At 37.1% G+C, this 118,961-nt stretch overlaps 6 protein-coding genes, 1 long non-coding RNA gene and 1 pseudogene across 9 annotated transcripts; 7 read left to right on the top strand and 1 right to left on the bottom strand.

The window, feature by feature from the left end:
• Positions 1-19,191: 19,191 nt before the first annotated feature.
• LOC122994458 (transcriptional regulator Myc-like) lies at positions 19,192-22,905 on the bottom strand. Of its 3 annotated transcripts, none has more exons than XM_044369159.1 (3): positions 22,634-22,905; positions 20,610-21,261; positions 19,192-20,367 (listed from the first exon to the last, which is right to left on the bottom strand). In XM_044369159.1, the coding sequence occupies exons 2-3, from the start codon at positions 21,250-21,252 to the stop codon at positions 19,790-19,792; spliced, it is 1,221 nt and encodes a 406-aa protein (XP_044225094.1). In that variant the 5' UTR covers positions 21,253-21,261; positions 22,634-22,905; the 3' UTR covers positions 19,192-19,789. The 3 variants fall into 3 exon arrangements, with proteins under 3 accessions (XP_044225094.1, XP_044225091.1, XP_044225093.1); XM_044369156.1 differs by having other exon boundaries at positions 19,192-20,373; positions 22,634-22,904; XM_044369158.1 differs by having other exon boundaries at positions 19,192-20,370; positions 22,634-22,904.
• Positions 22,906-34,266: 11,361 nt separating this feature from the next.
• LOC122994481 (immunoglobulin lambda-1 light chain-like) lies at positions 34,267-39,042 on the top strand. Its single transcript, XM_044369194.1, has 5 exons — positions 34,267-34,475; positions 34,568-34,880; positions 36,801-36,850; positions 38,391-38,699; positions 38,816-39,042. Exons 1-5 carry the CDS (start codon positions 34,433-34,435, stop codon positions 39,040-39,042), a joined length of 942 nt encoding a protein of 313 aa, XP_044225129.1. The 5' UTR covers positions 34,267-34,432.
• A 1,620-nt stretch (positions 39,043-40,662) lies between these two features.
• Positions 40,663-51,349, top strand: LOC122994485 (immunoglobulin kappa light chain-like). Its single transcript, XM_044369198.1, has 5 exons — positions 40,663-40,831; positions 40,924-41,238; positions 49,389-49,442; positions 50,436-50,735; positions 50,847-51,349. Exons 1-5 carry the CDS (start codon positions 40,789-40,791, stop codon positions 51,071-51,073), a joined length of 939 nt encoding a protein of 312 aa, XP_044225133.1. The 5' UTR covers positions 40,663-40,788; the 3' UTR covers positions 51,074-51,349.
• A 5,449-nt stretch (positions 51,350-56,798) lies between these two features.
• LOC122994489 (immunoglobulin lambda-1 light chain-like) lies at positions 56,799-74,163 on the top strand. The gene is made up of 5 exons (XM_044369203.1): positions 56,799-57,010; positions 57,103-57,408; positions 71,383-71,439; positions 72,960-73,256; positions 73,374-74,163. Exons 1-5 carry the CDS (start codon positions 56,968-56,970, stop codon positions 73,646-73,648), a joined length of 978 nt encoding a protein of 325 aa, XP_044225138.1. The 5' UTR covers positions 56,799-56,967; the 3' UTR covers positions 73,649-74,163.
• Positions 74,164-79,266: 5,103 nt separating this feature from the next.
• LOC122994496 lies at positions 79,267-85,111 on the top strand. The gene is made up of 6 exons (XM_044369212.1): positions 79,267-79,363; positions 79,456-79,788; positions 81,715-81,759; positions 83,272-83,580; positions 83,713-83,787; positions 84,717-85,111. The coding sequence occupies exons 1-6, from the start codon at positions 79,321-79,323 to the stop codon at positions 84,863-84,865; spliced, it is 954 nt and encodes a 317-aa protein (XP_044225147.1). The 5' UTR covers positions 79,267-79,320; the 3' UTR covers positions 84,866-85,111.
• A 1,913-nt stretch (positions 85,112-87,024) lies between these two features.
• LOC122994479 lies at positions 87,025-96,634 on the top strand (annotated as a pseudogene).
• Positions 96,635-99,725: 3,091 nt separating this feature from the next.
• On the top strand, positions 99,726-100,940 carry LOC122994499. Its single transcript, XR_006406609.1, has 3 exons — positions 99,726-99,765; positions 99,898-99,972; positions 100,923-100,940. It is a non-coding gene; the product is annotated as an uncharacterized LOC122994499 (long non-coding RNA).
• Positions 100,941-105,867: 4,927 nt separating this feature from the next.
• LOC122994493 lies at positions 105,868-110,756 on the top strand. Its single transcript, XM_044369209.1, has 5 exons — positions 105,868-106,047; positions 106,140-106,463; positions 108,398-108,433; positions 109,955-110,263; positions 110,375-110,756. The coding sequence occupies exons 1-5, from the start codon at positions 106,005-106,007 to the stop codon at positions 110,539-110,541; spliced, it is 879 nt and encodes a 292-aa protein (XP_044225144.1). The 5' UTR covers positions 105,868-106,004; the 3' UTR covers positions 110,542-110,756.
• The last annotated feature ends 8,205 nt before the right edge of the window (positions 110,757-118,961 follow it).

The following is a 118,961-nucleotide window of genomic DNA, read 5'->3' as shown; positions in this document are numbered from 1 at the left end:
ACCTTTCTCAGCAGGATGTCGTGTAGCTCGCTTCATACCATCTAATATCATTGTTTAGTTAATATTTATGTTTTTAGTGGCCTTTAAAGAACATCATTTCCCAAAAGTCCTAGATGTTTGTGGACTAAGGCTGCATTCACACCAAATCTGGCAAAGTGGGACAAACTGCAGTCCATTCATTTGAATGGGGTTAGTGTATTTAGTCTGCGGGAGTTGGGACCACATGGGGTTCAGCGAAAAAACTGCAGCGGCTGTCGAGCAAGAAGTTGAAACAGAGTCAACTTTTGCTGAAATGCAACTATCTACCAGGAATGTGTGTTTTCATGTATTTCACAGGCCAACATATCACCTTACTGGATGATGCTGCAGCAAAACAGACATTTATGGTCAGATTTGAGAGATTTCAATCAAAATTTTGAAAAAAAAAGAAGCAAAACAAAGCAAAAAAAGATTAATTGTTAAGTTACTTTCTGCTAGAAGAAAGAAGATTTTTATTTCATCTGTGAAGCTCCACAACATACAAATGATAAAAAAAATTAAATAAAAAGAAGCAAACAAACGTTCAGTAAATGTCATCTGGACTTTTTTTTGACATTTTTACTTTACTTCTATGTGTTTAGATCAGGTTACAGTGAACATTTCGCCTGTACTCATCACTTAACACACACACACACCTGTTGGCCCTGCAGCGTTTCCTGACACTTGATTGACAGGTCCTGGTGGGAGAGGGCGGGGCTTACTGGTTCCTGGAAGTCAGCATCTTAGTAGTAAACCAGCCACCCAACAGCCTGCACATGTACCAACACACTGCTGCTGTGGAGGAAGATTAAGACCAGGTGGCAAAAAAAGATGTGACTTGGGGAGTTTTCACACCTGTAGTTGGTTCGCTCTGGTCTGAATCAGTAGATGAGTTGGAAACCAGTTGGTCCAGTTTCTTTTCAGACAGAGAAACAACAAAATGCATCACTACAAGCCAGGTGAGAGTATTCTCTCCTTTCATTGGTCAGATGTGTCTGGGGTCCTGAAGAAAGTCCTTTGGCCAAATACAACATACTATGTTGTACTAGTCCTGGTCCGACCTCGATTCATTCTCCGGTTAGCTGCTACCAGCTGTTAAATTTGTTCATCTACATCCCAGCATGCAAAGCACACCAGGCTACGGGAGCTGTTTTGCTCAAACTTGCAAAGTACGCCTCACGTTCCCACCACATACCAACCGCTCCAAGGCTCGTTTGGGACTAGATCTAGACCATGTACACTAAAGGGTCTCTATGCGGTTCTTTCGGTCTGAATTCTAAGACAAACATGTTTTGGGAGTTTTATGATCTAAAGTATGAAATAAAGGACATGAGACTTAGGGTGTTTTCAAACCTATAGTTGATTTGCTCTGGTAACAGTTAATAAGTTGGTAAACATGGTTCAATTTCTTTTCATGCTGAAAAAAATCCAAGTGAAACAAAATGCATCACTAAAAGACAGGTGAGAACTTTCACTCCTCTCATTGGTCAGATATGTCTGAGGCGGGAATGAGAACTAAAACACAGGAAGTAGGTCCTGAAGAAGCTCCTATCTGCCCAAATATCAAAAATACAATATATTTGATTGTTAGTCCAGGTCGGACCTCGATTCATTCTCTGGCTAGTTGTTAACCACTGTTAAATTTGCTCATCTGCATCCCAGCATGCAAAGCGCTCCTGACTAAGGGAGCCGTTTAGCTTGAACTTGCAGTGTAGCAGTCGGTCAGTTGGAGGTCGGCTGACATTTCCACCACAAACGAACCGAGACTGTACAGTTGTTTTGGTCCGAGTACAATTGCTGTGTTCAGAATTGCCCAAATGAATCAAACTGAGGAGGAAAACCAACCAGAGTCCCGTTCAGCTGGATTAAAAAGAGCAGAAGTTGACCTAATTAGCAACTGTTAGCATGCTAACAGTTGCCAGCACTAACACATAATCCAACAGAGTTTTTCATGTATTTGGTCATAAATCAAAGTATTGGACTAATTCAGATTTTGACCTAATATTGACCAAATATTAAATATTTCTTTAAAAATTGTATTTAGATTTCCCATGAAACTTCCTCATCAGATCTCTGCTCCCCAGAAGACGAATCAACCTCCAGCAGTAGCAGCTATGGGCTGTGAGGTGATTTCGGCAATATGGCCACATTTGGAATTGCAGGTCATGTGACATCCATGGGGCCAAAAAACACACATTACAATAAAAGTTGTACAATTACGACTGCACATTTTGAGCATCACAAACATGTTCGAGCATCACAAATAATTCTTTGTATCATCAGACTTTGAGCCATTAGGTGCAGTTAAGTGTCTGTAGTGAACACAGCAGCCTGTAGGGGGCACTAGTGCAACTTTAGACTGATGGTCATGTCTAAAGAGAGACAGAGAAGGTAAATGTGTTTATTTTATGACTGGACGTTTGAATACAATCTCATCTTTATAATAAGTGTTTGAAGATTAGATGTCCAAGCAGGTGTTTGTATGTGTGTCTGCGTGTGTGTGTGTGTGTTTGTGTATGTGTGTGTGTGTGTGTTTGTGTGTGTTTGTGTGTATGTATGTGTGTGTGTGTGTGTTTGTGTGTGTGTATGTGTGTGTGTGTGTGTTTGTGTGTATGTGTGTGTGTGTGTGTGTGTGTGTGTGTTCCTGTTGGTTTCCAAGAATGAAAGTTGTGTTTCAGGTGTGTCTCACCTGAGATCAAAGACGGAGGAAGTCGGGGGCGGGACTTTTCCTACAGACACTTTTTTCCACCAATTTTTACATCAGAATTACATGAAAAACAAGTTTTAAAAACGGTTTTACACTGTGTGTATTATATGACTGAAATGAACTCCAAAATGACACAGAAATAACCTTTGTGTAAAGAAAAAAACAGTCCTTGTGTCTTACAAAACAATATTTGTGAAGGGAAAAAAATGTTAATGTAAAACCATCACATTAATATTTTATCATGAAATGTGACAGAATTCATGTTTATGCTTTGTTGTTTGCTAAGATGAGGAAGCAGAGGAGGATTATTCGGCTGCTGCTTGGTGGGTTGAGCAGCAACATGCTGGTTAGTTTGACATCAGCGCTGGAAACTAACTAAGTACATTTACTCAGGTACTGTACTTAAGTACGGTTTTGAAGTACTTGTACTCTACTTGAGTATTTCCATGTGATGCTACTTTCTACATGTCAGAGGGAAATATTGTACTTTCTACTCCACTACATTTATTTGACAGCTTTAGTTACTTTTCAGATGAAGATTTGACACAATGGATAATATAACAAGCTTTTAAAATACAACACATTGTTAAAGATGAAACCAGTGGTTTCCAACCTTTTTGTCTTTTGACGTCTTACAAAAAGCAGTGTGTAGTCGGGGTCACATTTCACATGTCTATGAGTTGTTAACAGCTCCACCAAATAGTGATTTTTCCCTCTAAACTTCTCACATGCTTTCATTTCAATAAATGTTCAAATGATCCAATATTTCAGCAAAAATCAAAGATTAGAGAAAAAGTCCAAAAAACTGAAAACAGATTTGTGTATCAGAACTTTGTTTTTTCCACTGGACTAATATTTTACACCTGAATAATAATACTCATAATACTTATGTACGTTGACTGTAGTAGGATTTTTCATGCAGGACTTTTAATTGTAATGGAGTTTTTTTACATTGCAGTATTGGTATTTTTACTTAAGTAAAGGATCTGAATGCTTCTTCCACCGCTGCCTATAAAGCCAGTTGGGTCAGCCACTGTTGTTCAGCCTGAGCAGATACACTGTAGATATAAAGCCGAGTTAAGCAGCTGAGTTTCTGCTCTTTGCTTGGGTGAGAGGAGGACTGAAAGACAGCTTAAAGGTGTAGATCTGGGTTAGAGAATGATGTCGCCTGACATGAGGCCCGCTAGATTTATGACAGCACAGCCTGACACCCACTGTGGTTTCTATAGGTAAAATGCTCGCCCAACGTTTGACACATTTACTGTGTACTGATAACTATCAACATAAAAACAGTCCTTTTCCTTTCTGTGATCAGCGTACGGTAGCCTGCAGGGACAAACAGTAAGAACAGTTGGATGAGAGTAACTTTCCGCCGCTGTTGAGATGAAAGTCAAACCTGCGAGATATTTCACTTTACTGACTCCAATCAGGTCAAATGTTATTATCACATCAGACTGACTTCCTTCACCTGTGGCAGTTAAAAATAAACCTGTGTGTGGTTTTTATTATCAGACAGACAGATAATGACAGGTGGATCCACTCTCACTGCTGTCTCACTCCCTCCACCTACTTCCTGTCATCTGCTTTACACAGCTGCGCACAACTGTTAATATTAATACATTCAACCTTACAATTTTATCATCACAGTGAGGAGAGGTTTGCATTTTCACATCAAACTACATTTTCCTTTTTCAAATTATCTACTGTAAGCAATTTGTATGTGATATTATTTCTTTCCTTCCTTCATGTCTTTAAAGCTGCTATAATCAATATTTTTATAATAACCATGATGTGTCAGTGTGTAATGTGTTGGTCGTGGCTCGTAGTGATGAACCTACAGAGAACTATCAGTGACTCTGCAGCTCCTCTCGGCTTTACGGAGCTTTATAGTGAGTTTCAGCTCATTGTTTATCTGTCCGGCTGCAACTTTACAGTTCTGGTTCACTCTCAGCGTCTCATAGCGTCGTTTTCAGAGAAAAAGCTGTAAAAAGCCACTGTACCACTACCTGCTCAGCACCAAACAGACACAGTTAGCTGTAGACTAGCTGGTGAACATAGTGGAACATTTAGCAGCTAAAGAGCCAGATATTTCCCTCAGGAGTTGGTAGAGAGTAAAAACAGAGCTAAAAGAGAGTGAATATTGGACTTACATTCACCAGGTGGACAGAAACACGACTCCACATGAATGATAATGTTGCTCCGTAACTGCTGGATGTGGAAATAAGCAACTGTTTGCTAACAAGTTCAACATATCAACTTAAAAGCTGATGATGTGTCAGTGTTGGTCACTACTTGTTTCTGATGAAAACTAGTGGACAAAAAAAATCATTTAATGCAGGTTTAAAGGTAAATATATAGAGAATATTGTGAGAATGCAAAACTATGCAGAAAAAGCGACTGGAAATGTATCTTCCAATAAAAGTATATAAAAAACTGACTAATAAAAAAAAAAATCTGTGAGAATGTAAGAATTTTAATATACCTTTTCTTGTTGTTACACAAGTTATAACAGCCTCCACTCTTCTGGTTTCAGTCTTTATTTTCCAGCAGATGTTTGAACCTGGCTGCAGGGATTTGATCGGGGATGTTTAACACTGATGTCGGACGCACAGTTCATCCTAAAGGTGTTGGATGGAGTTGAGGTCAACTTCTTCTACAACAAACTGGGAAAACCATTACTGTATGGAGCTGCTTTGTGCACAGAGGTGATGGCATGCTGAAACAGAAAGGAGACAAACACAAACTGCTGACACAAAGATGTGTCTAAAATATCTTTGTATGCTGTAGCATTAAGAATTTGGGTTGAGTCCCGGACCAAGCCATGAAAAAACACAAAGATGTCCACATACTTTTGGTATATTTTTAGTGGAGAGGAAGAAGAGATCGATTCTGTCATAGAGTGAAATCGCACACAAACACCTGCTGCCCATTTAAGGAGCTTCCTTCCTCGTGGTCGGAGGGATCAATGCCAGAGGGAAGCAGGAAGCCGCTCCTCTGTTTAACTGATAACGCCGCCAACAAAGAAAGCCCTGCTCCTCCACATAGAAAGCCTTATCAGCGGGCAGTTTTCTGCTTTATCACATAACAGTTTGAGCTGTCAGGTGGGGAATTTTACTTTAGTTTTTGTTGGTTAACCGGAGCAGCTGTCTGATTAGATTACATGCAGACTAAAGCAACTGTTTTCTTTTCACCTTCTGCAGCTCTGTAGCCTCGTTTCTGTCAGAAGAACATTTACTGCAGACTTCCATCAACCCAATACTCAATAAACAATATACTCTACTAATTACATTTATATGTTTGTTATTCTGATCCAAGTGTGACATTTTCATACTGCTCAGAAGTCAGACAGTTGATGTTTGGATGAACAAACATCCACAGATCGGAGTTCATGTCCTGCATCCAATCTGATGTTTGTTGTTGGTCTATATATTCTTTCTATTTATTCTTATTGTCATCAAATCCCAAACCAGCGGTGTGTTAGCCCCAATACGTCCTTACTTCACTACCCTGATGATTCAGAAGTATATTATTAATAAATACTATATTATACATTAGATAGTTGGATGAAAAGTTGTGTTTTAAATCATGTTTATAAACTAACTTCTAGACCAACAAAGCAAAAATCAGCTGGTTTAGTGATTGTTTGTGACAACAGCAAATATAATTACTATAGTGGGCATTAGCAACTGTAAGTTAAGAGCAACATCTTGAGGCTTAAGTCCCTCAAAGTGCCAGACGGCCGCTAGATGCTCCAACTGACTCCCATTCTCTCTGGAAATACTAAATCAATCATTGTTTTCAATGAGTCATTCTGGTCTCAATCTCTAAATTCATTAAGTGTGCTTGTGGTCATTTTGGAAATGATTGCTCCATTAGTAAGATTTGAAGACTAATAGTAGCTCTGATGTCTGCCGTGTGAGTGTTGATTGACAGCTGTGATTGACAGTTGGCTCACCTGCTGTTCTCCCCGACGCCGGGACTCAAACTGAGTTGGACTATTGTTGCAATACTTCACTCCACCTGTAAAGCCAATTTGACAAAGTGGCCAAACCATGTGATTGCAATTTCCATGTCCATCACATGATGCACTCAGGCCCAAAAAGCATCTTTCCCCCCTACACACAATCATTCGAAAAGGAACAGTTGTAAAACAGTGAATAAATATTTTTGGGCATCACAGTCCCGTTGAAATGAATTGTTTTATTGGCAGGATTTGATCCATTCAGTCTGATAACATTTTGAAAGTCTAGAGGAAACACACGATTAAATTATTTTTATCCCCATTCAAGTGAGCAGAGAGCCAATCCCGGAAGTCAGCTGGCTCAGTCAGTGGAAGTCTCTACTGAGCGTGCTCTATGGGCCCAACAATCAGGAAGTGTGAGCAACAGCAGGAAGACAATTTTTGGCTTCATGTGCCACTGAGCAACTTTCATAGGAATGAACCAACACTATATCCAGTTCTTATAATACATCCATGCGATACCTGCCCTTTTAACACAATTTAGCAAAGTAGCTAACTTCAGCCCAAGTCTGCAGCACTCAATGTTTCCCGTAAACTAGTGTTAGCTTGGGTGTGAGGTAGCAGGGCGTATTTCCAGAGCATGAAAGGCAACACCCCGTACTCCTTATTTGAAAGGTCCTGGCTCCAAACGGAAAAGATGGCACTGACCATAAGCTGTCACTCTGGGCTTCAAACCGGCTCCAATGAAACCAACGGGTGATGTCACACCTCGCTACGTCCATCTTTATATACATGGTAGGGTAAAGAGACAAAAAGGAAATGGGGGAATGAGGGAATATCTTTTGGAAGAATGGCGGTCATCCCTCCAGAAGAGTTTCAGAGACTTCAAGACTTCAAGGCTTTGATTGGGATACTTTTTGTCAGTCCCATTTGGCAACACTGCTTGTTAACTGGAAGACAGATGATGTTCTGCCGACAAGGGAATCAGATCAGCCTGCTGGAAAACTCAGCTCTTCCATTAACACCTCAACACTTGAGCCCCTTTAATCTTTTAGCACTTTCTTGTTGTTTCTTATGCACTTGTCTACTTCCAGTCGTTTCTCACTTTAACGCTCATTCTCATCACACTCGTTAGCCACTTGAGAATTTGTACCACAGCTCTTTGTCCTCTAATGATTGTCTCGTCTTGCTTGTAAGTTGCTTTGGATAAACGTGTCTACAAAATGACAAGATGTAAATGTAAATCAGAAAACGCTTATATGTCATTGAGGTAGACAATGACATATAAGCGTTACAAAGGATGATCTCGTTTAGTTTGGAGCTCTTTTGATTATTTTATGGTCACCATCTTTGAGTCAGAGAATATGGAGACTCTGCTTGTGAGACTGATCTAAGACTCACCTTCACCAAACACGTGTATGGCAATGTTCTTTGTACTGACAGGATCAGGGAGAGTTTGACGATTACAGATGTGTCCTAAATCTGAAACTATATTTAGAGTTTATTGTCATCATCCAGCAGTAACAGTACAATACAAAATTAAAGTATCTGAAGTCTAATCTTTGTTACTTTGAAGACAAACGGCTGCAGGAAACAGACTTCTCTCAGCTGTCTCACCTGAGCTGTGAATAAACAGAGTCGATATCAGAAACCACAGCAGATGAAGCTTCTCATACAGGCCGGCTGTAGTTCTGAGAAAACCACGAGGTGGTGCGTTTGAAGCTCAGGAAACACTGCAATATTTTTAGGTTGCTGTCTTCCTGATAAGTGTGAGCTGCAGTTTGATGTGCTTTCATAAAAAAAAAAAAAAACAACAACTGGCTTTTATTTGCTTTCTCTTCACCTTTCTGCTGTCATGAGCGGAAAAACCATCTTCAGTAGAGCAGAAAGTAAAATGTAACAGTAGCTGCGTTTAACTGAAGCCTTTTATTCCACTACATCATGTTTCATGTGAACTCTTTAAAAATCAGAATAATGTGGGTCATTCTGAGTGAAAAGTCTTCCCTTTTGACTGGTTTGAACATTTTAATGATGAAAATTTATCATATTTATCATGTGAGCCATGTGAGAGTTGATCGCTTGGATCTTTAGTGACATTCTTTGATTGTTTATTATTTCATAGCCTTTATTTAATCTTGAGAGTCACTAAGTTCCTCTCATTTACAATGACATTGAGTTAACAACAACACAATAAGTAACATTAAGACAGTAACAATAAGATAGTAAGATAGTAAAACATACACACTCACACAATACATAAATAGTTGGTAAAAGACAGGCTATTAAATCAATTAAAAGTTGAAACACAGTGACTCGGGATCATGGTTTTAAATTGCCCAGTAGATACAAGTGTTGAAGTTTATTATAGGTGCGTGGGGCACAAGAACTAAAGGCAAGCTTTCCCATTTCAGAATAGACATATAGAACCTGGAGCATAGGCCAATCATTAGAACATGCATGATAAAGACCAAGGTTCCAGGTCAGTAACGATGTAATGCAGGATGGTAGTTTCCCAAGAAGAGCCTTATAGATAAACAGATTGCATGTTGCGTCTTTCATACCGAGAAGACCAGTCAACCTTGTTATTCAGGATACAATGATGAGTATGATAACTATCACCTGTAATGAATCTGAGGGCTGAGTGGTATACAGAGTCTAGGGGCTTAAGTGTGGAGGCAGAAGCATGGCTGTCGATTACATCTCCATAATCCAGAACTGGCTTCAATCACCCTCTTCCTACTACACATTGGAAAGATGTCTCTGTGTCCGTAAAAGACGCCCACTTTTTCTTGCAGTTTATTAACAAGGTTGTGCACATGATATTTAAATGTAGATTTCTTGTCTAACCAAATGCAAAGGTATTTATATTCTGTTACTCTATCAATGTTATATCGATTTATAGTGAATAGATGCAAGTCATCATGGGCATTATTTCTGTCTCTAGAGAACACCTTCAATATTGTTTTGTTTGCATTAAGGACTAGTCTGAGCTTATTAAGTGCATGTTGAAGGACATTAAAGGAGAGCTGCAGCTTCTCAGTGGCTAATTTTACAGAGTCAGTAATACAGTACAATATAGTATCATCTGCGTACAAATGAACGTGACAACCATCAAGGGAAGAGGCAATATTATTGATGTAAATTGAAATAGCACAGGGCCTAAAACTGATCCTTGTTGAACACCTTTTACAATCGGCAAAAATTCAGGCTTAATATCTCCCATTTTCATATGCTGTGATCTGCTGGATAAATAGCTGTAAAAACCAATTACATTTTACAGTATTTATATTAAAGCCAATACTGTAAATCCTGTGACTCATATCAAATGGACAATCATTTTCCACAAGAGATCCTAAGTGTGCACTGTCGGACAGATGACCGACGTTGACAAAGCATTTGTTAAAGGCCGGACAGATCTCTTCCTTATCAAAAATTGTAACATCATCGACACTGACATGTGGGGATGAGGAAACCGCAGTTTTTTGTTTTGTTTGAATTTACTGCCCTCATAATTCACCAGGGTTAGAATATGAATTAGTAATCAAGTCTAGATAATATTGAGCTTTTGCATTTCTCACAGAAGTGGTACACTTGTTTCTGATTCTTGTGAAAGCAGACCGATGGGATACGTCATTTGATCGTATTGCAATGGACGAAGCTACATTTGTCTCTGAAAACAAGGCAGATAAATCTGCTGAGAACCATGGACTAGATCTGTCCTTAGTCTTAATAACTTGAACTGTGCGTGCTTGTCAACAATAGAGTAGAAAGTTTTGATTTGTCTGGAATTTCATTTGTATAATGAATATCACTGTGATCATTAATGTTTGTCTTGTGTGCTGCACCTGAAAAGAAAACTGGATGTGCTTGTCTTCCACCTTTTCCCTTTTTATACTGTAACATGAGGCAACTTTAGAAAACAGAACAGACAAAAAAAAAACAAATGAAATGAGTAAATTTAGTTTCTGTAGCCAAGTTTCCATCCAAATGCAAATTTTAACCAATTTCCCAGAACATGGGCTACAGAAAATTTGATCTGATTTGACATGGGGGTCATGCTAGTCACCCCTCCGTGTCATGGATCCACCATTTCAGGCTCACCCAAAATATCCTGAGCACAATGGTGAAAAACAGTTTAACGCTCTAACTCCACAATTCATGTTCGGCAATTATTTTTAAAATGTGTAATGTCTTTTAAAAAAAAACTCTTTAATTTTCCTTTACACAGACTTTCAAAGAGCGGCAGTCAAAGCTAAAAACAACAGAAAACCATGTGGGAAACCTGATGGAAATATGACATTTCTGTTTGTTTCATGTCTTAATCAGAAGATCGTTACAGTCTCCTCATCGCTCCACCCAGATCTGATGTTTTCAGCTCTTCAATGACGTTTAAGTCATATGCTTCATGTACGTCATCATTTCACTAAGTCTATGTCATTTGCTTTTTATCCACACAGTGTTTCCACCTCAGTCAAGCGTAAGCGTAACCAACATAGAAGCGTGCATGTAAACACAAACAATAAAGCCTTTCATTGTAATGTATTGTTAATGTCCAGAGCAAGACAACCTTGAAAACAAGTTTGTTTCCTGCGCTGTAAAAATGAAGTAATATAAAACATTGTTGCTTTTTAACAGGCATTAAACAAACTAGCAGCAGCTGGGTATCAAAGACTCGACTGAGTTATGTTTTTGCAGAAGTCATTTCGCTGAAACTTGCTGCTCTCGCAGGCTGAACGGTGTGATGGAGGGTGAAGAGCAGAGGGAACTGAAGGGGAGACACCAATGACTCACACTCTACTCATACATTTCTGACACATTTACATTTTCCAAATTTAATGACACGTTTCTTTTGTTGGCCACAGATTTTTTGTCTTTTTGATTCATGCCTTAAAGGGAAATTCCCCTGCAAAACTTCTTCTTCTTTTGTGATGACTGTTCTCTTGTTTTGGATGCATTTTGCACCTATTTATTTTTATATTTTATTGTCTTTATGTCTGTTTTTTCTCTGCATCTTGTGTTGCAATTTTTCACTGAACAGGCTACATTGTAAATTCTCAAAACGTTGGTGCAGCCTTTGTTTTTAGCTTAACTGACGAGATTATCAGGACATTATTTGACACATGCCTTTATTTTTAATTCCCCTTCTTTTTTATTTGATGGTATTTTAGTGAGAAGCCTTCCTGTTTTCTGATCTGTTATTGGAAATTCAACATTTCCTCAATCTTGTTCACATTGAAAAGCCTTCTAGTGGTTCAGGATCCTCATTAGCTTCCGCAAAGTGGTCACTGTAGTCTTCCAGGGATGTAAACAAAAACAACAAAAATAAAACTAACTTTACATAAGAAAATAAAATGAAATAATAGTGATCAGCAAAACAAGAAAAAGCAAAATAAGCTAAATAACTCAAAATTTGAAAAGGTAGACAAACTGATAGTAAAAACTAAACTGTCATCAAAAAGAAAGTAAAAATCTATATCGTTCCAAATCTGCTAAACTAAACTAAAACTAACATCTATGTTAAGTGTCATCAATTTGTGTTTTTTTTTACTTTTTGAGATAAAATCTACTTCTGATGTGTCTTATGTCTGTGTGGAAGATATTCCAGGTAGAAGAAGCTCAATAGAGAACAGTTCTCATCAGCGATTCCTTTACAGTGAAACATTTGCAGGAAGTGTTTTGTTTTATTTACAGCAACTTAAAGTGTCTATAATCAATATATTTCTATCCCTCCACTGTCTGAGCTGTCAGAAGGTACGTTTACATGCACACTAATATTCCGAATATGACAATATTCGGACTTTGATACGGGTCATGTAAACAGCAGAATTAGGACTTATTCCGAATGTAGCACTTTCTGATTAAGAGATGGGATATGTCGATATTATTCTGGTTTGATGAGCATTCTTTGGACATGCATACAGCCCATTTGGAATATGCATCTCTATTGGGGTTTTTACCTCAGTTTGCGACACACGGCCCTCTTGCCTGTTTATACCTCTACAGGAAATATGACATATACTGGAGCAGGAAGGCAGACAGAGGAGAGGAATGACAGGAGAGTGGAGAGCTGTTCAAGGCGGGCTGGAAAAGCAGAGTGGACCTTCTCCATGACAGGGACAGAGAGGTTTGGTTATTATCCTGACTGACGGTGACGACTCAAAAACACTCAGCAGTGTAGTAAATGTGATGAGCCAACCTAGGTAGTGGATGTGCCTGTAACTATAAATTTATTATATCAGTCATATCAATATCACTCATAAATATCAAGCAGCAGCTCACTAATGTCTTTCACCAAGCTGGTTTCTTGAGATCTTGTGATTCCTGTTCCCACTGGTGCACAAACCCTCTGAATGTAATAAGGAATATTAGTGGAATATACATTTTCATTAGCCATGCAAACAGCTTAGTAGGATTATTGCCTTTTTTGGAATAAGGGCAAAAACAGTATGTAAAGGTAGTCAGCGAGTAATGTGTTGGTTGTGACGAATAGTGATGCACCTACAGAGAATTAACAGTGACTCTGCAGCTCAAGCAGCTTAAATCTTTAAAAACTCCTCACAAATATATACTTTCATGTTTAAAAGATGCTCAGTAAAGCATCTGCTCACTGTAGTTTTTAGCAAACAAACAGGAAGAAATAGTGCCTTTGTTGGGGAGGATTTTCAGTGGTGGATGAATCCACATATGGTGCTCTAGTGAGCATTTACAGCATTTATAGTGGTGACCACTAGAGGCTGACAGAACTGGACATCTACACACACACACACAGAAACACACTGACAGTGTCAATAATTAGTTATGGGGTTCCTCAGGGTTCAAATCTTGGTCCTTTATATTTTCAGTTTTCATGCTAATATGTAACATGACCACAGGGACTATTTTCAGTGGTGGATGAATCCACAATTGGTGCTCTAGTGAGTATGTGTGGGACTGAGTCTAACTAGGCTAGTGTGATGACGGAAAATGTCGCCCAGTGCAGCGGTGTGACTCACTGACGTGTTTTTAATTGACGTGTTTTTTGACAACAACAGAGGAATAAGATATATCATAATACTTGTAAGTAGATCAATTCAATCACTTTGTACTTTAAAAAAGGCCTCAATATGTACAGTGGCCTCATCCTCTCTCAGCCTGCCACTATCAACCACAGCAACAGAAAAACTATTCTGTAAATAACTGTTACGTGTTTGGAAACTGAGCTCCGTGCTGTACTGTGGTCGGCAGGTTTTTCTGTCGGTGGTCTGCAAACAGACAGGTTTCACTTTCCGCTCAGCGCGTAGGAGGAAGTCAGCTGTGATCGAGCAGTCGCTTGGGAAAACCCTGCAACAAACACACTGTGAGGGGGTGGAAGCTGGAGGGTTATGATGAGGGGATGCCATCATGGTGTCCCATGAGAGCTCAGCAGGATGGGTGGGGGGAGTACAGTGATGTCCCTTCTTGTTATTATTATGAACATTTTGACAAAGTTGGACTTTACCTGTATTCATAGACGCAGCCATTAAAAACTAAATCTCACAATATTCACAGGTTAAAGGGGACATATTTTGCACATTGCCAGGTCTATGTTCTATTCTTTGTATGACTTATAGTTAAAAACTCCTTATATATCTCATACTGTCCTAAGTTCAGCTTCTGTCTGAAACAGGCTGTTTTAGCTCCTGTCTCTTTAAGGCCCCCCTCCCAGAGGGAAATATTGTACTTTCTACTCCACTACATTTATTTGACAGCTTTATTTCCTTTTCAGATGAAGATTTGACACAACGGATAATATAACAAGCTTTTGAAATACAACACATTGTTAAAGATGAAACCAGTGGTTTCCAACCTTTTTGTCTTTTGACGTCTTACAAAAAGCAGTGTGTAGTCGGGGTCACATTTCACATGTCTATGAGTTGTTAACAGCTCTACCAAATAGTGATTTTTCCCTCTAAACTTCTCACATGCTTTCATTTCAATAAATGTTCAAATGATCCAATATTTCAGCAAAAATCAAAGATTAGAGAAAAAGTCCAAAAACTGAAAACAGATTTGTGTATCAGAACTTTGTTTTTTCTTCTTTCCTCTCCCATTAATCATCTCACCACCCCTCAGATTTATCTGCTGACCCTTTGGAGGGGCCCGACCCCTAGGTTGGGAACCACTGGACTAAACTAGCTAACTGTATATAAAGTAGTGTAAACTAGCTCCACCTCCAGCAGCTACAACAGTAACATGCTGCTCTAACACTGATGCTTCACTATTAATAATCTAATGATGTCATATATAATAATATATCAGTCAGAGGGACCAAACCACTACTTTTACTGCAATACTTTAACTACATCAAGCTCATTATACTTATGTACTTTTACTGCAATACTTTAACTACATCAAGCTCATAATACTTATGTACTTTTACTGCAATACTTTAACTACATCAAGCTCATAATACTTATGTACTTTTACTGCAATACTTTAACTACATCAAGCTCATAATACTTATGTACTTTTACTGCAATACTTTAACTACATCAAGCTCATAATACTTATGTACTTTTACTGTAGTAGGATGTTTCATGCAGGACTTTTACTTGTAATAGAGTCATTTTACATTGCTGTATTGGCAGTTTTGAAGGATCTGAATACTTCTTCCATCACTGGTGAAGTGAAATCTCTCAGCTCACAGTGAATACAGCGGTAGGATGTATTCCTCTCATGGTCTCTTTGTGTAAATGTTCCTGTGAAGAAATGTTGATAAAGAACCGCTGGTTAATTCTGCCCTGCCGCAGGCTGTTAAACCGGCTCTGACCCGGCATTAAGCTGCCACGTTTTCTGTGAAAATAGCATCCAGACTGATTTGCATGCTAATGTGTTTAACAGTTACACAGCTTCAGGGCAGGCTGCTGTTTTGCTTTCCTGGAAAAAACTCTGAGAAAAATCTTCTGCAGAGGCTCCCACACAGTGCACAGTATACTGAATACTGTTAAAGAAAGGAAAAATACAGAAAATATTCTCTCAAATATGATTTTTTACTTTCCTCTGCAGCAGTTTAATCTCTGTTTAGCTAGCTTAGCTCGAATGCTGGAAGTGGGGAGTTCTCTCAGAAGTAGCTAGGTTGCAGATGTATTATAAGAGCTGGATTTCAGACCAAAAATGGCCCCCATTCAGTCCTTTAAGAACTGCTCACTTGGTGCATACACCAAAAAAGGTTTCTAGCTTCCAGGTTTGCTTCTGTGTTGTGCGGCCACTGAATATGCACAGTAGTGTTTCCCCCGCTAGCCGTCTCTTTTACAATGGCGATTGCTTTTTGGGCCACAGTGAGGTTTTTTCACGAGTGACCATTGGGAAAAATTGGCTACAAGGCAGAGCGGCGGATCCCTGCAGCTCTTAATATACATCCATCGGTTGCAAACTAACAAGACTAGCATTTCAAACACAACACATTGTGGTTAAATGAGGAGGATGTGACCTGTTGTTTGAGCTGGACGGAGCGACCGGATCTTAATTGGATCTCAATGTGGACACTGGAGACACATATTAATATCAGGTGTAAATGTAATCAGGTGAAATCATATCTTGATACAATCTGGATACGGGACACATGTTAATGCAAAGTATAAAGGGACTACTAGTGTCCTCTTTCCACTATCATATAATTAGTAACAGCCAAAAAGTGCACGACCCTCAAAACATTTGCTATTACTAGCAAACTCCTGTTTATCTACTTTAATCTTTATCATATCTTATTATTTATCTTCTTTATTTGTTTATAAGTCTGAGAAGAGGAAAAGAAATTTAAACGCTTCTGATATTTTGTGTAAAATTAATGATAGATGGAAATGTTGGAGCACTTCCTAATTGCTTCAAATGTTTTAATTTGTGTACTCTTCTTTTCTTTTGGTGCCTATTTCGTATTTATATGATGTGTTTTCATTTTATCCAGCATTTCACTCTTTCCACTTGCCATTTGGGGGCAAATAAAGTAATTGATTGATTGACTGATGTGCACTGTTTTAATAGCAACTGTTTTTCTCTACACTATGTTACACATCTGGATGTGTAAAAACTCTTGTGTCACTGATAATCTACATTATTTGAATCTTTTCCAGACAATCTGCACTCAGTTTTCCTGAAAATCAGGATCAAACCACCGTTATGCAAAATCCTGACATTTTAACCAGCCATTAACTATGGAAATTCTCCATAAGTCTCCATGTGGATCTTCCCCTGGATATTCCTTGTCCTCCAGCTAATTGTAGCTGTTTGTTTTGTTTGTATACCTGAAAGGAGGAAGCTTCTGGATTTCCTCAGTGACCTCCGGCTTTTCTTAACGGTCATTTAAAAGCTCCTCAAGTATTCCCCGAGTTTGGAAATCCAGCCCCCTCCTCCTCTACATGATGCCACCTGCTGCAGATCAGCTGTTGGCCCTTTTTTATTCCACCTCACACACACACACATGCACACACACATACCTAAATATACAGTACATAGTTTCTCTGAGAGCCACACACACACACACACACTTACACTGACTCAGCAGAAAGGCTTCCACTCCCTGCTGTATAAATAGAAAACGACTGAGCGAATGCCGGATTTACCTGAAATGGGTAAATCCAGCATTGAGAGTTATTTCTAGCGAATGGGATGATTTCTCTTCCTCTATCACCCTGATTTCTTTCTTCCCATCGCTGAAGTATTGTTTCTCCCCCTGAAGGGTCAGATCACCTCAGACAGTCTGTTTCCTGCCAGAGAGCATGAACAAACACTGAGCTGACAGATTTATTATCCCTGTGATTTGTGCTTTCTGTCTGTCAGATAAAATTCACAGCCTCCAGGCCGCTGCCAGCTGTAACTCAGCAAAATTTAAAATATTATTTGGTGTCAAAACATTCTCGAATAAAGCTGCTCGGTCGGAAATATTTCACCACCGCAGTCAGCGTTTACTAGAACGGAGGATGAGCTGAACAAGTCAATCAGCTTTTCAGCAAGACGTCCAGCTGTGTTTGTGTTTAGTACAGTGAAAGTGCAGCCGTCGGCCTCCTGATTTGTGAGCAGCAGGTGAGCTCAGCTCCTCCTTCAGCCCTCGTCGGTGTGAATGTGTTTCTTTTCCCCTTTACGGAGGTTTTACAGCGTTTGTTTAACAGCTTCCACAGACTCCTCAGAATAAAGTCAACAAGAAGAAAGTGATGCTCCTTCACTGCTGTGCGTGTTGCACTGTGGGATTATTTTACAAGTGATTATTGTCTCAAACTGGACTTCTGATTGTCCACTGGACACCTTGGAGCACATTATGACATCCAAGAGTCCATTATTGTCTCCTTGGTGCACACCTGGCTTTTGATTATGTCTCCATGTGGGGACCCATGGGGAGTGGGGAGTCCATTATTGTCTCTATGTGGACACCTGAGAGTCCATTACTGTCCAAACCAACTCTGAGAGACGAATGCTTGATGCTCTGAGACCATTTGTTTCTCTTTTCCTGTTCTGTTTTTTTCAGCCACTAACTTTACAGTCTACGATCTGTGAGTCACCGAAACAGATTTTCACTGTTTTTTGTTTAGAAAATAAGATTTTACTCAATGGCAGAAAAAAACGGCAGAAAAAATTAAAAACATGACCCGAACATTAACGTTAAACATTAACTGTGAATTTTTTTGTGAAATGTGGTGGCAGCATAAACAGGAAACCCCTCACTCTTTGCTCCTCACTCCTCCTGGGACCCTGGTGGAGGATCTGCATGGTCTCTGCATGACTCAGCAGAATGTCACTGTGACTCATCAGGAGTTTGTCTTTATTTGGTGATGATTCGGTCCAGTTCAGACCTTCTCAGTGATTCTTTTCTCACAGTAAAGTCAGAACTTTTCTTTCTACTAGAGATGCAGAAAAGTTTGTAAAGTGATGATGAGAGATTTTTCCCTCTCAGGCATGTTTTCAATAACTTTTACGACCTGAAGAAGTAAAAACTAAACAGTTTTTCACAGAGAAAACAAGATAAAAGAGTTTTAATGTAAGAGAATCTAGATTTTCTGGAACCACTGGTCTTAATAGTTTTTTATCAGCCCACTATATGTCCGTGACCTTTGACTTTCTTAATGTGATGTTAAATAAAGCTGAATATGTGTGTTTGACTGACTAAAGATGAACTTTCACCTTGTTACTGTGAGTCTGTTCTGAGTTTGTTTGCCAGGTTCAGGGATCACAAAACTACAGCGTTGAGTAATCGGAGAGTCCAGAACCAGTTTAGAAACTCAGCTCAGTGACTTTTGTTCAACGTGTGAAATATATGAATATATTCTAGGAGGGTGAAACTGTCACTACACTACGGGCTTCTTTTTGTTTCACTATATGCAGCCGTCTTTCTACAGTCCACTCAAATCCAGATTATCTGTGACCTCTGACCTTTTGTGGGGGTCTTTGGAGTCGTTAGAAGGTTGTTTTAATATAAGATACCACCTCGCATTTTGTTAAAAGTTGCAGGTTAAGGGTTTATCTTTTGTTTGGAGAGGAAAAAAGTTCATACACCTTGAAACATTGACACCATTTTTAATTCGAAGAGTCTGCAAAGCGTCTGATGCAGGAGGAAAATATAAAAATATAAAAAGTATTTGAAAAATGAAATAAAATAATAGAATAACAAATCCATGCTTGAGATAGTAATTACTGATTAAATAAAGAGAAAAATAATATTAAGTTATTAATCTTCATCATCAGCTGGGCGTTAAAGCTCTGACAGTCAGAAGTATTTTTTCCTAATCAGTAAAACATTAAAAAAAAAACAACACAACTATCTTAAATTAAAAAGACAACTATAAATGTGCAGAAGTTGTCAATTAAAATAAAATAAATACAAACAAACAAACAGAAACCTTCACTGATTACAGACCAGCCGCCAGCTCAGTGAATTATGGTCCTTGTAGTTCTTCAAGTCTCTGTTTTGAACAGGCAGCGTTAAACAAAGCGGACTGTGCTGCATTTAAGGTTATATTAGTTATTATTTCTGATACTTAATAAACCAAATAATTCATAATTATTCATAAGAGATGTTTGTTGCAGCCTCGATGTTCTGAATTCTGTTTCAGACATGAAAACTTGACAATATTAATATCTAAAAAACTAATCAATGGTTAATGTAAAGTCCTCAGCTGCTCCAGTCTGTGTTTCAGCTCTCTGCTCCTCTTCCTCAGCTCGTCCTTCATCGCTCGCAGCCTCTTCTCGTCCTCTTGGATCTCCACGATGAACTCTGTGGCCTTTTTCAGGATCACCACCTTAGCCGCCTTCTCGTTGTTAGCCACCGCCGGGATCTGGTCCCTCAGCGACAGGAAGCTCATCCTGAGCTCGTTCCTGCGCTGCCTCTCCAGCACGTTGTGAGTCCTGCGTTTGTCGTCGCTGTCGTCGCCGTCTGACGCCGGGCTCCAGCACTTGCGGCTGCTGCTCTGCCTCAGCGCCGCGCAGGCGCCCTCCGACTTTACCCGTTTCCCAGCAGGCTGTTCGTGGGTCGCTGAGGGCTGCTGGGCGGCGTAGTTGTGTTGGTGCATGTTGATGTGAGAGCGCTTCAGGACCAGCGGGGAGGCGTCCGGTCTGCTGCGCACGTCACACCGCCGCGACAACTTTCTCCTGTCCACTGTCACCACGTCGATCTCTTCATCCTCCTCCTCCTCCTCCTCCTCTTCCTCCTCCTCCTCCTCACACTGCTCTTCTTCTTCTTCTTCTGGGGGAATAAAAAGGAGAACATTCTGGTTTAATGGATTGCTTCAACATTTTGGGAAATGAGCTTATTCACTTTAGTATGAAGAATACAAACACGCGGAGTCAGCGGGCCTGAATCTGTCGATATTGACCATCCAGATCCTCGAAAGCTCACTAATTAACACTTTATATCTACTAAAATAAGTCTTGACTAACCCTTTAAGTGCTGAGTGATACAACTGACGTCTTATAACCCACCTGATTCACTGTCGCTGCTGCTGAGTGGCGGTGAGTCGAGACACACTTCTGATCCCACCTCCGCTGCTGCTGCATCGCGGCTCTTCTCGCTCAGCGCAGAGTACGGGAACACCACGGAGGGGTCGATGCAGTCAGTCACCACTGCGGGGAAGTCTTGCAGGTACTCTGTGTTCCCCTGGGGGACGCCCACCTGCTGATCACCTGTGCTGTCTGTGTCGTTGTTGTTGTTGTTGTTGTTGGAGGACTCCCGGCGGGCTCGCAGCGACGCCAGCCTCTCAGACACCGCCTTCTCCAGCTTGGTGGCGGCGGCGAAGCTGCTGCTCCACATGCAGTCTTGGATGATGAAGGACTGCAGGAAGGCCGCAGAGGGGTTGCATTCCTCGCCCAGCAGGTCGGACACAGCCTCCAGGTGTTCGGCGGCGGACAGCGGGACGTCAGACAGAGACGGTCTGCGGCTGGGTGACAGAGGAGGCGTCGGCAGCAGCTCGAACTTCTTCCAGATGTCCTCGCTGGGGCCTGGCAGGAGCTGGCTGCGTGGAGGAGGGTAGAAGTCCTCCTCCTCGCCGTGCAGGAAAAAGCAGGGCTGGACTGTGTCGTAGTCGTAATCGTAGTTCATGGTGGACATGGGTAAGACCGGCGGCATTATGGCTGCCTGTGGAGGAACAAAACATTAGGTTAGACTGCAAGTTTTACCAGACAGGACCGTAATGAGCCCTTCTTTAGTTGATACTCTAATTTTATTTGAAAAATGTTCAACAAGCTCCACTTTGAAGTGTAAATTTAAGTATAAAGTTTTGAATACATCTCCTACCACTGGCAAAACCAACATTCCCAGTTAGAGAAAGGGTGAAAATAAAGCAACTGTTTGTCTGGGGCCCCCAAATCATTAAATCCACCCCTGACAGTCACTAGGAATGAACCTAAATGTCTCAGCTAATTTCACAATTAACCTCTAAAAACTATGATATTCTGTGGTTTTAAACCCTTTAGTCAAGATTCATTTCAACGCTGAAAACATAAATCATTATAACAGAGACTGAGAATTTTGAAATTCAACAAATACTGGACTGAGAATTTGCATACAGGGGGGATACCACACAGCTGTCACAGTCCAAGTTCCTGTATGAGTATTAGAAGGTACCCACCCAGTGACACAAACATAGAGTATGTTAAATTCACATCTGAGCACCATGGAAGAAGAAGTGGACATGAACTTAATAAGCTTTAAAGTTCTGACAGTAAAACTTCTCGGCAGTAGAGCAGTAACACAAAACTTCATTCAAGATGCTATTAGTTTAGTATTATTTCGTTCATGGTTAAAGGTTAACACCACAAAATATGAATGAAATACCAAAACTCTTTATCAGTAGAGAACATTCTTCAATTCGGCGTGTTAAAAAGTACAAAAACGTCACTAATTAAAAAAAAAGAAAATGTGAAATCTGTTAATGAGCGTCTCTGTCGCTGCTTGGTGTTCAATATGATGGAGACTTTCATAACTAACATTTAGAAAAACTTCCAGGTATAATTAAAACAGTCAGATCAGATAGAAGATCAAACATGCACAAAGACACATGAATAACAGGGGAGATTAACACCACATTAATATTACTCCAACGTAAATACAGCAGTACAGCAGTCACACAAAACTTCATTCAAGAAAGTTAAGTTTAAGTTTCTTTAGTTTATCATTGAAGGCTGACAGCATGAAATAGAACTTAAATACAAATATTCATTATCAGAAGAGGAAACTCTACAATCCGGCATATAGAAACACACCAGGAGGTTCTTGTGAAAAAACAAACAAACAAAACAAAACAGTGAAAGCATGTAAAAGGTTAATAAACTCCCCGACCGCTCCCCTCTTCATCTCACCACCGTTAGTTCAGTTTGTAACTATGGTAAAGACTAAATTTAGGGGTAAATCCGGTATATTTTCTAGATGGATTTAACGATAAGTTTTGGCCTAACAGAAGAAAACAAAGTATTGATTATAACAACCGTTAACTGCTATTTAAACTCACCGTTATGACTCCCAGAGTAAACTTGACAGAACCGATGTGAAAATAAATTAGCAAAAATCCAAAGTGTGTCAGTGGATATAAATTAAATCTTCAGACAGGGGTTTTTATCCACCGGAGCACGTCTGTGAAGAATACCTCCTCTTTCAATCAATAATCAATAACGTCGGTCAGTCAATCAGCCCGTGACGCTCCGCGGTGTAGTCTAAGCGTGATTCACCGCAGCCAGCTGCCTCACAGACATTTAATACTCCAGCTCGTGCCTCATTTCGTCTTCATCCGCACACACAGCAATTTTTTCGCGCCAATTGTAAGCTACGTAGTTAACAAAAACGAACCATGAGCGTGTTTGAGGCAACTTAAAAAATGACTCCGGCACCTGTTTTGTTAGAAAGTGTTAAGTTTATAAATGATGACGCGTTCAAACGGAGGTATAAGACGCCCTGGATATAGGAACTATTTTACTCCGCGGATGAGTAATCAAACTATTCAGCGTAGTGAGGTCAGATGACTGTAAATGATGCAGAGGCAGCGAGTTCCGGTAAATCAGGTCTCATTCAAGAGATTAAATCATGGAAAATAAATAAATAAAAACAAACAACATAAATAAACGAGATACAAGAAAATAACAAAACAAACTCAAATAAAATCAGAAAAAAGACAATAAATGAATAAAAACTAAAATAAAATAAAATCTCTGCAAACTTTGGACCAAAAAATAAAGCTGCTATAAATGAAAATATAAGTGAAAATCTATTTTTTTCTATTCCCTCTTATTCTGTCCACCACCCTGCTATGTGTGTGTCTGTGTGTGTGTCTGTCTGTAAGAGGTGGACAAAATAACAGAAACCCATATCAATGCAGAAGACCTGAAAATAAAGCTAATTGATGAATCTATTCATCTTGTTTTTTACTTTTTAAAGTCTTTATCAGGATCATTTTGGTCATTTTAAAGCTGTAGTTGAAGTGAATTGATTTAAAAGAAAGAAATATATATTTATTGCAAGAATGCACAAATTAAAGATCAAGTTGTTTACACTGCATATGTTTTGCATTCTTACAATTTATATATATTTATGTTTTAAAAAAGTCTAAAAGGAAAGAAAAAATGAAGAGATATGCTCAGATATTACCTAAAATAAATAAACTATGACACAAATACATTAAAACAATGACATTAATGAATGACCAATAGTGAAGCCATCAGGATGGTGAACTCTGACCTGTTTGTCCTCGACCTTGTTTGCATATTCGCATTTATACATTTGACTTTTTTTCTTTTTTGTAAACATATATTTATAATTATTTTATTGGTTTTTCATCCTTTACATTTATTTTTCTATCCTAATTCTTATTTTTCCTCTCAATTTCTATTTTTCCACACAGGTCTTTTAGCACAGGAGCGCGACACACTGCATTATTTAAGTATCTTATGTGACAAATAAACCTTTGAGTTCTGTTCTGCTGCTGTCAGATGTAAAACCTTCACACTGCTGCTCTCTGCTGACTGCAACGACTCACTGCTTCAGTCTACAGTCATTCTTGTTTTTTTGTTCTTCTCTCTTCAGTTGTGCATTTTCTTGTGTGTTATTTGTTAATTTTTTCTGTACATGTTACTTGTTGCTGTTTACATTTTAATGTAAAGCACGTTGAATTTGAGTCAAATAATGACATGTGCAACATTAATAAGAAATGCTTTGTGTTGTAATGATGTTACTGTTGAGAATAAAACCTTTACACTGCTGCCCTCTGGTGGCTGCGACAACACACTGCTTCAAACAACAGGAATACTATAATACCATGCAGCAGCACTAGTAGTAGTAGTAGTAAAAGTAAAAAATAGTGATGTGATGGAAAATAAGTACATCTGCTCAAGTACTGGACAATTTTGAGATAATTGTACTTGAGTATTTCCATTTTATGAGACCTGATAGTTCTACTCCATTGCATTTATTTGACAACTTTAGTCATTAGTTACTTTTCAGATTAAAATTATAGATGAAATTACATATAAGATAATAAGGTACGCTTCATTGTCAAAGATTAAACCAGTGGTTCCCAGCTGTTATGGCTTGAGATCCCTTAGAAAAAAATAGTGTGCAGTTGTGTCTCCTTGTTATGCTTCAAATATTGTTTCCACCAGAAGAGGATTTCTCCTGTAAACATTTCACATGGTTTCTAAGGGGAGGGGCCCAACCCCTAGGTTGGAAACCACTGGACTAAACTAGCTAACTGTATATAAAGTAGTTGAAACTAGCTCCACCTCCAGCAGCTACAACAGTAACATGCTGCTCTAACACTGATGCTTCACTATTAATAATCTGATGATGTCATTTATAATAATATATCTGCCACAGGGGATGATTTTCTGCAAAACAAAAGTCAATTTGGTTGATAATAGTTCTCTACTTTCACAGGATTTTAAATGCAGGTCTTTTACTTGTAATTGAGTATTTTTAGATTGTCGTGTTGCTACTTTTAAGTAAAAGTCAAGTCAATTTTATTTATATAGCCCAGTATCACAAATCATTTACAGTCTGTACAGCAATACATCCTCTGTCCTTAGACCTTCGATTTGAAGAAGAAAAAACACCCTAAAACTCCTTTAACAGGGGAAAAGATGGAAGAAACCTCAGGAAGAGCGACAGAGGAGGATCCCTCTTCCAGGACAGACAAGCAGGAAATAGATGTTGTGTGTATAGAATAGAACAAGAAAGACAAATTACAGAAATACAACGTGGACAAACAGGATGACAAGATTTAAAAAAATATATGAAGAATGTGATGAAGAGGACAAAGAGCAGCCAGGTGCCACCAGAACAGAATAAGACCTGAGCCACATGACCTCCATCAACATGGAGACCTGACAGGAGGACAGATCACACATGCACACAGAGGAGACTCACATCACACCATCACATACACGAGAGAAGAGACAAGAAAACTTATTATTCACACAGGAGAGAGAGAAAGATGAAGACGTCATTCAGAGAGAGAGAGAGAGAGAGATATGAGGTGAGGCTGAACTCCTGCAGGATGAGGAACCAGATCCAAAACCTCAGAAAACGGCAGCAACAGCCAGGGAAGCAGAGGGGGTTCAGGATAGGTGCTGGTCCAGCAAGAGATGCCTGAGAGACAAGAGAGGACAGGAAGAAAGAAGAGAGAAAAGAGAGGAGCTCTCATGCCTTTAGAACAAACATACAGGAGGTTAGAGCGATGAAATGGTGTGGCAAGTCTAGCTGCTACCGTGAGTTCACTCGGCATATAACACCAAGACGACAGATCAGTTACAGAGAACTCCTTTTATTCTCTGCTGCATGCACATACTTCAATATAAACATTGGAGGAATTTGTGCATTCAAATATTTTTATGATTTTATGGGGGGAATTATGAATTATTATTGTGCACAACTCCAACATGAAATTATTCAGCCAGTGACATAACTCATATTAGAGTATGTATATTAATAGGGAAATAGTCCTCCTTGTTGGACACACAAGAGAGGTCTATTAGAATTATGATTGTTATTAATCCTAATTACAATTCTGCAAGGGTATAGGTCTTTTAAGGTGAAGTGACTGAGATGCAAGCACAAGAAAACACAATCAAGTCCACTTCAGTTACATGCACATTTATTACTAATGCTACAGCTACAAGTACTAAACACTACAACATTTTACAAACAAGACACAAGAGGGAAAGGGTAACTGGCACACAAGGCTATGGCTAGTGAATGAGTTGAATGCATGATATAGAGTTATCTATTGTGTAGCTGGTAGGAGAAACCTGCTAAACAGATGAGATGACTGTAGCCTGAGAAGCAGCGATTCAAATCAACGGTACAACAGCTTAGGTCAGAATTGCCAATTGAAATTACAAATCATGAAAGCACCAGGGTTTAAGCAAGTTGATGGAGGTTTTGTACGAATACTTGCTTGCACCCTGGGACGGCTTCTTGTGGAGAATGGAGTCCGATGTGCGGGGGTGAGGAGCTGGAGTCTGGATCTGAGTGAGTAGGCCAGTCCAGACTTGAAAAGTTCCCATTGGGAGACAGCTCCTGGTTTGTGCTCTCATGCTCTCCTAGGTTTGATCCTCAACTCGTGACTCCAGATTCAGAAGATGCTCTGAGTCACATCTTCAGACTAGCAAACTGCAAGCTTTTCACCGGCATGGCAGAAAGCAAGAAGAACCAGCAACCGGCATCAAGCAGCCTTAAAGAGCAGCCTAAGAACAGCTGCCTAAAAAGGCTTAAAAACAGCAAACAGCAGCCAACAGTCTAAAAAAAGGGGCCAAGAGTCTCAGATAAGACACTGTTTTAAAGTTTCAGTCTGCCCGCCCAGAAGGTGCATCCTGGCCAATCCCAGGGGTTGCAGGGTTCTGGGGGAGCAGAGTCAGTCGCCCCCTGTCCAAGGACAGGCGAGTACAGTTCCTGAATATGGTTACTCCATTAAACAAAGTATTTACAATTTAACAATTGCATGATTCCTAATTTTGCAATTTGGATAGTAGCTTTAGCATTCTGACAGTGAAACAAGCAGAGTGGTACTAAACATGATAGTGTTATCATGGATGATGGAATTATGTTAATGGTACATGTCCTGGCTTAAAGGCAATGTAATAAAAGTCAAACTAAAGTACATAACAACACGTACTATGATAGACACACATACTGACATACAACAACAATTATCCTTACACAAGATCCAAAACTACATTTGTAAGTCCATGAGTTTTACAGTCCTTTGTTCTTCTTGATCTGACTGCAAACAGCAGGGGTCCATGTCATTTGAGGGTGTGTGTGCGCGTGCAAATGGGCATGGCATATAGTGCAGCATGTCTTGTGCCGGTTTGCCCAGTGATCAGTTCTTGGGTTGGTCACTCAAGTCCTGAATCAAAATTCACAGTGGGATTAAAGTTTGGTGCCAGTTTGTCTCTGTGTGTGATTGGCTCTTAGGTGGGGGTTGTTTATCAAAATGGTGCTCTCAATTCACACAGGGGTGCGAATTGGTCTTCCTATCTTGCTGGCTCTTGTAGCTTGAAAGATCAAAGATGGTTTGGGTCAGTGGTCTGGTTTGGTGACTATGCAGGAGATGGCAGGGGGGGGGGTCTGGTTCTGGCTCTCACTTTATGGACCAGCATTCCTTGGGTGTAGAAGAAAGAGCTGGTCTGTTGTTTGAGGCTTGTGCTGTCTGCATTCGAAACATGCAGGGACTTTATCCTACAACATTAAAGCCACCATGTGCCTGCTGTTGCCTGGCTTCTTCTGGCACATGCGGTTGAGTCTCTGGAGTCCCTCAGTCTCACCAAATAATAGTTTTGGCCCTTGCCAAACAACCCTGACAGACAGCCTGTCTGTCTTTGTGGTGTGCAGCAGTCATCTGAGGCCCAGCACGCCACTGCATTTGAAAGGGAGAGTACAATTAGTTAACAAGCACCAGCTGTGCAAATCAACTCACCTGGCACTGCTCCCCTGAGCCATCTCCACACCTCTCTCTCCTGTAGCTGAACACCGACCACGCCCACCCCCACAAATGGTTATAAGAACAGCTGCAATAATCAATAATCTCATCAGCAGGACAACACTTACTAAATTCATTGAGACAGAAACCGATCCGTCAGTAGGCTACAAGGTCATGAAGTATTCAATTAAAGGCGACTTGTTTTAAGTTAAGGCACAAAGATGAGTTTTGAATTTAGATTTAAAGGACTCAATAGAGTGGAGTTGAGGAACTAATTTTGTTTAATCTTATCAACCTTCTTGCAGAAAAAGTCTAGAAACTCACGAGCCATGACAGGTGAGCAGCTAATAGACGGATGCTTATAAGTTTAGCTACAGTGTCAAAGAGAAATCTAGGATTGTGTTTATTATTACTGATTAAACAAGAGAAATATGTTGTTTTTGCAGCAGATAGAGCACGCTGGTATTTCAATAAACAGTCATGCCAGAAGAGATAAAAAAACTCAAATTTTCCAATTCCAACTTCCTCCACCATTGGAAAGTCAACACATTTACTCAAGTACTGTATTTCAGTACAAATTGGAGGTACTTTTACTTTACTTGAGTATTTCAAATTTCAAGTTACTTTTAACTTCTACTACACTTCATTTCAGAGGGAAATGCTGCACTTTTTAGTAGCAGCAGTAATAGTAGTAGTATTAGTAGTAGTAGTATGGAAAGCCATGTGAGCATTTATTCCATATCCTTGATATCAAATGTCAGTATCCTCCACTGGTTTCGGCCTTTGTAAGCACCAGTTGGACATTTGGTCGCACTAGTTCAGCATTTTGTTGTACTAGTTGAACAGAAACTCTTACTAGTTATGCTTTTTCAGCAACTAGTGGCAATTTTGTCCAACAAGTTCCAACAGAAGCCTTTCTAGTGACCCAGAGCGCTGCACTAGTAGCACCAAAGTCCCAACTAGTCCGCTTTTTGATGCACTAGTGGCCCCCTGGACAGAACTAGCAATGCTGAAAGTCTTAGTTAACTAGTGAGCTGCAAAAGCTCTGACATGTTAACTAGTCAAGCACCTATTTACCTCCCTAGTTAACTAGTGAGAACCAAATACTGCTAATTAAAGCCTTGACGAAGGCTTTAATTATTTCAATTCAATTCATTGGATTGAGAGAGAAAGGAGGGGAGAGGGGAAGGTAGGTCTCGAGAAAGGTTCAGTAAGTGAACCAATACTCAATAGTTCATTGGTTCTCTTACTTAACCTTTATCTAATTTTGTTGCTCATCACATCAGACCATTAGTTGAAAGCTCCCATCATTTCTAAAAGACTCTGGGCACTTCATAACTCAACTCCCTGAAGTGACATACCACAGTGGTGATCTTCTCCTGCCCACTATGGATGTCGCCAGCCTTTATACCAATATTCCACACTCATCAGGTTTGTGCTCTGAGGATTTTTCTTGAAGTCAGGCCAGAGAAGATTACTCCAACTAATTTCCTGGTTGATATGAAATTGTTTTGACAAAAAATTACTTTCTTTATGGTGAAGATTTCTTCCTCCAGACACACGGCACTGCTATGCAAACCTTTTTATGTGTTGGTTTGAACACTAATATGTGTACAATAATAATCCATTCTCACAATGCATTATGTTTTGGAAACAATATTGATATTGACGACATATTTCTGATTTGGAATGGTTCTAACTGTGATCTCCAGGCTTTTTCACAGTATCTCAACAACTGTAATGATTCAATTGAATTCAATATAAAATGTGACAGTCACAAAGTTACAAGTTACACATGGGTAATCTATAATGGGAGATACATTTACACCACGCTCTTCACCAAACCCTCAGACAGAAGTCAATCTTTTACACTACTCAAGCTATCATTGTATCCCTCTCAGAAAAGGTCCGCCCTGTAGTCAGATTCTTAGGGTAGACGCATCTGCACAAGGGATGATGATTTCCAAATAGAAGCTCACAAACTCTTCTTGGATCTGGCATTTGCAAAGGCTTGTGAGAAAAACAGAAATTAATTATTTACCAAAAGTAAACCCAAAAAGCAGAAAACATTCTCTTGTGTATTTAATACTACCTGTTCACCACTTGGGTGTGAGATATGCAATATTGTGAAAAAACACTGGAACATTTTATCTGTTGATGACACTGGCAAAGAGATCTTTAACTCACTTCCACTTTTCTCTTTTTCTAGAGCAAAGGATGTTCGGAACACTCTGGTACACCCACACACAGACAACAAATCCGTCTGCCAGGGATGTTTGGACGATGCCGCCGTGTTTTCCCTTTTGAAATTGTGCTGCATGTCCTAATTGTAAAAAGGTCAACACAAAAAGAGTACAAAATTAAAAAATTGGTCACATGCATCTCTAGTGCTGTTATCTACCTTCTTGCATGTACCAAATGTGGCATCCAATATGTTGGAAAAACAAGGAGACAACTTAGATTTAGAATCAATGAACATAAAAGTGCTAAAATCTGCTGAGTTGATCCGTACACTTTGCAGATGGAAATCATTCTATTTTCGATTTTGGCATCTGTAACATTGATGATTCCTAATCGTCGTGGTGTGAATATGGATCAAATTTTACTTCTATGTGTATGCAGATATATCTTCTACCTTAAAATGTTACAACATGGTGACTTGAATGAAGAATTAGATATGACCTGTTTTCTGTGACTCAATCTTATTGACTTTCTGTACTGGTGGGTTCCATTCCCAGTGTAAAAGCTAACATTTGTATGTATATATGTCAGTATGAGTATGTGAATATGCTGATGTTATGGAATTATATCATCCTAATGTGTTTGTAATGACTTGATCTGCTAGTAATTGCCTTCATGGGTATTCAAGCCCTGGATCATTGATTAGGTGCACCTGTAGAGTAACCCACATAGGGGAGAACGGGGTAACATGAGCCACTTTTTTTTACATTTGATGATTTTACTGCAAAGTAAAAGTGTATTTGTTTCAAATAATAGTTACTATATATACCTCAGGTTGTTGTGTACCCGAGGAAACTAAATCAAGTTATCTAATTATTATGGTTTTAGAACAACAACCCATCAAAAAAAGTTAGTTCTTTGGCACAACTTACCCAAAGGTATGGGTAAAATGAGCATGGGGATGGGGTAAATTCAGCACTCTAAGGTACAAAATCAAACAATTTTGAGATAATTTTGAACTTTATTAATGCCATCAATTTAACAAAGGCAAAAACTACTAATACTTTTAAGTAAAATTACATGTTTGTGTCCTGTTGTTCGACATGTTACCTAAACATTTTCAGTAAAGATTAAACTTTGTATGTTAGCTACAGAAAGAATGTGTGTGTAAATGTGCTTTTGAGTATACAGACAGGTGACAAATTAAAGGAAAAACTGGTCCAGGTCTGAATGCTTGACCCCTACAGTGAGGGGGTCTGGTGGCTCTGTTATGCTGTGGGGGGCATTTTGCTGGCATGAGTTGGGTCCACTTGTTCCCTTAGAGGGAAGAGTCACTGCTATGGTCACTGAATGGTTTGATGAGTATGAAAATGATGTGAATCATATGCTATGACCCTCACAGTCACCAGATCTCAACCCTCATGTGGGAGATTTTGGACTGACGTGTTAGACAGTGTTCTCCACCACCATCATCAAAACACCACATGAGGGAATATCTTTATGAAGAATGGTGTTCATCCCTCCAGAAGAGTTCAGAGACTTGTAGAATCAATGCCAAGGCACCATGAAGCTGTTCTGGTAGCCCAACACCTTACTAAGACACCTTATGTTGGTTTTTCTTTGGTTTGGGTTTTTTTTTTTTTTTAAATTTGTCACCTGTCTGTATGAACAGCTTGTTTGTGTATGGCTTAAACTTAACATTAGTCAACAATAAGGTATTTATTCATCAACATTGTAACACTTGTAACAGGGATCAAACATGAACAGGGTCTCTAGTCTCTAGAGTATCAGAAAATAATTTTTGGGGGGTAAACTGATCCATTGACTCAACTTGCCCCAACATCACTGGCACGTTTTACTCCACAACCTCCACTTTGACAAAACTGTTTCACAAAGTGGCTCAGATCTACAATTACACTAAGTTTATGACCTTGTGTTGCAGCGTACACTGACTTAAATTAACATGTAATAATGTCCAAAACTTTTTTAATTAAGATACAAGACTGATAACTTTAGTAACATGATGAATTCACTTGGCATGACAAAAATCTTTTTTTTTGCTCTGTTTTGCCGACCACTCTCTCCATGTGCTTGAGTCCAAGATGGATTGACTAATGTGAACTATACTTAATTAATTTGTGGTCACATGATTACTTTTGTTTATGGTTACCTAGATAAAGGGGGTGGCTCATTTTACCCACTGGCTCGATATACCCTATTGTCCCCTATAGGGTGACTCATCATGAATGTCTCGTTTTGCACTTAGGGAAGTCCAGCATGGACTGAAACATTTGAACTCTTGCTCTCTATGCATTTTTGCACATTTTTTTTAACCGTCTGTATGGCCTTTAATGTAACAAACAGAAATATTTAAAATCCAGACTGTGCTGCAGTCCTTCCTTGCTGCACGATCGGCTCATCAATAAAAGTGACTAATCATTGCAGCTCTTGTTATTATTAACATTTGTTCTCACACTTGCTTCTCCTGCTAAGATAAGTCACAATGTCTAATGTGAGAAAGGTCTGTTGGTACTACTAGTAGTGACAGTACTAGTAAGTCTGATTATATAACACAGTTCATACAGTGAGGCAGTTTCAATGTGCTTTGGAAACACAAAGAATTAGTGAAGGTGAAAAGTGAAATAAAAAAAATGAAATTACATGTACACATGATATATGCATGCACACACATATATATATATAACATATATACAATTTATACACATTTGGGGCCATGAAAACAAAAGTTTGAAGAGACTAGTAGTAGTAGAAGCAATGTGTTGTTGCAGCCACATGAGGGCAGCAGTGTAAAGGTTTTATTACTAACAGCTCAGCACAGAGCAGATAGAGGTAATATAATATAAAGTGGAGAATAAGATGAAAACTACAGCTTTAAAGTCTAATAAAATGTCAGAAAAATATAAAAAATATAAAACATAATGTGTAAAATATATTATAAATATTATATAATAAAAAGGGAGAGAGTTACTTTTGGTTTTGCTCCTGAAAACAGCTGAACATGTAGACTGGTGCAGGTTGTATTTGGTACCAACCTTTTATTAAATAATCATGAATAAATATTCAGTTATTTGCAAATAAGCTGAATTTTCTCTTATTGTAGAGTTTGTAATATTAGAATAACAATTGAATATTATACACAAATTAACAATATTAGATTTAAAACAACTCTGAAATAAAAACTGAATCTGAAAAACAAATTTTTGAATACCAATTTCTTTCTATTTAAGCATATGAAGCTGAAAATTTAAAACTTATTATTCTTTTTCATTAAGATTATAAGAAAAGCTTCCAAAAAACCCAAATCTGTCAGGATGAAATTTGAGGAAATGTGTCTAAACTCAGTGTTAAAAGAGAGCGTCAATGAATGCATGATACCATCAGATGATGCAGGAAATTCAATTCATTTATTAAAGTGGATTAAATAAATATAAGGGGAACATTTAAAGGTTAAAATCACAGTTCAGGAGGAGCTTTGTGGATTTGTAGTTTTTTTTTAATTTTCATCACATCTGTTCTACAAACAACAGAGAACAATCTGTGTTGCTAAATTCACCACCAACCTGAACGTGTTTGTGGTTCCATGAATGTTTTTGTGTTTTGTTGTGTCCCAGATTTTTGATCTGCTGCCAGATTAAAATCAAGATGAAGAAAGTGAAAGTGAAGCACACAGAGAAACAGAGACGTGGAGGAAAACATATGATTAAAAAATAAGAGTCAAATCATTTTAAAAACCAGTTGAGATAATATCAGTCCGTCTCTGCTCTCCATCACTTTCACTGTTAAACTAATATGAGTTTGTGTTTCTGCTTCTTTTAAATGCAGCTGTAATGATTGTAAATATTTGAATAGAGCTGATAAATTCTCACATTAACACCTGTGAACAATCAAACAGTGATGTGTCAGTGACGTCCATCTCCATGGTAACTGTGTGCAGCCTGTTGCTCCTCCACTCAGAGGAAAACCACACAGCAGCAGCAGCAGCAGCCTTATCTGTCCGCCGCAGGGGCTGATGGGAGGTTTGAGGAGCTGTTAGAAACCACGTGGCCCTCGTCTGATCTCACAGCTCGTCCTTGTTTGGCCTCAGCTGCATCAGAGCGCCACTTCTCCCCAGGTTCACCAGAGGAAACACCACTGCACAAAATGCTTTTCCTCCCAGCTGCTGCTCTGTGCTGTCTGTGTTCAGGTGAGTGTTTCCAGCCAATCAGGAGCCAACAAACTCAACCTTTAACAAACACTGTCACACTCACCTTCATCTGTGTGTCTGTTTCTCTACAGCACTGGTTGCCATGGCAGCAGACCTGATTCAGGATGATTTAACATTGACCAGGAGAGCTGGTGAAAACGTCTCCTTCAGCTGTGGAGGAACTAACGAGTGTAGCAATTATTATGTATTCTGGTACCAGAAGAAAGACACAGAAACATTCACAAGGATTCTTCTTATTTTCATGTTGAATGGTGAAGAATTGAAAGATTACAATCATCCTCAGAAAAATGATTTCTCAGGTGTAAAAAATGAAAACGTCTATGAGTTGAAGATCCAGACAGTTAAACTCTCACATTCAGCCACCTACTACTGCGCCTGTAGGAAGTATGGTACCCACAGTGAGAAATGATCCCTGCAGCCTGAACAAAAACCTCCAGATGAACAGATGTCAAACAGTGTTTGTGACAGGAAGAGAGCAGTAAACCACAGCCCAGGTTCACATATTTCACCTCCATCTCAGCCAGAGTCACTAACAAACTGAGCTGAGGACTAAATGTTTGTCTGTTGGTGTCAGGATTTTGATTTCAACATTATATTTCATTGATATTATTTATCAGCTATTTCAGCAGGTTTCCTGTTGTTCCACACAGTGAGAACAAAGGAGCAACACAGAAGCACAATGATACAACAAGATGAAGACAAACAAACAAACAAACAACAATATAACACAGATAAAAGAGACAAATAATGGAGAGATGAAAAGTGAAACTTTATTAACATTTGATTTAATAACAAAAATTGAGAAAATAATAAATAGAAAAAGATGTTTGACAGAGTTGAAAGTTTGAGATGAAGATAAAAATGGTCTTCTTTGACCTGCTGCTGGAATAAAGTTCAATAATTAATGAAAACACTTCCTGTGGCTCTTTCACAATAAAAGCCTTCAGGCAGCATTCTTCACATCACATCTTTGAGCAGATTTCAACAGATAATTTCACTTTAGTAAAAGATTCAACACAATTCTTGGATTTATGACAATTTCCCCTCAACAGAAATGTGGTAAATGTAAATGGATTTTGCTCTGTGAGCAGCTGAGACTGTCTTCACAAGAGAAACGACAGCAGACACTGTTTGTTTCTTTTAACACGACCACCGTCATTTCCTAACTTTAACCACGTGTTTATTATTGTTACCATGACGACGCAGCTCCCCTCATCTTAACCAGGAAGTCATTTTAACCCAAACCATGATCTTTACCTAAACCTAACTAAACCTTAACCACAGGTTCTGATGTTTACTGTCCATATTCTAAGACAAATGGCTTCACTACAGCATTTACTATTAGAAATTTAATCCTTTATGTGATTCAAAATGTTAAACATCAATTGATTGACAAGCAAACAAAAACTACGGCTCCTATGAAAATGTACCTGCATGGCAGCACAGGTACTAATGTCATCCTAACTTGGTTTAGTTCATAATACTCAACAAATCTCCTCAAATGTGAACTTTACAACTTTTCAACTTTAATTTTTTTATTTAACAAAACAGTAAAGTTGCAGCCGGACAGATAAACAATGAGCTGAAACTCACTATAAAGCTCCGTAAAGCCAGAGGAGCTGCAGAGTCACTGATAATTCTCTGTAGGTTCATCACTACGAGCCACGACCAACACATTACACACTGACAGATCATGGTTATTATAAAAATATTGATTATAGCAGCTTTAAGTAATTTACATCATTACAAATGTCAGTTTGATTTTAAATGAGTTCTTAGTTGAGTTTAAATGTTGACCTGATGGTGGCGCTAGAGGAAAAGTCAGAGGATCAAAGTTATTATAATTCATCCTGAGGGGAACATGAATATTTCTACTAAATTACATGACAATCCATCCAATAGATGAAAAGATATTTCAGTCTGGACCAAACATGTCAACCTGCTGGTGGCGCTAGATTCAAAGTTAGAATCAATCAAGTCAAATAAATAATTGAATCCTCTGGGGACCGTGAACGTCTGCACAACATTTAATGAACAATCCATCCGTCCTTTGATCCACAATCAGATCCAATGGATCTGCACTTAAGTGGTGGACCGACCAACCGACTGACATTAGCATCCATATAGTCACACTGCTAATGTGGCTAAAATCAAATAAAAGAAGAGACAGTCATGTTGATATGAACATTAGAGAAACACATCATGGAGATGAAATATGATACTGGTTCATAATTTGGATTCGTTCACCTCAGCTGACACATTCAACAGCAGACAGGTTTTTGTCACAGTCTCATTCACTGTGAGCGGCTGGCCCTACCTCATCTTTGGCTCTGGAACTAAACTGTATGTAACAGGTAAGACTAAACTTTCATTTTCCTTCAGTTGTTTTATTGAACAAGTTGAAAATGTGTTTTTAGTTTTAGTTTCTGCTGCTTCAGGCTTTACATGTTAGTTTTTTCATATTTAGTAGAGAATTCTTGATGCAGCCATTCTTCCATAAAACTAATCAATAACTCCTGAAAAGAGCTTCAAATCTCACTGCACACCACAAGTTCTTCTTTATTTATGCATCACATCAAAGTTTGTTTACAGCCAAAAAGTCTGATATCAGTAAAGTTACAAATAAACAGTATTTAATAATCTCACTGATTCAGCAGCAGCTCCTGTTTATTAAAAACAAGATGATATATGATGTGAAACATCATTTAATAAATGTTCCTAAATGTCATTTTAGAAGCAAATAGTGATAAATATATTGTGAGTTAAATATACAGTATATATTTGTAAATGGTAAAATGTATCTCATGATAATTGTGTGTTTATGATGATAAATATGTCTTTTAGTGGAAGATAAATTAATGCATGAAGGCAAACTCATTTTAAATGTGTGATGAAGCTAAATATAATTTATAGATAAAATGTATAATTGTATATCTTAATCCATATTTAATTATTATAATATATATATAATTATAATAATTAATCAACATGATGTCAAATATATAATGTTAAAACATATTTAAGAGAGTGTTTGGCAGAAAATATCATGAATCAGATAATTTACATGTTGTCATTTATTTAAGAATGTATATTATTATATTACATTTTATTTACATATCTGAACATGTTGTGGTAATTGTGTTTTATATAAAAGCTAAAACTCTTTAAAAAGTTGTTAAAAGTATTGATGTATTGTGTGTCTGATTAGAGTAAAGTATATGCTGGTAAATATACTTCATATAAACACTATAATCATTTACAAATGTAACATAAATATAATATATTTTAACCAAGTAATAAAACTATACTTTAAATTTTACTAAGACAAATGTCATCATATTATATTATATTATATTATATTATATTATATTATATTATATTATATTATATTATATTATATTATATTATATTATATTATATTTGACGTATCTGAACATGGTAGTCGTGGTGATGGTAATATTGTTTTAAGTAAAAGATAAAACTCGTGTGAAAATTATTTATTGATTTTTATTAATTAAAGTATATGTTGGTAAATATATTTTACATAAAACACTATAATCACTAGCAAATGTATTTTATATGAGGCTGTTATGTCATGATATATTTTATATTTTATAAACTCTATTATATTAGTAACTAATGTTGTGGTAAATATTGATAAAGTGATAAATGATGTTTTAATCTTTATATATGACATATGATGAGCTTCCATGATGCTTTAGTTTGATATGATTATTGATACAGTGTCCAGTAGATGATGTTTGTGGTGTATTGATGAGTAGTTTAGTGATCATGTAGTTTCCAGGATCAGACTGAATGCAGTGCAGTGCTGTAAGCTGCTGTTGACTGTGTGAATGTGTGTCTGTGCTGCTTGTTGCTGCTGTCAAACTTCAGATGAGCAGGTAGTGAAGCCCGTGGTGAGCGTGTACCCAGCAGCATCCAGAGCCCACCTGGAGGGGAAGAGCTCCCTGCTGTGTCTGGCCTCAGCCATGTCTCCTCCTCTGGTCCAGTTCTCCTGGAAAAGACAGAAGAAGAACGGCCGGCTGGAGGATCTGCCCCCTGCTGAGGGACAGCAGCTGGAGCTCAGAGAGCCGGGACGCACTGTCGCCATCAGGGTGGTTGATCGGGATGCTCTCTACACATATAAATACCACTGCTACGTCAAGCACGAGGGGGTAACAGTGGAGGCCCAAACAGAACAAGGTAATGAAGGCTTGGTGACTGTGTTCAGCAGTGATTCAGCTTCATCTGGAGACGCTGTCAGAGAGAGCAGAGGAGCAGAGCACTGACATTTGTTTTTCTCTTTTTTTCTGTTTCAGAGGTTTTTGCTCTTCCTCCACCAACACCATCTCCACCGGCATCTCCAACACCAGCTCCATCAGCAGATCCACCAGCAGCTCTTGTCCCGTCTCAGTACCAGGTGAAGCTGCTCTGTGTGCTGTACACAGTGCTGATAGTGAAGAGTCTGGTGTACTGCTGTGGACTCTCTCTGCTGATGATCCTCAGAAACAAGGGACCGTCCACCAACTGCACACATGCTGACTGACTGTTTTCTGTTCGCCTTTTCTCACCATCACATCTCATCAATTCATCTCATTTATCACTTTGATCAGTGTTCACAAATGTCACTTATGACGTGTTGTGGTTGGTTTTACATTTTCTCTCTTTATGCACAAGTTAGATACAGTTGTGCTGAATATATAAATACATATATACACATATATATTTACAAATTAAACCTTAACAGTTACTTTTTTTTAGCTCAGGTTTGTTTTGTTTCCTACTTTTAACTCTTACTGGTATTATACAAAAAATAAAAATAAATATAGAAAATATAATTTAGTTTTTAGTATTTTTCAAACCTTTATTACATTTATTGTTTTGCGTTTTATTCATCCTGCAAAGTTAAATTTGTCTTTTTAAATCATAATTTTGATATTCTCAATAAACTGTAACATCACAGTGTCTGTGTTTAATAATGTTACAGTATTTTGTCTTTGTTGATTTCTGTCAAGATTTGTGTCTCTGTATTGATTTTGATGTTTTGTCCTAATATATAAATCCATATGCACACAAATATTTGCAAATAAAGACTTAAGAGTTACTGATTATACATTTTTTAGTTCAGTGTTATTATGGTGCTCCAGTTTATTTCCATATTCTAATCGTAGAAAAAAAAAAATTGTTTGAATTAAAAAAATACACATACACACACACACACACACACACACACACACACACACACACATATGTGAAGATATGTATTATTTTTATAAATAAAAAAACGATTAACTATGTTAATTATATCATTTATAATTTATTCTGCAACATGTTACACATACATGATAATCTGTTCAGTTATTTGCAAATAAGCTGCATTTTCTCTTATTGTAGATTTTGTAATATTAGAATTATAATTGAATATATAGAAATTAATATTAGAATATCAGAATTAAAAACTTTAAAAAATAGAAATCATAATGAATCTGAAAACAGACATTTTTTACAAAACTTTGTAGTGTTGAAGCCTGTGAAACTGAACTTTGAATTATAAGCAGACATTCAGTAGCAGATAATATTGTGAAATTTTATTAAAAATATTAGATTATACAGAATGACCATAAAAATGATTCAGTCTTTAGACTACAAATAGCCTCTAAATTATTGTAACTGTAACACAAATATTCAGATCAGACTGAAATGATGTATGCTGCACAAAATATTTACAGTGTAAAAACATATTTGGATTGTTAAAGTAATATTTAGTCTAAATATCTTCTATATTTTATTAATATTTTAATTGGGTAAAGCAGTGTGTAGTTGTGTCTCCTCATGTTGCAGATGGGTTGTTATCAGTTCCACCAAAGAGACATGTAGACAACACCTGACTTTAAACTCTTCTGAACCCTCCGGTGGCTTCGTCTTTGCAAACTTACCCTCAGAACTTTATTTCTAATTCTAGTAGAGATCACAAAGCTTCCAAAAATACCAAATCTGTCAGGATGATATTTGAGGAAATGTGTCTAAACTCAGTGTTAAAAGAGAGCGTCAATGAATGCATGATACCATCAGATGATGCAGGAAATTCAATTTATTTATTAAACTGAAATGTAAAACCACACAGCAGCAGAAGCAGCCTTATCTGTCCGCCGCAGGGGCTGATGGGAGGTTTGAGGAGCTGTTAGAAACCACGACGCCCTCGTCTGATCTCACAGCTCGTCCTTGTTTGGCCTCAGCTGCATCAGAGCACCACTTCTCCCCAGGTTCACCAGAGGAAACACCACTGCACAAAATGCTTTTCCTCCCAGCTGCTGCTCTGTGCTGTCTGTGTTCAGGTGAGTGTTTCCAGCCAATCAGGAGCCAACAAACTCAACCTTTAACAAACACTGTCACACTGACCTTCATCTGTGTGTCTGTTTCTCTACAGCGCTGGTTGCCATGGCAGCAGACCTGATTCAGGATGATTTAACATTGACCAGGAGAGTTGGTGAAAAAGTTTCCTTCAGCTGTGGAGGAACTGACCAGTGTGATACAAATGTATACTGGTACCAGAAGAAAGACACAGAAACATTCACAAGGATTCTTGATATTAACAAGAACACTGGTGGCATATATAATAGTTATAATCATCCTCAGAAAGATGATTTCTCAGCTGTAAATAAAGGGAACGGCTGTGAGTTGGAGATCAAGACAGTTAAACTCTCACATTCAGCCACCTACTACTGCTCCTGTTATAAAAGTGGTTCCCACAGTGAGAAATGATCCCTGCAGCCTGAACAAAAACCTCCAGATGAACAGATGTCAAACAGTGTTTGTGACAGGAAGAGAGCAGTAAACCACAGCCCAGGTTCACATATTTCACCTCCATCTCAGCCAGAGTCACTAACAAACTGAGCTGAGGACAATTTTCTTGTTTTTTAATATTGTATTTATTTATGTTTATCATGTATTTCAGCAGGTTTCCTGTTGTCCCACACAGTGAGACCAAAGGACGAATACAGAACACATGAACACTTCTTTGACCGTCTGCTGCAATAAAGTTGATTCCTCTCTCAAAATGCTAATCTGCTCTAAATGCAAAAACTTCCTGTTGCTCCTTCACAATAAAAACCTTCTTGTGCTCTTCCTTATACATCTGTCAGCAGATTTCATAATATACTGTCACTTATGTAAATCATGGGTGTAGATTTGACTGAGTACACACTTGAAAATGGAGGTACGAGACAAGAACAGTTCTGTACTCACAGGTACATGTTTGAAGAATGTTCCCTCAAAAGTACAATATTGGTCTTTAAGAGGTCAGAAGTGAATCTTATGACTAACAGAAAGACAACAAAGTCATTTAAAACAAAAGAAAGAACAAATTTGTACCATTTCAACCCTAAGGGTACCTGCAGCACTGAAATACTTATGTAGCTCATAGATAAGATAGATAACTATAATTACAGTTAATTAAACTAGTAATTAATTACTAGTTCTGGATAAACAGCCTCAGTTTGTCCTCAATCTGAACACAATTGTGGTGTTTTGTTTTTAATTCAGTCAGTTTGGAAAAGGAGAGCTGGTGAAAAAGTCTCCTTCAGCTGTTGAGGAACTGACCAGTGTGATGGTGGTTACGTATTCTGGTACCAGAAAAAAGACACAGAAACATTCAGAGTGATTCTTGATTGACAGGAGGGATGGTGAGATAGATATAAGTTACAATCATCCTCAGAAAGATGATTTCTCAGCTGAGAGATGATCGCGGCGGGTCATGTTGGGCAGTAGGCTCTCATCACATGTAGCTGGGAATTGCTGCCATTCCCAAGAGGGACTGGGATGAGCTCCTGGGAGCCCCTGTCACCTCTGAAGGACTCTTCAGATCCATTTCATTGGTTACTCAGTGCTTTAAATGACTGGAGGAGAAGTCGCAGCTTAAACATCATCTGTCGCTCGCTCACCATCAGAGAGGAGATGAGGTGAGGCGTAACAAAGCAATGGCGAGGAGGAGAGAGCATCCATAGCTCCAGCCACCTCCACTTCTCAGGCTACTTTGATGGAGACAGGGCAACCCCGCCTACCTTGTGACCAATCGCCAACCTCCAGGGCTGAAAAGTGAAGCCAATGCGGAAGTGCCAAAAACCTGCATTCTATCTAATGACCATCAGGGGGCGACTCGACTGGCTGCAAAAAGAAGTTTGATTGTATGGAAGTCTATGAGAAAATAACCCTACTTCTCTCTTGATTTATTACCTCAGTAAACTGTATTGAGTTTATGGCCTCAATTGCTAGTTTCAAGTCTTCTTCAATACAGCATGATGTTCATTTAGTAAATTATGGTCGCATTTCATTTAAATTTGACAATAAAGCAGGGTATGCTACAGGTCGTGGCTACGTCGTGATTGACAAGGCGCTACCATGGCAACAAAGTTGCTTGCGTAATGTAACCATAGGCCTAGCTGCTGCTATTTCACAGTGTGTTTTCACTTCACTAAAGTTAACTTAACATTGTGATCGCCTAAAAAAGTCTTGTTCAGTGTTTGGTTTTAATAAAAGACCCATCGAGTTGATTTTGTTTTAACGGTTTTAGGCCTGTTTTTCGCGAGCAAAAATTAGCATTGACATTAGCATGATCACTGTTAAACATAGATTGTAAATGCACCGTGCTAACAGAGCTAGCAGCAGGCGCTATGATCAGCTCAACCCTCTAATCCAAATACGGTCTCTTCTGGCTCCAAAAATCAAACATGGTGACCGCCAAATCCAAGGTGGTGATGGTCAAATCACTACACTTGAGGCTTCAAATTGACAGTTTGCAAACCAATGGGTGACGTCAAGGTGACTATGTCTATATTTTTTACAGTCTGTGCTTGTGACTGAGGAACGTGAGTGCGTTGACATGAGCACTGACAGGCTTCACGGCAGCAGGAGGCTCACACTTGGACCGACAGCACAGAAATGAATGTCTATGGGAAGAAGTGTCTCAATGGCCAGGGCTGTGTTCTCCAGCCGCCGCATACAACATGACAATGAGGTTTTCCGCCCCCTCCCACCATGCTGTTTATATTCTTAATGAGATGTTGCCTGTCGAAATAGTTTTGACAAAAAAAATGCTTTACTAACAGAGCAAGTTCCTCTACCCTCCACACCTCCCCAGTTTTCTATGACGTCACGGTGAATTCGGTTCATTCCGTTTTACACGGTGTATCATGGCTGCTCAGTGTTACACAACACACACACACACAGCTGTTGCCACATAAACAGGATGGAGACAGGGTTATCAAACTGGACTTTACATTTCACATCCCTCATTTAATCCTTGCACTTGTCATTTTCATATATTTCATCAAATTGGACTTTAGATTGTGCATTGCATTCATCCTCCACTGTTAGATAATGTAATTATTTATGGACATGTTACATTTGATCTTTGCTCTTGTAACCTTCATATATTTCATACACTTCATCTCTTTGTCCAGAGCTCAGTCCATATTTCCTTTGTACTGTCAATGTTTCAAGTTTTATATCCCATTTCTAAACTATTACTATTCCATTCTGTAAATAGATTTTAAAATTGTAATTTAATTTTAATATTACTTTGTTTATTTCATTATTATTATCTATTTTTATTCTTCTGTGTTGCATTTTTTGGGAGCAAACGCCAAGACACATTCTTTGTATGCTTGCATTGGCTATAAAACAGATTCTGATTGAATTGCCTACTGTATGTCATGCTGACATAAAATCCCAAAACCAAGAATCATAAAGACACAAAACAATCTCCAGGGTTGTGTAACTGTGCATTCACACTCAAAGATTCAAAAACAAAAGCAGCTGGCGGTCATTCATTTTCAGTGAAAGCTGGCGATGAAGGGCTTCAGACGCCTTGGCAGCAGTGAGCAACGTGATGCCAGCACCAAGAACGACAAGTTGAAGTTGAGCAGAGTTTAATTTTATGCAAATTAGCAGCGACACCGCTGAAAGACCAACCAATTGCAGATTGGGATTTGATTTTCTTCCTACAGCAACCACTGTACTAAAGTTCCTAGCAAACATCTGTTCCATACCATATTGACAATGGAAGAGAAATTGATCATTGCGGTCTCCAGTTTCCCAGAGCTGTACGATTCGTCATTGTTTGTTTACTGTAACAAAACTAGCCTATAATGCTTTATTCCATAGGCTACTCGGCCAACAACATGATTTTGAAAGTAAAACAATTTTTATTTTTCAAATGACAGAAATATAGACTAGGCACATTTTTCTTACTAAATAATACACAGTAGAAGCATGAAAAATTGTATATTTTATCATCCCTGTCAAGTTCACGGCTGGCCTGACAAATAGCTCTACTACAAACTTGATATTGTCCACAACTGAACATGATGTCTGCAGTGTTGAATGACCCGCCCCCTGCCGACCACTGCTAGGGGGCTGGCAGTGAGCAGCCAGCGACCAAAGCGCCCGCTGCTGCTCATGAATCTCTTGGTGTGAGGGTCCAGTAACTAGTAGCCTATGCATGAATGAGAACAGGTTTTCAGCCCTAACTCCAACCCAAGCACTTCAGGCCTTCCTCCAAGCCTGTAGTAATGTACTAGATTGTCAGCAGTATTGTACTTTTGTCTATTGTATTTACAACTTCCAGTTCAAGGAAAAACACTAATATTTTTTAAAACTACAGTTCCCTGGAGCCGCACCATGCAGCTTGATACAAATCTACACCATAGCTGTAGTTCTTCTGGGTTGCAAAGTAGGGTTGTAACATAGGAGAGTAAAAATATCTACTGAATATATCAAATATCTAGTACAGCCAAACTAGTAATTACACTGCATCTGGATGATCTATGTTAAGACAAAGTAAAGATGTTGGTTTATTGCAGATATTCTAGCTAGTATTCTAGATTTTGGGTTTTTGGTTGGTGTTCAGTGTTGGCAGGAATTATGTAGCGCTTCAAACTGTGTTTAAGGAGTTTGTTTGTTATGGATTAAAAATGTTTGTTCAGCCACATCATTCATGTATTAAACTGCCTCCTGAATGCTTACCAATATGTTAACAATTGCAGTAGATTAATGGCTAACTTTCCTGCAACTAGAACTGATCTCACAGCGGTTTCTATGGTAACAAGACTTTGAAAAGTCTACGTTAACCACGGGGGAAACTGATATGGTGCCAGGAACAGCGATGTTTCTGTCCATAACACTAAGCTATCGTATTGTTGAGTTATCAAGAACACTTTCATGTTTTTGTGTTGAGAAATGTTAAAGATATCATTAAAAGAAAACAGTCAGCTAATTGCAAAGCTTCAAATTCTGGATTTCAATTTCAGTTAATTCCTGGGAAGCTCTAAAATATACATTTTTATTGTAAGATCATCATCATACAGTTACATAAAACAACACAAATAACATAACAGCCCAGATACCTACACAACACAAAGACAATCATTCAGCAGCTCAATAGCAACCACCATAGCAACAACAGAAAGCCTGCAAGAATCTCCATAATAACCAACAAACTAAACATCATATACATTCACTGAATGAAGGATTATGAAAGTGAAATGCACATTTCTCACTGGAAATGTTATCAAAAGACATTTTAATGCAGAAACTATCTTAATATATTACATTTTCCACTGAGAATAAAAGGAATGGCAGCCATGACTTTTTGTTTAAGCAGATAGAAACTTGACAGTAACATTACGTGGATGCAGGACGATAAAAAAGAATAGGCCAAAGAAATCGTAGGCATCTCACTATTTTAGAGCTGTTATTGTAAATAATACATTTTGCGCTGTGGACCAACGTAGCTATTATACATTTTAATGTGAGACTGGGTTGTTTATTGCAATACAACTGCATTAAACAGCATATGTATACACTATCAACATGAAGATGATGTAATCCTTTTTATATTGCCTCTCTTTGCTCTCTGTGTTGGTTTTCTTCTCACGTGGACCAGAGTCTGTTTGACCAGTGTCCAAAATAGACAACCGTTTGTTTAGTTTTAGTCATTTCTCCATGTTGCTAATTAATAATTAATAATAAAAGTCGTTTTTCCACTTCTTCTTTGTGCTTGTTTGTGTGTTTGTAGCTACATTTCATGTGAGTAAACAAGTTTTCCACACCACGTTCCTGCAGATGTTTCATAATAAAAGCCTTGTTAAGAAATTAAGGGTTTCTGTCCACTGAAACTATTTGAAATGGATACAGGAAGTGTTGAGTTGTTATTAACAGCGTAATGCAGGGCAAACGAGAGTGGATCAAAATGAGGCTTCGTACTAAAATATGATCAATTACTATACTTATCAAACAGAGGGAATCAGAAATAAAGGCCTGGTACCTTCTGCAGTTGAGGTAAATAAAGGCTCACGTCACTATGAGGACATATATATGTCTATAAAGGCCATAGCATCTTTTTAAATATATATATTTTATTGTTTGACAGAGTCCTTGCAATTACACCATGGACCACTCGGGGTCTGCGGACCACGGGGTGAGAAACAATGCTGCGGTGGATGACCTAATCAAATTATACTTTCTTACTTATTTAGTAATAAGGAAATACATATGATTTTAGCCCAGCATCACCATATTATCAGAAGCATCCTGACTTTGAAGAGACATTGCAGTGAACTGGGTCTATTCAGACGAAGACAACATAGTGATTTGGATGATGGTGATGGCTTTTATGTATCAGGAACTACAACACAATGGACCGATGTAAGAATATCACTGGTTACATCTACGGCCAATTCAAATGATATTTGTGGTAGGGGAGGCCGGGAATGGTTGTAACATTTTTGACATTTCTGTCTGTAGCATGGAGCTCTTTTAAACCACTACATTCAAAATGTGATGCAAACTAGTGACATGTGTCTGCTATTAAATGCTATAGCTGTTATCTCTGCAACACAAACAGAAAATGCATGGTTTAGTCTCAAATACAAGGAGTGAAATGTTACAATTGACCCCATAGTCTAAGTATTATGACAAATACTTAAGATATTGAAAACTTTTTATTCAACACTTCAATAACTTTTAACATTACTGGGATGTGTTTGTGTGTGTGTGTGTGTGTGTGTGTGTGTGTCACACTAACATTTGAACATAATAATAAAACTGAAAAAAATGTGCAAATGTGCACCAGCGTCTTCAATTGAACATTAGTGTGTTTCTGTGTGAGTGTGTCTGTGTGTGCCAAGTACGTTAGTCACCGTCGGAGTCACAGTGGTGATAAATGTATGGCACTCCTGGAGTGCAGGCTTCATGGACCCACAGACTACAGGTCATACACTAAACCCAATCTTCTTTCTCTGCTCTTTTACATCATTTGATACTCTCTTCAAAATGTTGAGTTACCCCCCCTTTCAGTCTCTCTTCCAGGTGCAGCAAACATAAAAATACAATTAATTTTTTGCTTGGGGTAGGTTGCAACATTTTTTCACATGTTGTTACAACTAACCCAGACTCTTGTAGCCATGAACTAGCTTACCTTACAGCTAACAACTAAAACATCAGCACTAACAACTGGCATGAAAGATATCTACACAGACACATAATTAACATGATTTAAGTTTGATGAGTTTATCTACAAAGCAGGCAATGCTGTCACAAAAATAAATGAAGTAAAAAAAATTACTTTCTTACCTCAAAATTAGTTTTTTCTTTATAAATCAGCTGTGTCTGCTGCAGGGTGTCACTTCCTCACATGTGGAACAAGGACTAAATTGAGCGTGTGCAGAGTGAATCAGGTGATTTGTAACTTGTTCCTAATTGGAGAAATTGGAAGTGTTACAACAATGCCCGCTCTCCCCTACAGAAATACGACAGATGATCAAAAACTATTTCTCCAAGTTTTTTTCTTGTAAATTTCTGACTTTAATCTCCAAGAATTTCAGATTTTTTTTCTTGACTTTATAATCTCAGAGATTATTCAAATTTCTCAGAATATTACCCCCCTTCCGCTGGCCCAGTAACTTTTTTTTTTAACCTATGATGGCCCTAATACGCTGTTGTAGTTGTCTGTTTTAATCTTTTATGATTTTCTCTTATTTTTATTTAAGGACTTTTTCAGATGTGCTGTCCCCACTTTCTTTCCAAAGAAACCATGTAAATGATATTTTATAAACAGTAACACTCATTGTTCTCATTTTCTTTCTTCCTCCGTGTGTATGTGTACAGTTTTAAACTTGTGTTTTTTTAAACTTGCTTATGAATTGTAAAGTACTTTGAGCTGCATTCTGTGCATGAAAGGTGGTATATAAATGAAGTTCCTTCATTAATTAATTAATTAATTAATTAATTAATTAATTCATTCATTCATTCATTCATTCATTCATTCATTCATTCATTCATTTCTGACAGAGTGACAAGGTGTGTTTGCTGCCCCCAGTGGTTGATAAGGCTTTTCTGTCAAAGCTCCAGTAGATGTATTATTATAACACACTGGCTGTTACCAACAGTAAACACAAGTTATCAACAAGGACCAAATTCTAAAGGATTCTAACTTCAAATGACAGTCTGAGGATAAAGTACAAGTCAGGAAGAGTATTTTGACTTTTATGGAGGACACTTTTTACTATTGCAGGCTACAGAGCGGCTGAATTTCATATCCCATATTTATGTTATTTTTCTATTTTTTCACAGCTACTGATCCCGGTGTAAAATCATATTTTATTAAACTGACAGACAACATGTTTCATGTATTGGACTGATTAGAAATGTAGCAGGATCCCGCCTCTCTCTACCTCAGTAGGCTGAAATAAAGAGAAATACAACAAAAGAAGAGACAGTCATGTTGATATGAACATTAGAGAAACACATCATGGAGATGAAATATGATACTGGTTAATAATTTGGATTTATTCGCCTCAGCTGACACATTCAACAGCAGACAGGTTTTTGTCACAGTGTTTTTCACTGTGAACGTCATGATCTTTGGCTCTGGAACTAAACTGTATGTAGGTAAGACTAAACTTTCATTTTCCTTCAGTTGTTTTATTGCACAAGTTTTAAGTTTATTTTCTGCTGCTTGAGGATTTACACATTAATTTTCCATAATAATTAGAGAATTCATTGTGCAACCATTCTATCATTAAATAAGCATCAGAAAGGAGTTTGTCTTCATAAGTTTCTTGGAAACTAAAATCTTTAAACTCTTCCAAATACTCAGAGAAACTCAGCACTGATATTCTAATTTCATTCTGTATTCTCATCAGCTGCTGTTCAATGAAACTTCTTCTCTCTCTCCGGAAAGAAATTAAATTCTAGATGAATGATTGTGGAAGATTTTCCTGCTCTGATCATCTGCTGACTTTTTATACACAATCTTGAGATAATTTAAGTAAATTTCATTGATGAGCAGGATTCTTCAGTCTCATACAGATTCAGAGTTGATTTCATTAAGCTCTCAGTCTCAGTCCGTCATTTCATTTACTACATTTCAGTGGAAACTACAATCACTAATTTCATCAACATGGACAGAAAGTACAAAGTATGAACACAGATTTAATATCAGCAAATTAGGACTTATATATAGTATTTTATTATGGATATATTATGGTCTATGGTGTTATGGTATATATGGAGGTAAATATGTTTTTTTATAAAATATATTTACTATGATATAAAATGCAGCTTGACTAATGTTAAATATCGGAGACCATACCAATATCTATATTTGATTTTTTTAATTATTATTATAAAGGAATTGTGACCAAAGTGTGAAATAAGCAGGATAATTTACACCTGATATATGATATATATGAAAACATATATCCTCTTAAATATATTTTTTCAGAATAGTAATACAGTGTAGATGATGTTTGTGGTGTATTGATGAGTAGTTTAGTGATCATGTAGTTTCCAGGATCAGACTGAATGCAGTGCAGTGCTGTAAGCTGCTGTTGACTGTGTGAATGTGTGTCTGTGCTGCTTGTTGCTGCTGTCAAACTTCAGTTGAGCAGGTAGTGAAGCCCGTGGTGAGCATGTACCCAGCAGCCCACCTGGAGGGGAAGAGCTCCCTGCTGTGTCTGGCCTCAGCCATGTCTCCTCCTCTGGTCCAGTTCTCCTGGAAAAGACAGAAGAATAACGGCTGGCCGGAGGATCTGCCCCCTGCTGAGGGAGAGCAGCTGGAGCTCAGAGAGCCGGGACGCACCGTCGCCATCAGGGTGGTTGATCGGGATGCTCTCTACACATATAAATACCGCTGCTCTGTCAAGCACGAGGGGGAAACAGTGGAGGCCCAAACAGAACAAGGTAATGAAGGCTTAGTGACTGTGTTCAGCAGTGATTCAGCTTCATCTGGAGACGCTGTCAGAGAGAGCAGAGGAGCAGAGCACTGACATTTGTTTTTTTTTTCTGTTTCAGAGGTTTCTGCTCTTCCTCCACCAACAGCAGCTCCACCAGCATCTCCAACACCAGCTCCATCAGCAGATCCACCAGCAGCTCTTGTCCCGTCTCAGTACCAGGTGAAGCTGCTCTGTGTGCTGTACACAGTGCTGATAGTGAAGAGTCTGGTGTACTGCTGTGGACTCTCTCTGCTGATGATCCTCAGAAACAAGGGACCGTCCACCAACTGCACACATGCTGACTGACTGTTTTCTGCTCGCCTTTTCTCACCATCACATCTCATCAATTCATCTCATTTATCACTTTGATCAGTGTTCACAAATGTCACTTATGACGTGTTGTGGTTGCTTGTAAATTTACGGTTAAGACACAGTTGTCTTAAAACTATAAATACAAACACATACACATAAATACAGTATATTTACAGTTACTATGTATAAATTCTGTAGAATATTAATATCTTGATGCTCTATTTTAATTCCACTTTTAATCATGACTTGTATAATAGTGTAAAATGAAGTTGAATCATTAGCTACCCGGTAGATATGAAGTGCTTACAGTATTTTTTCTTTTTTGTGTATTTTCTTTTTAATACATTATACAGAGGGTGGCAGGTTTGTCAAAGTCATTCAGAGAAACATTCTCAATAAACTGAAACATCACAGTTTCTGTCTTTTATAATCATCCATGTTTTTATTGATCTCAGTTTGGCTTCAAATAATCTAAATAATCAGACACAGAATCCACTAAATTGACCAAGTTTATTGATACCTACAAGTAATTTGACTCTTGTTGTCAGTAGATCTCAGTAAACTTTCACATAGTGCTAAAAACAAATGTACAGGAAGATACAAAGAAAAGCTTACAGATATTTAATTTTTATTTTTTAGTATAATTAAGGTGGAATATGAGAGAAAATTAACTTGGTTCACATCAACATATGTGTATGTGTATATGTGCACTTGTATTTTTGCTGAAAAAGAAACATTTCTTTGCTCTATTCATAAATACATCTGATGTTTATGTTGTTTTGTAAATATATATCATATATTAAAAAATTAAAAATTCTACTAAAGACCAATCAGCTGTGTGAACATTGAGTCTAAACTCCATCTATGGTCTTCTCATTAGCGCAGTTTACATTATTAATCTTCTTATTGACATTGTGGGTGTATGTGATGTGCTGTGTGTAGCTGTGCTGTTAATTAGCCCCGAGCTAACTCTGGTCCAGTGCTTCTTTAATGTTAAAAACTGCAACATGTCCCAGTCTATAAATCAATCAATTATCAATTACATGCTTGTTTGTGTTTTGTATTCAATAAAAATATAAAAATATGATTTAAGTTGGGTTCTTTGTATCAAAATCGATTTCATTCTTTATAATGACTCTACTTTCTTTTCTATGAGTTATGTATTTATCATTATTAATATTATTATTAGGATGTTCAACCACTCAATATCAATTACAACCATTTTATTTTGATCTATTTGTTTAAACTTATTGAGTAATGTATTTGTGAACTCAGTACAGACTGTGGGACCTGAGCAGACTGCAGGAGTTTGAACGTCTCCCTTTATTTAATGATGTCAGTTTCTCAGCTCTGAGTTTAGGATTTCAGCTGCTTCTCTCACACATTAATAACACAGATTAAAACTGAGACAGCGAGCGCTGAATTCATACTGAAGTTCCTGGAACCATTCTTTAACCAGAGTCGATGGTTGTAACCGTCATTGTGTTAATAAAATGAAAAACCACAGTGAACAGTGTGGAGGCTGCTGAGCAGAAACCCACACGGCCCGTCTGCTACAGGAAAGGAAGTGTTGATTCGCTGTCAACAGTTTTATATGAGTCCTAATAACCGCCGAGAACAGATTCATACCTGCTGCTGTACACTCATGAACTTCCCTCCCTCTCATTTGTCATGTGGGTCTTTTCTCTTGTTGTCTGTAAACCTTTTTTCCACTGAGCCCTCCACCCACACAGTCAAACTGAGCCCAGCCACCAACAAAGGCCACACATCTGGAGGTCTTGTCACTTTTTCTTTTTTGTTTTTAGCAAAGGTACACTTTACAGCAGGGGAGGAATGTAATAAAGTACAATTGTGAGGTATTTTACATGAGTATTTCCATTTTATGCGTCTTTTTACGTCCACTCCACTACATTTCAGAGGGAGATATTTTACTTTCTACTCCACTACATTTACTTCACAGCTATAAGTACTAGTTACTTTTCAGATTTAGATTTTACCAGTAAAGCTGGTGATGTATTTTATATTTGAAATACATTTAGATCACTTCATAGGGATTTATTTTCATTTTACATATAAGGGTTTTTTCAGTGTACAAAAAGCCACATTAAATCCCCTTTGACTCCATGTTTTAAAACAATACAACATGAAACATTTCAAGAGTGGTGAATACTTTTCAGAGGCTCTGTATATATGTATATGATCAATGTAACAGTGTGTGGGGCCAATTTACATAAAGGGTACTTTAACTTTTGATACTTTAAGTACATTTAGTGAATAATACTTCTGTAATTTTGAAAGTAAAACCATTACTAGTAAAGTAGTATTTTATACTGTATTATTGGTACATTTACTTAAGTAAACCAGTTCAATATTTCTTCCATCACTGCTTTACAGTTTACACTTGTCATTGCCGAGTGCTCATACATAAATGACAGAAGGGGCTGTTTGTCAGTATCCTCCAAATATAACACATATGAGTGTTTTCTGATCTGAACGTCTGATTTGTCAACTAAACTACCTTCAGTTGTCAGAAGATCATGGTCATGCAAATAAATTATTCTTAAAGTAAAAGGACTTTTTTTTCTTTTTTTACATTTTTGGTATTGTTTAATATTACATTAAATATATACATACACATAAATATTACATTAAATATTACATTTCTACAGTCAATAAAAGATACTAGAAGATTTTGCTGATGTTTGCAACATTAATTTAAAAGTAAATCATAAATGTACTCAAGAAAGGCTTCAGCAGCTTTTGGGCTCAGATTTCCAATTGTCCTTTGGGTAAAGTATTTGCAGAAATAACTGTCATCAGTTGGTTATCACCTCTATGTGAGGAGCTTTCTAGTGTGAAAACATTAAAGAGTTTTTTGGGAGAAAAACAACAGCATTTTCTGCTTTGACCAGCTGCTGATGTTGCTTGATTATACACGTTTGAAACTTTATTGTGTTATTGTCTGACTGTTTGTGTTCTTATGTTATTTGTGTATTTTCTTTTTAATACAAGTAAAGATGACTTGTTTGTCTCAGTGTGGTTTGTGTTCTGCTGCTCTGATTGATGATAACAAATGTAGGATGTATTTTTTTAAATCTTGCAGAGAGGAAGTGAATGTTAAAAATGTTCTTACAGTGTGAATTTAAACACTCTGCAGGTAAAAACCTCAAATTAGAAGAAGATGAAAGATTTCAGAAACACCACAATTTAAAAACTGGTTTGTTTTATTAACAAAAACAACTTCATGAGAGAAACTGATAATAAAACAAACAGCAACAATAAAGTAATACAACTATTAAATATAAAATCTATATTATTAAATTATATATATTAATTATTAAATTAGTACATATAATTGTATAAAATATAAATAGTATTATTAATTTGGGTTTTCTTATTCATTGAATCATCAAGCACGAGGGGGGAACAGTGGAGGCCCAAACAGAACAAGGTAATGAAGGCTTGGTGGCTGTGTTCAGCAGTGATTCAGCTTCATCTGGAGACGCTGTCAGAGAGAGCAGAGGAGCAGAGCACTGACATTTCTCACTGCAACTCCAAACATTTGACTCCTTTTGTGTTTCAGAGCTTCCAGCTCCAGCAGCCTCCTGTCCTCCAGAGAGAGAGCCAGCAGACCTGCCAGCTCTGCAGCAAGCTGACTGTAAGATCACCTGCTGCCTCTCTGCATGCTCTGACAGCTCCAATGTCCTGCTGCAGTTAGGGCTGCATATCAGTCTGTTCACTTTCTGCTCATCATTGAAGGATTTAAACATACACTCCCTGATTCTGTTAGAGTGTCCCACAGCACAACAAGTCCCACTGAGAGAGCTTTCACTTCACAGGCTGACAAATAACACCTTTTGGGGGTGCTATACTCAGTTTTAGGCCTCAAGGGTGATAGAACAAGTTTAGGGAGTATATCTTAAAGCTCCACTAATCAATAGTTTTATATTAAGAATGAATCTAATGACTAAATGAGCTTTTTAGCCTCTTTTAGCTCCTAGTTGTGATTTTGCAGCACATTTCCTGTCTGCTTCAGTCTCAGTGTTTCCAGCAGCGGCAGCTGTTTTCTGATAAACCCACTGTACACTACCTGCCCAGCAGCAAACAGCAGACAGACCATAATATGTCAGAGAGGAGTTTGTTAGCTTGTTGTGGAGTTCTTCTGCCCCCAAGTGGTAAAAACTTCAAATCTATAGTAACCTGTGTGTTTTTAAACAGTATTCGGACTTTGCTTTTTATCCTTCGATGATTTTAATTGTTATAAATTGTATAGTTATATTGTTTTTAATATGTTCTACAACATGTTATACAATTGTCATTTTCAAGTGTGATAATCTCAATAATCTGATCAGTTACTTGTAAATAAACTGCATTTTGTCTTACTGTAGATTTTGTAATATTATAATTAGAATTGAATATATCTAACTAACATGGAAGGAGTCTCTGTCTGTCTCTCTGTACATACACATATATATGATATATTTACTCTTTATACACATTTGGGGTCATGAAAACAAAAGTTTGAAGAGACTAGTAGTAGTAGAAGCAATGTGTTGTTGCAGCCACATGAGGACAGCAGTGTAAAGGTTTTATTACTGACAGCTCAGCACAGAGCAGATAGAGGTAATATAATATAAAGTGGAGAATGAGATGAAAACTACAGCTTTAAAGTCTAATAAAATGTTGGAACAATATAAATAATATATAATATAATGTGTAAAATATATTATAAATATTATATAATAAAAAGGGAGAGAGTTACTTTTGGTTTTGCTCCTGAAAACAGCTGAGCATGTAGACTGGTGCAGGTTGTATTTGGTACCAACCTTTTATTTAATAATCATGAATAAATATTCAGTTATTTACAAATAAGCTGAATTTTCTCTTATTGTAGATTTTGTAATATTAGAATTATTATTGAATATTATACACAAATTAACATTAGAATATTAGACTTAAAATAACTCTGAAATAAAAACATAGAAGAGATAATATCATTATTAATCATAATCACTATGATTAATAATAAGAATAATAATGAAAGTTTCCAAAAATATCAAATCTGTCAGGATGAAATTTGAGGAAATGTGTCTAAACTCAGTGTTAAAAGAGAGCGTCAATGAATGCATGATACCATCAGATGATGCAGGAAATTCAATTCATTTATTAAAGTGGATTAAATAAATATAAGGGGAACATTTAAAGGTTAAAATCACAGTTCAGGAGGAGCTTTGTGGATTTGTAGTTTTTTATTTTTTTATTTTCATCACATCTGTTCTACAAACAACAGAGAACAATCTGTGTTGCTAAATTCACCACCAACCTGAACGTGTTTGTGGTTCCATGAATGTTTTTGTGTTTTGTTGTGTCCCAGATTTTTGATCTGCTGCCAGATTAAAATCAAGATGAAGAAAGTGAAAGTGAAGCACACAGAGAAACAGAGACGTGGAGGAAAACATATGATTAAAAAATAAGAGTCAAATCATTTTAAAAACCAGTTGAGATAATATCAGTCCGTCTCTGCTCTCCATCACTTTCACTGTTAAACTAATATGAGTTTGTGTTTCTGATTGTAAATATTTGAATAGAGCTGATAAATTCTCACATTAACACCTGTGAACAATCAAATAGTGATGTGTCAGTGACGTCCATCTCCATGGTAACTGTGTGCAGCCTGTTGCTCCTCCACTCAGAGGAAAACCACACAGCAGCAGCAGCAGCAGCAGCAGCAGCCTTATCTGTCCGCCGCAGGGGCTGATGGGAGGTTTGAGGAGCTGTTAGAAACCACGTGGCCCTCGTCTGATCTCACAGCTCGTCCTTGTTTGGCCTCAGCTGCATCAGAGCGCCACTTCTCCCCAGGTTCACCAGAGGAAACACCACTGCACAAAATGCTTTTCCTCCCAGCTGCTGCTCTGTGCTGTCTGTGTTCAGGTGAGTGTTTCCAGCCAATCAGGAGCCAACAAACTCAACCTTTAACAAACACTGTCACACTGACCTTCATCTGTGTGTCTGTTTGTCTACAGCGCTGGTTGCCATGGCAGCAGACCTGATTCAGGATGATTTAACATTGACCAGGAGAGATGGTGAAACCGTCTCCTTCAGCTGTGGAGGAACTGACCAGTGTGACTATGATGAAGTATTCTGGTACCAGAAGAAAGACATAGAAACATTCACAAGGATTCTTTATATTGATAAGAGTAATGGTAAAATAGAAAGACCTTACAATCATCCTCAGCAAGGTGATTTCTCACCTGTAAATAAAGGGAAGGGCTGTGAGGTGAAGATCCAGAAAGTTAAACTCTCACATTCAGCCACCTACTACTGCTCATGTTGGAAGAGAGATACCCACAGTGAGAAATGATCCCTGCAGCCTGTACAAAAACCTCCAGATGAACAGATGTCGAACAGTGTTTGTGACAGGAAGAGAGCAGTAAACCACAGCCCAGGTTCACATATTTCACCTCCATCTCAGCCAGAGTCACTAACAAACTGAGCTGAGGACAATTTTCTTGTGTTGCTGCTGTCAGTGTTTTTTTTAATATTGTATTTATTTATATGTTTATTATGTATTTCAGCAGGTTGTCTGTTGTTCCACACAGTGAGAACAAAGGATGAATACAGAACACATGGATGCTTCTTTGACCTTCTGCTGCAATAAAGTTCATTCCTCCCTCACAATGCTAATCTGCTCTAAATGCCAAAACTTCCTGTTGCTCCTTCACAATAAAAAACTTCTGCTCTTCCCTACACATCTGTCAGCAGATTTCATGATATAATATCACTTACGTAAATTATTGGTGTAGATTTGATTGATTACAGAAGGGACATGTCGCTACCAATGTTAAGGTGCTGCCGAATTGTCCCTACCAACATTTTCACCGATCTCAAACATCTTTTTATTTTAAGTTGACATAATGTTAACAGTGAGATCTCTGCAGAGTTTCCACGTTTGTGTGTTTTCTGCAAAAAGTGGGTTATTATGATAAAGAGTGAGAAAACGTGATATGGGGGATCCCTGACCTGATGATCTGGCAACCCAACTTCAAGCTGTTTTACACATTGTTGACTAGCTGCAGCTCGGCAGCAGCAGCAGCAGAGTCAGTGATGAATGAATGAGTGAATCTGAGGCGGTTAGTATTTATAGTTTAAATGTTTTAAACATAACAGAATATGAAAATGTCTTCACTGGACAAAACTAAGATCATCTGATCATTGTTTTTAAAGAAGAACCAAAGTGTCAGTAAAAATCAAGAGCAGTTATTATTGCATATGTGTCAATAAGACATGAACATTATTTATAAGGTAAAGTAGCCAAAGCTTGTCCAACTGATCTGTTTGTGACTGTCATCATTTCATTATGAAAATCCACAGCACAGAGACACACAGACAGGTGAGCTGCAGGTTCTCAGGTGAGCTCTGATGTCACAGTGAAATATCTTGCCATAAGTTCAGGGTTTGAAAGGCAAGTCAGAAAATACATATTCAAGGTACATATTACATAACACATATTCAATAAAGTCAACATTTTGCAGTCAGGCTCTTTATGTGTGCACACATGTATGAATATGAAAGAGAAAAGCGAGATAGAGAGCAAGTGCACATACACAACTATTTTGGCCGTCTGACTAAAAATGTTCCTACCAAAGTTAAAACCAAACAACCCCTAAATGTTACAGGCCAAATCTGTGATTTATGTCCCTAACTGGTTCTGGTCAGGTTTCCTGCTGTGAGCAGTGGGACCTTTGGTTTAGTCTGTCCATCAAATCAAATCACTGATACAGAGCAAAATGACTATTGTCCAGATCAGATTTCTATAAAATGTTCCTGTTCATGATCCCTTGAGTGTGAATTCTAACATTTATGGTGACCTCCTGACCTTTCCATTATCGTCTCCATCAGGACAAAAGTTCCTCTAGATGGACCATTGGGAACAATTTCATTTCAGTATGTTGCTCAAAGACACTTTGACATGAATATGAACAGGACTAAACCACCAACCCTGCGATCAAAGGAAGAAAAATATTAGAGGGTTTGGCCACAACCTGCTTTTCATTCAACAATAAAAAGCAGGTTGTGTTAGTTTTTACCTAACTCTGTTTTATTTTAAGTATTTTACAGAAATGATTAATAACAAATCATTTTAGTTAATTTGTGTTTTTTGTGACCAATTACTGTTTAGAAATGTAGCAGGATCCCACCTCTTTCTACAACAACAGGCCCACTTAAAGAACACTGAGGCTGGATTTATAGTTCTGTGTTAAGAGGTTCTGGTGTTGGGACAGTAAAAGTTACAGCTCAAAATTAAGTGTCATTTTAGATTCTGGATGTTGAGTGCAGGTACAATGTGATGGGAGCACCTGAAAAGATGTTGAATGCACAGATAGAGAGCTGAGACGTCAGAGAATAAAAACGTGTGCTCTCACAGTTGAATTGAGTACAACAGTTGCGTGTTGAGCGTGTTTTGTCCCACGTGGCCTTTGTCTGATCTCACAGCTCGTCCTGGTTTGGCCTCAGCTGCATCAGAGCGCCACTTCTCCCCAGGTTCACCAGAGGAAACACCACTGCACAAAATGCTTTTCCTCCCAGCTGCTGCTCTGTGCTGTCTGTGTTCAGGTGAGTGTTTCCAGCCAATCAGGAGCCAACAAACTCAACCTTTAACAAACACTGTCACACTTACCTTCATCTATGTGTCTGTTTTTCTACAGCACCGGTTGCTATGGCAGCAGAACTGATTCAGGATGATTTAACATTGACCAGGAGAACTGGTGAAAACGTCTCCTTCAGCTGTGGAGGAACTGACCAGTGTGATGGTGGTTATGTATACTGGTACCAGAAAAAAGACACAGGAAGATTCAGAGTGATTCTTGATATTGACAGGAGGGATGGTGAGATTAGTTACAATCATCCTCAGAAAGATGATTTCTCATGTTGGGCAGTAGGCTCTTGCCACGTGTGGCTGGGACCTACTGCTGTTCCCAAAAGGGACTGGGATGAGCTCCTGGGAGCCCCTGTCACCTCTGATGGACTCTTTAGATCCATTTCATTGGTTACTCAGTGCTTTTAACGACTGGAAGAGAAGTTGCAGCTTAGCTGTCATCTGTTGCTCACCATAGCTCCTGCCACCTCCACTTCTCAGGCTACTTTGGCAGAAACACAGCAACACCCCCTACCTTGTGACCAAGGAACGTGAGTGCAGAGCACTGACAGGCTTCACGGTAGTAAAGGGCTCACACTTGGACCAACGGCGCAGAAATAAATGTTGATGGGAAGGAGTGTCTCAACGGCGAGGGCTGTGCTCTCCAGCCGCCCCATACAACATGACAATGAGGTTTTCCGCCCCCTCTCACCATGCTGTTTATGTTTTTAATGAGATGTTACCTGTTGAAAAAGAGCAAGTTCCTCTACCCTCCACACCTCCCCAGTTTTCTATGACGTCACTGTGAATTCACTTCATTCCGTTTCACATGGTGTATCATGGCTGCCCAGTGTTACACAACACACACACACACACACACACACACATCTGTTGCCACATAAACAGGATGGAGACAGGGTTATCAAACTGGACTTTACATTTCACATCCCTCATTTAATCCTTGCACTTGTCACTTTGATATATAATTCATCAAACTGGACTTTGCATTGCATTCATCCTCCACTGTTACGTAATGTAATTATTTATGCTTTTTGCTCTTGTAACCTTCATTCATTTCATACACCTAATTTCTTTGTCCAGAGCTCAGTCCATATTTCCTTTGTACTGTCAATATTTCAAGTTATATCCCATTTCAAAACTATTACTATTCCACTCTGTAAATAGATTGTGAAATTTCAATTCAATTTTAATATTACTTTTATTTCATTAATATTATTATTACCTTACTTTTGTCTACTTTTATTCTTCTGTGTTGCGTTTTTTTTTTGGGAGCAAATGCCAAGACACATTCTTTGTATGCTTGTATTGGCTAATAAAACAGATTCTGATTGAATGGGCTACTGTAAGTCATGCTGACATAAAATCTCAGAACCAAGAATTATAATAATACAAAACAACCTCCAGGGTTGTGTAACTGTGCACTGACACCCAAAGATTCATAAACAACAAAAGCAGCTGGCGGTCATTCATTTTCAGTGAAAGCTGGCGATGAAGGGCTTCAGACGCCTTGGCAGCAGTGAGTAACGCAATGCCAGCACCAAAAACGACAGGTTGAAGTTGAGCAGAGTTTAATTTTATGCAAATTATCAGTGATGTAGCTGAAGCAGCAACCAATCGCCAAAAAAGACCACGCCATTTGAACGGTATAAAAGTAGTTTATTTGGATTGTCAAGAGGGTTCTGTATTGGATGAGGATATTTTATGGTAGGCTGGATGGAGGTCGAAGAGAGGGACAAAGGGGTCGATTGCTGGGGGATGAATGGGAGCCGAAGGTTGGTCTGGGTCATGTAAGGTGGGATGATGCGGTCGAGGAGAGGGATGAAGGGGGTCGATTGCGTGGGGATGACCAAATGGAATCACAATGAGGCTGGAGTGTCTAGGAACCCGGGGGTTGAGACTCAGGGTGGGGGACATGTCTCGATGAGCTTGCTGCTTCATCATCCCCCTGTGGTTCCTAAAATAGGGCAAGAAGAATTACTTATGCGGAAGTATTAACCCTAACAAGCATGTCTTTGATGGTGGGAGGAAACCGGAGTACCTGGCGGAAACCCATGCAAACATGGGGAGGACATGCAAACTCGGAAACTCACACAGAAAGGACCTGGGACAGCCAGTGTTCAAATCCAGGACCTTCTTGCTGTGAGGCATAAGTGTTAAACACTGAGCCACCACTGAGAGGGGAGAGAGGAGAAAAAAGGGGTTTGGGCGGGGAGGGCTGTGAGTACTGAGGCAAACGGGAGAGGAAGGGGTTAGACAAGCCTATATAGGTATGCACGGATGATTAAATTAGTGAGGCACAGGTGATTGAATTTAGTGAGAGAGAGGGGCGTGGTCTTGTTCCTGAACCTTTGTTATAATAAGAACTTCCATTCTATATTGACAGTGGAAGAGAAATTGATCATTGCGGTCTCTTGTTTCCTGGAACTGTACAATTTGTCATTGTTTGTTTGCCATGACACAAACATAACTAGCCAATAATGCTTCATTCCATAGGCTACTTGGCCAACAATGTGACATTTTTATTTTTTAATTAACATAAATATAGACCAGGCACATTTGTCTTACTAAATAATACACAGTGGAAACATGAAAAATGTATATTTTATCATCCCTGTCAAGTTCATGGCCAGCCTACCAAATAGATCTACTACAAACTTGATATGGCCACAACCAACATGATGTCTACAGTGTTCAATGACCTGCCCCCTGCCAATGACTGCTAGGTGGCTGGCAGTGAGCAGACAGTGACCAGAGCGCCTACTGCTGCTCGTGAATCTCTTGATGTGACAGTCCAGTAACTAGTAGTCTTTGCATGAATGTGAACAGGTTGGTCTTTTCAGCCCTAACTCTAACCCAAACACTTCAGGCCTTCCTCCAAGCCTGTAATAATGCTGTAGACTGTCAGCAGTATTGTAATATCTGAAAGTGACTCATTTTGGTCACTCTTTCCACTAAAAAAGAAAACAAACAAACAAACAAACAAACAAAAACTTAATTTTATATCTTGGGCCTTCAAAGTGCTCTCTGAAACTAGACCTGGGATGGTTTGAGTCAATGAAATGAGAAAATCAGAACTTTGTCGTAAGAGCTAAACCAAATACATCTTGGGAACGGTCTCCAACTGGAGAGTAACATATGTCAGTATGTGGCTCCTACATGGCTCCTGGTGTGAAATACTGACCTTTGAACAGTGACCTCAATGTTTGAAGGCTTATAATTTAGGAACAAAATGGGCTGTAGACATAAATCCAAATGTTATAGAGAGCATTTGACCTCAGCTACCATGTGAGTATGGTCAACAATTGGAGGTGCTGACAAATATGGGTAAAACATGGATAAAATTAATTTTTAACTATTTAACAATTAGATATTTGATATCTGATTACACAAATGTGTTTACCATCCTCTTAAACTCCTCAATGTACTTTCAATTTAGTATTTACACCTTCCAGTTCAAGGAAAAATACTAATATTTTATATAAGCTACAATTCTTTAGAGCTGCCCCATGCAGCTTGATACAAATCAGCACCACAGTTGAAATTCTTCCAGGTTGCAAAGTAGGGTTATAAAATATGGTCATAAAACGATATATCTACTGAATTTATCAAATATCTAGCAAAGCTGAAATAGTACTTACACTGTATCTGGATGATCTAAGTTAAGAACAAGTAACGATGTTGGTTTATTACAGATACTTTAAGTACAGTGTAAAAAATGCCTGTGAAATCCACAGCAATTTGCTGTATTTCTGCACAATTAATTGCAGTAAATATTTTTACAGTATAGTACTGTGTATTAGGCCTAAAACACAGTTATCATAATGATACTGTAGAAATCACAGTAGTGAACACACTACTGTAGAAAATCACAGTAGCCATATGTTACTGTAGAAAATCACAGTAACCATATGTTGCTGTAAAAAATCACTATAACCATTATGTTACTGTAGAAAGTCAAAGTAACTATTTTAGTGCTGTAGAAAATCCCAGTAGCCATATGTTACCGTAGAAAATCACTGTAACCATTATATTACTGTAAGAAATCACACTAACCGTATGTTACTGTAGAAAATCACAGAAACTATTTTAGTATTATAGAAAATAACGGTAACTGTATGTTACTGTAGAGAATCACAGTAACCATATGTTACTGTAGAAAGTCACAGTAACCATATGTTAGTGTATAGAATCACAGTAACCATTTTAGTACAGTAGAAATTCACAGTAACCATATGTTACTGTAAGAAATTACAGTAACCATATGATACTGTAGAAAATCACAGTGACTATTTCAGTACTGTAGAAAATCTCAGTAGCCATATGTTACTGTAGAAAATCTCAGTAACCACATGTTACTGTAGAAAATCACAGTAGGCATATTTTACTGTAGAAAAACACAGTGACCATATGTTACTGTAGACAATCACAGTAACTACTTTAGTACTGTAGAAATTCATAGGAACCACATGTAACTGTAGAAATTCACAGTAACTATTTTAGTACTGTAGGACATCACAGTAACCATATGTTACAGTAGAAAAACACAGCAACCATTTTAGTACTGTAGAAAATCTCTGTAGTTATATGTTGCTGTAGAAAATTACAGTAACTATTTTAGTACTGTATGAAATCACAGTAACCATATGTTACTGTAGAGAATTACAGTAACCATATGTTATGGTAGAACATCACTGTAACCATTATGGTACTGTAAGAAATCACAGTAACCACATATTACTGTAGAAAATCACAGTAACTATTTTAGTACTGTATAAAACCACAGTAACCATAATGTTACTGTAGAAAATCACAGTAACCATATGTTACTGTAGAAAATCACAATAACTATTTTAGTACCATATAAAATCATAGTAACCATAATGTTACTGTAGAAAAACACAGTAACCATTTTAGTACTGTAGAAAATCTCTGTAATTATATGTTACTGTGGAAAATCACAGTAACCATTATGTTACTGTAGAAAATCGCAGTAACCATAAGTTATTGTAGAAAATCACAGTAACTATTTTAGTACTGTAGGATATCACAGTAACCATATGTTACTGTAGAAAATCACAGTAACTATTTCAGTACTGTAGAAAATCTCAGTAGCCATATGTTACTGTAGAAAATCTCAGTAACCACATGTTACTGTAGAAAATCACAGTAGGCATATTTTAATGTAGAAAAACACAGTGACCATATGTTACTGTAGACAATCATATTAAGTTACTCTGTAGTTAAATGTTACTGTAGAAAATCTCTGTAATTATATGTTACTGTGGAAAATCACAGTAACCATTATGTTACTGTAGAAAATCGCAGTAACCATAAGTTATTGTAGAAAATCACAGTAACTATTTTAGTACTGTAGGATATCACAGTAACCATATGTTACTGTAGAAAATCACAGTAACCATTATGTTACTGTAGAAAATAGCAGTAACCATATGTTACTATAGAAAATGACAGTAGCCATATGTTACTGTAGAAAATCACAGTAACTATTTTAGTACTGTAGGACATCACAGTAACCATATATTAGTGTAGAAAAACACAGGAACCATTTTAGTACTGTAGAAAATCTCTGTAGTTATATGTTACTGTAGAAAATCATAGTAACTATTTTAGTACTGTAGGACATCACAGTAACCATATGTTACTGTAGAAATTCACAGTAACTATATTAGTACTGTATAAAATCACGGGAACCATATCTTTCTGTAGAGTATCACAGTAAGCATTTTAGTATTGTAGGAAACCACAGTAAGCATATGTTACTGTAGAAAATCACAGAAACTATTTTAGTACTGTAGAAAATAACAGTAACCGTATGTTATTGTAGAGAATCACAGTAATCATGTTACTATAGAAAACAACAGTGACAATTTTAGTACTGTAGAAAATGTCTGTAGCTATATGTTACTGTGGAAAATCACAGTAACCATTGTGTTACTGTAGAAAATCACAGTAACCATATGTTACTGTAGAAAAACACAGCAACCATGTTAGTACTGTAGAAAATCTCTGTAGTTATATGTTAGTGTAGAAAATTACAGTAACTATTTTAGTACTGTATGAAATCACAGTAACCATATGTTACTGTAGAGAATTACAATAACCATTTTAGTACTGTAGAAAATCACAGTAAGCATATGTTACTGTAGAAAATCACAGTAACCATATGTTATGGTAGAATATCACTGTAACCATTATGGTACTGTAAAAAATCACAGTATCCATAATTTTACTGTAGAAAAACACAGTAACCATTTCAGTACTGTAGAAAATCTCAGTAGCCATATGTTACTGTAGAAAATCTCAGTAACCACATGTTACTGTAGAAAATCACAGTAGGCATATTTCATTGTAGAAAAACACAGTGATTATATGTTACTGTTGACAATCACAGTAACTATTTTAGTACTGTAGAAATTCATAGGAACCACATGTAACTGTAGAAATTCACAATAACTATTTTAGTACTGTAGGACATCACAGTAAACATATGTTACTGTAGAAAAACACAGCAACCATTTTAGTACTGTAGAAAATCTCTGTAGTTATATGTTACTGTAGAAAATTACAGTAACTATATGTTATGGTAGAACATCACTGTAACCATTATGGTATTGTAAGAAATCACAGTAACAATATATATCACCGTAGAAAATCACAGTAACTATTTAAGTACTGCATAAAATCACAGTAACCATAATGTTATTGTAGAAAATCACAGTAAGCATATGTTACTGTAGAAAATCACAGTAACTATTTTAGTACTGTATAAAACCACAGTAACCATAATGTTACTGTAGAAAAGCACAGTAACCATATTAGTACTGTAGAAAATGTCTGTAGTTATATGTTAGTGTAGAAAATTACAGTAACTATTTTAGTACTGTAGGACATCACAGTAACCATTTTAGTACTGTACAAAATGTCTGTAGTTATATGTTGTTGTGGAAAATCACAGTAACCATAATGTTACTGTAGAGAAACACAATAACCATTTCAGTACTGTAGAAAATCTCTGTAGTTATATGTTACTGTGGAAAATCACAGTAACCATTATGTTACTGTAGAAAATCGCAGTAACTATTTTAGTACTGTAGGACATCACAGTAACCATATGTTACTGTAAGAAATTACAGTAACCATATGTTACTGTAGAAAATCACAGTAACTATTTCAGTACTGTAGAAAATCTCAGTAGCCATATGTTACTGTAGAAAATCTCAGTAACCACATGTTACTGTAGAAAATCACAGTAGGCATATTTTACTGTAGAAAAACACAGTGACCATATGTTACTGTAGACAATCACAGTAACTATTTTAGTACTGTAGAAATTCATAGGAACCACATGTAACTGTAGAAATTCACAGTAACTATTTTCGTACTGTAGGACATCACAGTAACCATATGTTACTGTAGAAAAACAAAGCAACCATTTTAGTATTGTAGAAAATCTCTGTAGTTATATGTTAGTGTAGAAAATTACAGTAACTATTTTAGTACTGTATGAAATCACAGTAACCATATGTTACTGTAGAGAATTACAGTAACCATTTTAGTACTGTATAAAATCACAGTAATCATAATGTTACTGTAGGAAATAACAGTAACCATATTTTACTGTAGAAAATCACAGTAACTATTTTAGTACTGTAGAAAATCTCCGTAGTTATATGTTACTGTGGAAAATCACAGTAACCATTATGTTACTGTAGAAAATCACAGTAACCATATGTTACTATAGAAAATGACAGTAGCCATATGTTACTGTAGAAAATCACAGTGAGTATTTTAGTATTGTATAAAATCACAGTAACCATAATGTTACTGTAGAAAATCACAGTAACCATATGTTTCTGTAGAAAATCACAGTAACTATTTTAGTACCATATAAAATCACAGTAACCATAATGTTACTGTAGAAAAACACAGTAACCATTTTAGTACTGTAGAAAATCACTGTAGTTATATGTTACTGTGGAAAATCACAGTTACCATTATGTTACTGTAGAAAAACACAGTAGCCATTTTAGTACTGTAGAAAATCACTGTCGTTATATGTTACTGTGGAAAATCACAGTTACCATTATGTTGCTGTAGAGAATCACAGTAACCATGTGTTACTATAGAAAACAATAGTGGCAATTTTAGTATTGTAGAAAATCTCTGTAGCTATATGTTACTGTGGAAAATCACAGTAACCATTATGTTACTGTAGAAAATCGCAGTAACCATATGTTACTATAGAAATTGACAGTAGCCATATGTTACTCTAGAAAATCACAGTAAGTATTTTAGTATTGTATAAAATCACAGTAACCATAATGTTACTGTAGAAAATCACAGTAACCATATGTTACTGTAGAAAATCACAGTAACTATTTTAGTACTGTAGAAAATCACAGTACCCATAATGTTACTGTAGAAAAACACAGTAACCATTTTAGTACTGTAGAAAATCACAGTAGCCATATGTTACTGTAGAAAAACACAGTAGCCATTTTAGTACTGTAGAAAATCACTGTAGTTATATGTTACTGTGGAAAATCACAGTTACCATTATATTACTGTAGAGAATCACAGTAACCATACATTACGGTAGAAAATCACTATAATCATTATGGTACTGTAAGAAATCACAGTAACCATATGTTACTATAGAAAATTACAGTAACTATTTTAGTATTGTAGAAAATCAAAGTAACCATTTTAGTACTGTATAAAATCACAGTAATCATAATGTTACTGTAGGAAATAACAGTAACCATATGTTACTGTAGAAAATCACAGTAACTATTTTAGTACTGTAGAAAATCTCCGTAGTTATATGTTACTGTGGAAAATCACAGTAACCATTATGTTACTGTAGAAAATCGCAGTAACCATATGTTACTATAGAAAATGACAGTAGCCATATGTTACTGTAGAAAATCACAGTAAGTATTTTAGTATTGTATAAAATCACAGTAACCATAATGTTACTGTAGAAAATCACAGTAACCATATGTTACTGTAGAAAATCACAGTAACTATTTTAGTACCATATAAAATCACAGTACCCATAATGTTACTGTAGAAAAACACAGTAACCATTTTAGTACTGTAGAAAATCACTGTAGTTATATGTTACTGTGGAAAATCACAGTTACCATTATGTTACTGTAGAAAAACACAGTAGCCATTTTAGTATTGTAGAAAATCTCTGTAGCTATATGTTACTGTGGAAAATCACAGTAACCATTTTGTTACTATATAGAATCACAGTAACCATTTTAGTATTGTAGAAATTCACAGAAGCCATATGTTACTGTAGAAAAACACAATAACCATTTTAGTATTGTAGAAAATCTCTGTAGTTATATGTTACTGTGGAGAATCACAGTAACCATATGTTACTATAGAAAACAACAGTAACAATTTTAGTACTGTAGAAATTCATAGGAACCACATGTAACTGTAGAAATTCACAGTAACTATTTTAGTACTGTAGGACATCACAGTAACCATATGTTACTGTAGAAAAACAAATCAACCATTTTAGTACTGTAGAAAATCTCTGTAGTTATATGTTACTGTAGGAAATCACAGTAACTATTTTAGTACTGTAGGACATCACAGTAACCATATGTTACTGTAGAAAAACACAGTAACCATTTTAGTACTGTAGAAAATCTCTGTAGGTATATGTTACTGTAGAAAATCATAGTAACTATTTTAGTACTGTAGAAAAATCATAGTAGCTATTTTAGTGCTGTAGGACATCACAGTAACCATATGTTACTGTAGAGAATCACAGTAACCATTTTAGTACTGTAGAAATTCACAGTAACCACATGTTACTGTAGAAATTCACAGTAACTATTTTAGTATGTATAAATTCACGGGAACCATATCTTTTTGTAGAGTATCACAGTAAGCATTTCAGTACTGTATGAAATCACAGTAAGCATATGTTACTGTAGGAAATCACGGTAACCATAATGCAAATGTAGAAAATCACAGTAACTATTTTTGTACTGTACAAAATCACAGTAATCATATGTTATGGAAAAAATCACTGTAACCATTATGTTAGTGTAAGAAATCACAGTTAATATATGTTATTGTAGAAAACCACAGTAACTATTTTAGTGCTGTAGAAAATTTTCTGTAGTCATATGTTACTGTGGAAAATCACAGTAATATTGATACTACTGTAGACACCATTATGTTACTATATTTGAGGTAGCAGCTTTCCCTTTTGTAAAGAAAATAACTAACTAACTAGTAACTAACTAACTAACCAGACCTTACACCAAGCTAGTTTTTGTAGTTAAATTATTCACATCGATTTTTGGCTGCTCTGAAGTGTGCTAACATTCTTATGTTAGCTTGTGGTCTGTTGGCTAAGAGAAATCCATAGTTAACCTGACATGCCTTAATGTTACAGATGTTAGCTTTATATATTCTGCCTCATAGCACATGTGAGAGCACTGTAATGTGTATTTAGCCTGTGTCAGCCCCTGGCTAACTCAACACTGTTATACATGTTCACTGTGAAAATATCCCCGTTTTTCTCATCCGTTTACATTACAGTACATGTTTTTTACAGAAATACGACACATCATCAAAGACTATTTTTCCAAGTTTTTTCCTTGCAAATTTGTAACTTTAATTTCCGAGAATTTCAGAGATTTTTCTCCCAAATTTAAGAATGAGTTTTTTCGCAGAATATTACTCTCCCTCCCCCAGCTCTTTTTTTTTTTTTTTTTTAACCCTGCTTAATATACTGTTGTAGTTGTCTGCTTTAATCTTTTATGATTTTTTCTAATTTGTATTTAATGACTTTTTCATATGTATGGTCCCAGCTTTCCTTCCAAATAAACTATGTAAATGGTATGTTATAAACAGTAACACTCGTTGTTCTTATTTTCTCCCTTCCTCCTTCTCTATGTGTACAGTTTTAAACTTGTCTTTTTTAAAACTTGCTGCTCAATTTTAAAGCACTTTGAGCTGCATTCTGTGTATGAAAGGTGCTACATAAATGAAGTTCACTCATTCATTCATGCATCCATTTATTAATTCATTCATTCATTTCTGACAGAGTGACAAGGTGTGTTTGCTGCCCCCAGTGGTTGATAAGGCTTTTCTGTCAAAGCTCCAGTAGATGTATTATTATAACACACTGGCTGTTACCAACAGTAAACACAAGTTATCAACAAGGACCAAAATCTAAAGGATTCTAACTTCAAATGACAGTCTGAAGATAAAGTACAAGTCAGGAAGAGTATTTTGATTCTTATGGAGGACACTTTTTACTATTGCAGGCTACAGAGCAGCTGAATTTCACATCTCATATTTATGTTATTTTTCTATTTTTTCACAGCTACTGATCCGGATGTAAAATCATATTTTATTAAACTGACAGACAACATGTGTCATGTATTGGACTGATTAAAAATATAGCAGGATCCCGCCTCTCTCTATGTCAGTAGGCTGAAATAAAGAGAAATACAACAAAAGAAGAGACAGTCATGTTGATATGAACATTAGAGAAACACATCATGAAGATGAAACATGATACTGGTTAATAATTTGGATTTATTCGCCTCAGCTGACACATTCAACAGCAGACAGGTTTTTGTCACAGTGTGTTTCACTGTGAACGTCATGATCTTTGGCTCTGGCACTAAACTGTTTGTAACAGGTAAGACTAAACTTTCATTTTCCTTCAGTTGTTTTATTGCACAAGTTTTTAAGTTTATTTTCTGCTGCTTGAGGATTTACACATTAATTTTCCATAATTATTAGAGAATTCATTGTGCAACCATTCTATCATTAAATAAGCATCAGAGAGGAGTTTGTCTTCATATGTTTCTTGGAAACTAAAATCTTTAAACTCTTCCAAATACTCAGAGAAACTCAGCACTGATATTCTAATTTCATTCTGTATTCTCATCAGCTGCTGTTCAATGAAACTTCTCTCTCTCCTGAAAGAAATTAAATTCTAGATGAATGATTGTGGAAGATTTTCCTGCTCTGATCATCTGTTGACTTTTTATACACAATCTTGAGATAATTTAAGTAAATTTCATTGATGAGCAGGATTCTTCAGTCTCATACAGATTCAGAGTTGATTTCATTAAGCTCTCAGTCTCAGTATTTACTACATTTCAATGAAAACTACAATCACTAATTTCATCAACATGGTCAGAAAGCACAAAGTATGAACACAGATTTAATGTCAGCAAATTAGGACTTATATATAGTATTTCATCATAGATATATTATGGTCTATGGTGTTATGGTATATATGGAGGTAAATATGTTGTTTTTTATAAGATATATTTACTATGATATAAAATGCAGCTTGACTAATGTTAAAAAATTGGACAGCCATACCAACATCTATATTTGTTTTTTTAATTATTATTATAAAAGAATTGTGACCAAAGTGTGAAATAAGCAGGATATTTTACAGCTGAAAACTTGTTAGTGCTGTCTGGTGGACAAACTATGTATTACTGGATTATCTTTGTCATCTTTGTTGTGTTATTTCTGGTTATTTATCTGCAGACATGTATGTGGTGATACCAGTTTATATATATATGTGTGTGTGTTTTTAATGTGTTTGTTTTATTTTATTTCATTATTATTTCATTCTCTTACTATATGTTTTGTTTTTTATTGTATTCTCTTTAATTGTAAATGTGTTGGGACCATGCTGCATGGTGATTCTGCACTTTAAAGAAAACTGATTGATACACTTATGTATCAATATACTGTACATATGTATTGCTGTGCATATGTATAGTTTTTCAATCTCATGTATGATGAAGCATGGCATAAAGTTTGGTGATATATATCATAAAATATAGCAGACACAATTTATACCTATTTTATGATGAAGGTTAATATTCTGCATTCTACAAATGTAATTTTATTATATTTTATATGACATTGTTTTTCATGAATTATATGTAAAAATTTAAAAAATAATGAACAGAACTTTTTATTGTCATCTTTCCATTTTTTTCTTGAACTTCTATCTAGATGAAGATATATATGAAAATATGTATCAGTGTAGATGATGTTTGTGGTGTACTGATGAGTAGTTTAGTGATCATGTAGTTTCCAGGATCAGACTGAATGCAGTGCAGTGCTGTAAGCTGCTGTTGACTGTGTGAATGTGTGTCTGTGCTGCTTGTTGCTGCTGTCAAACTTCAGATGAGCAGGTGGTGAAGCCCGTGGTGAGTGTGTACCCAGCAGCCCACCTGGAGGGGAAGAGCTCCCTGCTGTGTCTGGCCTCAGCCATGTCTCCTCCTGTGGTCCAGTTCTCCTGGAAAAAACAGAAGAACGGCCGGCTGGAGGATCTGCCCCTTGCTGCGGGAGAGCGGTTGGAGCTCAGAGAGCCGAGATGCACTGCCTCCATCCTGCTGCTCCATCAGCAAGAGAGGAGCACATATAAATACCGCTGCTCTGTCAAGCACGAAGGGGGCACAGTGAGGGCCCAAACAGAACAAGGTAATGAAGGCTTGGTGACTGTGTTCAGCAGTGATTCAGCTTCATCTGGAGACGCTGTCAGAGAGAGCAGAGGAGCAGAGCACTGACTAATTTGTTTTTAACTTTTTTCTGTTTCAGATGTTTCTACTCTTCCTCCACCAACAACAGCTCCAACTGCAACTCCAACATCAGCTCCAACAGCAACTCCACCAGCAGTTCCATCAGAATCTCCGACACCAGCTCCATCAGCAGATCCACCAGCAGCTCTTGTCCCGTCTCAGTACCAGGTGAAGCTGCTCTGTGTGCTGTACACAGTGCTGATAGTGAAGAGTCTGGTGTACTGCTGTGGACTCTCTCTGCTGATGATCCTCAGAAACAAGGGACCGTCCACCAACTGCACACATGCTGACTGACTGTTTTCTGCTCGCCTTTTCTCACCATCACATCTCATCAATTCATCTCATTTATCACTTTGATCAGTGTTCAGAAATGTCAGTAATGACGTGTTGTGGTTGGTTGTAAATTTACGGTTAAGACACAGTTGTCCTAAAACTATAAATACACACACAAACATGTAAATTCAGTAGAATATTGTTATCTTGATGCTTGATTTTGCTGCTTATAGTATTTTTTCTTTCTTGTGCATTTTCTTTTTAATACATTATACAGAGGGTGGCAGGTTTGTCAAAGTCATTCAAAGTAACATCCTCAATAAACTGAAATATCACAGATTCTGTCATTTATAGTCATTCTTGTTTTTATTGATTTCCGTTTGGCTTCACATAATACAAATAATCAGACACAGAATCAACTATATTGGCCAAGTTTGCTGATACCTACAAGTAATTTGACTCTTATCGTGAGTAGATCTCAGTAAACTTTCACATAGTGCTAAAAACAAGTGTACAGGAAGATACAAAGAAAATTGGAATTAAGAACAATATTAATATTATTATGAATGTGGGTTTTGTTATTCAATTAATCATTTATTATAATTAAGGTGGAATACGTAACACCAACAGATGTATATCTGCATTTGTTCTTTTTCTGAATAAGGAACATTTTTTTTGCTCTATTCATTAAAAATGAGCAGGAGTTGTTTTTTTACATATATGTGATGTTTATGTTGCTTTGTAAATATATATCACATATGTTTGTTTGTGTTTTATATTTAATAAAAATATCTTAAATAATATGATTTAAGTTGGATTCTTAATATTAGTCATGCATTATTTATTATTATTATTAGGATGTTCAGCACCTCAATCACAGTTTCAACCATTTTATTGTCATCGATTTGTTTAAAGTGAATTGAGTGATTTATTTGTGAACTCAGTACAGACTGTGGGACCTGAGCAGACTGCAGGAGTTTGAACGTCTCCCTTTATTTAATGATGTCAGTTTCTCAGCTCTGAGTTTAGGATTTCAGCTGCTTCTCTCGCACATTAATAACACAGATTAAAACTGAAACGAGCGCTGAATTCATACTGAAGTTCCTGGAACCATTCTTTAACCAGAGTCGATGGTTGTAACCATCATTGTGTTAATACAATGAAAAACCACAGCGAACAGTGTGGAGGCTGCTGAGCAGAAACCCACACGGCCCATCTGCTGCAGGAAAGGAAGTGTTGATTCGCTGTCAACAGTTTTATATGAGTCCTAATAACCGCCGAGAACAGATTCATACCTGCTGCTGTACACTCATCAACTTCCCTCCCTCTCATTTGTCATGTGGGTCTTTTCTCTTGTTGTCTGTAAACCTTTTTTCCACTGAGCCCTCCACCCACACAGTCAAACTGAGCCCAACCACCAACAAAGGCCAAACATCTGGAGGTCTTATCACTTTTTCTTTTTTTGGAGTTTTTAGCAAAGGTACACTTTACAGCAGGGGAGGAATGTAATAAAGTACAATTGTGAGGTATTTCACATGAGTATTTCCATTGTATGCGTCTTTATACGTCCACTCCACTACATTTCAGAGGGAGATATTTTACTTTCTACCCCACTACATTTACTTCACAGCTATAAGTACTAGTTACTTTTCAGATTTAGATTTTACTAGTAAAGCTGATGATGTATTTTATATTTGAAATACATTTAGATCACTTCATAGGGATTTATTTTCATTTTACATATAAGGGTTTTTTCAGTGTACAAAAAGCCACATTAAATCCCCTTTGACTCCATGTTTTAAAACAATACAACATGAAACATTTCAAGAGTGGTGAATACTTTTCACAGGCTCTGTATATATGTATATGATCAATGTAACCAATTTACATAAAGGGTACTTTAACTTTTGATACTTTAAGTACATTTAGTGAATAATACTTCTGTAATTTTGAAAGTAAAACCATTACTTGTAAAGTAGTATTTTATACTGTATTATTGCTACATTTACTTAAGTGAAACAGTTCAGTACTTCTTCCATCACTGCTTTACAGTTTACACTTGTCATTGCCGAGTGCTCATACATAAATGACAGAAGGGGCTGTTTGTCAGTATCCTCCAAATAAAACACATATGAGTGTTTTCTGATCTGAACGTCGGATTTGTCAACTAAACTACCTTCAGTTGTCAGAAGATCATGGTCATGCAAATAAGTTATTCTTACAGTAAAATGACTTTTTAACCAAGTAAACCCAGGAACTCATGAGCCCTGCACTGCTAGAGGCAAAATAATTATTGCCTTTACTCTTATTCTTCTTTTCATTTTTACATTTTTGGTATCATTAAATATTACACTTAGGATTTCTACAGTGAATAGAAGATACTAGAAGACTTTGCTGATGTTGGCAACATTAATTTAAAAGTAAATTATAAATGTACTCAAGAAAGGCTTCAGCAGCTTTTGGGCTCAGATTTCCAATTGTCCTTTGGGTAAAGTATTTGCAGAAATAACTGTCATCAGTTGGTTATCACCTCTATGTGAGGAGCTTTCTAGTGTGAAAACATTAAAGAGGTTTTTGGGAGAAAAACAACAGCATTTTCTGCTTTGACCAGCTGCTGATGTTGCTTGATTATACATGTTTGAAACTTTATTGTGTTATTGTCTGACTGTTTGTGTTCTTATATTATTGGTGTATTTTCTTTTTAATACAAGTAAAGATGACTTGTTTGTCTCAGTGTGGTTTGTGTTCTGCTGCTCTGATTGATGATAACAAATGTATTTTTTTTAAATGTTGCAGAGAGGAAGTAAATGTTAAAAATGTTCTTACAGTGTGAATTTAAACACTCTGCAGGTAAAAACCTCAATTTAGAAGAAGATGAAAGATTTCAGAAACAGCACAATTTAAAAACTGGTTTGTTTTATTAAAAAAACAACTTCATGAGAGAAACTGATAATAAAACAAACAGCAACGACAAAGTAATACAACTATTAAATATAAAATCTACATTATTAAATAATATGTATTAATTATTAAATTAGTAAATGTAATTTTATAAAATGTTAATAGTATTATTAATTTGGGTTTTGTTATTTAAGGAATCATCAAGCACGAGGGGGGAACAGTGGAGGCCCAAACAGAACAAGGTAATGAAGGCTTGGTGACTGTGTTCAGCAGTGATTCAGCTTCATCTGGAGACGCTGTCAGAGAGAGCAGAGGAGCAGAGCACTGACATTTCTCACTGCAACTCCAAACATTTGACTCCTTTTGTGTTTCAGAGCTTCCAGCTCCAGCAGCCTCCTGTCCTCCAGAGAGAGAGCCAGCAGACCTGCCAGCTCTGCAGCAAGCTGACTGTAAGATCACCTGCTGCCTCTCTGCATGCTCTGACAGCTCCAATGTCCTGCTGCAGTTAGGGCTGCATATCAGTCTGTTCACTTTCTGCTCATCATTGAAGGATTTAAACATACACTCCCTGATTCTGTTAAAGTGTCCCACAGCACAACAAGTCCCACTGAGAGAGCTTTCACTTCACAGGCTGACAAATAACACCTTTTGGGGGCGCTATACTCAGTTTTAGGCCTCCAGGGTGATAGAACAAGTTTAGGGAGTATATCTTAAAGCTCCACTAATCAATAGTTTTATATTAAGAATGAATCTAATGACTAAATGAGCTTTTTAGCCCCTTTTAGCTCTTAGTTGTGGTTTTGCAGCACATTTCCTGTCTGCTTCAGTCTCAGTGTTTCCAGCAGCAGCAGCTGTTTTCTGATAAACCCACTGTACACTAGCTGCCCAGCAGCAAACAGCAGACAGACCATAATATGTCAGAGAGGAGTTTGTTAGCTTGTTGTGGAGTTCTTCTGCCCCCAAGTGGTAAAAACTTCAAATCTATAGTAACCTGTGTGTTTTTAAACAATATTTGGACTTTGCTTTTTATCCTTCAGTGATTTTAATTGTTATAAATTGTATAGTTATATTGTTTTTAATATGTTCTACAACATGTTATACAATTGTCATTTTCAAATGTGATAATCTCAATAATCTGTCTTGTTACTTGTAAATAAACTGCATGTTGTCTTACTGTAGATTTTGTAATATTAGAATTAGAATTGAATATATCTAACTAACATGGAAGGAGTCTCTGTCTGTCTCTCTGTACATACACATATATATGATATATTTACTCTTTATACACATTTGGGGCCATGAAAACAAAAGTTTGAAGAGACTAGTAGTAGTAGAAGCAATGTGTTGTTGCAGCCACATGAGGGCAGCAGTGTAAAGGTTTTATTACTGACAGCTCAGCACAGAGCAGATAGAGGTAATATAATATAAAGTGGAGAATGAGATGTAAACTACAGCTTTAAAGTCTAATAAATTGTCAGAGAAATATAAAAAATATGAAATATAATGTGTAAAATATATTATAAATATTATATAATAAAAAGGGAGAGAGTTACTTTTGGTTTTGCTCCTGAAAACAGCTGAACATGTAGACTGGTGCAGGTTGTATTTGGTACCAACCTTTTATTTAATAATCATGAATAAATATTCAGTTATTTACAAATAAGCTGAATTTTCTCTTATTGTAGGGTTCATAATATTAGAATAATAATTGAATATTATACACAAATTAACATTAGAATATTAGACTTAAAACAACTCTGAAATAAAAACATAGAAGAGATAATAATGAATCTGAAAACACATTTTTAAATATAGTTTTATAATAATAATAATAATAATAATAATAATAATAATAATAATAATAATAATTATTATTATTATTATTATTATTATTATTATTATTATTATTATTATTATTAAGAATAATAACAAAAGTTTCCAAAAATATCAAATCTGTCAGGATGAAATTTGAGGAAATGTGTCTAAACTCAGTGTTAAAAGAGAGCGTCAATGAATGCATGATACCATCAGATGATGCAGGAAATTCAATTCATTTATTAAAGTGGATTAAATAAATATAAGGGGAACATTTAAAGGTTAAAATCACAGTTCAGGAGGAGCTTTGTGGATTTGTAGTTTTTTTTTATTTTCATCACATCTGTTCTACAAACAACAGAGAACAATCTGTGTTGCTAAATTCACCACCAACCTGAACGTGTTTGTGGTTCCATGAATGTTTTTGTGTTTTGTTGTGTCCCAGATTTTTGATCTGCTGCCAGATTAAAATCAAGATGAAGAAAGTGAAAGTGAAGCACACAGAGAAACAGAGACGTGGAGGAAAACATATGATTAAAAAATAAGAGTCAAATCATTTTAAAAACCAGTTGAGATAATATCAGTCCGTCTCTGCTCTCCATCACTTTCACTGTTAAACTAATATGAGTTTGTGTTTCTGCTTCTTTTAAATGCAGCTGTAATGATTGTAAATATTTGAATAGAGCTGATAAATTCTCACATTAACACCTGTGAACAATCAAACAGTGATGTGTCAGTGACGTCCATCTCCATGGTAACTGTGTACAGCCTGTTGCTCCTCCACGCAGAGGAAAACCACACAGCAGCAGCAGCAGCAACAGCCTTATCTGTCCGCCGCAGGGGCTGATGGGAGGTTTGAGGAGCTGTTAGAAACCACGTGGCCCTCAACTGATCTCACAGCTCGTCCTTGTTTGGCCTCAGCTGCATCAGAGCGCCACTTCTCCCCAGGTTCACCAGAGGAAACACCACAGCACAAAATGCTTTTCCTCCCAGCTGCTGCTCTGTGCTGTCTGTGTTCAGGTGAGTGTTTCCAGCCAATCAGGAGCCAACAAACTCAACCTTTAACAAACACTGTCACACTCACCTTCATCTGTGTGTCTGTTTCTCTACAGCGCTGGTTGCCATGGCAGCAGAGCTGATTCAGGATGATTTAACATTGACCAGAAGAGCTGGTAAAAATGTCTCCTTCAGCTGTGGAGGAACTGACCAGTGTGACAGTACATACCCATTAGTAATCTGGTACCAGAAGAAAGACACAGAAACATTCACAGTGATCCTTCATATTGACAAGAGGGATGATAAAGAATACAAAGATTACAATCATCCTCAGAAAGATGATTTCTCAGCTGTATATAAACAGAACAGCAGTGAGTTGCAGATTCAGACAGTTCAACCCTCACATTCAGCCACCTACTACTGCTCCTGTTGGAAGAAAGATACCCACAGTGAGAAATGATCCCTGCAGCCTGTACAAAAACCTCCAGATGAACAGATGTCAAACAGTGACAGGAAGAGAGCAGTAAACCACAGCCCAGGTTCACATATTTCACCTCCATCTCAGCCAGAGTCACAAACAAACTGAGCTGAGGACTAAATGTTTGTCTGTTGGTGTCAGGATTTTGATTTAAACATTATATTTCATTGATATTATTTATCAGCTATTTCAGCAGGTTTCCTGTTGTTCCACGCAGTGAGAACAAAGGAGCAACACAGAAGCACAATGATACAACAAGATGAAGACAAACAAACAAACAAACAACAATATAACACAGATAAAAGAGACAAATAATGGAGAGATCAAAAGTGAAACTTTATTAACTTTTGATTTAATAACAAGAATTGAGAAAATAATAAATAGAAAAAGATGTTTGACAGAGTTGAAAGTTTGAGATGAAGATAAAAATGGTCTTTTTTGACCTGCTGCTGGAATAAAGTTCATTCCTCCTTCACAATAATAATCTGCTGTTAATGAAAACACTTCCTGTGGCTCTTTCACAATAAAAGCCTTCAGGCAGCATTCTTCACGTCACATCTTTGAACAGATTTCAACAGATAATTTCACTTTAGTAAAAGATTCAACACAATTCTTGGATTTATGACAATTTCCCCTCAACAGAAATGTGGTAAATGTAAATGGATTTTGCTCTGTGAGCAGCTGAGACTGTCTTCACAAGAGAAACGACAGCAGACACTGTTTGTTTCTTTTAACACGACCACCATCATTTCCTGACTTTAACCACGTGTTTATTATTGTAACCATGACAACGCAGCTCCCCTCATCTTAAAAAGGAAGTCATTTTAACCCAAACCATGATCTTTACCTAAACCTAACTAAACCTTAACCACAGGTTCTGATGTTTACTGTCCATATTCTAAGACAAATGGCTCCACTACAGCATTTACTATTAGAAATTTAATCCTTTATGTGATTCAAAATGTTAAACATCAATTGATTGACAAACAAACAAAAACTACAGCTCCTATGAAAATGTACCTGCATGGCAGCACAGGTACTAATGTCATCCTAACTTGGTTTAGTTCATAATACTCAACAAATCTCCTCAAATGTGAACTTTACAACTTTTGAACTTTAATTTTTTTATTTAACAAAACAGTAAAGTTGCAGCCGGACAGATAAACAATGAGCTGAAACTCACTATAAAGCTCCGTAAAGCCGAGAGGAGCTGCAGAGTCACTGATAATTCTCTGTAGGTTCATCACTACGAGCCACGACCAACACATTACACACTGACACATCATGGTTATTATAAAAATATTGATTATAGCAGCTTTAAGTAATTTGCATCATTACAAATGTCAGTTTGATTTTAAATGAGCTCTTAGTTGAGTTTAAATGTTGACCTGATGGTGGCGCTAGAGGAAAAGTCAGAGGATCAAAGTTATTATAATTCATCCTGAGGGGAACATGAATATTTCTACTAAATTACATGACAATCCATCCAATAGATGAAAAGATATTTCAGTCTGGACCAAACATGTCAACCTGCTGGTGGCGCTAGATTCAAAGTTAGAATCAATCAAGTCAAATAAATAATTGAATCCTCTGGGGACCGTGAACGTCTGCACAACATTTAATGAACAATCCATCCGTCCTTTGATCCACAATCAGATCCAATGGATCTGCACTTAAGTGGTGGACCGACCAACCGACTGACATTAGCATCCATATAGTCACACTGCTAATGTGGCTAAAATCAAATAAAAGAAGAGACAGTCATGTTGATATGAACATTAGAGAAACACATCATGGAGATGAAATATGATACTGGTTCATAATTTGGATTCGTTCACCTCAGCTGACACATTCAACAGCAGACAGGTTTTTGTCACAGTCTCATTCACTGTGGGAGGAAACCTCTACCCCATCTTTGGCTCTGGAACTAAACTGTATGTAGGTAAGACTAAACTTTCATTTTCCTTCAGTTGTTTTATTGAACAAGTTGAAAATGTGTTTTTAGTTTTAGTTTCTGCTGCTTCAGGCTTTACATGTTAGTTTTTTCATATTTAGTAAAGAATTCTTGATGCAGCCATTCTTCCATAAAACTAATCAATAACTCCTGAAAAGAGCTTCAAATCTCACTGCACACCACAAGTTCTTCTTTATTTATGCATCACATCAAAGTTGGTTTACAGCCAAAAAGTCTGATATCAGTAATGTTACAAATAAACAGTATTTAATAATCTCACTGATTCAGCAGCAGCTCCTGTTTATTAAAAACAAGATGATATATGATGTGAAACATCATTTAATAAATGTTCCTAAATGTCATTTTAGAAGCAAATAGTGATAAATATATTGTGTGTTAAATATACAGTATATATTTGTAAATGGTAAAATGTATCTCATGATAATTGTGTGTTTATGATGATAAATATGTCTTTTAGTGGAAGATAAATTAATGCATGAAGGCAAACTCATTTTAAATGTGTGATTAAACTAAATATAATTTATAGATAAAATGTATAATTGTATATCTTAATCCATATTTAATATAAATCATATTCGTTTATGAAATCAACATGATGTCAAATATATAATGTAAAAAAAAAAATAGAAAGTGTTTGATAGAAAATATAATGAATCAGATAATTTACATGTTGTAATTTAATTATATTTATATTATTATATTATATTTTATTTACATATCTGAACATGTTGTGGTAATTGTGTTTTATATAAAAGCTAAAACTCTTTAAAAAGTTGTTCAAAGTATTGATGTATTGTGTGTCTGATTAGAGTAAAGTATATGCTGGTAAATATACTTCATATAAACACTATAATCATTTACAAATGTAACATAAATATAATATATTTTAACCGAGTAATAAAACTATACTTTAAATTTTACTAAGACAAATGTCATCATATTATATTATATTATATTATATTATATTATATTATATTATATTATATTATATTATATTATATTATATTAGACGTATCTGAACATGGTAGTCGTGGTGGTGGTAATATTGTTTTAAGTAAAAGATCAAACTCATGTTAAAATTATTGATTGATTTTTATTAATTAAAGTATATGTTGGTAAATATATTTCACATAAAACACTATAATCACTAGCAAATGTATTTTATATGAGGCTGTTATGTCATGATATATTTTATATTTATAAACTCTATTATATTAGTAACTAATGTTGTAGTAAATATTGATAAAGTGTTAAATGATGTTTTAATCTTTATATATGACATATGATGAGCTTCCATGATGCTTTAGTTTGATATGATTATTGATACAGTGTCCAGTAGATGATGTTTGTGGTGTATTGATGAGTAGTTTAGTGATCATGTAGTTTCCAGGATCAGACTGAATGCAGTGCAGTGCTGTAAGCTGCTGTTGACTGTGTGAATGTGTGTCTGTGCTGCTTGTTGCTGCTGTCAAACTTCAGATGAGCAGGTAGTGAAGCCCGTGGTGAGCGTGTACCCAGCAGCATCCAGAGCCCACCTGGAGGGGAAGAGCTCCCTGCTGTGTCTGGCCTCAGCCATGTCTCCTCCTCTGGTCCAGTTCTCCTGGAAAAGACAGAAGAAGAACGGCACGCTGGAGAATCTGACCCTTGCTGAGGGACAGCAGCTGGAGCTCAGAGAGCCGGGACGCACCGTCGCCATCCTGCTGCTCAATCAGCAAGAGAACAGCACATATAAATACCGCTGCTACGTCAAGCACGAGGGGGGAACAGTGGAGGCCCAAACAGAACAAGGTAATGAAGGCTTGGTGACTGTGTTCAGCAGTGATTCAGCTTCATCTGGAGACGCTGTCAGAGAGAGCAGAGGAGCAGAGCACTGACATTTCTCACTGCAACTCCAAACATTTGACTCCTTTTGTGTTTCAGAGCTTCCAGCTCCAGCAGCCTCCTGTCCTCCAGAGAGAGAGCCAGCAGACCTGCCAGCTCTGCAGCAAGCTGACTGTAAGATCACCTGCTGCCTCTCTGCATGCTCTGACAGCTCCAATGTCCTGCTGCAGTTAGGGCTGCATATCAGTCTGTTCACTTTCTGCTCATCATTGAAGGATTTAAACATACACTCCCTGATTCTGTTAGAGTGTCCCACAGCACAACAAGTCCCACTGAGAGAGCTTTCACTTCACAGGCTGACAAATAACACCTTTTGGGGGCGCTATACTCAGTTTTAGGCCTCAAGGGTGATAGAACAAGTTTAGGGAGTATATCTTAAAGCTCCACTAATCAATAGTTTTATATTAAGAATGAATCTAATGACTAAATGAGCTTTTTAGCCTCTTTTAGCTCCTAGTTGTGGTTTTGCAGCACATTTCCTGTCTGCTTCAGTCTCAGTGTTTCCAGCAGCAGCAGCTGTTTCCTGATAAACCCACTGTACACTAGCTGCCCAGCAGCAAACAGCAGACAGACCATAATATGTCAGAGAGGAGTTTGTTAGCTTGTTGTGGAGTTTTTCTGCCCCCAAGTGGTGAAAACTTCAAATCTATAGTAACCTGTGTGTTTTTAAACAGTATTTGGACTTTGCTTTTTATCCTTCAGTGATATTAATTGTTATAAATTGTAGTTAGTTGTGGATTCAAAAGTTATTTTAAGTTGAAAACAGGAAATCAAATCCTGTTTGGGGCCCCTAAAAAGCTGGGTCCGGCCCTGACTTGTTGTATTTAATAAGGGCCTTTGAGCTGTCAGTCAAACTGTAGTCGACCCCTGTCTTCATGTAAAGCTGGTCGTCCCGTCTGGAAAAGTCCAAGTTCTACTGAAGAAAATGTGATGATATTGTGATGAAATGTCCACAGTTGAACAGACTGAAACAGTGTGGAGAGAAGACTGACCTGTGTGTGTGTGTGTGTGTGTGTGTGTGTGTGTGTGTGTGTGTGTGTCAGTGTCCTTCCAGTCTCAGTGCCAGGTGAAGCTGCTCTGTGTGCTGTACACAGTGTTGATAGTGAAGAGTCTGGTGTACTGCTGTGGACTCTCTCTGCTGATGATCCTCAGAAACAAGGGACCGTCCACCAACTGCACACATGCTGACTGACTGTTTTCTGCTCACCTTTTCTCACCATCACATCTCATCAGTTCATCTCATTTATCACTTTGATCAGTGTTCACAAATGTCACTTATGATGTGTTGTAGTTGGTTTTACTTTTTCTCTCTTTATGCACAAGTTAGATACAGTTGTGCTGAATATATAAATACATATATACACATATATATTTACAAATTAAACCTTAACAGTTACTTTTTTAGCTCAGGTTTGTTTTGTTTCCTACTTTTAATGTTGACTTGTAATATAAAAAAAATAAAAATATACATATAAAATATAATTTAGTTTTTAGTGTTTTTCAAACTTTTATTGCATTTATTATTTTGTATTCAATACATTCTGCAAAGTTAGATTTGTCTTTTTAATTCATAACTTTGATATTCTTAATAAACTGTAACATCACAGTGTCTGTGTTTTATGAAGTTCTTTGTTTTTGTTGATTTTCCTTCAAAATTTGTGTCTCTGAACTGATTTTAATGTGTTATGCCCCCAAAAATACAGTATATTTGCAAATAACACCTGAACAGCTACTAATTATATAATTTTATTGCAGTGTTATAATGCTCTAGTTGATTCCAAATCAATAGTAACTTCTCAATGAACAATAAAAAAAACATATAATTAAATAAGAACTATGGTTAAATATTTTACACCTTTCATTTTTTATTTAGTTGATTATCTTGTTGTTGTAACTTATCATACAATTGTCATTTTTAAATGTGATAATTTCAATAATCTGTCTAGTTATTTGCAAATTGGTTGAATTTTCTTTTATTATAGATTTTCTAATATTAGAATTACATTTGAATATATTTAACTAAAATGGAAGGAGTCTCTGTCTGTCTGTATGTATGCGTGTCCTTCGATTTTCTCTACAACAGTTCATCCGATCGACTTCATACTTGTCTGGTGTTTTGCTGAGGACACAATGAAGTGCAGCGTCGAGTGTGAAGTTGTTTGGATGAGCGGTTCTCGAGAAATCTGCAAGCAGCAACACCAGAAGCCAAGTAATCAACCCATTTATAACAGACATATTTTGAACAAACACTGCACTAGTACAAATTAATATTAGAATATCAGAATTAAAAGCAACTTTAAAAAATAAAGATCTTAATGAATCTGAAAACAGACATTTTTTAAAACCTTTTTTATTTTAAAGCACGTGAAATTGAACTTTGATTTATAAACTGATATTCAGTAGCAGATAATATTGTGAAATTTTATTAAAGATATTGGATTATACAGAATGGTGGTAAAAAAGATTCATTCATTAGACTACAAATAGCCTCTAAATGATTGTAACTGTAACACAAATATTCAGATCAGACTAAAATGATGTATGTTGCGCAAAATATTTACAGTGGAAAAACATATTTGGATCATATTTAAGTAATATTTAGTCTAAATATCTTATATACTTTATTTTATATATTCATATTGCATATAGAATGCATATGTCAAATAATCGGGCTGTTTAACTGCAGGGTGCAACATGTGGAAAAATAAATGACACAAAAATAACAAAAAAGAATGAAAAATGATGAAATTACATCCAGCTGTTTTTTCCTACAGAGGTGAAAAGTAAATAAATACATTTACTCAGTTAATGTACTCAAGTACAGTTTTACAGTACTTGTATTTAACTTGAGTTTTTCCATTTCAAACTACTTTAAACCTCTACTACACAACACTTCAGAGGAAAATATTGTGTTTTTGTTGCTGTAGTTACTTTTGAGATTAATATTTTAAATTTAAATACAAAAAAAAGATATAGTAACTTAAAAAATACAATAAATCAGTAAAGCAGTGTGTAGTTGTGTCTCCTCATGTTGCAGATGGGTTGTTATCAGTTCCACCAAAGAGACATGTAGACGACACCTGACTTTAAACTCTTCTGAACCCTCCGGTGGCTTCGTCTTCACAAACTAACCCTCAGAACTTTATTTTTAATTCTAGTAGAGATCACAAAGCTTCCAAAAATATCAAATCTGTCAGGATGATATTTGAGGAAATGTGTCTAAACTCAGGGTTAAAAGAGAACGTCAATGAATGCATGATACCATCAGATGATGCAGGAAATTCAATTTATTTATTAAACTGAAATGTAAAACCACACAGCAGCAGCAGCAGCCTTATCTGTCTGCCGCAGGGGCTGATGGGAGGTTTGAGGAGCTGTTAGAAACCACGTGGCCCTCGTCTGATCTCACAGCTCGTCCTTGTTTGGCCTCAGCTGCATCAGAGCGCCACTTCTCCCCAGGTTCACCAGAGGAAACACCACTGCACAAAATGCTTTTCCTCCCAGCTGCTGCTCTGTGCTGTCTGTGTTCAGGTGAGTGTTTCCAGCCAATCAGGAGCCAACAAACTCAACCTTTAACAAACACTGTCACACTGACCTTCATCTGTGTGTCTGTTTCTCTACAGCGCTGGTTGCCATGGCAGCAGACCTGATTCAGAAAGATTTAACATTGACCAGGAGAGCTGGTAAAAAAGTCTCCTTCAGCTGTGGAGGAACTAACGAGTGTAGAAATTCATATGTATTCTGGTAGGGAAGAAAGACACAGACACATTCACAAGGATTCTTCGTATTGATATGTCGAATGGTGAAGAATATAAAGGTTACAGTCATCCTCAGAAAAATGATTTCACAGGTGTAAAAAATGAGAACGTCTATGAGTTGAAGATTCAGACAGTTCAACTCTCACATTCAGCCACCTACTACTGCTCATGTTGGGATGTTACCCACAGTGAGAAATGATCCCTGCAGCCTGTACAAAAACCTCCAGATGAACAGATGTCAAACAGTGTTTGTGACAGGAAGAGAGCAGTAAACCACGGCCCAGGTTCACATATTTCACCTCCATCTCAGCCAGAGTCACAAACAAACTGAGCTGAGGACTAAATGTTTGTCTGTTGGTGTCAGGATTTTGATTTAAACATTATATTTCATTGATATTATTTATCAGCTATTTCAGCAGGTTTCCTGTTGTTCCACACAGTGAGAACAAAGGAGCAACACAGAAGCACAATGATACAACAAGATGAAGACAAACAAACAAACAAACAACAATATAACACAGATAAAAGAGACAAATAATGGAGAGATCAAAAGTGAAACTTTATTAACATTTGATTTAATAACAAAAATTGACAAAATAATAAATAGAAAAATATGTTTGACAGAGTTGAAAGTTTGAGATGAAGATAAAAATGGTCTTCTTTGACCTGCTGCTGGAATAAAGTTCATTCCTCCTTCACAATAATAATCTGCTGTTAATGAAAACACTTCCTGTGTCTCTTTCACAATAAAAGCCTTCAGGCAGCATTCTTCACGTCTCATCTTTGAGCCGATTTCAACAGATAATTTCACTAAAATTATCTGTAAAAGATTCAACACAATTCTTGGATTTATGACAATTTCCCCTCAACAGAAATGTGGTAAATGTAAATGGATTTTGCTCTGTGAGCAGCTGAGACTGTCTTCACAAGAGAAACGACAGCAGACACTGTTTGTTTCTTTTAACACGACCACCATCATTTCCTAACTTTAACCACGTGTTTATTATTGTAACCATGACGACGCAACTCCCCTTATCTTAAGGAGGTTCACTAACTGAGACCACACCGAGAACATTAGATTTCAATAGTCTAATTGAGATAATGAAAGAGAGCTGATATGTTGATGGATGGGTTGGAGAACCTGATGAAGGATTAGGGATGGAGGGATGAAGTGATGGGGAGAGGAAAGGGGTGAGGTGTGAGAGTTGAGGAACATAGAATGGAGGGTTAAGGGACGATGATGGCTGTATGGTATGTCGACTGGACGACGACTGCCGACAGTAGGGAGGTAGGAGGGAACAGGGGGGAGAGGTTGAGACTTCGAGTGGGGGAACTGTCTCTCCGGTCCATCGCCTGGATAGAGCCCCCAAAAAGAACTTCATGCGGAGATTTGTTCAAGAATGTGGCTGGAGTATGGTTCTGGAGAAATCGCCGACTTGTGCAAAACTTGCAGGTTTGCAACCAGGAATATGTGGCAACTCACCTGGTTTGGCGGTGGAGAGCGGGTCTTGTGGATATGCGTGGTGGGCTAACCTCTGGTTTATGTAGGTTTGAATTGTTCTGAAGGCTCGAATAAGAATTTACGTGAAAAGAAAAGTGGGGCAAGAGAAGCCAAGCTGGTTGGTTTGCTTGCTTAAGGTTAAATATGAGGGTGTCTGGGAGTGGCCTCCTTGTCTCCAAAGAATGAATGGGAATATCAGACGTCGTTGCATGCTGGCAGGCCAGGATGATGATGATGATGATGATGATGATGATGATGAAGTCGGGGGCAAGCGCATCGACTTAAGGCTGGGTTCGGCCTTACTGACCTTTGGATAGCAACGATATAGCGTGGGAACGAGGATGACTAAGACCTCTTTTGCCCCCAAAGAAGGGCTTCGATGATGACTTGACGTGGTTCATTGAGCAGGGTGGAGGGGGGGCAGTTGAGGTGGCCGACTGGAGGTGAACCACCTAAACTGCTGTAACCCCGGAAACAGAGAGAGACACTGAGTCAGTGCAGCTGTATGTTGTGAGAACAGGCAATGTGGTTGTCTCCGGAAGGGTCGAGTGTCAGGACTTGGTGGAAACTGTGGGACAATCACGTACGAAATGGATGGAAATGGGTGGTCTGGCGGTTGAGATGGTTCTTTGGAGTTAATGGCAATTAGTGCTTTAGGATATAGTGGTGTCATGGACCGTGGTTGGTGGGGTTCTGAGGGCCACTGCACCTAACATAGGCACCACTGAAGGAAGGATACTGTACGTGGGTATCGACAGGCGTGATGCACCTGGATGGGTACGATGGCCGTCGGAGGTGAGAAGAGAAGTGCGTGGCCTGCGATGAGCTTTAGCTGTCAAGACTTTAGTAGCCTGTGATGGGGCTTGAGACTGTCAGGACCTGCAAAGCCTGCTGCATGAAGGGAGTCGAAGAAGGGGGGAAAAAGGGGGAGATGGTTGGGTGTGGGGGCTGAGTGCGAACTGTGGGATAACCGTTTAAAGGAAAACTGATGGTCTGGATGGCTCTTTGGAGTTAACCGAATGGAGTGGGTCGGAAGAAGGAAGCTCCGTGGCCCGCTGATGTCATGAACTAGTGGTGGGGGAATAGAGGCTGACTGGAGCACTGAATTGATGATGAATGGTTGTATTGGAGATGATTCGTTGTGTTGAAGCATTTTATATAGTCGGTTGGCGGCAATGAAAGAGTGAGGGCGCACCCTCCATGGTGCCTTGAGATTCAGATGAAGGTAGAATGGATGAAAAGAAAATGGATGGATTTGAGTGGGCCATGTCAGCTGTGGCTAGAAAGCGAAGAACGAAAAGATGCTGTTTTATGGATAATATGGGAGGATGGAAGCCGAAGTGATATAGGAGGAAATGATAGAAAGTCTGGAGGGAGGCACGGGGGATGAAGGGGTGAGGGTTGGAGGGATGAAGGGTGGGGAACTCAATTCAATTCTATAATATAGCGCTGAATTACGACGAGGTCGTCACGTGGCACTTTAGCGTAAAGCAGGTCTAGACCATTCTCTTTAATTAACAGAGACCCAACAATTCCCCCGTGAGCAAGCACTTGGCGACGGCGGTGAGGAAAAACTCCCCTTTAACGGGAAGAAACCTCAAGCAGAACCTGGCTCTAGGTGGGCTGCCATCTGCTTTGACCGGTTGGGTTAGAAAAAAACAAACAAACAAAAAAGAACAAACAAAAATGGGGGGGGGGGGGGGTGAAGGAGGTAAGGATGAAAAACGAGAGGGTGAGGGTAAAAGTAGGGTGGAAAAGGAGGAAGGATAGAGTTAGAGGGATGAGGGGAGGGGGACGGGATGGAGGGGGAAGGGAGAGGGTTGGGGGTGTGAGGATGAGGGGATGAGGGTCCAGGGATGAAGGGATGGGGGAAGAAGGAGATATTTAGCATACTGGTCGAGAGAGAAAGGGAGGAAAAGAAGAGAGAGAAAGGGAGGAAAGGAAGGGAAAGGAGAGAGAGATGATAGTGATGGGGGTTGAAGGATGAAGGGTCGAGGGATGAAGGATGAGGGGATGCATGTATGGCTGTGGGCATGAGGTCGCTCGACCTGGCCCTCGGCAAATGTGGGAGCCGTCCGCTGCTCCGCTGTAGTGGGCGGTGTGGTGCCGTGGGTGTGCCCCGTATCAGAGACGTTAGGCAGGGAACCTGGAGGTGAGCAGCTGGATACATCGGTGATGAGCTGGAGGCTGTGTGGAGCAGGAAAAGCACGGCTTTTGAGACGAGGAGGTGGTGTCTGAGTCGGGTAGACTTACAGCACTGCACTGCATTCAGTCTGATCCCGGAAACTACATGATTAAAATTAATTTTCAACTATTTAACAATTAGATATTTAAGATCTGATTACGCAAATGTGTTTATCATCCTCTTAAACTACTCAATGTACTCTCAATTCAGTATTTACACCTTCCAGTTCAAGGAAAAATACTAATATTTTTTCAAAAACTACAATTCCTCAGAGCTGCCCCATGCAGCTTGATACAAATCAGCACCACAGTTGTGGTTCTTCCAGGTTGCAAAGTAGGGTTATAAAATATGGCCATAAAAAGATATATCTACTGAATTTATCAAATATCTAGCAAAGCTGAAATAGTAATTACACTGTATCTGGATGATCTAAGTTAAGAAAAAGTAACGATGTTGGTTTATTACAGATATTTTAGGTACACTGTAAGAAATGGCTGCGAAATCCACAGTAATTTGCTGTATTTCTGCACGGTTAATTGCTGTAAATATTTTTACATTATAGTATTGTGTATTAGGCCGACAAAGACAGTAATCATAATGATACTGTAGAAATCACAGTAGTGAACACACTACTGTAGAAAATCACAGTAATCATTATGTTACTGTAGAAAATTACAGTAACTATTTCGTACTGTAGAAAATCTCAGTAGCGATATTTTACCGTAGAAAATCACTGTAACCATTATGTTACTGTAAGAAATCACACCAAACGTATGTTACCGTAGAAGATCACAGTAACTATTTTAGTACTGTAGAAAATCACAGTAACCGTATGTTACTGTAGAGAATCACAGTAACCATACATTACGGTAGAAAATCACTATAATCATTATGGTACTGTAAGAAATCACAGTAACCATATGTTACTATAGAAAATTACAGTAACTATTTTAGTATTGTAGAAAATCAAAGTAATCATTATGTTACTGTAGAAAATCACAGTAACTGTTTTAGTACTGTAGAAAATCACAGTAACCATATGTTACTGTAGAAAATCACAGTAACTATTTTGGTACTGTAGAAAATCACAGTAACCATTATGTCGTTGTAGAAAATCACAGTGACTATTTTAGTACTGTAGAAAATCACAGTAACCATATGTTATTGTAGAAAACCACAGTGACTATTTTAGTATTGTAAAAAATCAAAGTAACCATTATGTTACGGTAGAAAATCACAGTAACCATTATGTTACTGTAGAAAATCACAGTAACTATTTTGGTACTGTAGAAAATCACAGTAACCATATGTTACGGTAGAAAATCACTGTTGGACCTTGGCTACAACTTTGGCTATCAGCAATAATTAATGATTATCAAGATAATTATTAATTACTAAAATCAATAAAATTATTAATAAGAATTAATAATGATCGGGCACCACCCTGGAGTCAGGGAAAAAAGATAGCCAATTCAGTCTCAAAGTGTACTAATCTTTCAATTTGGAACTTTGAGTAATAATTAACTTAATAAGTATAAACAACATTACCACATCAATAGCTAATCAAGGTTGAAGGATTTTGAAGTTCTTTACAGAGCAGAGGTTGGCAAAACTCATTCTTGTGCAACGTTAAAACAGACAACAGGCATATCCAATAGCATTTATTTAACAAAGGGTAAAAGGAAAACACACAATATTAATCTAGCTAAGTGTACCTATATACAAGTGTGCGTGTGTGCGTATGTGTGTGTGCGTGTGTATGTGTGTGTGTACTGTAGAAAATCACAGTAACCATATGTTACAGTAGAACATCACTGTAACCATTATGTTGCTGTAAGAAATCACAGTAACCATATGTTACTGTAGAAAATCACAGTAATATTGATACTACTGCAGACACCATTATGTTACTCTATTTGAGGTAGCAGCTTTCCCTTTTGTAAAGAAAATAACTAACTAACTAATAACTAACTAACTAACCAGACACCAAGCTAGTTTTTGTAGTTAAATTATTCACACCGATTTCTGGCTGCTCTGAAGTGTGCTAACATTCTTATGTTAGCTAGTGGTCTGTTAGCTAAGAGAAATCCAAAGTTAACCTGCTTAACCAATGCCTTAATGTTACAGATATTAGCTTTATATATTCTGCCTCATAGCACATGTGAGAGCACTGTAATGTGTATTTAGCCTGTGTCACTCTCTGACTAACTCAACACTGTTATACGAGTTCACTGTGAAAACATCCCCGTTTTTCTCATCCGTATACAGTACAGTACATGTTTTTTACAGAAATACGACAGATCATAAAAGACTACTTTTCCAAGTTTTTTTCTTGCAAATTTGTAACTTTAATCTCTTTAAGAATTTCTGAGATTTTTCTCCCAAATTTAAGACTGAGTTTTTTCTCAGAATATTACCCTCCCTCCCAAAGCTCATTTTTACCTTATGATGGCCCTAATATGCTGCTGTAGTTGTCTGCTTTAATCTTTTATGATTTTCTCTAATTTGTATTTAATTACTATATACGTACTCTCCCTGCTTTCCTTCCAAATAAACTATGTAAATGGTATTTTATAAACAGTAACACTCATTGTTCTTATTTTCTCCCTTCCTCCTTGTGTACAGTTTTAAACTTGTCTTTTTTTAAACTTGCTGCTGAATTTTAAAGCACTTTGAGCTGCATTCTGTGCATGAAAGGTGCTATATAAATGAAGTTCATTCATTCATTCATTCATTCATTTCTGACAGAGTGACAAGGTGTGTTTGCTGCCCCCAGTGGTTGATAAGGCTTTTCTGTCAAAGCTTCAGTAGATGTATTATTATAACACACTGGCTGTTACCAACAGTAAACACAAGTTATCAACACGGACCAAAATCTAAAGGATTCTAACTTCAAATGACAGTCTGAGGATAAAGTACAAGTCAGGAAGAGTATTTTGATTCTTATGGAGGACACTTTTTACCATTGCAGGCTACAGAGTGGCTGAATTTTATATCCTGTATTTATGTTTTGTTTTTTGTTTTTTTTAAATTTTCACAGCTACCGATGTAAAATCATATTTTATTAAACTTACAGACAACATGTTTCATGTATTGGACTGATTAGAAATGTAGCAGGATCTCGCCTCTCTCTACCTCAGTAAGCTGAAATAAAGAGAAATACAACAAAAGAAGAGACAGTCATGTTGATATGAACATTAGAGAAACACATCATGGAGATGAAATATGATACTGGTTAATAATTTGGATTTATTTGCCTCAGCTGACACATTCAACAGCAGACAGGTTTTTGTCACAGTGTGTTTCACTGTGGACGTCATGATCTTTGGCTCTGGAACTAAACTGTTTGTAACAGGTAAGACTAAACTTTCATTTTCCTTCAGTTGTTTTATTGCACAAGTTTTAAGTTTATTTTCTGCTGCTTGAGGATTTACACATTGATTTCCATAATAATTAGAGAATTCATTGTGCAACCATTCTATCATTAAATAAGCATCAGAAAGGAGTTTGTCTTCATATGTTTCTTGGAAACTAAAATCTTTAAACTCTTCCAAATACTCAGAGAAACTCAGCACTGATATTCTAATTTCATTCTGTATTCTCATCAGCTGCTGTTCAATGAAACTTCTTCTCTCTCTCCTGAGAGAAATTAAATTCTAGATGAATGATTGTGGAAGATTTTCCTGCTCTGATCATCTGTTGACTTTTTATACACAATCTTGAGATAATTTAAGTAAATTTCATTGATGAGCAGGATTCTTCAGTCTCATACAGATTCAGAGTTGATTTCATTAAGCTCTCAGTCTCAGTCCGTCATTTCATTTACTACATTTCAATGAAAACTACAATCACTAATTTCATCAACATGGTCAGAAAGTACAAATTATGAATACAGATTTAATGTCAGCAAATTAGGACTTATATATTGTATTTTATTATGGATATATTATGGTCTATGGTGTTATGGTATATATGGAAGTAAATATGTTGTGTTTTATAAGATATATTTAATATGATATAAAATGCAGCTTGACTAATGTTAAAAATTGGAGGCCATACCAACATCTATATTTGATTTTTTAATTATTATCATTAAAGAATTGTGAGCAAAGTGTGAAATAAGCAGGATATTTTACAGCTGAAAACTTGTTAGTGCTGTCTGATGGACAAACTATGTATTACTGGATTATCTTTGTCATCTTTGCTGTGTTATTTCTGGTTATTTATCTGCAGACATGTATGTGGTGATACCAGTTTTTATATATATATATATATATATGTGTTTTTAATGTGTTTGTTTTATTTTATGTTATTATTATTTTATTGTAAATGTATTGGGACCATGCTGCATGGTGATTCTGCACTTTAAAGAAAACTGATTGATACATTTATATATCAATATACTGTACATATGTATTGCTGTGCAAATGTATAGTTTTTCAATCTCATGTATGATGAAGCATGGCATAAAGTTTAGTGATATATATCATAAAATATAGGAAACACAATTTATTTCTATTTTATGATGATGGTTAATATTCTGCATTCTACAAATGTAATTTTATTATATTTTATATTATATTGTTTTTCATGAATTATATGTAACAATTTAAATATTAATGAACAGAACTCTGTGTTGTCATCTTTTATCTAGATGAAGATATATATGAAAATATGTATCAGTGTAGATGATGTTTGTGGTGTATTGATGAGTAGTTTAGTGATCATGTAGTTTCCAGGATCAGACTGAATGCAGTGCAGTGCTGTAAGCTGCTGTTGACTGTGTGAATGTGTGTCTGTGCTGCTTGTTGCTGCTGTCAAGCTTCAGTTGAGCAGGTAGTGAAGCCCGTGGTGAGCGTGTACCCAGCAGCCCACCTGGAGGGGAAGAGCTCCCTGCTGTGTCTGGCCTCAGCCATGTCTCCTCCTCTGGTCCAGTTCTCCTGGAAAAGACAGAAGAACGGCCGGCTGGAGGATCTGAACCCTGCTGAGGGAGAGCAGCTGGAGCTCAGAGAGTCGAGACACACTGCCTCCATCCTGCTGCTCCATCAGCAAGAGAGGAGCACATATAAATACCGCTGCTCTGTCAAGCACGATGGGGGCACAGTGAGGGCCCAAACAGAACAAGGTAATGAAGGCTTGGTGACTGTGTTCAGCAGTGATTCAGCTTCATCTGGAGCCACTGTCAGAGAGAGCAGAGGAGCAGAGCACTGACTAATTTGTTTTTAACTTTATTCTGTTTCAGATGTTTCTACTCTTCCTCCAAAAACAACAGCTCCAACAGCAACTCCAACATCAGCTCCAACAGCAACTCCACCAGCAGTTCCATCAGAATCTCCGACACCAGCTCCATCAGCAGATCCACCAGCAGCTCTTGTCCCGTCTCAGTACCAGGTGAAGCTGCTCTGTGTGCTGTACACAGTGCTGATAGTGAAGAGTCTGGTGTACTGCTGTGGACTCTCTCTGCTGATGATCCTCAGAAACAAGGGACCGTCCACCAACTGCACACATGCTGACTGACTGTTTTCTGCTCGCCCTTTCTCACCATCACATCTCATCAATTCATCTCATTTATCACTTTGATCAGTGTTCACAAATGTCACTTATGACGTGTTGTGGTTGGTTGTAAATTTACGGTTAAGACACAGTTGTCCTAAAACTATAAATACACACACAAACATGTAAATTCTGTAGAATATTGTTATCTTGATGCTTGATTTTGCTGCTTATAGTATTTTTTTCTTTCTTGTGCATTTTCTTTTTAAGACATTATGCAGAGGGTGGCAGGTTTGTCAAAGTCATTCAAAGTAACATCCTCAATAAACTGAAATATCACAGATTCTGTCATTTATAGTCATTCTTGTTTTTATTGATTTCCGTTTGGCTTCACATAATACAAATAATCAGACAGAGAATCAACTATATTGGCCAAGTTTGCTGATACCTACAAGTAATTTGACTCTTGTCGTGAGTAGATCTCAGTAAACTTTCACATAGTACTAAAAACAAGTGTACAGGAAGATACAAAGAAAATTGGAATTATGAACAATATTAATATTATTATGAATGTGGGTTTTGTTATTCAATTAATCATTTATTATAATTAAGGTGGAATATGTGACACCAACAGATGTATATGTGCATTTGTTCTTTTTCTGAATAAGGAACATTTTTTTTGCTCTATTCATTAAAAATGAACAGGAGTTGTTTTTTTTACATACATGTGATGTTTATGTTGCTTTGTAAATATATATCACATATGTTTGTTTGTGTTTTATATTTAATAAAAATATCTTAAATATAATTTAAGTTGGGTTCTTAATATTAGTCATGCATTATTTATTATTATTATTAGGATGTTCAGCACCTCAATCACAGTTTCAACCATTTTATTGTCATCGATTTGTTTAAAGTGAATTGAGTGATTTATTTGTGAACTCAGTACAGACTGTGGGACCTGAGCAGACTGCAGGAGTTTGAACGTCTCCCTTTATTTAATGATGTCAGTTTCTCAGCTCTGAGTTTAGGATTTCAGCTGCTTCTCTCACACATTAATAACACAGATTAAAACTGAGACAGCGAGCGCTGAATTCATACTGAAGTTCCTGGAACGATTCTTTAACCAGAAACGATGGTTGTAACCGTCATTGTGTTAATAAAATGAAAAACCACAGTGAACAGTGTGGAGGCTGCTGAGCAGAAACCCACACGGCCCGTCTGCTGCAGGAAAGGAAGTGTTGATTCGCTGTCAACAGTTTTATATGAGTCCTAATAACCACTGAGAACAGATTCATACCTGCTGCTGTACACTCATGAACTTCCCTCCCTCTCATTTGTCATGTGAGTCTTTTCTCTTGTTGTCTGTAAACCTTTTTTCCACTGAGCCCTCCACCCACACAGTCAAACTGAGCCCAGCCACCAACAAAGGCCACACATCTGGAGGTCTTGTCACTTTTTCTTTTTTGGAGTTTTTAGCAAAGGTACAGGAGGAATGTAATAAAGTACAATTGTGAGGTATTTTACATGAGTATTTCCATTTTATGCTTCTTTATACGTCCACTCCACTACATTTCAGAGGGAGATATTTTACTTTCTACTCCACTACATTTACTTCACAGCTATAAGTACTAGTTACTTTTCAGATTTAGATTTTACTAGTAAAGCTGATGATGTATTTTATATTTGAAATACATTTAGATCACTTCATAGGGATTTATTTTCATTTTACATATAAGGGTTTTTTCAGTGTACAAAAAGCCACATTAAATCCCCTTTGACTCCATGTTTTAAAACAATACAACATGAAACATTTCAAGAGTGGTGAATACTTTTCACAGGCTCTGTATATATGTATATGATCAATGTAACAGTGTGTGGGGCCAATTTACATAAAGAGTACTTTTACTTTTGATACTTTAAGTACATTTAGCGAATAACACTTCTGTAATTTTGAAAGTAAAACCATTACTTGTAAAGTAGTATTTTATACTGTATTATTGGCACATTTACTTAAGTAAACAAGTTCAATATTTCTTCCATCACTGCTTTACAGTTTACACTTGTCATTGCTGAGTGCTCATACATAAATGACAGAAGGGGCTGTTTGTCAGTATCCTCCAAATATAACACATATGAGTGTTTTCTGATCTGAACGTCGGATTTGTCAACTAAACTACCTTCAGTTGTCAGAAGATCATGGTCATGCAAATAAATTATTCTTACAGTAAAATAACTTTTTAACCAAATAAATCCAGGAACTCATGAGCCCTGCACTGCTAGAAGCAAAATAATTATTGCCTTTACTCTTATTCTTCTTTTCATTTTTACATTTTTGGCATCATTAAATATTACACTTAGGATTTCTACAGTCAATAAAAGATACTAGAAGATTTTGCTGATGTTTGCAACATTAATTTAAAAGTAAATCATAAATGTACTCAAGAAAGGCTTCAGCAGCTTTTGGGCTCAGATTTCCAATTGTCCTTTGGGTAAAGTATTTGCAGAAATAACTGTCATCAGTTGGTTATCACCTCTATGTGAGGAGCTTTCTAGTGTGAAAACATTAAAGAGGTTTATGGGAGAAAAACAACAGCATTTTCTGCTTTGACCAGCTGCTGATGTTGCTTGATTATACACGTTTGAAACTTTATTGTGTTATTGTCTGACTGTTTGTGTTCTTATGTTATTTGTGTATTTTCTTTTTAATACAAGTAAAGATGACTTGTTTGTCTCAGTGTGGTTTGTGTTCTGCTGCTCTGATTGATGATAACAAATGTAGGATGTATTTTTTTAAATGTTGCAGAGAGGAAGTGAATGTTAAAAATGTTCTTACAGTGTGAATTTAAACACTCTGCAGGTAAAAACCTCAATTTAGAAGAAGATGAAAGATTTCAGAAACACCACAATTTAAAAACTGGTTTGTTTTATTAACAAAAACAACTTCATGAGAGAAACTGATAATAAAACAAACAGCAACAATAAAGTAATACAACTATTATAATATAAAATCTATATTATTAAATTATATATATTAATTATTAAATCAGTACTTGTCATTTTATAAAATATTAATAGTATTATTAATTTGGATTTTGTTATTCAATGAATCATCAAGCACGAGGGGGGAACAGTGGAGGCCCAAACAGAACAAGGTAATGAAGGCTTGGTGACTGTGTTCAGCAGTGATTCAGCTTCATCTGGAGACGCTGTCAGAGAGAGCAGAGGAGCAGAGCACTGACATTTCTCACTGCAACTCCAAACATTTGACTCCTTTTGTGTTTCAGAGCTTCCAGCTCCAGCAGCCTCCTGTCCTCCAGAGAGAGAGCCAGCAGACCTGCCAGCTCTGCAGCAAGCTGACTGTAAGATCACCTGCTGCCTCTCTGCATGCTCTGACAGCTCCAATGTCCTGCTGCAGTTAGGGCTGCATATCAGTCTGTTCACTTTCTGCTCATCATTGAAGGATTTAAACATACACTCCCTGATTCTGTTACAGTGTCCCACAGCACAACAAGTCCCACTGAGAGAGCTTTCACTTCACAGGCTGACAAATAACACCTTTTGGGGGCGCTATACTCAGTTTTAGGCCTCAAGGATGATAGAACAAGTTTAGGGAGTATATCTTAAAGCTCCACTAATCAATAGTTTTATATTAAGAATGAATCTAATGACTAAATGAGCTTTTTAGCCTCTTTTAGCTCCTAGTTGTGGTTTTGCAGCACATTTCCTGTCTGCTTCAGTCTCAGTGTTTCCAGCAGCAGCAGCTGTTTTCTGATAAACCCACTGTACACTACCTGCCCAGCAGCAAACAGCAGACAGACCATAATATGTCAGAGAGGAGTTTGTTAGCTTGTTGTGGAGTTCTTCTGCCCCCAAGTGGTGAAAACTTCAAATCTATAGTAACCTGTGTGTTTTTAAACAGTATTTGGACTTTGCTTTTTATCCTTCAGTGATTTTAATTGTTATAAAGTTAGTTATGTAGTTAGTTGTGGATTCAAAAGTTATTTCAAGTTGAAAACAGGAAATCAAATCCTGTTTGGGGCCCCTAAAAAGCTGGGTCCGGCCCTGACTTGTTGTATTTAATAAGGGCCTTTGAGCTGTCAGTCAAACTGTAGTCGACCCCTGTCTTCATGTAAAGCTGGTCGTCCCGTCTGGAAAAGTCCAAGTTCTACTGAAGAAAATGTGATGATATTGTGATGAAATGTCCACAGTTGAACAGACTGAAACAGTGTGGAGAGAAGACTGACCTGTGTGTGTGTGTGTGTGTGTGTGTGTGTGTGTGTGTGTGTGTGTGTGTGTGTGTGTGTGTCAGTGTCCTTCCAGTCTCAGTACCAGGTGAAGCTGCTCTGTGTGCTGTACACAGTGCTGATAGTGAAGAGTCTGGTGTACTGCTGTGGACTCTCTCTGCTGATGATCCTCAGAAACAAGGGACCGTCCACCAACTGCACACATGCTGACTGACTGTTTTCTGCTCGCCTTTTCTCACCATCACATCTCATCAATTCATCTCATTTATCATTTTGATCAGTGTTCACAAATGTCACTTATGACGTGTTGTGGTTGGTTTTACATTTTCTCTCTTTATGCACAAGTTAGATACAGTTGTGCTGAATATATAAATACATATATACACATATATATTTACAAATTAAACCTTAACAGTTGCTTTTTTAGCTCAGGTTTGTTTTGTTTCCTACTTTTAGCTTTGACTTGTATTATACAAAAAATAAAAATGAAATATACTTAGTTTTTAGTATTTTCAAACTTTTATTATGTTTATTGGTGTTTTATTCATTCTGCAAAGTTAAATTTGTCTTTTTTAATTCATAACTGTGATATTCTCAATAAACTGTAACATCATCATGTTTGTGGTTTATGAAGATCTTTGTCTTTTGTTGATTTTTCTTTAAAATTTGTATTTGTACTGATTTTAATGCGTTATGCCCCCAAAATACACAGTATATTTGTAAATAAAGCCTTAACAGTTACTGATTATATAATTTTATTGTAGTGTTATGATACTCTAGTTTATTTCCAATAAAGAGTAACTTCTGAATGTACAATAAAAAAACTACAATTCAATTATAACTATGGTTAAATAATTTACATTTTTATCATTTTCTTTAGTTAATTATCTTGTTTTGAATGAATTTTGCAACATGTTATACAATTGTCATTTTTTGTGATAATCTCAGTAATATATCCAGTCATTTGCAAATAAGCTGCATTTTCTCTTATTGTAGATTTTGTAATATTAGAATTACAATTGAATATATCTAACATAAATGGAAGGAGTCTCTGTCTGTCTCTCTACACCTTGTTTTTCCAGCACATCCCACGAATGCTCGATCAGATTGAGATGTGGGGGATTAGGAGGCCAAGGCAACACCTTGAACTCTTGATCATGTTCCTCAAACCATTCCTGAACAGTTTTTGCAGTGAGGCAGTGAGGCATTATCCTGCTGAAAGAGGCCACTGCCATCAGGGAATACCTTTTCCATTGTCTGTGCTGGCATGAGTGTGTTTGGTTATTAGCAATAAATAATAATGATCAGAGATAATGATTAATTATTAAATCAAGAAATTATTAATATTAAGTAATAATACGAGGCATCAATAAGGTACTCTCATAAACAAAATAGTTCACTTAGTAGAGCTGATATCTGGGATGTCAGCATCCACGAGTGAACAGTGACGGTTTAATCCAGAGTTCTGACTCTCAATCAGCCACTTATCACAATAAATATGCACAATAATGACAAAAGACTTCTCTTTAAAGCTATAACTGTGTTCATTAATCTCCACAAGAAACAATAAAGTCAACAAATGTTTCAATTAACAAACACTATACTACCAACAAATACTAATCAAACAATACACATAGAACAGCAGCTGTGTACGGTCAACCACATGTAAGCAGAAGCATGTGTGTGTGGATGACAAGATGGCGGACATGATCTGGCCAGATGACGTCACGCGAGCTAAGATGGTGGATGTGATCTGGCGAGAGGACATCTCACGAGATCCAACATGGCTGGCGTGACTTTTGGAGGAAGTCACATCACGTAAGAATCAAATGGAGGATGTGACCGCAGCGTTTCTGTTCAACAATAGCAAGATGGTGCCAACCGATGGTCGGTGTCTTGATTTCACCCAATTCAACTTATCAAACACACGTGTCTGATGGCAGATGACGAGGGGCAGAGTGGCTCTGTGTCACACGCTATCTGACTGTCAGATGTGTAATAGAGGTGCGTGTATGGGTGTGTGTGTGTGTGTGTGTGGGTGGGTTAGTAGCGAGAGAGGGAAGAAAGAGGAGGAAAAAACGATTCTCGGCAGGGTCCCACAACCGCAGTGGTTGCTTTATCTACAGAGAGCGTGCATACGGACGGTGAACGGTACGCACGTTGTCAACTTACTTTTCACTCGCGGTGGCACAAACACAGCAGACAACACAAATAGTCTAGAGTGGTGAAAACAAACTAAACAGGCAGCAACTTCAAATACTCCTCAGAGTATAGCAGGCAAAAGGACTCGGCGGCCCGTCAAATCACACAACAAAATACAAGCAACAAGCTTATTAACACACAAAATCTAATACAGTCTCTGCCAAGACGACCTCTAACTTTTATCGTTCTTGGAAGTGAATCGATGTGTTTTTCAGTCTGTCAGTAAAATCCAGCACAGGTCCTACAGTGAGTGGTCCTAGTGGTGCCGTCCTTAGTTCCTCAAGGCTGATGGCGGCTGGTAGTCGACCCAGTTGATAGACAGCCAAGCAGAGAAGTTATCCACATCTCTGTGAAGAAATCTTTTTTCCTTCTGCAGCCACACTTAAAACAGTGGGTTGCAAACAGGATCTCTCTTGGATCTGGTGATTGTGTTCGGGTGAACATGGGGCAAAGTTGGTGAGGGGAATTACACGTGCACAGGGTTACCTCCTTTAGTAAACTGGCTCACGGAGAAAGCAAAGCTTCTTTCAGGCGCGGTTACAATGTAAAGGCAATGATGAATTCTAAAGCCTCGTGGTCAGGCTTCAGAGTTTACATGTAGGCCTGCCTTTGTCTGACCCTATGGTTGAGGCCCAACACCATGAAGGGGTGTACTTGGTCTGCAACAATGTTTAGGTAGGTGGTACGTGTCAAAGTAACATCCACATGAATGACAGGACCCAAGGTTTCCCAGTAGAACATTGCTCAGAGCATCACACTGCCTCCACAGGCTTGTCTTCCTCCCATAGTGCATCTTGGTACCATCTCTTTTCTCTTAAGAGTTAGTGACGGTGGGCTTCAGGCTGCAGCCAGTGAGTCGTCCTCAAATTAAAGTTTTCATTTGATGAATGTGGCTGCTGATATACTAAATTTAACTGAATGGGTTTTATTTGTATAAAGAAAAGAAAAACTATGGTATGGACGGTGGGCAAGTAATGTAATTGGTGTCTGTCCCAACACTGTGTAACACCGGTAACATCGACGACCGTTGCAAGCCCACTGTCCACATGATGTAAAAGAAAACATGATTCATCAGACCAGGCCACCTTCTTCCATTGCTCCATGATTCAGTTCTGATGCTCACATGCCCATTGTAGGTGCTTTCAGCGGTGGACAGAGGTCAGCATGTTCTGACACCTGTCTATCATAGCCAGCATTGATTCTCAGCAATTTGTGCTACAGTAACTCTTCTGTGGGATCGGACCAGATGGACTAGCCTTCGCTTCCCACGTGCATCAGTGAGCCTTAGGTGCCCATGACCCTGTCACAGGTTCACCACTTGTTCTTCCTTGGACCACTTTTGCTGTTCTGGAGATGCTCTGACTCAGTCATCCAGCTATCACAATCTGTCCCTTGTCAAAGTGGATCAGATCCTTACGCTTGCTCATTTTTCCTGCTTCCAACACATCAATTTCAAGAACTGACTGTTCACTTGCTGCTTAATATATCCCACCCCTTGACAGGTGACATTTTAACAAGATAATTAATGTTATTCATTTCACCTGTCAGTGGTTTTCATGTTTTGGCTGATCAGTGTATCTTCTACCTTAAAACGTTACACTCTGGTGGCTTGAATAAAGAATTAGATATATATCTTATTGTCTTTCCGCAGCGGTGGGTGCCATTCCCAGTGTAAAAGCTAACATATATATGTTTTTATTTCAGTATGGGTATGAGTATGTTCATGCTATGGAATTATATTATCCTAATGTGTTTGTAATGACTTGATCTGCTAGAAATTGGCTTCATGAGTGTTCAAGCCCTGGATCACTGATTAAGTGCACCTGTAGAGTAACCCACATACAGGGTGACTCATCATGCACGTCTGGTTTTGCACTGAGGAAAATCCAACATGAACTGAAACATTTGCACTCTTGCACTGTATGCACTTTTGGACATTGTTTCACTGTCTGTATGGCCTGTAATGTAACAAATAGAAATATTTAAAATCCAGACATTAGTCTGAATTCTTTTTTGTTCTCTGTGTGTGAGTCCTTCCTTGCTGCACGATCAACTCATCAATAAAATCAACTAATTGTTGCAGCTCCTGTTACTAGTAACACTTGTGCTTCTCCTGCTAAGACAAGTCACAATGTCTGATGTGACAAACAACTGTTGGTAGTAGTAGTAGTAGTAAGTCCGTTTATACAGTGAGGCAGTTTCAATGTGCTTTGGAAACACTTTAAAAAAGAATCAGAAACACAAGAAAGTGTTCAAGTCAAAAGAAAATTGAAAGAATATATATATACTCTTTATAAACATTTGGGGTCATGAAAACAAAAGTTTGAAGAGACTAGTAGTAGTAGAAGCAATGTGTTGTTGCAGCCACATGAGGGCATGAATGTTTTTGTGTTTTGTTGTGTCCCAGATTTTTGATCTGCTGCCAGATTAAAATCAAGATGAAGAAAGTGAAAGTGAAGCACACAGAGAAACAGAGACGTGGAGGAAAACATATGATTAAAAAATAAGAGTCAAATCATTTTAAAAACCAGTTGAGATAATATCAGTCCGTCTCTGCTCTCCATCACTTTCACTGTTAAACTAATATGAGTTTGTGTTTCTGCTTCTTTTAAATGCAGCTGTAATGATTGTAAATATTTGAATAGAGCTGATAAATTCTCACATTAACACCTGTGAACAATCAAACAGTGATGTGTCAGTGACGTCCATCTCCATGGTAACTGTGTGCAGCCTGTTGCTCCTCCACTTAGAGGAAAACCACACAGCAGCAGCAGCAGCAGCAGCAGCAGCCTTATCTGTATGCCGCAGGGGCTGATGGGAGGTTTGAGGAGCTGTTAGAAACCACGTGGCCCTCGTCTGATCTCACAGCTCGTCCTTGTTTGGCCTCAGCTGCATCAGAGCGCCACTTCTCCCCAGGTTCACCAGAGGAAACACCACTGCACAAAATGCTTTTCCTCCCAGCTGCTGCTCTGTGCTGTCTGTGTTCAGGTGAGTGTTTCCAGCCAATCAGGAGCCAACAAACTCAACCTTTAACAAACACTGTCACACTGACCTTCATCTGTGTGTCTGTTTCTCTACAGCGCTGGTTGCCATGACAGCAGACCTGATTCAGAAAGATTTAACATTGACCAGGAGAGTTGGTGAAAAAGTCTCCTTCAGCTGTGGAGGAACTGACCAGTGTGGTACATATGTATTCTGGTACCAGAAGAAAGACACAGACACATTCACAAGGATTCTTGATATTAAAAGGAGTAATGGTATCGTAGATAAAGGTTACAATCATTCTCAGAAAAATGATTTCACAGCTGTAAAAAATGAGAACGTCTATGAGTTGGTGATCCAGACAGTTAAACTCTCACATTCAGCCACCTACTACTGCTCCTGTTGGAAAGAAGATACCCACAGTGAGAAATGATCCCTGCAGCCTGTACAAAAACCTCCAGATGAACAGATGTCAAACAGTGTTTGTGACAGGAAGAGAGCAGTAAACCACAGCCCAGGTTCACATATTTCACCTCCATCTCAGCCAGAGTCACTAACAAACTGAGCTGAGGACTAAATGTTTGTCTGTTGGTGTCAGGATTTTGATTTAAACATTATATTTCATTGATATTATTTATCAGCTATTTCAGCAGGTTTCCTGTTGTTCCACACAGTGAGAACAAAGGAGCAACACAGAAGCACAATGATACAACAAGATGAAGACAAACAAACAAACAAACAAACAACAATATAACACAGATAAAAGAGACAAATAATGGAGGGATCAAAAGTGAAACTTTATTAACATTTGATTTAGTAACAAAAATTGAGAAAATAATAAATAGAAAAAGATGTTTGACAGAGTTGAAAGTTTGAGATGAAGATAAAAATGGTCTTCTTTGACCTGCTGCTGGAATAAAGTTCATTCCTCCTTCACAATAATAATCTGCTGTTAACGAAAACACTTCCTGTGGCTCTTTCACAATAAAAGCCTTCAGGCAGGATTCTTCACGTCACATCTTTGAGCAGATTTCAACAGATAATTTCACTTTAGTAAAAGATTTAACACAATTCTTGGATTTATGACAATTTCCCCTCAACAGAAATGTGGTAAATGTAAATGGATTTTGCTCTGTGAGCAGCTGAGACTGTCTTCACAAGAGAAACGACAGCAGACACTGTTTGTTTCTTTTAACACGACCACCATCATTTCCTAACTTTAACCACGTGTTTATTATTGTAACCATGACGACACAGCTTCCCTCATTTTAACCAGGAAGTCATTTTAACCCAAACCATGATCTTTACCTAAACCTAACTAAACCTTAACCACAGGTTCTGATGTTTACTGTCCATATTCTAAGACAAATGGCTCCACTACAGCATTTAATATTAGAAATTTAATCCTTTATGTGATTCAAAATGTTAAACAACAATTGATTGACAAGCAAACAAAAACTATGTCTCCTATGAAAATGTACCTGCATGGCAGCACAGGTACTAATGTCATCCTAACTTGGTTTAGTTCATAATACTCAACAAATCTCCTCAAATGTGAACTTTACAACTTTTGAACTTTAATATTTTTATTTAACAAAACAGTAAAGTTGCATCCGGACAGATAAATAATGAGCTGAAACTCACTATAAAGCTCCGTAAAGCCGAGAGGAGCTGCAGAGTCACTGATAATTCTCTGTAGGTTCATCACTACGAGCCACGACCAACACATTACACACTGACACATCATGGTTATTATAAAAATATTGATTATAGCAGCTTTAAGTAATTTGCATCATTACAAATGTCAGTTTGATTTTAAATGAGTTCTTAGTTGAGTTTAAATGTTGACCTGATGGTGGCGCTAGAGGAAAAGTCAGAGGATCAAAGTTATTATAATTCATCCTGAGGGGAACATGAATATTTCTACTAAATTACATGACAATCCATCCAATAGATGAAAAGATATTTCAGTCTGGACCAAACATGTCAACCTGCTGGTGGCGCTAGATTCAAAGTTAGAATCAATCAAGTCAAATAAATAATTGAATCCTCTGGGGACCGTGAACGTCTGCACAACATTTAATGAACAATCCATCCGTCCTTTGATCCACAATCAGATCCAATGGATCTGCACTTAAGTGGTGGACCGACCAACCGACTGACATTAGCATCCATATAGTCACACTGTTAATGTGGCTAAAATCAAATAAAAGAGGAGACAGTCATGTTGATATGAACATTAGAGAAACACATCATGGAGATGAAATATGATACTGGTTCATAATTTGGATTCGTTCACCTCAGCTGACACATTCAACAGCAGACAGGTTTTTGTCACAGTCTCATTCACTGTGAGGACTCATCTTTGGCTCTGGAACTAAACTGTATGTAGGTAAGACTAAACTTTCATTTTCCTTCAGTTGTTTTATTGAACAAGTTGAAAATGTGTTTTTAGTTTTAGTTTCTGCTGCTTCAGGCTTTACATGTTAGTTTTTTCATATTTAGTAGAGAATTCTTGATGCAGCCATTCTTCCATAAAACTAATCAATAACTCCTGAAAAGAGCTTCAAATCTCACTGCACACCACAAGTTCTTCTTTATTTATGCATCACATCAAAGTTTGTTTACAGCCAAAAAGTCTGATATCAGTAATGTTACAAATAAACAGTATTTAATAATCTCACTGATTCAGCAGCAGCTGCTGTTTATTAAAAACAAGATGATATATGATGTGAAACATCATTTAATAAATGTTCCTAAATGTCATTTTAGAAGCAAATAGTGATAAATATATTGTGTGTTAAATATACAGTATATATTTGTAAATGGTAAAATGTATCTCATGATAATTGTGTGTTTATGATGATAAATATGTCTTTTAGTGGAAGATAAATTAATGCATGAAGGCAAACTCATTTTAAATGTGTGATGAAGCTAAATATAATTTATAGATAAAATGTATAATTGTATATCTTAATCCATATTTAATATAAATCATATTGGTTTATGAAATCAACATGATGTCAAATATATAATGTAAAAAAATATTTTAGAAAGTGTTTGATAGAAAATATAATGAATCAGATAATTTACATGTTGTCATTTAATTAAGAATATATATTATTATATTATATTTTATTTACATTTCTGAACATGTTGTGGTAATTGTGTTTTATATAAAAGCTAAAACTCTTTAAAAAGTTGTTCAAAGTATTGATGTATTGTGTGTCTGATTAGAGTAAAGTATATGCTGGTAAATATACTTCATATAAACACTATAATCATTTACAAATGTAACATAAATATAATATATTTTAACCAAGTAATAAAACTATACTTTAAATTTCACTAAGACAAACGTCATCATATTATATTATATTATATTATATTATATTATATTATATTATATTATATTATATTATATTATATTATATTATATTAGACGTATCTGAACATGGTAGTCGTGGTGGTGGTAATATTGTTTTAAGTAAAAGATAAAACTTATGTGAAAATTATTGATTGATTTTTATTAATTAAAGTATATGTTGGTAAATATATTTTACATAAAACACTATAATCATCAGCAAATGTATTTTATGTGAGGCTGTTATGTCATGATATATTCTATATTTTATAAACTCTATTATATTAGTAACTACTGTTGTGTTAAATATTGATAAAGTGGTAAATGATGTTTTAATCTTTATATATGACATATGATGAGCTTCCATGATGCTTTAGTTTGATATGATTATTGATACAGTGTCCAGTAGATGATGTTTGTGGTGTATTGATGAGTAGTTTAGTGATCATGTAGTTTCCAGGATCAGACTGAATGCAGTGCAGTGCTGTAAGCTGCTGTTGACTGTGTGAATGTGTGTCTGTGCTGCTTGTTGCTGCTGTCAAACTTCAGATGAGCAGGTAGTGAAGCCCGTGGTGAGCGTGTACCCAGCAGCATCCAGAGCCCACCTGGAGGGGAAGAGCTCCCTGCTGTGTCTGGCCTCAGCCATGTCTCCTCCTCTGGTCCAGTTCTCCTGGAAAAGACAGAAGAAGAACGGCCTGCTGGAGGATCTGCCCCCTGCTGAGGGAGAGCAGCTGGAGCTCAGAGAGCCGGGACGCACCGTCGCCATCAGGGTGGTTGATCGGGATGCTCTCTACACATATAAATACCGCTGCTACGTCAGGCACGAGGGGGAAACAGTGGAGGCCCAAACAGAACAAGGTAATGAAGGCTTGGTGACTGTGTTCAGCAGTGATTCAGCTTCATCTGGAGACGCTGTCAGAGAGAGCAGAGGAGCAGAGCACTGACATTTGTTTTTTTTTTCTGTTTCAGAGGTTTCTGCTCTTCCTCCACCTGTCCCGTCTCAGTACCAGGTGAAGCTGCTCTGTGTGCTGTACACAGTGCTGATAGTGAAGAGTCTGGTGTACTGCTGTGGACTCTCTCTGCTGCTGATCCTCAGAAACAAGGGACCGTCCACCAACTGCACACATGCTGACTGACTGTTTTCTGCTCACCTTTTCTCACCATCACATTTCATCAGTTCATCTCATTTATCACTTTGATCAGTGTTCACAAATGTCACTTATGACGTGTTGTGGTTGGTTGTAAATTTATGTTTAAGACACAGTTGTCCTAAAACTATAAATACACACACATACACATAAATACAGTATATTTACAGTTACTAAGTATACATTCTGTAGAATATTAATATCTTGATCCTGTATTTTAATTCCAATTTTAATCATGACTTGTATAATAGTGTAAAATTAAGTAAAAATATTAGCTACCTGGTAGATATTGAAGTGCTCATATTATGTTTTCTTTTTTGTGCATTTTCTTTTTAATACATTATACAGAGGGTGGCAGGTTTATCAAAGTCATTCAGAGAAACATTCTCAATAAACTGAAACATCACAGTTTCTGTCTTTTATAATCATCCATGTTTTTATTGATCTCAGTTTGGCTTCAAATAATCTAAATAATCAGACACAGAATCAACTATATTGACCAAGTTTATTGATACCTACAAGTAATTTGACTCTTGTCGTGAGTAGATCTCAGTAAACTTTCACATAGTGCTAAAAACAAATGTACAGGAAGATACAATGAAAAGTTTATAGATATTTAATTTTTATTTTTTATGATAATTAAGGTGGAATATGTGAGAAAATTAACTTGGTTCACATCAACATATGTGTATGTGTATATGTGCACTTGTATTTTTGCTGAAAAAGAAATATTTCTTTGCTCTATTCATAAATACATCTGATGTTTATGTTGTTTTGTAAATATATATCATATATTAAAAATGAAAAATTCTACTAAAGACCAATCAGCTGTGTGAACATTGAGTCTAAACTCCATCTATGGTCTTCTCATTAGTGCAGGTAGTCTTGCTTTTAATTTGACAAGTTTACATTATTAATCTTCTTATTGACATTGTGGGTGTATGTGATGTGCTGTGTGTAGCTGTGCTGTAAATTAGCCTCGAGCTAACTCTGGTCCAGTGCTTCTTAAATGTTTAAAACTGCAACATGTCCCAGTCAATAAATCAATCAATTACCAATTATATGCTTGTTTGTGTTTTGTATTCAATAAAATTATGAAAAATATGAATTAAGTTGGGTTCTTCGTATCAAAATCGACTTCATTCTTTATAATGACTCTCCTTTTTCCTACAAGTCATGTATTTTTTATTATTATTATTATTAGGATGTTCAACAACTCAATATCAATTACAACCATTTTATTTTGATCTATTTGTTTAAACTTATTGAGTAATGTATTTGTGAACTCAGTACAGACTGTGGGACCTGAGCAGACTGCAGGAGTTTGAACGTCTCCCTTTATTTAATGATGTCAGTTTCTCAGCTCTGAGTTTAGGATTTCAGCTGCTTCTCTCACACATTAATAACACAGATTAAAACTGAGACAGCGAGCGCTGAATTCATACTGAAGTTCCTGGAACCATTCTTTAACCAGAGTCGATGGTTGTAACCGTCATTGTGTTAATAAAATAAAAAACCACAGTAAACATTGTGGAGGCTGCTGAGCAGAAACCCACACGGCCCGTCTGCTGCAGGAAAGGAAGTGTTGATTCGCTGTCAACAGTTTTATATGAGTCCTAATAACCGCCGAGAACAGATTCACACCTGCTGCTGTACACTCATGAACTTCCCTCCCTCTCATTTGTCATGTGGGTCTTTTCTCTTGTTGTCTGTAAACCTTTTTTCCACTGAGCCCTCCACCCACACAGTCAAACTGAGCCCAGCCACCAACAAAGGCCACACATCTGGAGGTCTTGTCACTTTTTCTTTTTTTGGAGTTTGACAATCCCTGCTGTAAAGGTGCACTTTACAGCAGGGGAGGAATGTAATAAAGTACAATTGTTAGGTATTTTACATGACTATTTCCATTTTATGCTTCTTTATACGTCCACTCCACTACATGTCAGAGGGAGATATTTTACTTTCTACTCCACTACATTTACTTCACAGCTATAAGTACTAGTTACTTTTCAGATTTAGATTTTACTAGTAAAGCTGATGATGTATTTTATATTTGAAATACATTTAGATCACTTCATAGGGATTTATTTTCATTTTACATATAAGGGTTTTTTCAGTGTTCAAAAAGCCACATTAAATCCCCTTTGACTCCATGTTTTAAAACAATACAACATGAAACATTTCAAGAGTGGTGAATACTTTTCACAGGCTCTGTATATATCTATATGATCAATGTAACCAATTTACATAAAGGGTACTTTTACTTTTGATACTTTAAGTACATTTAGCAAATAATACTTCTGTAATTTTGAAAGTAAAACCATTACTTGTAAAGTAGTATTTTATACTGTATTATTGGTACATTTACTTAAATAAAACAGTTCAATACTTCTTCCATCACTGCTTTACAGTTTACACTTGTCATTGCAGAGTGCTCATACATAAATGACAGAAGGGGCTGTTTGTCAGTATCCTCCAAATATAACACATATGAGTGTTTTCTGATCTGAACGTCTGATTTGTCAACTAAACTACCTTCAGTTGTCAGAAGATCATGGTCATGCAAATAAGTTATTCTTACAGTAAAAGGACTTTTTAACCAAATAAACCCAGGAACTCATGAGCCCTGCACTGCTAGAAGCAAAATAATTATTGCCTTTACTCTTATTGTTCTTTTCATTTTTACATTTTTGGCATCATTAAATATTACACTTAGGATTTCTACAGTCAATAAAATATACTAGAAGATTTTGCTGATGTTTGCAACATTAATTTAAAAGTAAATAATAAATGTACTCAAGAAAGGCTTCAGCAGCTTTTGGGCTCAGATTTCCAATTGTCCTTTGTGTAAAGTATTTGCAGAAATAACTGTCATCAGTTGGTTATCACCTCTATGTGAGGAGCTTTCTAGTGTGAAAACATTAAAGAGGTTTTTGGGAGAAAAACAACAGCATTTTCTGCTTTGACCAGCTGCTGATGTTGCTTGATTATACACGTTTGAAACTTTATTGTGTTATTGTCTGACTGTTTGTGTTCTTATATTACTGGTGTATTTTCTTTTTAATACAAGTAAAGATGACTTGTTTGTCTCAGTGTGGTTTGTGTTCTGCTGCTCTGATTGATGATAACAAATGTAGGATGTATTTTTTTAAATGTTGCAGAGAGGAAGTGAATGTTAAAAATGTTCTTACAGTGTGAATTTAAACACTCTGCAGGTAAAAACCTCAATTTAGAAGAAGATGAAAGATTTCAGAAACACCACAATTTAAAAACTGGTTTGTTTTATTAACAAAAACAACTTCATGAGAGAAACTGATAATAAAACAAACAGCAACAACAAAGTAATAAAACTATTAAATATAAAATCTATATTATTAAATAATATATATTAATTATTAAATTAGTACATGTCATTTTATAAAATATTAATAGTATTATTAATTTGGGTTTTGTTATTTAAGGAATCATCAAGCACGAGGGGGGAACAGTGGAGGCCCAAACAGAACAAGGTAATGAAGGCTTGGTGACTGTGTTCAGCAGTGATTCAGCTTCATCTGGAGACGCTGTCAGAGAGAGCAGAGGAGCAGAGCACTGACATTTCTCACTGCAACTCCAAACATTTGACTCCTTTTGTGTTTCAGAGCTTCCAGCTCCAGCAGCCTCCTGTCCTCCAGAGAGAGAGCCAGCAGACCTGCCAGCTCTGCAGCAAGCTGACTGTAAAATCACCTGCTGCCTCTCTGCATGCTCTGACAGCTCCAATGTCCTGCTGCAGTTAGGGCTGCATATCAGTCTGTTCACTTTCTGCTCATCATTGAAGGATTTAAACATACACTCCCTGATTCTGTTAGAGTGTCCCACAGCACAACAAGTCCCACTGAGAGAGCTTTCACTTCACAGGCTGACAAATAACACCTTTTGGGGGCGCTATACTCAGTTTAAGGCCTCGAGGGTGATAGAACAAGTTTAGGGAGTATATCTTAAAGCTCCACTAATCAATAGTTTTATATTAAGAATGAATCTAATGACTAAATGAGCTTTTTAGCCTCTTTTAGCTCCTAGTTGTGGTTTTGCAGCACATTTCCTGTCTGCTTCAGTCTCAGTGTTTCCAGCAGCAGCAGCTGTTTCCTGATAAACCCACTGTACACTACCTGCCCAGCAGCAAACAGCAGACAGACCATAATATGTCAGAGAGGAGTTTGTTAGCTTGTTGTGGAGTTCTTCTGCCCCCAAGTGGTAAAAACGTCAAATCTATAGTAACCTGTGTGTTTTTAAACAGTATTTGGACTTTGCTTTTTATCCTTGAATGATTTTAATTATTATAAATTGTATAGTTATATTGTTTTTAATATGTTCTACAACATGTTATACAATTGTCTCTCTGTACATACACATATATATGATATATTTACTCTTTATACACATTTGGGGTCATGAAAACAAAAGTTTGAAGAGACTAGTAGTAGTAGAAGCAATGTGTTGTTGCAGCCACATGAGGGCAGCAGTGTAAAGGTTTTATTACTGACAGCTCAGCACAGAGCAGATAGAGGTAATATAATATAAAGTGGAGAATGAGATGTAAACTACAGCTTTAAAGTCTAATAAAATGTCAGAGAAATATAAAAAATATAAAATACAATGTTTAAAATATATTATAAATATTATATAATAAAAAGGGAGAGAGTTACTTTTGGTTTTGCTCCTGAAAACAGCTGAACATGTAGACTGGTGCAGGTTGTATTTGGTACCAACCTTTTATTTAATAATCATGAATAAATATTCAGTTATTTACAAATAAGCTGAATTTTCTCTTATTGTAGATTTTGTAATATTAGAATAATAATTGAATATTATACAACAATTAACATTAGAATATTAGACTTAAAACAACTCTGAAATAAAAACATAGAAGAGATAATAATGAATCTGAAAAACATATTTTTAAATACAGTTTTCTTTGTATGAAAGCATATGAAGCTTATTATTATTATTATTATTATTATTATTATTATTATTATTATTATTATTATTATTATTATTATTATTATTATTATTATTATTATTATTATCATTATTATTATTGTTGTTATTATTATGATTATTATTATTATTCAGAATAATAACAAAAGTTTCCAAAAATATCAAATCTGTCAGGGTGAAATTTGAGGAAATGTGTCTAAACTCAGTGTTAAAAGAGAGCGTCAATGAATGCATGATACCATCAGATGATGCAGGAAATTCAATTCATTTATTAAAGTGGATTAAATAAATATAAGGGGAACATTTAAAGGTTAAAATCACAGTTCAGAAGGAGCTTTGTGGATTTGTAGTTTTTTATTTTATTTTCATCACATCTGTTCTACAAACAACAGAGAACAATCTGTGTTGCTAAATTCACCACCAACCTGAACGTGTTTGTGGTTCCATGAATGTTTTTGTGTTTTGTTGTGTCCCAGATTTTTGATCTGCTGCCAGATTAAAATCAAGATGAAGAAAGTGAAAGTGAAGCACACAGAGAAACAGAGACGTGGAGGAAAACATATGATTTAAAAAATAAGAGTCAAATCATTTTAAAAACCAGTTGAGATAATATCAGTCCGTCTCTGCTCTCCATCACTTTCACTGTTAAACTAATATGAGTTTGTGTTTCTGCTTCTTTTAAATGCAGCTGTAATGATTGTAAATATTTGAATAGAGCTGATAAATTCTCACATTAACACCAGTGAACAATCAAACAGTGATGTGTCAGTGACGTCCATCTCCATGGTAACTGTGTGCAGCCTGTTGCTCCTCCACTCAGTGGAAAACCACACAGCAGCAGCAGCAGCAGCAGCCATATCTGTCCGCCGCAGGGGCTGATGGGAGGTTTGAGGAGCTGTTAGAAACCACGTGGCCCTCGTCTGATCTCACAGCTCGTCCTTGTTTGGCCTCAGCTGCATCAGAGCGTCACTTCTCCCCAGGTTCACCAGAGGAAACACCACTGCACAAAATGCTTTTCCTCCCAGCTGCTGCTCTGTGCTGTCTGTGTTCAGGTGAGTGTTTCCAGCCAATCAGGAGCCAACAAACTCAACCTTTAACAAACACTGTCACACTCACCTTCATCTGTGTGTCTGTTTTTCTACAGCGCTGGTCGCCATGGCAGCAGAGCTGATTCAGGATGATTTAACATTGACCAGGAGAGCTGGTGAAAACGTCTCCTTCAGCTGTGGAGGAACTAACGAGTGTAGCAATTATTATGTATTCTGGTACCAGAAGAAAGACACAGACACATTCACAAGGATTCTGAATATTTACATGGATGATGGTACAGTAGGTAAAGATTACAATCATCCTCAGGAAAATGATTTCTCAGGTGGAAAAAAAGAAAACGTCTATGAGTTGAAGATCAAGACAGTTGAACTCTCACATTCAGCCACCTACTACTGCTCATGTTGGGATGTTACCCACAGTGAGAAATGATCCCTGCAGCCTGTACAAAAACCTCCAGATGAACAGATGTCAAACAGTGTTTGTGACAGGAAGAGAGCAGTAAACCACAGCCCAGGTTCACATATTTCACCTCCATCTCAGCCAGAGTCACTAACAAACTGAGCTGAGGACTAAATGTTTGTCTGTTGGTGTCAGGATTTTGATTTAAACATTATATTTCATTGATATTATTTATCAGCTATTTCAGCAGGTTTCCTGTTGTTCCACACAGTGAGAACAAAGGAGCAACACAGAAGCACAATGATACAACAAGATGAAGACAAACAAACAAACAAACAAACAACAATATAACACAGATAAAAGAGACAAATAATGGAGAGATCAAAAGTGAAACTTTATTAACATTTGATTTAATAACAAAAATTGACAAAATAATAAATAGAAAAAGATGTTTGACAGAGTTGAAAGTTTGAGATGAAGATAAAAATGGTCTTCTTTGACCTGCTGCTGGAATAAAGTTCAATAATTAATGAAAACACTTCCTGTGTCTCTTTCACAATAAAAGCCTTCAGGCAGCATTCTTCACGTCACATCTTTGAGCAGATTTCAACAGATAATTTCACTTTAGTAAAAGATTCAACACAATTCTTGGATTTATGACAATTTCCCCTCAACAGAAATGTGGTAAATGTAAATGGATTTTGCTCTGTGAGCAGCTGAGACTGTCTTCACAAGAGAAACGACAGCAGACACTGTTTGTTTCTTTTAACACGACCACCATCATTTCCTAACTTTAACCACATGTTTATTATTGTAACCATGACGACGCAGCTCCCCTCATCTTAACCAGGAAGTCATTTTAACTCAAACCATGATCTTTACCTAAACCTAACTAAACCTTAACCACAGGTTCTGATGTTTACTGTCCATATTCTAAGACAAATGGCTCCACTACAGCATTTACTATTAGAAATTTAATCCTTTATATGATTCAAAATGTTAAACATCAATTGATTGACAAGCAAACTAAAACTACGGCTCCTATGAAAATGTACCTGCATGGCAGCACAGGTACTAATGTCATCCTAACTTGGTTTAGTTCATAATACTCAACAAATCTCCTCAAATGTGAACTTTACAACTTTTGAACTTTAATTTTTTTATTTAACAAAACAGTAAAGTTGCAGCCGGACAGATAAACAATGAGCTGAAACTCACTATAAAGCTCCGTAAAGCCGAGAGGAGCTGCAGAGTCACTGATAATTCTCTGTAGGTTCATCACTACGAGTCACGACCAACACATTACACACTGACAGATCATGGTTATTATAAAAATATTGATTATAGCAGCTTTAAGTAATTTGCATCATTACAAATGTCAGTTTGATTTTAAATGAGTTCTTAGTTGAGTTTAAATGTTGACCTGATGGTGGCGCTAGAGGAAACGTCAGAGGATCAAAGTTACTATAATTCATCCTGAGGGGAACATGAATATTTCTACTAAATTACATGACAATCCATCCAATAGATGAAAAGATATTTCAGTCTGGACCAAACATGTCAACCTGCTGGTGGCGCTAGATTCAAAGTTAGAATCAATCAAGTCAAATAAAGAAATGAATCCTCTGGGGACCGTGAACGTCTGCACAACATTTAATGAACAATCCATCCGTCCTTTGATCCACAATCAGATCCAATGGATCTGCACTTAAGTGGTGGATCGACCAACCGACTGACATTAGCATCCATATAGTCACACTGCTAATGTGGCTAAAATCAAATAAAAGAAGAGACAGTCATGTTGATATGAACATTAGAGAAACACATCATGGAGATGAAATATGATACTGGTTCATAATTTGGATTCGTTCACCTCAGCTGACACATTCAACAGCAGACAGGTTTTTGTCACAGTCTCATTCACTGTGAGGACTCATCTTTGGCTCTGGAACTAAACTGTATGTAGGTAAGACTAAACTTTC

This window comes from Thunnus albacares, chromosome 12 (assembly GCF_914725855.1).
Source record: "Thunnus albacares chromosome 12, fThuAlb1.1, whole genome shotgun sequence".
In the NCBI taxonomy this organism is placed as follows: Eukaryota; Metazoa; Chordata; class Actinopteri; order Scombriformes; family Scombridae; genus Thunnus; species Thunnus albacares.
Note: the sequence above shows the minus strand (reverse complement) of the source record. Positions and strands in the feature narration are given on the sequence as shown.

Coding starts and splice junctions, on each gene's coding strand:
- LOC122994493 (XM_044369209.1), top strand. CDS start 106,005: ATGCTTTTCCTCCCAGCTGCTGCTCTGTGCTGTCTGTGTTCAG. Junction 106,048..106,139: donor TCTGTGCTGTCTGTGTTCAG/GTGAGTGTTTCC, acceptor GTTTCTCTACAG/CGCTGGTTGCCATGACAGCA. Junction 106,464..108,397: donor TTGGAAAGAAGATACCCACA/GTGAGAAATGAT, acceptor ATTCACTGTGAG/GACTCATCTTTGGCTCTGGA.
- LOC122994458 (XM_044369156.1), bottom strand. CDS start 21,252: ATGCCGCCGGTCTTACCCATGTCCACCATGAACTACGATTACGACTAC. Junction 20,374..20,609: donor CAGCAGCGACAGTGAATCAG/GTGGGTTATAAG, acceptor TTATTCCCCCAG/AAGAAGAAGAAGAAGAGCAG.
- LOC122994496 (XM_044369212.1), top strand. CDS start 79,321: ATGCTTTTCCTCCCAGCTGCTGCTCTGTGCTGTCTGTGTTCAG. Junction 81,760..83,271: donor TGGAACTAAACTGTATGTAG/GTAAGACTAAAC, acceptor GTCAAACTTCAG/ATGAGCAGGTAGTGAAGCCC. Junction 83,788..84,716: donor AGCTCTGCAGCAAGCTGACT/GTAAGATCACCT, acceptor TGTGTGTGTCAG/TGTCCTTCCAGTCTCAGTGC.
- LOC122994485 (XM_044369198.1), top strand. CDS start 40,789: ATGCTTTTCCTCCCAGCTGCTGCTCTGTGCTGTCTGTGTTCAG. Junction 40,832..40,923: donor TCTGTGCTGTCTGTGTTCAG/GTGAGTGTTTCC, acceptor GTTTCTCTACAG/CGCTGGTTGCCATGGCAGCA. Junction 41,239..49,388: donor CTGCTCCTGTTATAAAAGTG/GTTCCCACAGTG, acceptor TTTTTGTCACAG/TGTTTTTCACTGTGAACGTC.
- LOC122994481 (XM_044369194.1), top strand. CDS start 34,433: ATGCTTTTCCTCCCAGCTGCTGCTCTGTGCTGTCTGTGTTCAG. Junction 34,476..34,567: donor TCTGTGCTGTCTGTGTTCAG/GTGAGTGTTTCC, acceptor GTTTCTCTACAG/CACTGGTTGCCATGGCAGCA. Junction 36,851..38,390: donor AACTAAACTGTATGTAACAG/GTAAGACTAAAC, acceptor GTCAAACTTCAG/ATGAGCAGGTAGTGAAGCCC.
- LOC122994489 (XM_044369203.1), top strand. CDS start 56,968: ATGCTTTTCCTCCCAGCTGCTGCTCTGTGCTGTCTGTGTTCAG. Junction 57,011..57,102: donor TCTGTGCTGTCTGTGTTCAG/GTGAGTGTTTCC, acceptor GTTTGTCTACAG/CGCTGGTTGCCATGGCAGCA. Junction 71,440..72,959: donor CACTAAACTGTTTGTAACAG/GTAAGACTAAAC, acceptor GTCAAACTTCAG/ATGAGCAGGTGGTGAAGCCC.